This window comes from Rhopilema esculentum, chromosome 4, assembly GCF_057945365.1.
Source record: "Rhopilema esculentum isolate cy_ngs chromosome 4, ASM5794536v1, whole genome shotgun sequence".
Taxonomy (NCBI): Eukaryota; Metazoa; Cnidaria; class Scyphozoa; order Rhizostomeae; family Rhizostomatidae; genus Rhopilema; species Rhopilema esculentum.
Window position 1 is genome coordinate 1,451,622 of NC_142818.1, and position 115,979 is coordinate 1,567,600.

The window sequence follows — 115,979 nt, forward strand, 5'->3', positions numbered from 1 at the left end:
GAATTTGTTCTCGTTAACTAGGTGAGCTAAGACGTTATGAAAATGAGGTGAACTTGATCGAAGTCTTAAACCATGGATATAAAAAGTATTAAGTGGGGCCATTTTGGTCGGGGGTCCTTAGAAATCGGACCCCCGACCAAAATGCGTTACGCCACTGTCGATACTATTCTTTCAATTGTTGAAAGTAAATCCAATAATAATTTGAGCCATTGAAATGGTCAATATAACAACGGAAAGAAAATCTATAAAATATGAATGTTTCAGGAAGATTTATTCTTGCAAAACTTGGTAAGAGTCTAGCAAAAATTATCACAGGAAGATCGTTAATTTTGTTTCATACAAAACACTGCTTAGCTATTTTTTCAGTAATTTTACAGGTTTGGGGGGAAGGTGAACAGCTTTTTGCAACTCTTCTTCTCAAATTTGCAACTCAACTACTTTATCACCCCGCATATAAGCCGATCTTGTATACAAGCCTATGGGCTTTTATCCGGCTATAGGTCTGTAATATGTTCAGCGGTCTAAGGATTTATTTCCAGAATCCAACGAAAGAACAACGACAAATTTCTCGATCAGACCACCTTTCACTGAACCAATCAGAGAACCTTTCACAAGCGCTCTCATAAAACGAACTGAACTTAATACATAATTATGCAACATAATGGTATGGCTCAAGGGACAAATAAATGATACGCGAAAGGTCTATTTAAAATCTGCGAGATTAATAGGATTAAAAGATATAATGCCGAGAAAATACAAATGTGTTACTGAGTTAATTAAAAAACGTGAACGTAGAAAACAAGCAAAATGAGATTCGAAATATACTTCCTATGTAACTTTGTTGGTAGCAACCATTAAACTAAAATGCTGAGCAACACAAGTAAGGCGTGGCGGTGCGGTCGCTGCGAAGCATGACGTGTGTTGCAAGGCAAAGCACAAAGCAGTATTACAGGTCCAATAAGCCTTTAAGCGAGAGACGACTCATTTCGGGATGAGATGTTCAGAATAAAGGATACTTCATAAGAGTTCAGAAGCATTTTTTCCTTTAAAGTTTCTTTAACTATACCTTTTGTTTTTTTAAGATATGTATCTGGTCCCCCAAGAAACGTAATCACGTGGGACCTCTTAACCATTTCCCCTCTCGTTGTCTCTCATTTTTCCCGCGGAGTTCAATGTCCAACAGCAATATGCGGGGATTTATAGGAATATGAGCCTATATTCGGGTGCAGTTTTTCGAACTGCAAAGTTTAAAATCGTAAAAAAATTCAAATAGAGACCCATGGGTACAAATGCGGTTTTGCTCTGTGGCATTGTTCTGATTGAAAATACACTCTCTTTTTTTATAAGAACCAACAAATTTCAGTTAAGGCTGACTGTTTTTAATTTTTTTCGAAAATCTGAGGCTGGGTTGTTCTTAGTTTGTTCTTAATCTAATAGGGTGTAAGCAGTGCGAGTGCCAGCTTTTTCGCTCTAGTGAGGTGTTCAGGCCTCATTTGCCAACAAAGTGAGTGAGACAACCTTCATTTGCCGAAAAGTTTGAATATTCGACGAAAAAGCACCCACTCATCGCTACAAATCCTCGATTTTGAGAAAAAACGTTGTTCAAAATTGCATTTTGCAGAAGCTCAGCCTCAGCTTGTTCTTAATTCGTTCTTAACTTTTGACCAATTTTGAGGCTCGTGTTCCTATAAAATTGTTCTTAAAAAAAATGTATTGAAATGTATCATGGTCGTGCTTGACGGGAATGTCAGGGGCGTGTTGTATCCCAGAATGCCAATCTGCATGATTTCTGACGTCACTGATGTCGTAGAGCGAAAACTGGAAGGCCGGGCCAGGAAAGTTCTTTACCTGCTAGAAGCCACGCAACAACAGTTAAAGGAAAGCTGTTAGGAATCACTTTGGAAAGATCAAGGTTAGTTTTCACGCTGAAATGTACACTTTTTCGTTGAATTTTCTACGCTTACATGATCAGTGTTAGTCCTGCTACGTGGCTGGTGTTATTAATGTTTTGCCAGAGGATGAAAATGTTTTGCCAGAGGATGTTTCGTTGTCCTGTATGAAACGTTTTCGTTGTAACTGTTTGTTCTAGCAGACACGCTAGACAACATTTCAGAGGACTTTCAAAGAGGTTATAGAATGGTTGAAAGTTTAAAATGTTATTTTGATGTTAATTGTTATTTGTTGATGTTCTCTTCCAAACTGGGGGGGGGGGGGCGTGGAGTATCCCAAGGGTTGATAGCCAGCTTTCAACTGACTATAGTAACGGTTGAGGTCTGTTTCCGGTGCCCCCAAAATACTGGTTTACAAATCATTCTGAGCAGAATTTTTGTTGTTGTACAAATTCCCATTCAGAACCAAACATTCTCATTGGTTTTATTGATTTTTTTCTCGGCTAAAACAGACATCAAACCCTTGAGACGTACTTTAAGCATAACCACTTTGTTTATAAAGATTTTCAGTGCCCTCCAAACCTCCAGGGCTTTTGTTCAACATTTATTTATTGTTGCGTCTTTCTTTTTTCAAAGAACCACTATTATCATCAGTCATATTTGGTTTTGAACTTTTTTCAAAGCATTTTAATTTAATTTATTTAGTTACTCCTTCCTTTGTCTTCTGCTCAGTTACTCCTTCCACAGTGGAAAAATGTGACTGAACTGTCACATCCTCTAACTTTATAAACTCTCTTACCAGCTGCCCTTAAGCAAACACCAGTTGTTCATTATTGATATGGTTCCATTGCAATTTATACAAGTGAGAAAGGATACATGTGAATTTTGTCCCACATAAAGATTTATGAGACAGATTTGGCCGAAAGAGAACTATTGATGCATGTTCATTTAATCCTTTATCAAGATTATCAATTCTTTATAGAAATTGAGTCATTTATAAGTCATTATTTTGTTCTTTAATCTTCTGTCAAGGTTATTCCAACCATTCACACACAGTAGCTGATCTCTTAAGCAGCTCGACAGTGCCACAAAGTGTTGTCAGAAGTTTTAAAATCTAACCTTTGTCAAGTATAAACAAAAGTCTAAAAGTCTTCAATCACCCTATCAATCAATTTCTTATTTTTCAATCAAACAATATAACTTGTTGCACATTATTTTACTTTGTAACCAGGCCTGGTTTCAGGAATTTTTTTTTGGGGGGGGGGGGGAGTGCAAGTGTTTATCTACAGTGTACATTTTGGTAGCATTACACTTCGTTAATGCGATCAGAATATTTTAGCATTGTTAATATTTAAATTTCAGCTATTACAAAGCAACTTCAGCTGTAAAACTATTAGTTTAATGAAAGTTCTTAAATAAGCTTTTGTGGTCACATAGTTTAATCAACTTTTAGAAACACTGAATAGAACTCTTCTGTTCTTCAACTGGACCCACTTTTTGATAACAGACAAGTTCTGTGAAATGTATTTCTCGCACGAAATTAGGGTAAAGAGATGTAGCAACAAGTGGTGCATTGTGCTTTGCAGTTTCAGAGACGGGCCACAAAACTGAGCCTGGGGGTCTAAGAGACTAGTTTAGTGACATATTTTTTTTTTTGAATTCTAGCCTTCTAGGATGGCTAGAAATGCATCTCCCAGACTAAAATTGTTTATGTTTTTGTCAAATATCTTGGGATTAACCTTCTTCTGTGATGTTCCTGAAAATTCTATTCTGGATCAACGGAAAAACTGAACTGCAGAACTTTTTAATATCTTTTAATGTTTTTAAAAATTACATGAAGTACAATTTTCTACAAAAAAGTTTATCTACCCATCAAAATCCCAATTTTACCGACTAAAATCCTAATTTTACCAACTAGAACACAAATGCCTATTCTTGAGGGTGTTACACCCCCCCCCCCCCCCCCCACACCCCCCATGGAACCGGCCCTGTTTGTAACCATCATTTGATCAGGAAAGTAGACATTGATGACAGTGTAAAGATTTCTATGCGGCCAACTCCACTTATAGTCACTCTGCTTAAAGTTTCCCTACAGTCAACAGTCACATAAATGTTTGACCAAAATATGCAAAGCTATTCACTTTAGCTTCTTTTACAGTCACACTCTGCTTACTATCACAGTTTTTCAGATAAAATTTGGTGTGACTGTACTCAGAGTCTAGTGTACAATGTTTAATTTGACCTCTATTCATTGACAGAAATAGTTTTATTTAAGACACACTTAAATCTATTTCTTTTCTCAAGTATAGCCAATGGATGAAGGAATCATGTTCTTAATCTTAAAAAGGCATATTATATTCTATAAATGTGATATTGTTTTATCAGTTGTCCGGTAGATGTTTTTACAACTATAAAGGGAGGTCTCAATGTACAAGGAGTTAACCTGTGGCTCTGGCATTACATCTACATCTACATCAATACTGAGCAGGACCAAGTATCGGTATAATGCTCAGAGTGTATGAAGTAATGAAATGAAAGTTTAATGGATAAAACGTGCTAGAAATGCCACTGATCATTGATAAGATTGGACATTTACATGTCAAATGAGAAGCTGTAATTTTGTTTGTCGTCAAGACCAAATCAAAAAGGGACTGAAAATTAAAGGGGACATTGAGAGGGTATTATGGTAATGGAATGGTCAGTGGCCTTAGGGCATAGCATCATAAGTTCAATATCTTATAGATATATCTTTTGTTTCATAGTATGGACTCACAAGAAGGGAATGGCCATATTCAGATGTCAAGCCCAAAGAAGGACAAATGGGTGGTTCCAATTTCAGTTTCAGCAGAGCATACAATGAACCCAATCAGGAGGATAGTTGATCAAATGAAAATTGAGCCAAATCCTGAGTATGAATTCATCTCCGTATCTATTGGTCAGTTTAATTTCATTTTTGTATTTAAAATGTAAAGTCAACTCTGCTTAGACTTACTCTGCTTAAAGTCACACTCCCAGTTACAGTCACATGAAGTTTAGACCCAAATTTGCAAAACTCTACAATATCATTCCATTTACAATCAAACTCTGCTTACTGTCACAAATTTCCAAGCAACTTTTTGTGTGCCTATAACCAGAGTCTACTGTACATCTAAACCAGAAAACCAAAATAAAGGCACATGACTTTGAACGGAATAGGGCCTCTACGACCTCTGGTAAAAAGTTACAAGAAAGAAACCGAGACATTTTCAAGCCTGTCACATAGTTTACAGGGGCATTGTTTTTCCCTTCTCCCCCGCCCTCAGGCCTCCTAAACCTCTCGGCGGCACTGGATGGCAGACAGAAAGAAGTCATGTGCATAGTTAACATTAAAGGGAAAAATTAAACCACACCTCGTCACAAAATAAACCGTACACCACAACTTTTCTCTATTGATCAATTTTCCTTGTCTGGCGTACAATATTTACAGATTTACTAATTGCTCATATTTTCGGTGAACATAAACAAATGACCCGGTGGATCTTTAATAAAGTTTAATTAGTGCCCTTTTTGTGTCTTGGACCCCTGCCCTCTGAAATTTCTGGTTGCGCGCCTGGATACCCTTACTATAATTGTAGCTCAATGGTGGAGACAATATGTTTGCAAAAGTTAACCTCATGTAAAAAATAAACCAAGATATGAAATGAAATGCATTGTTGGTGAAAACCTCTTCTGGTAGCATTGGTTTTGTAGCTTGCCAATATTCTTGATAATTTTCACTTTATCTTAATCGCTTTATCAACCTTGAAATCTCTCCCAATAGGTGACCCAACTGTTTTTGGTAATTTAAATCCTCCTCAAGAAGCTGTTGATGCAATTGTGGAGGCAACCATTTCAGGAAAATATAATGGCTACTTGCCAGCAGTTGGTGAGTGTAACCAACAAATTTTGCAGTCACTATTTGTATAATGTTGAATTTATGTAGATTAGTCATAAACATTGAATGTGCTAGATCATCTGATTAGCAATTAGCTCAATTTTGTAGTTTTTTTAGTTTACAGTTTACTTTGTGATTCAAAAGCCATTTCTGCTGGTTTTTTTTCAACTTTTTGGCAAACATGTAGACAGTTTTTGATGAACTTTCATGCACCGTGCACCGGGTTGTGACAAAACGTGGCCTACGCCATTGGTGTACCTTTTGGTGTAGCAACAGATCAATTTGGCGTAGCAACAGATCAATTTGGCGTAGCAATCGCTTGCTATGATTCGGTCTAAAATGCAAAAAGTTCTAGAGCACTAGGGAGGAGCAAGAGGCAATCGTCACTCGTGGTTTTCAATTTGGTGGCGATCAGTCCACATTATTGTTAGTTATGTTCCAGAAATCTCTCTTTTTGCTGTAATCTACCATTGCTTGACCTATCTTTATAGTGGTTTCAGATCTCTTATGTTAATAAAGGTTGTGTCTGCTTAGGTGTGGCTGAAATAAGCTAAAAACTTAAATAAGCGAAGCATTTTTACAAAGTTTCTGTTGTCAATATTGACTTGCAGAATGTTCCTTTCCAGGCAGAGCGCAAGCGGGGGGTTACGGGGGTTTTAGCCTCCTCGATGTGTGATATGATCAGGCCTGTCCCGGAGACGCGGCTGTAGCCCGCGCCCGCGCAAACCCTACGCAAAACAAATTCGCGAGGGCTTTTTTCCGCCCGCACAGTTGTTTATAACAACATTCTCATTCAATCCACTTCATCTCACTCCCCAGTGTCTTACCGCTATATACCAGGGTATCTATAAATAACGTCGGGTCAAAAGATAGACGGTTTTAATATCGTTATAAAAAGGAAATTTCAGTTTCTCTTGGCAAAAAATGTTAACAAACTATAGTATTACCTTCTAAAACTTCCAGAGGAAATGCTTGTGCATGCAAGGAACAACAGATAGCATAAAATAGCAAGAATGATAATTATTACATAAGAAAAGAGTACTGGGCAATCGGAAAACTTAAAAAACTTTATTCCTCGAAGCAAAAACAGAAAAATTCTTTTCGCAGAAGAATGAGTATTGGATTTTTCAGAAAAACAGAAAACAGAAGAATGGGTTTTGGATATTCCAGTACCGTTAAGAAACTGAAATACTCAACATTGACCTTCATTTCTTATAGAAAAGAAGTATATTTCAGGTATATTTTCTTGAATTTTTAAGGCAAATCAACTTTATTTTACTCTTTGAATAATATTTATTGCTATTGTTAAAAGACGAGTTTTGTTAGATCCTACTCAATAACTCTGTCTTCCTACACAAAAAATTTCCATCTTGCAAAAAAACCAGATATCCCTTTTGTCATTGTAAGGAGTAGTTATGCACATAAAACTGTCTTCTAAGGATAAAGAATGTTTACAAGTAGACAAGGTAATATAATTTTTTACTTGTATATACCCAAATAGAAGTAGATAAACAACAAATTCTGCAAGGGCTAAATAGCCCACGCAAAATGACCAGCAGGGGTCTATTTTAGCCCGTGTGCTCTTCTTCCCCGCAGAGGCCTGCAATGCTCCGCGGTCCCTTCTCAAAGTGAGCTTGAAAGAAGCCAAAATGTTTTTAAAAAAAGTTATTCAAACAAGGCCCACGCCACGAATTTGAAAGAGGAGGCAAGGCTAGCAGAAGTAGGGGGCCAAGGCTTTTTCCCCTTTTACTGCAGCTTTAAAACTATTTGATTTGCAAAAAAAGTTGGGGGTATGGCAACCACGGCCTGCCGGTGGCGTGGGCCCTGTCATATGATGTCGTTCAGAACATTCTTACTATCCCCCGCCCTCATTTGGGCCCTCCACCCTCTTGAATAAACCCTCATCCAAAAATGTCTCAAATTAATAAACCCCTAAGGGGGTAATGCGATGACTTACAGTATAGTAATTAAGTAAACAAAAAGTAAATATATCTTCTGTACCAACACAGAAAATTTCTTGGTAAGAGAAACTATCAGTCAGTTCGGTCACAGAATATTATTCTTATTCTGTGGTTCGGTATTTCTGAATGGTATTTATGTAGGTATCTAGTATTGCCATTAAAATTATTTTGAGGCAAACTTGCAAAAATACTGAGACATTAACTAGAAGAAATAATGAGAGCCCATTTTGGATAAATTGGTGTTCACGTATATTTAAGTGAATGGTCTGAGCTAAATGACCAATGCTAAATGTTGATTGATGGATAATTCTGCATTTCCTTTCAAAGACGTTCTTTCCAAAACCCGAATGACATCCTTTTTAATTTTGATTGGTCCTTATCAGTTTTCCCTTTTGCACATACAATTGTAACAGTCTTATCTATCATTGCAAACTATTTATGTAAATTAGAGATTTGTAATTGTAGTGTAATTGAATTTGAATGAAAGTTTTCATTATTATTATTATCATTTTATTACAACTATTGTATTCATTTTTCTTATTACCTTTGGTCCGCTTAAAGAAAAGGTTTGAAGGATCTGACCCAGTCTCCAAAATGGTTTCACACCCCTGTATTTGTTGATGCTCAATCGAGCACCTAGAAGATTTAAGGTGCTCGGTTTGTCAAGTGCCTGCTTTTTGGTCATCGCAAGGCCTGGCTTTGTATACCATCAACAAAAGCCTAAATCTTTTATCTCCACTGAAAGGAATGTGAGCATTTCGTGGCCTTTAGTTTATTGGACTTTATCTGTTAATGTCCTTTGCATAATTTTGACAGGACTTTCAGCTGCAAGGGAAGCTGTTGCAAGATTTGAGTCTACCCCAGAAGCTCCACTAACAGAGAAGGTAAGTGATCATGTTTCGATGAATAACTGGTCTCACAGGCTCGCAAATCTACAAAGGACCATAATGTTCTCAGCTTTCTTGTCTTGGCTTTATTATGATAATAGTTATGGTGACCAGATTTGTGTCCATCCTTATCTAAATTAGCTAAATCTCTAAATGGCTTTGAAAAAAGCAAACATTTAGTAAACTGAAGCTTTTCGTCTGACACTCTTCAGAGTTTAAAACGTCAGAACATAGATCGAAAACTCTACGCTAGGAAATATATATACCCAGTTGTGGATCGAAATAGGCCAATCAGAAAACACGAGCACATGACTGTATAGGTTGACCAATCAGTGCCGCTTGCCTATTGAGAATGTTACCAATGGAGTCCTAAGGTGAAAACGAACTCCTTTTGTCTACACAGTAGCGGTTTTTTCGTGCTTGTGTAGATAGATTCCAAAACTACTAGGTGGAACGACGATCGGGCTTTACCAATAATCCGAAACATGTCGCCATGTCGCCATGTCGACACATCTCTGTGATATTAATTAATCTGATGCCTTTTTGTTACTGAAGAGCAGGGATATATTCATATTGCCAAGCAATTAACAACATCCAAGCTTCCAAAGAAAGTTTGATGATGAGAAAATTCATGCTCCGTTGCTCTGCTTTTTTATCTTGATCTCAATTGACATGAAGGAAAAGTTTAGCAGGGCAAGTAAGCAGTGAAACTAAGTTCTTTTTGCTGGGCAACTAGTTCAAATTGTTTAAATATTTCAAAATATGATAGACATGCCCACCAAACCCCCTTGTTTTTGCACCACTCACCCTGGCCTATGGCTAAGCACCAATGAAACAGAGTCTTAAAGAGCTGGACACTTTTTTCTAGCACTTATTTAGTTCTCAAATACCTTTGGGCTCTAATGGTGAAATCAGATAGGGCTATTCATCAGTTGCGATAACAAATGAAATTCAAGGAATATGGGGTGTATGTTTAAAGAAAATGTCATACAAAGTCGTTACAACGGAATGCCCCCAGAATGTTTATTTTCTATTTTGTGTTTAAATTAATTTCAAGCATTCTTTGGTAGGATGTTATAATAGTGTCTGGATGTTCTGCTGCTATTGAAATGGCAATGCGGGTTTTGGCAGATCCAGGTGATAACATTCTCATTCCAAATCCTGGGTTTTCACTCTACCGAACCATTGCTGGAGCAGAAGGGTTTGAAACACGCTTCTACAGGCTACTTGTAAGTTAATCACAAAATTTCTTAGGAATTAGTGAGTAAAAATGACATGGTTTGTTACCCAAATAATGTTTGAATCTAAGGGGCTCATGTTTGATAATTACAATGAATGTAATTCTTAGGAACCAATTCTTCTGCATTGTGTGATTTTTGTAGTTATTCAGAAATTATAATTTTCTTAACAAGAAATTATTCTTTGCAACCTTCCTAGTTTCTAATTAAACGAAGGCACAATTCGTTGCTTATTGCAGGATCAATTTAAGTAAGGAAAGGAATGCATAACACGGGTTGGATTAGATTTCAACTTATACGAGTTTTTTTATTACAACAAGTGTCAATCGTTTACTCAAAGCAGTTTAAAAACTACCCATTTTTCTTAATCCAACAGCCAGACAGGGGTTGGGAGGCAGATCTAGAACACTTGGAATCTCAAATCGATAAAAGGACACGCTTTATTCTCGTGAATAATCCTTCAAACCCATGTGGTTCTGTTTACAGCAAAGAGCATTTGTTGCAGCTTATAGGAAGTAAGTTTTCTGTTTGTTCTCAGGCCAATTTCAAAAGGGATTTATTCGCATCAATTATCATTAGTCAATTTGAAGACGAAGTAAGTTATAATGAAAACCATTTCGATATTTTTTTGTTTTTACTAGCTTTCTATCGATAATGAGCTGTCTTAAAAAATCGATAATTGTTAGTTTTTACTTTGACTTGATCTCAGAACTTTGTGCTTTATGTCAAGTCTGAGTGTGAGACAACGGCATGACTGCATAACAGGAATGGATGAGCCAAATTCTGTAACCATTATCTTGAATGATTTTACTGAAATTCTTCACACAAATACATTTTGAATACAACTGTGAAATTCTACAAAGCATCAACATTTTTTGGCATGCCTTTTACCAATCTGTACCTCATTTATTTTCAGTTGCTGAGCGACATCGTCTTCCTATCATTTCTGATGAGATATATGCCTACTCGGTATGTACGACATTTTTGTTGTTTTGCCTTTGTAAGAGATTCTTGCAAAACCTTATAATTGCTCGAAGTAGAGCCGCTTAGATTGTGTTGGTTCATCATGATTTAAAGTTAAAACCTTCTGTGCCAAAATATATGATTTTACCTGTGATAACTGACGTGCATTGCCTATGATAATTATGTGTAACACTATGCTTATTGCTTTTGGCAGGTTTTCAAAAACGAAACGTTTTATCCAATTGCAACTCTGACAACAACTGTCCCAGTCTTGGCACTTGGTGCAATTTCGAAAAGGTTTGCTTTGCAAATACATATTTATTTATATCGATTTGGTTTTTAATGTATTTCCGACAACATTTCCGAAGCAGTATACCTTATAGGGGCTGCTCAAAGGTTACGTCACGCCTAGAAGAAAAGGTTACTCTACACTTTTCGGTGATTCTCCGTGACCGTGAATGAGATGAGGGGGTTATACTTTATTCATATCCATAGCATCACAGAAACAACAAAAGGGGTGAAATTGTCATGCGGACTTATTTGTTTCTTCTCCTATCCCTTTTATTATTGTAAAATTTCGAAATGGGGAATTTGGAAATGGGGGTGTTTGAGCTTAGGGTGAAGTAACGCAAGGGGGTTTTCTGAACAAACGTGACCGCGCGTGGTTATGGGGGATGGGTGATTCAAAAAAGTAATTTTAGCGTGATGTGATTATTGAACAGCCCCTTATTTATTTTTGAAGAACTTTTAAAAATATTTTGATACTAGGCGGAATAAAGTATTTTCCGTTTTTATTGTAGGTTTCTTGTTCCTGGTTGGCGAGTGGGCTGGATTTTGGTTCATGATCGTAATGATGCTTTCAAAGATGTGCGCATTTACTCTGATTTATCTATGTTCTTCGCATTACTTGGTTTAGGGTTCTCTGCCGCCAGGGGAGACGTATTTTATCCTAAACAAGTTTCTATTTGTGGTGATCTTACCTTCAGTTTAATTGCACTGCGATCTATCTAAATTGACCATAGGATCTATTGACCATGGAGAATTTGACGCTGTTCAGTCTTAGAATATAAATATGTCGCTTTCTCTAGAGTTTCGATTCTAATAGTAAAGTGAAGTTTAGCATCAGATTCAAAAGCGTAGAATCTGAAACAGCGTACAGCAGGATATGGAATGGCTTATGTGTATGATATTTCCAACATTTTTAAGCTATGAGTGTTTTCCATCTGTCATTGTCTCTGAAATGCTTTTTGGCGGAACTGCAAAAATTGGATTTTTGTAAGTGAATTTTTCCCAAAATTTAATTTCTTAGCCATAACTTTTTTCTTGCACAGGTGCGCTCTGGCCTAGCTGATTCGGCTACCAAAATATTAGGTCCTTGCGCTATTATTCAAGGTGCTCTCCCATCGATTCTGGCAAATACACCCAAGTCCTTTTTTGACGAGACTATGCGTTATATCGAGGTTGGTTCTTTTCTTTTTTGACCTTAGTTTTTATGAATAGCTTTTGTATTAAATACTTTGAAAATTTTGAAATCTGCCAACAAGAAAATGGAGGAGAAGGACTGTGACCTATAATTAAGTTATTGAGGGTTTTTCGCTCGTTAACCCTCGAGCAAAGCCCTAAATATAGCACACTGCTTGATATCTGATTTGCGTTATGGATTTTTGAGAATTGTTTAAGTTCTCATTTTTAGAACGCATTTATTTTTTTTATATCTCTTATTATGTTATAAAATGGACGATCAGTTACCTAGATTTTTTCATGATTTTGTTATCCTAACCAGAGTAAGTATATATCTATTTTTAATAAAAATGTAAATACGTTTTTTAACTTGTTTACTTTTGTACTTTTGAAGGGGAGTGTCGCACGAATTCTTTTTTATTTGGTCTCTTTGCCTACAAATCGAAGCATAACCAGATGAATGAGATGAACAAATGAGATGAAATATTTCCGTCCAACTCCTCCTTTTCGTTATGACAAGTTATCCTTTTTGAATCGACAAAATCTTTTATAGAAAAATGCTGAAATCTGCTACTTGAATCTGTCTATGGTGCCCGGCCTCAAGCCTGTAAAACCACGAGGGGCAATGTACATGATGGCAAGTAACACTCTTATGCTTAACACTCCTCTAACATTGTCAGTGTTTATTACTAAAGAAGTGGTGACAATGTTGTGGCACAGATTTATAACATGTAGTCCATTTTTACCCCCATCTTTCAATGCCACATGGCTTGTCTCTATTTTCAGCTTTCATTCTTCTTAATAGTGGAAATTTTCGTTCTTAAAGACGTTTCTTAATTTTCTCCCATTATGCAGAGCACGGGAAGTGTGGGTCGAATCTGAAAGGCTCGACCAATGGGTTGGCTCGCTAAACCATGTGAATGCGGAAGATAATTTTACGCACCCTCACAAAATTTGATCCTTTATTTAAATGATAGACTGGCTTTGCATCCTTTCTCTCCATGCATAATTGGAGGGCTCTTTGAAAACCAGCATTGCTGAAGGGCTACCATCCCCCTTAAGTGAAATGAACTATACTAGCATGAAATACACAATCTTGAAACGATAAAACATCCTACATCACAAATTTTCATTCTAAACCGCAGGTTGGAATCGATGAATCCCTGATGAAACATGTTAAAGATGACCTTGATTTTACACAACGATTGGTGTCTGCTAAATCGGTCTTCTGCCTTCCCGGATCGGTATGCATTCTATCTTGCGTTTTTTGTACCTTGTAAACATGTAGTATATTTGAAAATATACCTCCACTGGAAACTTCTTGTTATATTCTATGCACTCTCTGAGCTTCAGTTTTACTTTAAGGATCCTATCATATCAGAAGTTTCATCTCCAAATCACTTTAAGGTGGAAAATATAATTAATGGAAAATATATCTCTTTAAGATGATTTTTTTATTCATTGTCTCTTTTTAACTGGCACTTTTGCGTTAAAAACCATGTATTTGTTTTCAGTGCTTTGGTTATGCAAACTTTTTCCGGATTGTACTCACACCACCCGAAGAGATGCTGAGAAAGGCCTGCGAACGCATTGGACAATTCTGTCGCGAAATTCTTGGACCTGATGCTCAGAACGGTACTGGAAATTCCCACTGACTTTGACTCCGTTCTGAGAAAATGCACTTAGTGATTATGGATGTACGCGCGTCATTCATAGCTTGTCGCGAATTCTCGAGAATGCTTCTTGGTACCAGGTTTTCACATTTAGCGTTAAGGATGATCTGATTTCAGATTTAAAGAAACTATATGACATCATGACCAGGTCTTGCCTAGGAAGGGGACGTCTGGAAAATAATACCTTTTTTGATGACTGCCGCACAATTGTCGGCAAATTCAAATTTTTACACCCCTTGTACAAAAGGCTCAATGTGTCCCAATGAGCCGAATGGCTTGAAAATATTTTTCTGATTTACAGGTTGCCCTAAGCATATTGAAATACTTCTTGGACTACCTCAAGCAATTAGCGTTTTAATTGCAATGACAGTGTAGAGGTCATGAAAAATATCAAATTCGTGAAAAATTATTGCTATGAATGATGCGCTTTTAAATCCAGTATTTGTATTTAGACGCCAAAAGTACATCTCAATATGTTATTGCAAGCAATGCACAAAATTTTTATTATTTTAGAATTTCAGATAATTTATAGTTCCAAAGAAAAAGTAAGTATTAGTTAAGAAGAAAAACTTCTCCCAGTGCTTAAGTAACCTTTAAATACATAAGAATCCTTGCCGAATTAATTGAATTTTTATTCGATTACCATTGCCTCTTTATTACGAGAATTTTAAATTTCCCCTTCCATTTCCGTCCTCCCATATTGCTGTTCTATTTTTACTGCAAACCAATTTTTTGCTAAACATCCCGTTTCTTAACACTGAATTGCCTTTATGCACAATGTTTATCATCCACTATAATAAACTAGGAGTTGCTTGAAAAATCTATACAGTCAGTGTTTTTCCAACAGACAAGTAATTCGTATGTAGGTGTGTTTTTCTAGCACTTTCCACGTGCAACCCAAACTCAAGGTTTACCTGGAGAATATTATCCCATTGAATCTTTCTTTTCAGTTAGGTACCAGTGAGCGCCTCCTTCTAAACACTACTGCCTCCAATTTTAGCAGCAAAGTAATATTTTTGTCGATTAGATGTATTTTTAAGGGTATTATTTGGCTCCTCTCGCTTGGTTTCGCTAAAGTTTTTGTGACCCCTATGGAATTGAAGATGCGCATAGATACATTATGTTTAAAAGACTGACTTAGATTCACTGTGGCGTGTTCAGCTTATTGGTTGGAGAATGTGTATGAGAGAATGTTATACGTGTGTTCTGTATTTATTTAGAACTTAGCCTGTTAGTGCAACCTGGCCTTTTCAGGTTATTTAATAGAATGGAGTCCTGTTGATAATTTTGCTGTTTTTGCTTTTATTTCTGGCTTGTGGTAACTGCGGTGGCTTGATATTCCAATGGTAATTGATAAATGATATTAAACTGCCAATTCTCTATTTGGGCGCAGTTCCTTTATAACAAGCGTAGAATTTCCAGAAAAGGCACCATGTACAGTATTGTACCAAGGAAACATTTCTCTAGTTTTATTAGTACTTCTGCTTTTTTCTCTTTTCTGCGTATTTCCCCTTTTTTTATTAATTGTATTTCTTAGCTCCATGGAGAAACATCAATAACTAAAATTTCTGTCGGAAAGAAAACGAACAAACTACCAATAACGAGTTGATTCAGGAAAATGGGTATTTTCAAAATTTTTCTACCACTTGAACATGCGAAGAAGCATTTGGAGTGTAGGGATGTGTTTTACAGGGGTAGAGATTGAATTAAAGTTGCCATTTTCATAATCTTTTTTTTACTAAACAAGAAAAGTTAGGTTATTTCAGCGAATTTTATCCTTCAAACTCAGTTAAAAATGCATCTACGTGCAGTTTTGGTCCAATGCATCTATGAAGTCCTGTTGCAGTTTGTGGTCATTTAAGATTGGAATTTGCTTAAAATGGGCTCAAAATGTCTTTGGAATAGCAGAACAGTAAGTCTTGACAATTTATCTTCACGTTATCGCAAGAAGACAATGTCATGTACACTCTACATGCTTGGATGTGAATAAAGATCGTCTTAAGTGGCTAAATTTTTGAATGGAACAGACCGGGAGCTCTGTAATCCTTTTAATGAAAATTTTGCAAAAAGGGGGGAAATTTTGCAAAAAGGGCGTTTCCCCGCATTTGCGAGTGTTTGAAGGGCGTGGTCCAAAATATTTTCTGGGGGCTGCGCCTCAGACCACCCCCCCCCCACTGCTTCGGCCCTGGGTACGCCTCTGAATATATTGGTATTTGTTGTAGTTGCCATGACTGAAGACCACAAAAGGTCACCTGAGATCTGTTATATTTCTATTTTCAACATCACAATTTTTGAGATGCAAAGAAGATGTTACTTTCAATCATTTTTGCTGATATTGTGCTCAAGAGGGGTAGGCAGGCCCCATTTGTCAACAAAATTGGCGAGTGAATATTTGCCGTAAGTTTGAGAATTTGCGGACGAAGCAACCCTAGACGGCAGAAATTAAAATTTTCTGTAAATGGGAATTTTCAAAAAGGTTCCACACAGCCATTTTTTACGAGGATGACAAAAACTTTGTTTCATGAGCGGGTCGCCAGCTACTACTCCAAAATGTCTATCTATTTGATTTTGGGATAGGGGAAAATATGCTTAATGGGTGTTAATGTTTAAAACTACCCAGGGGCGGATCTAGAATATATTCTGACTGTCGCACACAGGGGTGTGGTCAGAAATATCATTCGTGACCACACCCCTTGGTTTTTGAGGATATTCGCCCCCTTCTCATTTGATCAATCGACACGCACATTAAATTGGCTTTTATTTAGAACGTGGCCAAACTGTTGTTCATTCTTTATCTGAGTTTTCAATTGATACTACAGAATCATTTGTGTTGTTTCTTAGCCAAGCGTAAAGCAAGAAAGCGTATTGACGGTTTTCCTTTCATAATCAGGCAAAAATTCGAGTCGTCTTTTTCGATTTGTTTATGGTATACGATGACAAACCAGGCCACGCGAAAAACTGAAAAACATCATTGCAATGAATTTTCAGAACTAACCAAATAGAACAAATTTACACAAATATTCATAAAACCTGCATTAATAACTAATATTATTTAATAGCTAAACCAAATCAGCGTGTAAACATGTATTTTACTCCGAAGAAACCCCTTCGAATTCAGGGGAACACCCAAGCAAGTAAACATTACCCGGAAATATCTGAAAGCTGATAAAGAACTGAAAATCCACATTGAAAAGATTCACTTTGAAAGTTTTGTCTAAGTGAAAATTTTTCTCTGCCAACGTCCTGAACATTATTTCTTCGCCAGAGCCAAATCGCAGGTACCGCCCACTTATTATCACCCCAGTCCAGTGCATTTATTGACATTAGTAGGCCCTCGATCCATGGAGGAGGTAATGAACATCGAAACTTGAAAACATCTCGTGTCGAATGTTACTCTGAAAATCTAGCGACCTTTGTCTTCCAAATTACCAGGTTTAACGTATTCGTTTTACATGTAGCCAGCCGACTCCATAACACAAAATTCCTTTTCTCCAGTGAAAAACTTGCCCATGCCAGGCATAAATAAGCTCAAAACTGCACAATACACGCAATGAGGACGGATTAATCTTAGCCCAGTGGTGCGACCTTACTAAAAAACATACTGTGCACCGAAGTTCGCACTATCTAGCAATTTGATTGGCTAAATATTTTAAAACAAAAGCTGTGCGAATCGGTGCGAACGTGCTACTAATCATACTGTGCACCGAAATACCCTAATCTAACTACATTGGTACCCTGTTGTTTTTTAGTCAAGATGCTTTGAGATTTGAATCAGATTGAATCAAGATCGAGATAGAATTAGAGATTGTTTTTAAGATTTTGCTTCTGTTTATGGCCAGGTTTAAATCATGCATGATTCAGACCTTGGATCTTCCTACTCCTGCACGGTGTTCAATTGTCAAATATAACTCAAGCATAATTCCCGAGTAAATAGAATCAAAACACAAATGAGAAATTTGCCAATAAGCGAAAAAGTTGTTGTTCAGCAAAAACCTCTCTCGAGACGGATTCTTAGTATAATTTTAAAAGGTTGACTGTCGCATGTGCGAACGGTGCGAACGTCTAGATCCGCCCCTGAAACTACCATTCTCGAAAGTATTTACTAATCTGCTTTCCATTAGGCTATTTGGCTGGTTCATCACTCGTTCTTAAGTTTCGTTCTTTTTTCAAAGCGATTTCACGTCAACTTGAAGCTACCTCACGGAATAAAGCATTATTTAATTGCATTTAATCTCAATTGCATCTAAGCTTATTGAGTGTTAATAAATTCAGTAGAACACAGCGCTTCAGATAACTCTTCTGACAACACAATGTAACTGTTAGGGATCATATCCTTGAACAAAATTTTGGAACCCTCCCTAAAATGCCATTTGAATTTGTTTCCTGCCTAGTTTTGTGGTCCCATACCCCCTGATATCGCTAATTGGGCTGGAGAGGTGCATCCTGGGATATGCTATGACTTCATTGGTTTGCTTTGTGTACGAAAAAATTTGAGCGCCTTTGTTACTTCGACTTTGGTAAAGGAGAGAAGATATTATATTGCGTACAAGTTGTTCTACTTTCTGGGTGAAAATAGGAAAGAGCAAAACACACTTTTGATATCAAAATATATGTTTTTAGGACAAAGCATCTTTATTGTTTGGAGCCATCTAATTACAAAGATCGTCTTGGTGTTTGTCATTGGGAGTGTTGCTGGCTTGGTTCTGCTTCCTTTTTCCACATTCTTTATGTTTCGCTCAGGATATTCGCCAAGAAAAGGAGCATACTTTATGAAGAGCTTACAAAGAAACATTTTATTCCGAACGCTTCACCAACGAATGGCATTTATAAGTTTTTCAAGTCGCGTGAACTCTCCACAGGTGCAATTTTGAGCTAAAGTGGCCTAGCAAGGGATTTGTTGTTATTTACGTCGAGTTGTTTTTGCGTTGATATCGTATATTTGCTGTACCATAGCCAAACGGGAATCACACGAGTTTCAAACATGAAGCTGTTGGAAAACACCACTTTTGACTCTCTCAGTACAGAACTGTCTGTTGAGTCAGAAAATATCAGAATTTGTGGCAGGTAACATCAACTACCAATATTTAGATAGTTTTGGTATGCTACTTATTAGATGATAACGTTTTGTCTCTATCTATATGATTCCAAACTACAAATATATTTTCCATAGAAATTGTAAAATATCTTGCGAAAAAGGAAGCACAAGAGCAATTTTTCAAGCAAACAAAATGGTTTTGCTAAGCAACATCAGGCAAAAAGCATGAACCTAAGTTTTCCTCAGATAGATTGTTGTTTTGAAAAAATTACTTGTCAATGTGTCTTGTCAATACAATCAATTTCCAGCACTTCATCAGGATAAGAACCTAGTAGGGCTGCATCAGAGTAAAATGTTAAAAAATGGGTGTTATCTAAAGCTGAAGGAATATGGGCACTGTGGTTAGCTTGGTGCAATTACAATTCACTTGAAAATAGTTTTCAATGTTAATGGCTGTTAATCATTGTCAATGTCTTATCCTTGTTCATTAGCAGCAATATAAGCTACTAATGAAATGAAATAGTTTACAATGAAATGCCCATGATAAAAAGTTCAATTCAGCTGAAAAAAGGCTTTGTAGCAACTGGTGGAGTTGCTTACAATGATGTTAAAAGTTCTAAATCTTAGTTTGTCTGTAGAATATTGCTGAATTAAGTTTTTAAGACTTAGAATGTACCTTTACCCTAATTTAACCTTGCCTTTACCTAAACCGGTTATGTTTTTTGGAACTTCTATGGAGAAGCATAGATTCCCTGTATAGTCAACATTCCAGGGGTGGTGCCAGCCCTAATATAGTGGGGTGGACAATGAGGAGGTGGAGCTGATAACGGGGTCTGGGTGAGAAACTGGCGAAGCACTGTACGAGAAATCATGCTCGTTACTGATTAACAAGTTAAGCATGTTTCGAAACCACCAAAAGAAGAGTTAAATTTCATAGGCAAAGGTTTACACATATAAAAGCTAATAACATAAAAAGGTCTTTTATTCCTATTATATAAAACTTAAAGCAGCAGTATTTACCATGCCGTTTGAACAATAGTTACTACACTGTATTAAAACATATGTTTATTTGCAATCTGGTCGATATGTTTTCCTGGAAAACACTTTCAAAGGGACTTTCCAATCTCAAGGGACTTTCCCTAAGAAGGTATCTTGGCATACTTCCAGAAAATTATCAATCCTTTCAATTGTCAATCTAGAACCCATTTCAAATCCAACTGTTCTGGTACGATACCTTTAGCTAGTCCTACACAGACTTGCTAGCGTTACCTTTTTCATATATGACTTCAAGTTTTGTGAAGTGGACTCACATAAGTCTTTGTCATAAGTAAATATAGCTGTGCAAAATAGCCAAAAAGATCATGAAAAATAGTTTTTGATAAATTCTCTTTATTTCTTGCCAAGAAGTCTATCTGTGATGCTTAGATTCATACTGTTTTAGTATTTTTGTAAAGAAGTTGTGTTTATTCTGTTTGCTTTAATTCTGCATTTGATTTTCAGCCTTGAATGTTACTCATGCAAAATGACTGGCCAAGACAAAAGACTGTATAAGAACCTGAATGCCCATGGTCAAAGTCCGAATGACCTAGAAGCTCTCTCTCCACCTGAGTCATTGCTAAGCATCTCACCAACTGCCTATCACAAGGTAAGGTCAATGAGTATGGAAGAGGATGAAAATGTTGTCATCTCATCAACATGCAACCGAAAAACCTTGTTCTATCTTATTGCTACTCTGAATGCAAGCTTTCAGGATTATGACTTCAGCAATGCAAAGTCAGAAGAATTTAGCAGGGAGCCGAGTCTACAGTGGGTCATAGAATCGATCAATAGCAACTTGTCAACTGCTATTGGTGAACCATATGCTAAAATGAGCAGTAGATTGTGGTCAAGTATTGATGAGCAGATATCTTTGCAAGATTGTAGCATTTACAGGTATATGATAATCTTAGTAAACTTTTTCTGTATTGATTACATTTTAAAGTTGATTCCAAAGCTTTATCAAACTTTGGCAGAATATTAATGTATATCTATCTGTCCAGAAATAACATGATTGTCATAACAACTCATGTAGTCATTGATTGACATTTTGAGCGTCTGTTGTGTTAACTTCTGTATGCTTGATGCTGTGCACCTGTTTTTATCTATACTATCATATTTGTATTAACTCACTTGTGTTTTTCAGATATTTCTATTATGTTCTGATGAGTGTTAATTTCTGTGCATACTCTATGTAATATTTAAACCTATAAGTTTACAATTTGTCATTTTTCACTTTAGCTATAACCCAGATCTTGAATCAGATCCATTTGGTGAAGAGGGAAGTTTGTGGTCCTTCAACTACTTCTTTTTCAACCAGAAAATGAAAAGGATTGTTTTCTTCAATTGCAGGGCATCCAGGTAAATATTTTCTTTGATAATATTCAATAAAGTTGAGATTTTATAAATTCTTCTATAACTTTTATTTCTGAAAGATGTTAAACAGAAGTTGTGTTTTTCATTTTGTATCTATATTTAATTATTTTTTTTATATACATAATATATATACATATATTATGTATATAAAATTTGATATATATACATAATATAGCTTTTTATATTTGAAAATGGATATATCAACTTTTTACAAGACTCACTGTTTCTGTTGCTATTCAACAGCTCATTTTTAAACTACTGATTTGATGCAAGTGACTGACTGACAAAACGACACTATGCTTCACTGAATAAGCTGGTTGCGTGGTTGAGGAAACTGCTGATGTGCCTAGTCATTGTATGATTCTGGATCAGGCATTTGATGTGTGAGGCTTTGCTGTGTGTCTCTAGAAGAATATGCCTACACCAAGCACAACTCTGGACAAAACAGAGAACTTGCAAGTTGACAAAGACTGATTAGTGAATTACAGACATTACTTCCAATGACTGAAACACCATCCCTAAACACTACAGACATCAAATATATCAATGATATTTTTCACTATCCAATAACAGCTATTCCTAACATATTTCACCTTTAAAAACATTTTTCAATGTTTTGCTTGTAGTTACTAGCAAAATTTTTATTAATTTTTTATGTTAATTGAGTTTTAAAAACTTTTTATCAAATTTCAAATTATCAGTACATTTCCATACATTTCATTCTGATTTGATGAGTTATTTGATGCCAGTAACCAAATTTTAAGCATCATTGACTGACTAAGACGTTCATCTCCCATTGTCACAATTATGCTATAGCCTATTTGCCACAAGCAAAGATGATTCAGGGTTGGACAGAGATGGGATTATGGATTTAGAACTAGATATGGAAATGCCAGATGAAGAATATTATGAGCCTATAGCAACCCCTGACAGGTATGCTACTATATTTGAAAGATTTTTAATAATGGATAATTTTCCCTGTTTACTTGTGTAATTTGGCAAACCTTAACAGAAAATGTGGTCCCAGCCACAATTTACAAGTAGTTTAAAGCACTTTTTATTTATAAATTTTCTGAAATTGTAACTGTTATCTGCTCGACATTAGCTTCTAAGTCCATCTAAGACTCAATACACTGACCATGTTGAGTTAACAAATTGCATTATGAGAATCCGCTTTGTCCCTATAGCAATGTGCTAAAATTTTTTTATATTCCTCTGTTATCCTTTACTGCTTTTATTCTTCTGCTCAGGTTTTCGTTTGACAGTAAAAGTAAGGAACGAAGCAATATGAAGATAATCCAATTATATTAATTTATAGAATTTTCAAATAATTTCATATCTATGTTTCTTCCTTCTTACATATTTTATTTGATACCCTTGTGTTTTTTAAAGTTGCTAGCAGCATTTCTAATACTTTTTGTTATATTTTTCTTGCAGATTGACACCATTAATACTTGGTTAATGGATTACAATATGATAAGCCAAGGACATTAACATAAGAAAAATAGTGTATTCCTTAAATAGTGTATACACTGTATTCCTTAATGTTTTGTTAACGGAAGTTTATTTGTTAAACGTTATGTTTGAGAGTGAAGCTGTGAGTAATTTTCATGTATGTACCCAGTGATGAATATCTTAACACATGTATATCCCATTGTAAGTGTTTAAGACCACCAAAAGAGTTGTAAATTCTAACCCCCTTTTGTGGAAGTCAAAAGTTTTGTTTTGGTTTTTGAGCTTTTCAGACACCTGTGGTTATCAAAAGGGATATACATTGGGCACTGTATTCCTTAATGTTTTGTTAACGGAAGTTTATTTGTTAAACGTTATGTTTGAGAGTGAAGCTGTGAGTAATTTTCATGTATGTACCCAGTGATGAATATCTTAACACATGTATATCCCATTGTAAGTGTTTAAGACCACCAAAAGAGTTGTAAATTCTAACCCCCTTTTGTGGAAGTCAAAAGTTTTGTTTTGGTTTTTGAGCTTTTCAGACACCTGTGGTTATCAAAAGGGATATACACTGGGCACCATCATGTGAATTATCTTTACTTAACTGCTTCTTTGGGTCATATAATTTTCATTGTTGACTAACGGGGTGATATTTACTGATTGCTAACACTGAATGTTTGCATTTTCGTTAAGTACACTGACTGGTTAGATTTTGGTTTGGATGCTGGCATAGAGAAGTTTAGGCTTGTTTTAGGCCGCTATGGTTAGGCTGTTTGTCGTTTTCACTAAACATAATCTCTTCATTTTTCAATTAATCAATCAATCTGTGAAAGTGCTGTCCTCCTCAACACATGTTAGGAACACAACGAGAATTCTAGTCCAGTAGACTATTGAACACTTTTAAGTTGAGTTCTAATTTTAAATTCCTGTACATGAAATTTATCAAGATTAACTATGCAAACAGTTAACTAAGCTTCATAATAATAACACAATATCGCATAAAATCCTAAAATGGACATGATATACAAATCCTAGATAAAAAAATAGATAAATGTAGACGAATAATTATTTAGAGGACGAACTCTTTATGGTTTTTCATGGATGTGTATCGAGCAATACCAATTTGCTCCTGATACATTATCAGAACTGCGAAAATCTGCCGTCGCCATTTTGCCTATTCTGCTTGAATAAAATTCCTGGTTTCATGTCTTTCACTGCAAAAAAACCTTTTAACTTCAACCCATACCTTTGATTATAATTCCTAATAGAAATCTTACCCGTAACATATCCACAATAGGTAAGGCGTCTACTTCATTTTAGACTTTTTTTTGCTTGTGTGCCATTTGCTTAAAGAACCATAAAATGTACATTTCGAGATGTTTATGAGTTTAAACGTGTAGTTAATTGTTTAAATGTGCATATGTAAGCCTTGCATTTTAATCGCTGTATATTAGAATAAGTTATTGCTGCTTGTATAGTCTACTTGCTTGTGTATTATACGTAACAACACAAATTATCTCCATCTCTTTGATCTCTTTATAAAAGTTCGGCAACAATTTGCTGTTTCAGGAATCAATGGCTACCTCTGAGGCATCTAAACTAAATCTATAACAAAATGTAATATGCGTTGACATTTAATAATACGAGAGTAAATGCAAGAACACGTGTTCAAAAGGAATTCTTCAATAATAAAATAGAAGTTTCAGATTTCATTCTATCAACAAGTTCGTTGTTAGCGTTGTCTTAAAAAGCATTTTGCCCGTTGCAATTGTTATTCTTAGGCGTAACGCCTAGGCCTGTTCGTCGCAAACCAGTCCGGTTTTTCAAATTTATAACATGCTTATTGTCGCTTAGTCCTTTTTGCTAATGATAAAGGTTTAATAAAATATAGAGTATGACTTTATTTCTTTCCAAAATTGTTTTACATACTTTCATAACAGCCACAATTATCTGAAAGGGTCAATGCTTCTCTAATTCAAACAAGATTTTAAACAATTTAACAGATTCTAAGATTCTTTTTTAAACCCAAAATCTCTTTAATTTAAGGAAATCTGGGAAGTCGAACGAACAATTATTCCTTGGAGGCACATTGCCATCGAGCCGATGCGAGAAGCCTCACTTTGACGTATTAAAAAATAGACTATATTTGGGGGGGCAGCCCATTGTTTTCCTTCTCATTCAGTGCACTGTTATAAAGAAAAACATACTACCGTTTGACAATTATTGGGAAACATACTACAGTATTTTTTTACATTTTAGTTTCTTTTGTATCAGGAAAGCCTCGTTTCAATTTTGTCGCTGAGATGCTCTTGCGCCTCCGTATTTTAAAAATTGGCAAATCAACAAACGAACCGAACAAGCGAAAATCTAGACGAAGATAACGTTTGATTGAATTATCCGATTAATTCTTGATTGGTTTCCAAGTTTTTGCCAGAAACAAGTACTGGAACGTAGCTCTCCAATAGCAGGTAAATGGGTTTTCCAAGTTTGGTTTCTAATTGCTTCATCTTCCAATGAAATGTCGCCCAAGAGGCAAGACAGGCACGAAGTAAAATTGTCCCCAATGTGCGTCTGGACCGAAAGTATGTGCCGATGAGGCCAGGATGTAAATTTGTTAAGGTTAATTCGTAATCAAAATATAATCATGTTTTCGGTCACTGGCTTTTTGGGCCAAGGATTTTAAGAGATCCTGTGTGTTGTATGACAAATTATACTTAGGTAACTCGGTACCTTTAATCTGTTTTTAATTATGGTTTATAAACACATTAAAGGTACTGAGTTACCTAAGTATAAAATATAATCAAATCAATCAGACAGAGCTAATCATTTCAATGGAATTTGCATGCATACACTCTTTTTTTATAAGAACCAGATAATTTTTGCAGAGACTTGATGTTCTTAACTTTTTGATAATTTTAAATGTTCTGAAAATTGTTCTTATTTTAAGAGTGATTTTTTTGCAAATATTTGAAAAGTTTATACTGTATATAGTTTCTAAGACGTTTTGCTGGGTAAGGTTTAAAAATAAAGAAATGACTGCTAGTGATTATGGACAAATGTGTGTTCTTATAAAAAAATGCATACAGGGGTGCCAAAAGCATGGGGGCAGCTGCCCCCTTGCCCTTACTCTACGGGGGCAGTGGGGGAAGCACTGTGCCATTGTGAAAATGGCACTGTGTTTATGGGAATAGAATGAATATCTAAAATCTCAAGTTCCTGGATGAAATAAAACATAAGTGCGGTTAGGAACAAAATGAGAGCAATTAAAACATTGGGTGCATTTGTTATGAACAGAGGCATCTGGGGTCCTAAGGGAAATAGCATCAGAAAACGCCAAAAAGCAAAAAAGATGCCTAAAGGTATGAGAGGTTTTAACGAAGCCATAAAAGAAACTCAACACGCAAAGCTATACTAAAAAGTCATCTTGCACAAAGAAACAAAAATGAGGGAGGGAGGGCTGCGAAAATACAATAAAACAGCCTAGTTGTATTGTGGCTTCACCAAGCAAGATGAGACCCTATGCTATGCCAAAACCTTAAATACCCCTAGATTAACCAAGGGAATAAAAAGGCCCCGAAACACACATCTAACCCTGGTTTAACAAATTAACTTCTCAAGAGGCCAAAAAACTCCATTTAATTTAGTTGAGCATTTAATTAGTTACTACCAAAAGTACGAATTTGTCGTGGTAATTCAATAAAATGCCATAGGCAACCTCAGTTGGCAAAAACCATCAAATTGAGGGGTCTAATTCGTATAATATATGGTAGCCGTGGGGGCTTATTTGAGGGGGGGGGCTTGAGGTGGGGGCTTATTTGAAGTTTTAGAGTGGGGCTTATTCGAAGGGAGGGCTTTTTCGAGGGGGGCCAATTCGAGGATTTACGGTAAGTAATAACAATAATCTCAAGGGATTTTGTATATGAAATTTTTAAAGGAATGATTTTATTGACAGTATTTCATAGTGCCATGATGAATCTGTCATGTTCTAAGCACCAACTTCAGACATTTCAACCTATATTTTTCAAAACCTGGAAATTTCAGATTTTTTCTTAAAAAAACAGGAAGATTTGGCGAAAACCAAGGAGATCCCCCACTCGGCCCCCTCTCAATTTGTTGATTTTGCCATCTTGGGTTGCCTTTGGCGTTTTATTCAATTACCACAAAAACTTCATACTTTTGGTAATAATTAATTAAATGTTCATGTAGAAATTCCTACTAAAATATACCAGGTCTTTTAATAATGTTTTCTTAATGTCTATTTACAATTTTATAACACCCCCTCGTAAAAGGCCCCATCCAACAAGTTGTATAACTGTGGGCTAGTGGTAATGGGACTTTGCTAATAAGAGATGCCCAATTCCTTGCATGAAATTGCCTCAAAAATTGTTATCTTAATTAATCAGCATTGCACACTGCGATGCACAATGTGTGTTGTTTGAAATCCAAAATTTTTAATTATTTTTTCATTGCAGTACATATAACAGGAAGTTTAAGGATTTTCTATGGTATGAGATATTGTGTCTGATAATGTTAAAAGTTGGTCGAAAAATTTTGCAATATCACCAATCAAAGCTACCAGTTCTGCTGGAAATGCTCCAGTTCTTTACAACTGTTGTTGGAGTCCAAGATGTGAGGTCTGACATTCTCAATTCATGGCTTAGTACAAAATTACAGGTAACACTGAGCAAATTTCTTTGTTGTGTCCATTGAAATCCCATTTCTTTAAATGTGCTTTGGAATAGAATTGCTCACTTGTTGCTTTTGATATCCTACCATTCTCAAATTGATTATTATCTAACTTAAAAGAAAGCAGGTATTTTGCATCTTGTTATCTTGTCAGTTCAGTTCAGTTCAGTTTTCATTTTTTAAATTCCACTACATACAATTTATCAATAACAAGACAAGCATACATCTAAAATACAAGAAATTAATACAATATACCAATACAAAACATAGACACAAGATAGATTGTATGGAAGGAATTACTTACAGGAGGAGCTCTCTCAGTAGTTAGACTAATCGAGGAGAGAACACCCCCTATTATAAAAGTATCTCATATAAAATTGATTTCTTTAATTGACATTATGATGTTGACAAAACTACTTGATGGGCAGATGGTGACATTTTTGATATCCACTTTTCCAAAATTTAGTAATTAGTTTCAAATAGGAAAGCTTTGATTTTTTGACGAAAACTATTAACAGATGGAGATTGTTTTATTTCCACAGGAGTGTCATTCCAGTATTTAGCTCCACAATAACGCACTGACCTAAGACCATATTGCAGGGTATTTTTTTGGGTTAGGAAAATATTATTTTTGATGACTTGCCGAGTACCATATTGATGAACAGACTCAACTAACTTAAAGAAAGAGTGAAAACAAGAAGGAGAGATTTTATTTACACATTCATATACAAAACTAAGCAATTTCACGTGAAAGAGATCTTGTAGTTTTAGAATCTTCAAGTCTGAAAAGATGGGTGTAGAAGGCGCAGTAAAGTGTTCAAATGAAATTGCCCTTAAGGCCCTTTTCTGTAACAACAACACTGGATTGATATATGTCTCATAAGTAAGACCCCAAACTAAAATACCATATTGGAGGAAAGGTGAAAACAAAGAGTTGTAAAGACAGACCAAAACATGAATGGGTAAGAAGTGTCTCACTTTGAAAAACATACCACACATTCTGGCCAATTTTTTAGACAGTTCAGACAAGTGATACTTCCATGAAAGGTTTTCATCTAAGAGAACACCAAGAAATTTGACGTAACAACTCTGCTTGATAGGAAGCTTTCCAATTTTGATATTTACAGATTCAGGAGAAGTATGCTGAGGAGACTTAAACATTATGAAATTGGTTTTGTCAATATTCAGTGACAGCTTGTTAACATCAAGCCATTTCTTCACTTTTTTTAGTTCCTTGTTAACTACACTTTGAAGCTGTTTAAGGCTTTCAGCTTCATAATATATGTTAGTATCATCAGCAAATAAGTAAAAGGATAGTTTAGAAGATGCAAGAGGTAAATCATTAATGTAAAGTAAGAAAAGGAGAGGACCAAGGACAGAACCCTGTGGAACCCCACAGGTAACACTGAGATGACTGGAGTTAGATCCATTCACTGACACATATTGCTTCCTACCTGAAAGATAGGATTTAAACCAATCTAAAGCAGTTCCCCTAATTCCATAATGCTCTAGCTTCATCAAAAGAATATTGTGATTTACTGTATCAAATGCCTTCTGCAAATCGATAAATATTCCACAACCAAATTTTCTATTGTCTAATGAATTTTTGATGGCTTCTGTTAAACTAACAAGGACATGGTTAATGGAATGACTAGCACGAAAACCAAATTGTAATGTATATAAGATTTCATGCTTTTCTAGGAATTTATATAGACGTTCATACATAACCTTTTCCGTGATTTTACTGAAAACAGAGAGGAGAGAAATAGGTCTATAATTTGATGCTGTTAGTGGGCAACCTTTCTTAAAAAGTGGAATTACTTTGGCCAATTTCATCTTGTCAGGGAAAATCCCGCCTTGAAATGAATTATTTATAATTTGAGAAAGTGGAGAAGAGATTAATGGGGAAAGACATTTTAAAATTTTCAAAGGAATGCTGTTAGGTCCAAGAGACTTCCCAGATTTTAGGAGAGAGATAAGGTCTGATATATCAGAAGGAATTGAAGGTGCAATGAAAAATGAATTATTAACTCTGTCTCCCATGAAATTCACAGGTGATTTGATCGGTCTTGGTATATTTCTAGTTATATCATGTGAAACATTAACAAAGAATTTATTGAAAATGTTTGCAATAACAGCTGGATCTGATGTAATGTTCCCATTTGAGTCCTTAAGCTTACTTATCACATTTACATTGCTTGACTTTCTGATATTGATAACTGATTTAATTCCTGACCACAACTGTTTCATATTGTTACTGTTCTTTTGAAAGTAGTTATAATAGTAGCTAGCTTTACTTTGATTCAAGGAAACGGACACCCGATTTCTAAACTTTTTATAAAGATCAACAAGAGCTTGACTATTGTTCTTTTTCAACTTTCTAAGAAACCGATCACTGATTCGCATCATTTTTTTAATTTTACCAGTTATCCATGGTTTGTTCCTAAACTTAATATCTTTCTTGGTAAGTTTTTTCAATGGGGCATGGGTTATGACTAATTCATCAAGGCTGGAAAGGAGTCTGTTGAATTTTGCATTCACATCTAAAGCACTGTCATTCAAGTAAGTAAGGTCAAGGTTTGAAAAATCGTTTAGGAGATGTTCTTCATTGAGGTTAGAGAAATCATGTTGGAAATAAGACAGATTCTTATAGGAGATGCCTGCATGCTTGACAATTAAAAATTGAGGAAAATGATCTGTTATTTGAGTCATAATGTTACCACTTAAGGTTTCTTTGTCAGAGATGTTAGAAAAAATATTGTCAATAAGAGTGGAAGAATATCCAGACACCCTAGATGGATGAATGATATGTGGCAGAAATTGCTTTGAAATGAGGAAATTGACGTAATTTGTGACAGGTGTACTAGAGTTATAATTAAGAAGGTTGATATTGAAATCACCAAGAATAAAAACTTGTTTATTAAATACAGCTGGAATGGATAGAATTTCTTGAAGATACTCACAGAAAGTATCAATAGCTGAGCTTGGATGACGATATGTGCAGCAAAACAAATCATTTTTCCCATCATTATTTTCAACTTCCACCCAGACTGACTCAAAATCTGTACTATCCTTTCCTAAGTCAGGTCTAGGGATTGGGGTAAGTCCTGACTTCACATAAAGTGCAACACCACCATTTTGACTATGTGACTGGCAAGGAAAGTAACTATAGCCAGGAATTTCCACATTAGCTTGAATAGGATTATCAACTGAATTCCAGGTTTCAGACACACCAATGACATCGAAGTTTATTTTCAAAGTTGCAAGAGTTGAAACAAGCTCATCCAAATGAAGTGAGAGACTTCTGATGTTCAAATGAAACAGGGAAAGGTCATTTTCTAAATGCTCAAGTGTAGATAGGTCTTGGAGAGTATGGTAATTTGAGTTGACATTAGAAGGCAAGTGCTCATCAATATCGTAATCATCTAAATTAGGCAAGTTTATAGGTCGAGATGTTGTTTCAAAGGATGGTGCCGAATCAACCCAGGATGGAAAATCGAAATCGTACAAGTTTGATAGGTCTTTATTTTCCAATTGACCAAAAGGAAACATGGCCATCGTGCAATTTAAGCAATACCAAGGCACATCATCATTTTCATTTTGTAACTCTTTATATTCAGTAGTAGAAATATTGTTACACTTAATATGGACCCAAAATTGACAGTTGTCACAGAACACTTGTTTGCAATTAACAGATATATTTTTATGGCAAATGCCACAAGGACATGTTGGAGGATTCATTTCAGTTTACTAGATTAAAATTAACTGAAAAATAACAAACTTTACAGCTTCATACAGCTGAAGATCAAACACATCTTTGTATCTCAAAGATACAAAATATTTAGAGTTTAGATCAAAACTTTTCTCAACATTTTACATTTTACATCAAATTTATCAACATCAATGAAGTGTAATATATTTTACGAAAGATTGGGTAGATAGAACCTCAATGGCAATTAAATGGTATTTTTTCCAGGTAAAATATTTTTAGCATTGCAACAGGGGTTTTATATTCTTGTATAATTGTATTTCATGTTGTAGATTGTTTTGAAGAAGCTGGATGTGACAACAAAACCAGTGAACAGGGAATTGTTGAATAAACTGTTTCATTGCGAAGAATGTTTTCTTCAAAACCTAGTAAGTTGGGCTAAACAAATCCCTTATTTTAGCCCTTTTCATTTATCCTTTATCTTTTATCTTGAATAGATATCAATGATATCAGTTAATTGACTTTTTCTATTATTTATAGTATCACTGTGTACAAATCTGTAAAATATTACTTGTGATCTGTCTGGCTCTCAAATGAAAAAGCTTGTATATACTTATTTTGTGTCTCTGTAGCACCACATATAGGGAAAAGAAATTAGTCTTTTTTTAAAAAACTTTGTGTGATCTAAATAACCTAATATGCAATTTACCTTTTGTTCTTTAAGTCCCTTAGGGCTGGCATTGCCATCGATTCTTGCATACTGATGTTGCTAATGATGCAGTTACTTATAGTTTAATCTAATTTTACCCCTTTAATTTTTTGTCTATAGACAGAGCAAGAAGTGACTGAAATCAAACGGAACATTGCTGCACTTAAGAATATGTTAATGTACCAGTCTAATAAGATTGTTGAGATTTCTACTGAGAAGAGAGCAAAAATGGCGTGCATTGAAGAATTTAATCGAATGATGGAGAAAGTACAACAGACTTTAGGAAATAATATCTTGATAAGGGTAAGTAGCCATTCCTTTGGTTGATAGGTTGTATTTTTGTGAAGGTGGAAATGATATTCAGACATTCTGTAGCGCTAGATTGCTTGAATGAAGGGTTATTTTTCTTCTTGAAACGGGCTTTTACACATTTTGTTAATTCATTCTCGTCCTTGCAATTGCCCTCAAAATGTTGTTTGGGATGGCCTATGAAGTGGCACAAACTTACAAAACTTTGTTCTCATAAAGTTGGATCACAATGTATATGGCCTTGTGTTAACATAGCGTTGTTGCAAACGGGTAAATTTGAAAATTTACTTTTTAAAACGAATCAAAATGCAAATGGAACAAACTAAACATCAATAAGCACTATCGAAACACTACGGATCATTTTAGAGATTGTTGAGCTGCGTCGTTTTAACGAAACAAAGCAGATGAGCATCCTTCTGCAGCGTTTTCATTGAATATGGATTACTATGGCCCGAGAGCGTTCTTGAAAATCCAACTGAAATAGAATAATGACTGAATGACTAAGGAGCAGTGTGGACTTTGCCTTATATGTTCTTTAGGGCCGTTAGGGATTTCTTTATTTCATCTATATAGTTGGAACAGCGACCGCCCTGGTAAACTTAACCACCCAAGGAGTCCGCCACCCTTGAGAAAACTTGATATTGTTTACCCAACTCAATAAGACGGGTACTTTTTCACTGCACTAATAACATCATTTCAATGAATCTGAATCTGTTAAGAAAGATAGATATTTTTGTCATTTCATATACGAAAATATTCCTTGTTTTTGCCTTAACACAAAATGGACTATAAATATGAATTTTCTAGAGTACCTTGGGTATTAGTGCCCTTAAATATGATATACAACTGAATCCTATTAAGTCGGACCTTCAAGGAAGGTAAGGAAATGGTCCAAATTGGCAAGGTACGACTAGCCGAGGTACGACTTTTGACTTGAATGAAGTAGGGAAATCCGATCGGAGTTAAAAATCAATCAGAGTTCGTGAAAATCCGAGTTATCCGGTGTACGACAAAACGGGACTCATCTGTACAATAGAAGAAAGTACAGATAGGGACTTTTGTCATATGAGCATTTTACGGCTCTGACAACTTTCATTGCTATTACCATCTAGACAGGAGTCAGAAAGTGAGGATCTTGCATTTCTTTAACTCATACTGCTCTGGAATAACTGAACCATTAGGACAATGATGTTGTTTATATGACTTCTTTGACAGTATTTCTTTGCAACTTGAATCTTTAAAGGGAGCATTCTTGAACGGCAGAAATAGTTACTTCAAAGAGAGTGATCGCATTGTTTATCAAAATGTTTATCGAATTTGCTTCAATATTCCAGTTGTTTTTTCGTTCTGTTCCTAGCTGGGTGATTTGTTTGAAGAACATCTTTGCGCCAGGGGTGACAAGTGCTTGGAGGCCTATCGTGAAATCTTGCGACAAACACAGTTTTTCGGCAATAACAATCAAATTGACTGGAAAGCTGATACTGAAAAAGTCGGAGATGAATTCAATTTGTTTATACCCTTTTCACCAAAAAATGTAGATGATTGTGATGCAGAAAAGAGCTTTGAAAAATTTTCATGTAATTCCGAAGAGGGTTTTCCACAGACGGTGCCCAAAGATGTCTTGCAGCAAACTCCTGTGAAGGATCCGTTGCTTTCTAGAGTGCAATCTGCGACTCTGATTCGAAATGATGAATTTGAATTAGTTTTGGATAGAACCAGCGGTAGCATTCGAGAAAATGATATTTTAACATATTTGTCTGAAGACAGTTCAGAGCTCTCAGATTGTGAAAGGGAGACTTGTGAGTACAGAGAATTAGAATCATTAAGCAAAACCACAGTTACCAATAGAGAACAATCTGGTTCGAGGCTGTTTAGTAATGGTTATTCCTCCTGTAACTTACATAACAATGATTCACAGTCTAAATGCTTTGAGGTGATTTTAGACAAAAATAACAATGTTGATTTGAATTTGACTGCAAAAGCGCATATCAGTGAAATGCGTAATGAATCTCATCACCAGTTTTCTCCTACAGCAAGTAAAGGAGGTAGATCGGAACCTTGTGGAGAACAGAGAAGTATATGTGTCACAGACGGGTGTTCAGCCTCATGCGTCGATAAGTACGGAAAGGTTGCTTTGTCAATGTTCAGTGCAATCGACAAAGTAAAACAGGAAAGAGATAAGGAGAAGAAAATTGTGATAACAATACCTTCAGATGAGAGCACAATTTCTGCAGATGAGATATGTTTGGATAGCAGCTGTTCTGAAGATTTTTATGAACCGTTCGGATGGGGAAATGGGAGAGAGACTGCTCGCCAACGAAATTATAAATGCAGCAAGGATACGATGCTCCTCAGTGAGATGTCTGCAAAGTTGGAAGCCCTTGATAGTATTTTAAATGACGTCATAGATAAAGAAACAGTGACAAAGCATAGCGATAACATTGCTAACGGAAATGGTATCTGCAGGGACGTTGAGGCATATCTAATTTCAAAATTCAACTGCATCAATGAAAGGGCAAGTCCTAAGACATCAAATGATGATGTACTCTTACCGCGTAAAAAAAGAAGATTGGGATTGGATTATGTGACCGACCGTAATGTTGACTCGCGCATGTATCGATAGATCGCTGTTTCAAGATGATTTCCGCTTGTTACGTGGATTAACATGACGATAGATCACTGTTTGTTGGGGACAAGATGAGTTTCGCTTGTTACGAGGTTACGTCGTATACCGTAGCGTTGTATCGACAGATCACTGTTTATGGGTGACAAAATGGTTTTCTCCTGTTACCGTATATGCGCAACAGGACGTTATTTTGATGCGTACGTTGAGTACGTATGGATAGAGGATCAGATTGGGTATTGCTTCAATAATAGGTTTATAAAATGAATTTGTTCCAACATGATTCTTGTTTTTTGATTGTTGAAAAACCATTTGGGTAGAGCTCTAATCTTGCAAGTTGCAATGGGAAATTGGATTTTATGATTGCGCTGTTGTTAGATGGTTCAAACTTTCAAGTTTGAAGTGGGCGTCAAACACAATGAACTTTATTATCATTTTCGCGATCGTTGCCAGTCTAAATTAAAGGCTAGTTAAAGAATAGAGATAGATTCGAGGTTTATGAATCAGCAGAGCGTATAATAGATAAATCATAAACGAGATGTTAGTTTATACTGCAGATTTTGATTTCACTGTGGCAAGGGTGTTATGTACCTTACTTTTTCCGAATAACCCTGCTAGAAAATGACAAAAAGCGATTCAGGTTGTAAATCTTTTTCCGAAACTGAAGTTTAAGGTTAGCAAGTTAACCGCCAAAGGAAATTTATTGTAAAAAAGTTACGACTGTACTTCTATTTTAAGCAATTTGTTCTATTGCCGTTATAATGTTTCAATATTTCTCACAATTTGCACGGAAAAATCAATAAGGGCAATAGATATTTGCAGTAGTGATCTCTAACAAAGTTTTTCGACAGCAATCGGAAAATTAGCGGATTTCTATGTAAATTAAAGTATATTGTTTTACTCGTCACTCTTCTGTGACAATATCAATATCATATGCCCTGACACTGGTCTTCAGTGTAAAATGTGAGAAGGATAGAGATTTGTTTTTAGTTTCATACAGGCGAAGTAAAACAAGTCATGTTCACACGAAGGCTTTCTAGGCTCCTTGTTCCCGCGTAGCTACAAATCCAATTTTCATGCCCATAGTAAGTGTTTTACGACCCTTTCGGGCTGTGTTTGTGAATGTTGTACGACAATCCTAGCTCAAGCCCATCGTTTAATTCCAATGACCTTTTCCGTGGCAAATCCTTTTCCAGCTCCAGCTGAACCATGATTGTCCCGTTCAGAATGTGTAAATATCCAGTGCAATGTATCAGACAAAATGGGTACTATCTACGATTCTTTCCATTCTTTACATTAAGCCCTCCAGGTAGAGGCGCCTAGATATTCCCTTAAGGCTTAAGCCTTATTTTCAAGGTAGCCAGGTTTCGCGCTGTTGTTCAAAGCTGTTTTGTTATCTACGTTGTAAATATGATCTTCTTGCACAGCCAGTTTCAAGCTGAATAAATCGTATTTTAGTACAAAGTTCTTTTGTAACCCCTGCCGTTTCAATAACTGTTCTTGTATTTACAGCTACGATCTTAAATATCAAATATCAAGGAGGTTTGTCTAACCAACATTGCATGGTGTATGTACGACTCATTCTGCACCAAAGCCATTTCATTCAAAGACGCGTTATGCTGCGAATCCAAACCTAACGAGCTCATTCTAAGTGAGAGCTCATACAGATATGTCAAAACTGTATATCTCCGTGAAGTACTGAAGTTTGCCTTTTTCAAAGCCTGATAATTCTTTGCTCAAATTTTCATTATCATAAGAAGTGATTCCCCAGTTAGTTTTATGAACTCTATCGAAATAGGCAACCTTCTGGCGATAGCCTCTAAAGAGTTTCAGACGAAAAACTCCAGTATGTCCTAAATGTTTTTTCAAAGCTATTATTAAGAAATATCTTCAAAGTTATTGCCCTTGATCAAAATTGAAGGGCATATGATCAAAATCAAAATCCGATCGCCTAAATACTCTACCTGGTTCAAATGCTGGATTTTCTAAGCAGATACATTTTTTCAACAATTTTTGAACCGTAAAAGGAAGGAAACGCAATAATGAATCAATATTTATATTCCAATGATATTCAAGTGTGTCAATCTGCCAATCCGTTTATAAAAACATACCGGAAACCTGTTTCAGCAAGTCATATAGCAAGCAAAATAAAAGGGTCTTTGCAAAATCCACTAATATTCTTAACAAACCTTTAAGCTAAACTGTTTTCGTGCATTGTTTCACGCTAAACAATTTAAGGATTTTCTTCAGCTGCTTTTAAAAGTTTGAGATTATGTCTCACTACGAGATTGTGGTAGAGATGAAGATTTGAAGTCCTTAAGGCTTGAAATTTTAGAAAAATGTTCATCATAAGTGCCTTCATTAACACCGTTTTTCTTTTGTCATTTTAAACGGCAAACCAACACTGCAATCTGAAATTTTCTGTACAAAATACAAATGAATACAGGCTGCAGTACACCATCTAAAAACGATGTTTTATTGTCATTTTCATATTAAAGGAATACCATTATGCGATTCTTGCTAGTGTTTACAGAAACCAGGGCAAAACAAATGAAAACAGATACGTTTTCAAAAAATACCCAATGAACAGACAAAGTTTAGTCAACTCCAATTCACAGAGTTCAATAACCAGTTTCTTTGAGTAAAATGCGTCTTATAACAATTCAAGTTTGGTATGTTATATTTGATTGTTAATCTTTTGACAACTTGACAACAAACTAAGAAGTACATTTACAACAAAGTATCAATTTGCAAAATTTAGTGAAGAAATTCTACCCAAGTCTACCGTTTTCTTTAATAAAAAATAACATTAAATATTTGTCATGCTCTGCGCATTAGCAAGCTTTGTTCTCTCAACAGTATCTCAGTACGGCCCGGGCACAACTGACGTCACTCTAGGTCCCAGGCCTCCCTGCAATTCAGGCAAATAACAAAACCTTTATTCGGGGGTTTTGTGGCGTGTTCAGCACATGTTGTATAACCAAACGTGCTTTGTAGAGTGGATCTCATTAGTGACCAGTAATCACTATTCTAGAGTTCCAAAAGTTATTGTATTTGCTGTGGAGGTGCAGCCGCAGCCGGTTTCAAGCAATTACCATCCGGATACTTTTCTTTAAAGCGCTTAACAACATCCGGGTCTACTAAGTTCACTCCACGTAGTTGGTTACCGAGTGTAATCCTGTGAAAAAACAAATGTCAATGAATTATGTTGGTTAAAATAGTTGCACGACTTGCAACCAATCAATATACTCACGTGAAGAATAACATAGATGACAAATTTATGACTACCTCGGTTGAAACTTAAAAAAATTACCATTAATTGATTGGAGAACAGGATTTGGGAGAAAATAATAACAGAACAGGTGACCGAGTTACACGAACCCGCGACCATCAACTCTCGCTCGCAATTACTCTCAGTAAACTTAGAATTATTTTGTATTGTAAAGAAGGCCATAGCTTTAAACACTCCTTCGCAGTAAAAAAAAGATACAACTCACCAGTTTGGTTGCACGTTGTGCTGACGTCCGAAAAGTTCTAAAAATAAAATGTTTGTAAGAAATGAGCAAATCATAAAAAATTCAGGAAAACAGCGAATATCTGTTGAATTTTAACAAAATCTTCATCAAACATTCTACATACAGTCAATTCTCAAATGTCAGGTAGAATTTTCAAAATCATACCTATTTTCCTTGTCCCAGGAGATAAACGCTCGATGAGACCGTAGATTTCGTCCGGTTTATGACTGGTATCCCTTACCTAAAAGGAAGATGAAAGCTAATTAAATGATTCTCACAAAAAAGATGCAGATCATTGCAAAATAATGGAAGCCTACAGCCATTCACTTAGCTATAAACCAATCCGAATCAGTTTTTCACATGATAAGACTGCGAAAACAAGACAACTTTATCGTGTTATCAAACAGCGACGTGTTTTGAATTCAGCAAAGATTTTGATAAAAGAACTTAAATTTGTTCAGTTTGGCCTAGGCAGTAGTTGATGAGTTTTTTTTATTTATATACAGTTTAGGCTCTTATAAAATCGATGCATTATAAAGGTACTTTAGAATTGTCTGTTATGCCATTACTTTTGGAACTTGAAGCCTTGTTTACTTACTTTTATTAATGATTGCATTGATTGTGCTACATTAAAGATATCTTGACTGAAAATAGGAGTTAAAAATATTCTCCATAATTTAAATGAGAACCCTTTTTGAAGATTTGGGGAAAACGAGTTATCATAAAAGTGTTCTAAAATGAGCAATTATAAATGTAGGTTCTAACACACCAGCTTTTACCGTTTGATTGACATATTCTTTAGCCAAACAGTGAATTCTAGTTGTTTAAATATTAATGCTCGGTTACATCAAGGAATGAGTCTCAATTCAAGAACAGAAAAATATTCAAACCTCGGAAACAAGAACATCGCAATCAAGCCCAACATTTATATTCTTTGGATCACCCTTTCTGCCGACCTGCAAAATATAGTAACAAAAACATTACATACAGTACAAACAAAAATTGCTCTGTAAACGCGATCAGACAGACTAGTTCAAAATGAGACACAACCACCAAATAAAGTCATTCATTATCGCCCATTAATTAAGATACAAACTAACATTATCAGAAATTATTATTCACTAAAAATTTTATTATTCACAAAAGGAGGTTTTGAGTCATTGATATCCACATAATATTAAGGTGCGATTGCGCTGCAGCAATCCAGTTAGAAATGTGAGTTTAATTTGTCGATTCGTTCCGGGTATCTTAAATATTTTGTTGAATAAGGACAACTGATTCTCTTGCTGTGGCCAATGAGTGAATATAACATACAAGACAATGTTCTTTTCCATGATTAATCCAATGTCCAGTCCTTCCTGTTCGAATGAGCCTTTGCAGTTGATTAGTCTTCACCCAAATAATTTCATCCACTCGCTCATATCTAGTTAGAAATCGAAGAAAAGCCGAAATTTAGATATGGTGGGAGTAAAATTGCAAGGACTGCGGAAAATCATAGCCCGTACCTTTTGGACAAAAAATTCAGATTGTCAGGGTATAGCTTAATCTAAAAGAAGATATCCCAATTAACATTAGTAAATACGAATAAATAGCTTTCCATTTACAGAAATGTTTTCCAAATAAACAAGCCATTTAATTTCAAGCAAAACGGCTAGGGATTGAAGATTATACTTTTTGGATGTATTTTTGTGTACAGAACAGGAGGGTTCTAAGTTGCAGCTTCGAGTTTTACGCTTATTGCGATCATCGGGCAACTGCAGATATAAACATTGGAGGAGCCTCAGCGAAGTCCGATAGAAGTTCTACGAGCTTCTTCGTAGCATCGAGGTCACCGAATTCCGACCAGGCGAAGAAGAAACTTACCCCCAAACAAGGAGACATTCTCTGCCAAGTTCCATGGCCCTGTCAATAAAGAAAGGCCACATATCAAAAACTTATGAATTGCAGAGAAAGTTACGAAACGCAAACACAAACGACCTCTGGCACAAAGGAACAACAAGACAACAAAGGCATGTCATAGATAGGCCTGCTACACAAGAAATCCACCTCAGTGTAAAACATTTCAGACTTAAATAAAACCTATTTACTGAACTTTCATTGAAAGAGGCTTTAAAAAAGCAAACATTTTTAAATCAAACTGAGTTTTATCCACTGATGAGTGTCAGACGAAAAGCTTACGTATGGTTTAAAACGCTTGTTATTTTTTCAAGACCACTTTTAATTTTGCAATCCCAAAATATTGTTGCTTTAAAGAAAGGATGCTGTAAAGAAAGCCCTATTCTAGGTCTAAAGAAAGCCTTATTCTAAACCTTAATGATACTTCAAGGAAGTTTTGTTAAAATTTCATAAAAAACCTCCGTTATACTGCAGACACCCACAAATGATAAAAATTTCCTACCTTCCAGTGACCCAGAGGAAGATGAAGCCTTCATCTTGCAGATTGCCAACCCTCAGGTTTCTCATCTCATTATCCTGCATGGTGCCATACGGCAACTATTTCCCAAAGAGAACAAAATTTCGGTATATAAATTTTTCTCCCCATTTGTTAACAATACAGCGATTTAACATACTCTATAAATTATTTTATAACTCAAAAAATGCATACCAAAAACTTGAAAAAGCATCAATAAAAATATTTTGCTAGAAATGTGGCATTTTAGACGTTAAGCAACGAAGTTTGATATTGAAGGACAAACAAAATGAAAATCCCTGCTTGTACTCTGGGCCTTGGTGGTTTTTTGTTTGGTAAAGAAAATGATACGGGTGACACAATGAGCAAGAAAGTGAAAAATTTTTTGGCGGTACAGAACTTGAAAATGGCTTTGAAAAACGCAAACATTTTACAACATATTGGCTAAAGGCTTTTTCGTCTGACACTCCTCAGAGCATAAAACGTCAGAATAGGGGTCCGAAAGAACACGATGAAAAATATATACCTAGTTGTGGTAATGGTAATTTTTCTTTTAGCACGCGGCACTGATTGGTCAACTATACCGTTATTGCGCTTGCGTTTTTCTGATTGGCCTATTTCGATCCACAGCTGGGTATATATTTTTCATCGTGTTCTTTCGGACCCTTATTCAGACGTTCTATGCTCTGAGGAGTGTCAGACGAAAAAGCTTTTAGTGAATAAGAGAGTGTGCCAACAATTGGAGGGAAATTGGCCAATGTGCTAGTAATGAGATTTAAAAACACTCATTGACAGAACCACAGCGTCGATTAACAATATTGATACACTTTGTTAGCATCTAATTATTTTTGCATTCGAAGAACTTAAAAAGTTATAAAAAAAGCACTACAGTAGTTGATAAACAATGGCCTACCTCCATATGAATGTCCCAAGGCGGATCGGCCATTACAACACTGAACTTTCCAAGAACTTCGAGATCTAAGTAGCGCATATCACATTGCACCCACTACAACAGACAAAAAATGCTCAGGATTTATGAAGCTAGCATAGACTTCATTTTGTAAAGTCCGATTATACAAACAGCTGCAACCACAAGTAGTAGCGGAAAGAGAAGTTTACAATGACTCTATGGTCAGTAGGTGTATATCTCCTTTTATCTAGGGACTCTCCAACCAAACTTCAACTCTAACTGTGATTTAATCTTTCATTTCGGGGCTCTCCAAACAGTCTCTTACTGTGCTTTGTAGACCACTGACATATTGTCTATATGAAGAAAAAGAGAACAACCAAGAGGCACTTATTAGTCTTTCTTATCTCTTTGCTGCTTTGGCCTGAAGGTGGTGTGTCAGCCTAGAATTTGGCTATGCATAAAACTGATTGCAGAATCAAACTATGTTACATTCTAAAGTAGTTTAAAAACAACATTTTTGTCAATAACAAAAAGAATAAAGGAACCAGCTATAAAAATGTTGGCTTCAGAAGATAAACAATAGACTACTTGGTGAATAGCACTTGCAATAACAAGGTCGAAAAATCCTCAATCGGATTTTCTTAGTTTGAGCCATACACACAATTAGGAAATCTTCTGATCGGTGATCAGAACAGCCTTTATTAATCTATTATCCTCTCCTCATCCCTACCTTTAGGGTTTTTGCATCACTTCTTCAATGATATTTTCTTCAGATACGAAGGCTCGCATTTCTACTCATTTTCTATTTCTATTATATGGCGTAAAATTACAAAGGAATTTCATGCTAAAGGTCTTACCCAAATACTACCAAACTTTAACTAACAAAAAATATTTGCTATTTTGAAACATTCTCGAGGTAAGCTAGCGAATCTAGGTAGGAGAGAATTACAACCAAACATCTAGAAGACGATTGAAAAGGGAGCATGGAAATACATACCAACTCTGCGAACATAACTTTAATAACGAATAAAAATTATAGAAGAGGGAATACCAACTGAAACCATTCTGAGGTCTGAATAAATTTCAATGTGACAGTTCGAATTAAATTTTATATCGGCCCTTTGCTGTCGAATTTCATAAAATCCTGTTAAGTTCATAAATTGACATTGATCAAAGATGAGCCTGAATTCAGAATAAGAGTCAGCTTAAGGCTAAATAAATTTACCTGAGGTGGATACAAAATGTGCTTCTGTCTTTCAATTGCAATCTGAAAGATCAAAATAATCAAGAAAATTACGACCTATAACATAACATGACAAGGTAGTTCATCTACCCAAATATCTCGTTAAAAGCAACTTAACGTGAATCTTGTGTAAAAATTGCAGCTGTGATGATGAATGAAGACCTTTCTGCAATGTTCAACACATTGCATTGTGTGTAGATGAAAGCTGTGATGAATATTATATTGTCATTGAACCAGTTTTCTTCAAATTGTTGTATTTGGATGGCTTAACTGTAGTCTGTAGATGTGTTGAAATGTGAACAGAAAAAACCTTAATGCCTAAATCAGATATCTAAACGTTGAAATCGATAGCCATTCAAATGAAAATAATCAAAATTCAGATGAAACCATTACAAGATGGATGAAAATAAATAGCACAGGTTGGAAGAAGGAAATTTCCGACCCGTTGGTGCTCGATAAATTATGAATTCTGTCACCGGCTTAAAAACTTAAATCTGGTAGGCAACTGATTGTCCTGATGAAACTCGTCATGCGATTGGTCGTCTGTAGACCGAACGGTTCATTTCAACCAATCAGATTCATTTTCAATTTCCAAGTAGAAGACATGTGTTAGAACGTTGAATGCCCATGGCTTTAGGGCAGAACTTACGACGCCTGCTATGCCGGCTGAAGATTAATAATAAATGAACTAGAGGAAATGAGACGGCCAATATAATCATCTCCTAGACTGCAAGGGTCTACATCGGATATAGCCAAGACTTACCGTCTAAAAATGTTGAGGTAGATTAATACAGCTATTTTAAGGCTGCGTTCAAAAGGGAACAATTGAGTACCATTCAAACGGCGTTTCAAAGTTTGGAACAAAATTACTTTTTATTATTAAGTTTTAGTTTTTGTGCTCAAAATTGAACAAAGAGCTTACCAATGCGCATGTCTGTATTTCCTGAGCTATCATCGCGAAAAATGTTCACATGGAATTGGAATGAAATGCATGTGTGTCGTTCCAATGCCGTTCAAACTTTGGACTGGGTACGATTTTAAGCATTCCCATATGAAAGCAAAGTCATGGTAAATTTTACTTTTTGGAATGAAGGACATAGAACGTAGTCCCCTTGTGAACGGGACCTGAGAAATAACCCAAAAAGATTGTATTTGATAGAAATGTGCAAGAAATTACCTGGCGATGATTGATGCTTTGGTTCGAATGCTGTGTGTTCTTTTGTTTGCCAGCGTCAGGACATGCGGAGTAATCTACCTCGTAATGAACATACTAAAAAATAAAGAGATATACTTAAAGATCTCCAGGAAAACTCAGATCTAAAACGAACTTTGATAACTTCATGATCCTGTAAGGCTCTGCTACGGTGAGTTGGCAGATATGAGCAGTAAGATACGATTTTGTTAAGCATCCCGTGAAAGACAGAGAGTATTAAGGTTTGTGGTTGAAAACCTACATGACTGCAAGACCTTTCAAGATCACTGTTCAGTAAGATAATTTTCAATGTTTGATGTACATTATGGCTTAACGTTAGAAATATTGCTGAGCAACGATGGTTATTCAGATAGTCAACAATTAAACGTGTAAATTTGGTCGTTAACAGATCAAAATGAATATTCAAAGATAAGATAATTGCACTGAAACTGATTTACCTTAAAATCTGTAAAGTCAATATGAAAATACGTGGCAGGCACTTTACTGCATTGGCAGGGGATACAATACCATTAAACAGGTCTGTTCATCACACCGGTTGTACAAAATTTCGATACTTCAATGGGCTCTCTGACATATATCAAAAGGAAATCAATGCAAAATAACTGGGCTATTCTAGCAGCTAGTGAGGATCACGTAGGTCAGCAACATGTACTGTATCGTATATTAGGAACAAAATCTAAAACGTAGCCAAAAAGATTGTCATACCTTACAGGTATCCATATGGAAACAAGTGTTTAGAAAAGAGCAATCTCCAAGAGACTCTAAAAGAAAACGATACAGCATCAGGTTGTATACAGGACGTTGTAAGTGAAGGTAGAAAAGCTGAGTTGAAGTCTGCTTTTAACTGTTAATTGCTATTAAGGCCCTGCTCACATTCTACTGGATTCATTTCATATCAGAGTACATTTTATGCCAGATAGGTGTTCTGTTCGGACGACCATACTCTATATCATTGTTGCGAAGCAAATCACTTCGCTTTAAATGTGGCACGGAAGCGTATCGTGTTACTTATAGGCTGTGTGACCAGCCGTATTTCTATCAGATAGGGTCAACAAATCAGATATGTAATGTATTCAGTACAGAGTGAGAACGGCCTAAGTTTTATGGCAAAATTCTAAACATCTGATAGCTTGATAAGACAATCGCTGATAAAACTGAGAGGGAACTTTCAGTCATCAAAACACAAAGAGTAAAAATGTATTCATGCAAAGTATGCACGCCCTTGTGGGAACAAAACGTTTTTAAGAAAAAACATTTTCAAAATGCTTGAAAATTTTACTGAAATCAAAGCATATAACATATAAACTGATAAAAAGAAACAAAACGGTAAAATTCTATTAGAGTTCGTTTGATTATTAAAAAAATTATTACTTTAAATCTTTGATTTATGATAGAAATATACAAAAAACAAATGAGGAAGAAAACCTGGCAGACTTGTTTTCTTTTGAAAATGTAAATCATTTAAACTGCTGGTTTTTCGACCATTAGATGGCTAAACTTTTTAGAAGTTGCGGCTAAATGCTTTCTTATGAGAAATAGACTAACAAATAAACCTTTTGCATAAAAAATCAGAATTGAGGGTTGACTTACGAAAATATCATTTAATTGTTCAAAATATACTGAATGGCTACTTCGAGTTCATCTCAATGCAGTGGAGAAGAAATTCAAAAGATGATGGACCAGCTACTTCACTGAAGTGACAAATACGCTGTATTGCAAAGTGGGCATGGAAATAGAAGTAAAAACGGTTCTGAATTGATAATAATTGCTAAAATATGTACCATCAGTGTGCTTTTGTAATATCTTCTTGAAGTGTAGCTGCATAAAACATATCGTTGCGTTAAAAAGGCACTGTGGGAACAGTCGTGAATTTTTTGCAAAGAAACAAGCATTAAACCATAGTCTTTAAAAGGAGTATAAAAAATCAGATAGGCCGGGATTGCGACTGTAAATTATGCAAAATCTTCATTCAACATGTAGCATATTTGTAGTTTTAAACTTATTTGTTGAATAATTTTATTAACTTTTCTATATGCAAACGTATCATAATGTGGAATAATTAGGATATTTATTATATAATTTAAAATAGCTATTGTTATGTAGCTATTATAGCAATTTTAGTCTGTAAATAGTTGGAATTAGCTACCTCACAGCCATGTAAACGCCGACTTTAAATGAAATTATTATCAAAATTCTTAATATCAGATTGCAATGTATGCATCAAATATGTTAAAAACCTTTGTGCATCTTTCTTTTTCGGTATTATTTCTTCTGCACTCATCTCTTGTTCCGTAGGGACAAAACTCTTTGACAGATGTACCACCCTGGGATTTAAACTTTTCCATCAAAGATAATTCCTGTGGGAGAAAAACACGATGTAAGAGGTCATATGAGACTGCAGAGTCGACTCTAGTTTGTGCGTCTTTAAATAACGGAAATTGATTATGGGAAACATTAAGCGAAATGGGGCACTCATTTACAATTACAGAGGTGTTCAAACGACCGAACATTTAACCTAAGCTTTTTGAACTAGAACAACGTCACCAAGCATCTGGGATGGAGTTATGTGAAATGTTGGGACGTTTAATTGGAGCTGTAATCTTTAATAGAAACTGACCCGTTTTTGGATGACTGAAGACCAAGAACAGAAAGAGGACAAATGAGAATTCATGTTTTGCACTCGTTGTCATAACTGAAGTTGATTGAAAAACGTATAGCGTTTTGGAGCTTTGATAAATCTCAGATTAAGAAAAAATGCTACAAAATCAGCCTGCATGAAATGAAACTTGAATCGCAAACTTGGATAACAAGAAGAAATACTTTTGCAGTTGGTTCATTTAGCAGCTCAATGATCTCTTCGCCAACTTTGTTGTTCTGTCACAAAAAAAACATAGGATTAGGCCTCGTGTAAATCAAAAGCGATAGAAAACTTGAAATTGAAAATCGATTCGATTGATTATCATGCCAATGCGAAGTAAAACCATTGTTGGAAATAAGCCACTCTGCAATCGTGAAAGAAATCTTTTGAGACATACATTAGGATTTTAATAATAGGAAGAATCCCACATTTTACAGTTGGTAAATTCTCAAATTTATGCAGGTTTGTCTTATAAAGATTGTTATATTAATGAAATGAAAATTTTGACCATTGTTTTTTAAAGTATAACATGAAAGCTGCCTGGAACACCAAAATCGTACATCAACAAGTTTCTTTAACAAAAAAGTATAAATAAATTATACAATATCTTTCTATCTGTTTATGCTGTAAAACACGAACGGTTTGATAATAAAGTTGGAAAAAACACTGCAAACTTCTGCCAAAGCGGAGCCAGTGGCAGGAGATAGCATGATAAACTTCGGTCAAGAAGAAATATGGCATAGCAAATCAAGGTTTGGGTTTCTTTCACAAAAGAAATCAGTTTTAATAACAAGTAAGTATTATCTTAAAGTCTCAACAGGCAAACCACATTAGAACGTCATTATCCAATTATAATTACATCAGGACGTCAGAGATGTCTGAATGATACTATTAAAATCGCCAGAATGTGCAGATTTTGGGGATACTTACAGTTTAGATAAGATTATATAAGATACACATTCGACAATAGTTTCCTTGGTTGTTTTGAGTCCACAGTTAAGCAGAAAGGGAATTCCTTCATGGCATTCCTGCACGCGGTCACCAGTGAGGCTATATATCACAATTGAAATTCTGAGGTATCATACATTGATGGCAATTAATAGATACATCATTCTGGCAATCGCAATACCAATTGGGGTACGATGTACATTCTGCGGTGTTTGACCTTGGCATTCCTCGTGATGACATTGACGATAGAATATTAGCGGTTGCCGACCAAAGAAAAGAATTCTGAGCGTAAACCATTCACCCTTCTGCAGCTCTGTTCTAAATTCAAGAGAAGAAATTTCCGAATTGCTAGCAAATGACTGATGACCTAAAGGCTACCAGCCATATCGAGAAATCCAATTAAATAAAAATGACCTTAGCAAAGAGAACAAAAATACCTCTTTCTCTTTCATGGTCGGCATCGCAAGTAGACTCTGTAACAAGATAAATGGTATTAGCTTTTGAACGGATCAAGCAATGGTATTAAAGGAAAAGTGCTTTAACAAACAATAATTTGGCAAAGGTTGTGTTTTACAACGAGGGATAAGCTTAGAACAATAAATAGTTGATCAAAAAGCAATCGATGATGAAAAAAGAATAATAGAATACTTAACATGGCAGACTACGCAAGCAAAATTTGCCATTAATTATATTCATACAAATCTTATTCTGTGCAACGGGGGGAGCTGTAAAAATCTGGTTGATCTCGTCAGCTTAAAATTCTCCTTTTAGTGCAAACATGTTTCGGCATGTTGCGATAAATTCTACGGTCAACGTACCCAATTCACAAATACTCGCTATTTCAAACTATGGCGCAGAATTTCCTCAGCTCTTTGTTTATTTTGACGCCGACGAAATGATAGTTTTTCAATGTTTACATATCTCAAGCAAAACAATACACTGAAATTACTAGAAGCTGTAATTTCCTTAAGGGCTTAAAAACTTTTTAATGAAACCTAGTTAAAAAGGCTCTTTCTATATCTTAAAACAGTTAGCAAAATGTCTTATGCATCCAAATTTATCATCTTGTTTAATGGTTACTTGCCATAAATTCTAAGGAATTTCGAAATTACTAGGGAACAATTGTTCACGATTTTCTGCTGCAAAGAAAAGATCCTTGTTTCTGAATATTTTTTCATCGTTGATTTGAAATCCGAAATCGCCTAAGCCCTGCAAGCTGAAGCCTTAAGGAAAATTGAGATTCTCGTTTTCTTAAAATGCCAGATTGGAGTTTGTTTGAGCGATATCTTCAGAACAACAGATTACTATTGTTTGGCTAAAATATTCTTCATAGTAGTCAAACCAAATAGATATCCCATACATTTTTATAAAATATTCTTGAAAAAAATATCATTTCTTAGTTGCATTTTTAGTTTCAGTGAATAAGTCGGTATCCCTCAAAATCAATTAGTCGGGATCATCTTCATTAAAAAGCACCTTTTTTAGAAAGGAGCTTTGATGCCCCATATTCCCTATATGATAATGGCCTCTTCGAGTAGACACAAACACGTAAATGATTCGAAAAATCCTGTAATGTTTGTGGGTGTTATACCCTTGTTGGTCAAAGACCCAACATAGCATTGTCTTTCAAGCCTCCTTATAAGGCCTAAGTTTGAATAATGGAAAAGGAAAGAAGCTACTTTTTTGCGTTCCTATTGTATGACAAAAACCAAAAAGTAGTTGACAGATCGCTACTTTTTCGTGGCTTATACAAAGGGTGTTGGCAGAAAAGATAAGATTACTTTTCTGTTTCTCAGTTTTTTTTGTTTATACCAAATAGCGTGGGGTGCATCACTTTTTCTAAAATACGTACGAGACTATTTAATAACGATGAGATTTTTAAGGAGTTTTCAGAGATTTCTCTCGAAAATAAAAGGATTTTTGCCAAGACCATACGAGATTTTCGTGGGGTGATAGGCTCTTGGCTAAATAGTTTTGTTCAAGTTTGACGTCTAGCCTATTTTGTGGGTAAATAATGGAATCAGCTTTAGCTAGATAACACAGTGATGGTTCTGCTTTCACAAACTGAAATGTTTGATTTAAAAAAGATTGCAGTTTTAGGTTAAAAACAGACAAATAGTGTGGAGAAAAACCAGCATAGACAAAGTATTCAAAAACTAGTTGAGGATCAATGCAACAAAAATTGTTCTGCAGTGTCCCTTCAGAATCACTTTACATTTTGGAAAATGTCATGCAAAAGTTTCTCTTTGGTCACAACGATCAAACACATTCGGTTGCACTATCTTAGATGCAAGTAAGACCCTTTAGGTGTTTAAAATTTGGAACACGGCTAGCACCTTGAAAGCTAAAGGTTCAATGGCAGCTAACAAACAAGTGTAGGTAATTTAACGAGCAATTCAAACGAACTATTCACAAAATAACAGACCACTGTGCATATTAAAGTATGGAAATGAGTTTATGAGATCACAGGTAAATTTGACTGAGTTAAACACTTTGTCAATTAAGCAGGAAATTGCGGATAGAAAGAAGCTGAACAGGATTCGAGAGTGCAAACGGATTTGAGGACATGAAAACTGTTTTCCTTTTTGAGCTACTAAAGTTCACTGGAAATACATTTAATTCATTTCTTTAGCTCGATGGCAATTACACTCGACTCTTTTGCTCACTTAATTCTATGCATTTGACACACAAAGAAAGCGGTGCCAACCTCGATTGCATTTTTGTTGCTCGTCGATTTATCTGGCCTCCTTTCAGACGTCGCTCGTTTAGATGCCATAGCTGTAGGCGATTTGGTACTACTTTCATCCCTGTAAAAAACCAGCTTGTTAGAAATATCAAAAGATTTTAAGCTTTAAGCTTAGAGATAAAGCATTAATCTACAAAAAATGATACAATGCTTCCATTTACTCATTATATTTGGCAATCCAATTCTGCATAAGAAAGAGCTTCTGGAATCAAAACGTGAATATGAGGCATTTCCATGGCACCTATTTAATAATTTGACAGCTGTGATAAATCAAATCTGAGTTCAATCAATCTTAGGATTACGGAAACTCCCTTGAATCCTGTTTATTCCTCATTAGAGGAGTCCTAATGAAGAATCAAATGGCTTTTGAATGGAAACATCCGTGAACATTAAACGTAGTTATCAATCTTTCATAAGATCTTCATTGAAAAGATTATAAATATCTTAATCTGCGGATTGAGCCCTAAAGGTATCCTGCTGATATCACCAAAATCTCCTTTGCCAATTGTAAGAGCCAATGACCTGGCACTTGCAAGGATCATCTCCCAGATACCAGCTTGCAAGCTTAATCTGACTAATCTTGATCAGAGGATATTTTCCATCAAAAGCAAGCAGCGAGGCAGTATACTGATCTGTTAATCCGGGATTCATTCAATGTTGGGTTTGAGATTTTTATTGTGGATGCCAATGACCAAAGTATAGGAGGAAAAGTCGAATTAAAAGGGATTTCAAAAATGCTTGGAAAGTCGACAGACTGTGGGATTACTTGCCTCTCTTTTCTCGTTTTCTTTGCATCTGGGAAGTTCTCCTTTGTTTTTCCATCTACAAGAATTCGAGAAACGATAAAATCATATTGATGTCAAAATTATTGCATTGGGGTATGCTGTTTACAGCTAGCAGTTCCCCCACAGAATGGTCAAGAACTTGATAACTGAGATTTTTCCAAAAACCAAAACACTTATATACAACGTGAAGATTCTACCTATATAGTCACTAAGTGATATTGGATCTTTTTAAAGAATAAATTTTCGTGTTCTTATGGTCGCAGTCTTTTGTAATCGCTAACGGCAAATCTTGAGGAAGCAGTGGCGGCACCAAGATGGTATTGAGGGCAATTAAATGCACGAAGAAGGGTAGATCTTATTTTTGTGGGATTTGCGTAAGGAAAATAAACCTGGTAAAGAGCATTGAAATTATACAAAAAGGGCCCTCGCTATGGTGCCACGAGCTATACCCATTACCCTCCCATTCCGCAGTAGCAGGAATCGCCACCATTTGGAAGCTTTGAAAAAAGCCACATACCTTCCCCCTTCTTTTCTTCAAATACTGCTTCCAACTGCAATACAAAACATGATGCTCAAAATGCAAATCAAGTTTTGATTATTTCATATAATGAGAACTTTGAAAATCTTGCAATATGTTGTTTGAAAATTCTTCGCAGGGCACGCCTTTCAGATAAGTTTGTAATGAAAGATATCTGCGAAAAGTCTACCAAAGCTGTTTTGTTCTATAATTCTAGAGCAAAAATTATCTGTAAAACAAGCATTGGCCTAATTTCTAATTCATTATTGATCGCAGATTAAATCTTAGCGTACAGTTTACCAGCACTGACCATCAACTGGGCGACATAGAAATCTTTAAACAATATATACAATGGATTCGATCAGAACTCAAAGTTGAGAAAAACAATTTAGAGAATCAATTTCAAAAGGGCTAAAGGATAAGTCAGGCACAATGTAAAAACAGGCAAACAATATTCCGTTACGTTACCAGAGTTTTGAAAACAAATAGGGGAAGGAAATTGATCCATTGCATCGTTAGGATTTGAATTTGCTCAATAATAACAAGCATTGTAGATAACTAAAATAATATTTGTGGGCGAGAAGGAATATCAAAAACAGCAAATGACCGGCAAAATAAGGATTGAACAAAAACAGAGTCAATTCAAAAAAAGAAAACGGCAATTCTACAACAATGACAACCATTATATTTTTGTTGATTTATTTAAAAACATAAAACCAAGTCTCGAGATTTTCACTGTCTGTTTATATTGACACTGTTATTTAGTAAAACGATAGCAAAACCAGAAGAACAAACACTTTATTTCAAATTCTGTTTAGAGCTTAAAGACAATAATGACACGATAGAACAGAATAAGTTGCTGGAAACTTGAAAACACTGGGGCCTTTATACGAAGGTCAAGAGAATAGTAGCGGATGAGGAGCTATGATGAAGGATAATCTCACAGAATATCTGGGGGTGGTTTCATTTGGCGTCCTTTAAAAAAACAAACGCACAAACTGATGGAGTTACAAACATGACAGCTAGTGGAACAACTAGCGATAAAAAAAATTAAAATGTGCTTCTCTAAAATGACACAATTGTCTCCTTTGGCCTTGTTCAAAATATCCTTTAAAAACTAGTTACTAAAAAACTTTGCAAAATGTGTTATTGCCCCGCTTATATTTCCAGCCGCAAAGGTTATATTCAATTTATTTTCAGATTGGTTTTAACGGGATATTTGCTCTAGTGTTGAAACGATTTTTGCTCCTAAATAAACTTTTCAATCATTATTATTGTATTCATAATATTTTCAGACTAGTTTTCATCGGGATATTTGCTCTAGTATTGAAACGATACTTGCTCCTAAATAAACTTTTCAACCACTATAATTCATAATATTTTCTGCTCTAGCATTGATAAAATACATGTTGAAATGAAGTTCGCAGTAGTTGCTAATGAATTCATAGATGAAAAATCATAAATATTTTGTTAAATGCTGATAGAAATCATCATTGGTACAAATTCATTTGTTTAGTTTGGATAGAAGCTTTTAACTGTGGCATGTTTAGACTAAATGAGGTCTTTTGCGTTAATAACTGAAGACGCTTTGTCAGTATTTACAGAATGTGCTGAGTGAAAACATACCTTTGAATATTCGCAATCTATGACCAGAAAAGCAGATACGGTTTTCTTGACACTGTTAAAGGAAAAGCATACCAGTTGTGTAAAAAATATGACATACAGGTTATGAGTATATATAGAAACATCAAATGTTTAAAATTAGAAGGAGTTCCTTCTGAGAAATAGGGAAAATCCAAATGACATTTATATTAAAACTAAAAAATGTTAAAACTCAAATGAATTTTAACGATTATGGTCTATAAGAATCTAAAATTAAAGAAAACAAATAAGAGTTTTCTAAAGAAATCAAATTCAGCAGCCTTGTGAAATTATATATTAAATAGGAACTAGAAAGGAACTAAAAACGCAAAATTGTGATTACTTAAACATCATGTCTGCTGCCATTCGCTAATATTTTTGCCTGATATCTAAAATAATTTGAGAGAGAGTGTAGTGTTCTTTGTTTTTTCCTTTGGTAATTCATAAGTAAATTGTCTTATTTTTCGTGATGCCACGGAGTAGTCGTAGTATTTTGCACCCAGTGGCATCATCCTTGTAATGTTGTTAAGTATTTTGTAGGCAATGTAACTTAAGTAAATTTGTATTGTAAATTTTTATTGGAATGTAAAAAAAACTTAAAAGCTATAGTCGTATAAAAACAGTATGAAACTTGAAAATTTCAATAGAACCCCTAAATAAATGACTTGCTTAAGTGGTAAAACCTGCTGATAGCTAAGCATGTCAAAGTCACCCTTCATGTGACAGAACCTATTTGAGAGATAATATGGTTACCTATGCTAACAAGAACAACATATATATATTAAGGATTCCCTGCTCTTATTTAAAAATTCATATATAAAGCTACGTAAATTGGCTTTATAATAGCTCAAGGGGCATTACCTGTGAGTTATATTAAGAAAACTGCTTGTAAGAGAAGAAAAAAGAAGAGAAAGAAAATGAAGAGGAAGAAGAAGATAAGGATATAAAGAAAAATAACACAAAGAGGGAAAAGAAGAAGAAGAAGAAGAAGAAGAAGAAGAAGAAGAAGAAGAAGAAGAAGGAGAGAGAGAGGATAAAGGAGAAGAAAAAATTATCACATGGCACCAAAAGCCGTTGAACATCAGGCAACCTACTGAATCTCAACTCAATTGTTACAGCTTGCTTTCAAAACTTATAAAGTATACCAGATATTATTTCTGAGTTGCTGGTATGAATGTATGTATAAAAATCTGAAAAATTATCTTAAAAGAAATTTTTTATTTCTTTGATGAAATGACTAGAAGGATAATGAATTCGTCTGAAGGCATAGCAAGAGTGTTTTAGAAAGTCTGTATTTTATTAGGAGTAAATGTACCTGACACTGCATAGTTACCACTAAACATTACCTTATTATTCAATTTCACCAATCTATAAAGAACATGTTGCATTTATTGCATTCTTTGTCCTATATTTTCATTTCCCTATAATACTCTCCTTCAAAAAAGTGCTTAATAAGATAATAAGAAAGTGTTGTTGAACCAAAAACATTTGGTCAAAAGATGAAGCTCATGATTTCAAATAATATGCTCAATATTTCATTGTTATTCATTGTCAAGAACAATTACCTTATCAGTGCCTGTGCCTCAAGCTTTTCCAAGATTGTCTTTATCTCTACATCTGATGATGAGTGTTTCTGATTCTACAAAGTAGACAATACTCACTTATGCAAATGTCAGAGTTATAAACACAAATTAATCAAAAGACAACTGAAAATTAACCAAATACTTCTCATTTTCTGCTTTATTCCTTCATCAAATATGCACTCTATTGTTCAACTGTTTTCTATCACTTTCTACTATTTATCACATTTTTGGAAAGATCTTAGATAAATAAATGGTGTTCCACTAATAGGGTCCTATCTATGATACATACATGATAGCCCATTGAGTGTGTAGTAAATTATCCATTTAACTTGGCTACTCATTTTAAGACCCTTTTTATGTACCCTCTGTTTGGAATAATTAGCCAGGTGATATAAATACCCTCTAATTTCAAGCCTTCTGGGTCATTCCATGTTAAATCACATAGATCCAGGGACAAGGGTGCCTATTTGATTTGGATGAAATTTTGTATATTGCAGAGAAATAATAGAAATATTAGAGAGGATTTTAATGCAAGTCTGCTACATAACTTGAGGGTAGACTGAAATATCAGGACACGTCAAAATTGTTCATATATTGAAACCTTATGCTTCTTTAAAATACAGAAAATTCCAGATCATGTTTTCTTGATGATGTATTAACAAATCCTTATTTATGATGATGTCATGTCCTTTACTCAGGTAGTAAAAATGCTAGTGATGCCTTGGGAGGTTAATGGATGATTTACCATTAAAATAAATGAATACTATACTAACATATACTTCTTCTCAAATAAGAGTTAAGAATAAACCAATTTCAAAAAACTTACAGCTTTTTCAAACTGCTTACACTAGTGGGAAAAGACTTGTTCTTATTTGATATTTGATTCACAAAAGCTATCTGGAAAAAGCTACTATGCAATGATATTCTTAATTTGCAACAAACCTTATTCAATGCATCCTTTATGTCATCAATGCTTACTGGTAAATTCAGCAAAGTGTTGCATAGCAGATCGACTACATTCCTTTCTAGACTGGCATCAATCTCAGTAACCTTTACTTTTTCTTCACTTGGAACCCTTTGCTTAACATCTTTTTCAGTGCCTGTCTTTGAAGGATCTGAAATGAAGAAAATCATTTTAGGCATGAAATTGATTAGCCAATTTCAAAAGCCTTTGACAAACATCCATTACAATGTACACTGAACCAGCTTTGAGAGCATATTTCTCATACTAGGGGGCAATGGCAGCCACTACAAGGTAAATAAGTTTGAGTAGATTGATATTAGAACAGGATTTGGAATGATACTTAGAGAAAATGTAAGCATACAGATCAGTAGTTGTTTTCTTTTAACGTAGTCACATACTTTCTGAGCATGTTAACCAAATCCTGCTGTCCTATCAAGAAACAACTTTTGCATATTAGAAAAGATAGAAGACCGACTTGAAAATTAGCCAGTATATAGTGTTTTTGTTGTGTTGTGTGGAGTATTTTTGCCATTTGGATTACTTTGAAAGTATGTGAATTTGAAATAATGTCTGAATTCTAAACAGCTTTAAAATTCTAAGCATGACTTGGTGGTATACAGAATTTTAAAAATCACAAATTTTTCTAGGAAGGTGTTACAAAGATATGTATTTTTCATACATCTAAAAAAGTCAAAAAATTTGGGTTAAAATTTGGTGCTAAAACAAAGATATTTTACTACAAAGTTTAATTGCCATACTCTGCAGTTTGGTGCTGATTTGAAAATTGGAATAGCATTTTGTATCATTATTAAGCAATATAGAAACGATCTATAGGACATCTGCGCTAATCTAATCGAAACACTGATTAGCTGTAAAAGAGACATAATCTGAAAGTATATGCAGAAGTTATGTTAACCTTCGTCGCTCTTTAATGAAGAGGTTGCTTCTGATCCCAAAACACTGGCAACTTCCCCTTCCAATAAACCTTGGCGCTCTTTCCTTCTTTTAAGCAAACGCTCTTTCAAACTTTCTTGTTTCCTCTTGTGAGCTTGCAGCTGATTCCATGTATCAGATGACATGGCTGCAAGATTGTGCCTTTTCTTAACGAATCTTAGTAATGTAAATGGGTTTGATATAGGAAAGTTGTGAGCGGCTGTTTAATTACATGCTTAGGCCATGTCTCTTTGTACTTCATGTAAAAATCATTAATTTTCGCAAAACAGTCAGCGCACACGGGAGATAAGACCTGTGTTTCAAACACACGCGCAGGCGAGATATTTCTTCGTATTTATTCACACGAGACTCAAAGTGTCAAAACTTTCTACAAAAGCTGCTTTTGTGTGGTAACTGTTCACCTCTAATATATGGAATACATACATACGACCGTCTAAACAAGAAGCAAATTTATTTATTTGTTTAAGTTTCGTATGCCTTTAAGTTCTGCACATTCAAGCAAGTTTCTTTTAAAGAACCTTGTTCTTCAAACATTGATTTTTTAGTGAGACAGCAAAATTGCAAAAGCGTGAAAAACTCCGTTTAAAAATATATTGTTGTGAATGATTGTTATAAAGTCTTATCTCTTAACAACCTGTCAAAGGTACGGGGCTTATGGACTCAGTGTCGATCAGATACGATTCATTTCCTTGCATGGTGAGATAGTTGTATATATATATATCTATATATCTATGAATACAATCACGAGATGACGTTTCGCTCTCTTTATTCATGGTTTTCGTTGTTTCTTCACATCCATGGAAACAAACACATGGATTAGTTTGAACACGATTATGTCATGGAGCAATGTCTAACATGGGCTGACGCATAAAGCATGTGTACAGAACGATTAAGATCGAAAGGGGGGTTGTTAGTTCCAATATTTATTTATATCATTTCAACATATATGAAAGGGCTGGTTCAAATTAGACAAAATAATGCATACATATTTACGGGATCAATTCTCTGTTCAGCATAAATTTCATCCAATATGAGAAATATAAACGAAATAACGCTCTATTAGCCATGGGGATAATCACGTGTTACGAAAGCCCGTTTTTGGTAGTTAAACGCTAATTCTTTATAAGAACTAATCTCGGGATAAGAATAAAGTTTGCTAACTTTTTGTTGATTTCAGTGCTGCGAGTTTCTAAAAGATTGAAGAGATGCTTTTTAGAAATACAACGAACAAGAGAGAACAAGTCACGAGGAGCTCTTCTTTCAATTTATCTAGGACAAAAAAGCAGGAAATGGGTGTCTTACTTTAAAAAAATCGTTTCTTCCCCATCTTTGAAAGAAGGATTTTCGAACAGCTTCTCAAGGTTAGGATAATCGGTGTTAGGGTTTTTCAATTTCTGATCACCTTAGGGCTCTTTTTCCTATTAAACAAAATGAGTGTAGTTAAAAGTTTAATAACATTTGCTGTACCTCCTTACAAAAATGACCGGTTTTGACAATATTTTAAAAATGAAAGATTCACAAATATTTTTATAAGGAAACATTGAAGCATTATCTGAAGGATAAGATGTTGGTTGAAAATTTGCTCACTGCATCAAGAATCTCATTGTGTTCCTGGAAAATCCACGTGCAACGAGAAAGGTCTTAGAATGTGTATCTTTGAGCTTTTATACCAGTCGCTTTTCATTCTGCACAAATAGAAACTTTTTATGTGCTCACAAGTCAGAATCAGAACGATAATCCATTTGCTTTGATTTGATAATTAAAAATTTCTAACCACGCACTTGATCATAATTGGAACCCATGAGCGTTAAACAAACTAAAACATTTATTTCAGTTAAGCTCCCCATTAGTTCTATAAGTTTCTATATTTCTCATCAACTGTTGAAGCTAGGAGAGTTGATTAATACACCAATCTTTAAACCCATTGACGAAAACATAACGAGATGGTAATGCGTAGTAAACCGGGGTCGTAGGCTGGAAAGATATATCTGTAATATCTTGGAGCGTATAGAGAGTGGCTTATCCCACTTTAAGCATGCAAAAGAACCCTTTATATTACCAAACTAAGCGAATTTTATTTGGGATCAATTGGATAAAGCTGTGCAACAGAATTAATAATAATAATCATCATCAGCTTTTATGCAAAACAGAATTCAGTGGATCCTCTGTTAAACTGCCCTATCATTAGACCATCCAGAGGTTTGGAGGAGAGCCTTGACTTCCACATTTCCCTATATTCCTTGATTCCCTATATTTAGGTGATAAGCAACGACATAGACAAAAAAGTAAGTACCCATTTTTCCAAAGAAGTTAACATCCACTATTTGGCAATCTTCTTTGGAATGCAATAACATTATTGAACGTAGGTAGTGAAGCATCGAAGCGACCATTTATCGTATATATCTGACTCGATTTCAAAATTTCACAGCAACATTTATACGACCTACTATCTCTTAGCAATTCCTTGATGAATTGTAGAGATAAGAATAAAACTCAGCCTATCATTTTTAAGCAAGATCTTACAAAATTACTTGGAGATTTGACAGCCTTTTCTTGCATTATTATTTTATTTCGGTAATTGATAAATGCAAATGCAGGATATGTAGATAGAAAGCTAGAACTTTGAAGGCATCCCTCTTCCGTCCAAATACGCAAGACTGCTCAGACTGTATGTATCTTGGACGACGTCCTGAACTCTTCGGCATCCTAAACTTGCAAGCTATTAAATAAACATGTGGCCTTTGGTTCAATCAGTGGCTTTCATATTATAAGAAAAGGTTATCCACTTCAAACATTAATTTCATTTGAGTACAAGAGAAAATGAACTGGCAGGTGGTTTTGCAAGGCAGAAAATCAGTTGTGCATTGTTCGTACTGGAGGTATTTATGCTAAAGACAGGGGGCAGTAAAGCTGAATCTACTTGTGCAATGAAAGGAATCTTGCAGGATGTCGATAGTCACATGGACTGACTTGCAAGCAAGGATATGACTACAATGTCTGGTGACTAACTTTTGAGTGATTGATTGGTGCAAGAAAACCTAGGCAGTATGATATGACGCTCTTCGCTGAGATCTTTGATCGTGTTGGTGCTTCCTCTTATAATTGTCTTGTCCCTCCAGGACGTTAGTGACATTTTAATACTCTGATCTTTGTTTTCACTTTTAGCTGGCTGTTCTTAAATACAGCACTCACCTTGTTGAAAACCTCCTTGGCCATCCTTATATTTTCTTTATTTCAGTTACACACCTTCCATATGCTGTTATCAAGCTACCTAGATAAGTAAAATTGCCGGCATTAGTTGTTGCACCAACCTTTATTATTACCTATATCTTAGATGCACCAACCTTTATTATTACCTTACATTATGCTTTTTATGATAATTTGGAGACTTTTCTTTTCGCTTTCTAACACAATCTACTGATGCATGAGCCTAATTTCCAAAAAGTTTCTCTCTTCCTTTAGTTAGTTAAGAATATCTTCCACCCATTCTTGACAGTAGGACTTTGCAAGAAAAAAAGCTCAAATTAGCTTCTTATTTTAATGGAAAAACCTAAGGCCACTTTGCTGCCTTACTCAGACAAAACAGCTGCACCTAGTTTAATAATTACCCACACCCTGAAATGCATTTTGAAAAAAGCTTTCATGTAAACCCTTTTACTCCCAGATAAAAAGAGTACTTTTTTATGATTTAAAGCAAGATGTAATCTTATGGAAGTTTTAACCCAAAAAACTTTTTTCGACCTAGAACTTACTTCCTTGATTCTCTATATCTGCCAAATTTTTTAGCACATTCCAATCAAAAATTGATAACTTTCTTTTCTTTAATGCATTTAAATTCTGCAAAGCTATTTCTTTTTCTTCTCTTTTAAAGTCTCATCATCCAGATAAAGTTGTTTGAGAGTTCGTCTGTGGCAGTTTTGCTTGCTTTCCACTCTTCTCTTTCTCTTCTTTTACCTCTTCTTTGTCATCAGCATCTTTCTGGAGTGGAATAAATCATCATTTTATCGTTGTATATCTCGGATCTTAAGGAACTTTTTCTAGGGAAATGTCATACTTCAAATCGATTCTTATTCATTGTCAGCCATTTTTACCTGCCTCAAAGTTACGTGCTCAAAGCTGCTTTTCTATGTCTGTTGGAAATGGATGTGTCATGCACGATGTATTTCATATCCAAAACTTCCCTAACTACCAATGATACTTAGTTAAAATGGAATTCATCTGTGGTTAGGAATGTCAAGTTAAAAGGTCATGCAAAAACATACTGGTACTTTTTTGGGGGGAAGGGGGATGGGAGCGGCTGTTTCCACAGACTTTTTCCACACAAACTCTAAAATCGGATACAGTTTTAAACCGAATTCTTTTGTATGTCTTGGGAATCTAATCAACTACTTTTAAAGACCCAAGCAAAAGCAAACTAAATGCAGACATGTCAAACCAGCAGTGTGCTTCGGTCTCATGGAGCTCAACGACATCCACTATACGGACGGGACAGGATATAGTCAACATTAGAAACTCGATTTTGTCTTCTTTAGAATGGTGGTCGAGTCTCAGTCAACTGATACTAGCAAATTCATTCCACGTTTTCGAAAAATGACTTTTGGAATGCTTGATTAATTTCCTATGAGAGCTTCCAGTTCACTTTTACCAATACAGCGTTTTTTAGCCAAAAACAAGTTTCAATTCACCGCAGATTTTTGCAGACTATGCCAGGTCCTTTTTTCTGGGAAAGTAGGAAATTCACATTTCCCTCTCTGCAAGCATCCTGGCTGGCACTGGGAAACACTGAGATGAACCTTAACCACTTGAATTCACAGCACTTCTGAGAGCATATACTGAAACCACCGTCGCCTGATGAAATTTTGTGTTTAGCAAGACCATCAAGAAACAGCTTGTATTCAACATACAGTAAGAGAATCTAAAGCTAAGACTGTCTTTTTCCAATGAAGATCAGTATCTCAAGGGTAATAAGGCTTACGGACACAACCTCTAATCGACATTAGGTGAGGAATCCTGATGGGCCACTTTAAAGGAAAGACAAAAGACCATATGCACGAATCCATCAAATGTTTAAAAGACAACACGTTATCAATCAAAAGTCTAGGATAGCACCTACCAACTGTCTCAACTTCGACAAAGTTCCAACTTCGGAGGGGAAAGTTAGCAACGGAAATAAGGGTCTCGCGAGGGTCAACGAAAAAGAAGGAGAAATTCCTATGAACCCATGCCATATGAGATGCTTGAAGACAACTTTTCTATACATGAATACATCTGTAGAATTTAGCTTTATCTGTAACAGCACAGATGAATAGTGACAAAACGAACCAGAGACATCGCAAACTTTTTAGTAAACATCGCAAGACAGATTCAGTAACTGTTCTAATATCAATGTCTTCCTTGGGTCTAGATTCAAAGGCAAGATACATTGATGAATGTAATGAATGGAAACATATTTTGCTGACTTAAAACTTGAACTTAAAACGTGTAACTTGAAAATCAAATATTTTCAACAAGTTTAATGTTTGGTCATTGGTCATGGATAATAAGGGACTTAGAGAGAGAACTGATTTCTTGTAACCCAGAAGGTAGAGGGTATTATCCTGGAAAATCTTTAAGGAATAGGAAACACCCCCATCCTTGCTGCTTAAATCCATGCCTAGTTGTAATTAATAGAAAAATCCTAATGGAACTTGATTCGTTTACTGATTGCATGAAAGCTCTGTGGAGAAGATAGATTTTGGAAGAGTTATTAATCTGAAATTACGCATTTCATTTTTTCTTATCTTGAGACTACGCTCATTTTTTTGATAATAAACGAAGGTCTATGTTGAGTATTCCAGTTTCTGTTCCTTAATAGTTTCTTAATTATGATGTCGTGAATGATGTTGTGAACGTTCGTGACCTTTTTTTCACGTCAAGAGATTCGCTTCCGTTCTGAAACTGTATTTAGACGTGGGAAGTATATTTTTATTCCTTGTGTCTTAATTCCTAGGCCATCAGGGCAATCATGTTCTTGGATTTTACAAAATTTCGTTGTTTTAAGTTTTATCACGATTTAATAGTTTCCTAATTTTTTTTGCTTCGAGTACTGAAGTTTCTTAATTCTTTCTGACTGTCCAGTCCTCGTTTCTTATAGCCAGTTTCTTTTAAAAAATGAGTGTATGTGCATTGAACTTTTATCTCCTTTTAGTCTATCCAAGGGGGCCTATTAAAGCAAGTGTTTATTGCCCCCTCCCATCACAAGATCATTTCAGTGTTAAAGCTAATGCAAGTGCAAAATACTCAAAACTATTATGTTCAAATTAATCTACCTACATTAATTGATTGATCTACTTGAAATACCGTTTCGTTTTCTCTCCCCCTCCTCTTTAACCTCCCCACCCATCGAAATAGCTGCAGGTGCCTCTAAACCAATCCCCTTGGCTTACGAAATAAAAGAATGGTTTTGCTTCATTTCACGAGGGATGCGAGCAGAGGTGAGCAACCCCCTGGAAAAGTTAATTGTGATTTCCTGTCTTGAGGTCTTGAACACTGCGAGTGGAGTTGACAAGTGGAAGACTTTGGGAGTTAGCTCATTTTCATTTGCAAGGAATGCATTAGGGTTTATACATCGCCTTGCCTTTTTGTTGTTGAATTCAGAGGAAATAAATATTAGATATCATATTTGAGTTGAATAATATTGGAGTTATTTTGCTTGCGAAATGGGCGACTCAAGTGATGGAGAGTCTGGTTGTTTATTCAATGCGATTATTGGAGATATGAAGGTTTGTGTTGTGGCCTATATCTTTGCCAGTAATAATAAACTTTGAAAAACCGAATCATTTTATTATATACAGTGTACAGTACTACTGTAATTTCTGGGCTGAATTTCTCGCCCCATTTCGTAGACGATGATGCCACTATGGGAAGATTTCTTGGTCAAAGCTTCAAAGTTCTACAATGCCGTAAAGTGAGTCAATTGTAAATGAATTTATTGTTCACACCTGATGCCTTCCATTACATAAAACGATCATTCCTAATCGTTTTTCATGACATATTTTAGTTTCTAGTTCAAAATTACCGGGATCTTTTCTTTAACAGGACTATTGTTATTGCTTTTAGAAACGGGATATAATTCTGGGCAATTTTCCAAAACCATAAATCCTCGCCCACATTTTCACGCGAAACAAACAATGAATTTAGTAGATTTGGTTAAAGCCTAGTATTAAACTTCCCAACACTGTAGTTCATAATATCTGCACAATATGAAGCTCGTTTTCTTCTATCGCTGATGATTTAATCGGCTGGATATCGCGATCATCGTACGTTAATTCAAATTCCAAGCTTCTTCAAAGAATTTATGAGTAACGAACATAAAGATAATGGTTGTCGCCATATACTTCTATAAATCCTAAACCTTGTGCTTGACAATTAAAACACCTGGGCCTATCTTTCAATTTTTTGTAGAAGATTGCTAGGTCTCAATCCATAACTCTGTCGCTACCAACAGCAGTTGTTTACTGTTAGCTTCACCACAATCTGAGGACTTTATTGTTTGTTATAATTTTATAATGAACAATATTTTCTATAAGCGTTTGCTAGTTGGAATCCAAAAGGATATTAGTTTCAAAATAGCGATTTGCCATGAAAGTTGATCATCTAAATAGATTCATAATCTGTACCGGTCTATTGTCCTTTATGAGCATAGCGTGTAGCATTCCGAATGAGATTTCACATTACATTCTGTCGATAAGTTCTGTAAAATCGAAGTTGTTAAAACATTCAAAACATGTCTGTGTTTCGTCGAAATTAATTCGTATTACAATCCGCACTACAGTCGCTATAAGAGGGTTTTTAAACCCCTTATGTTGAACCAACATAAAAGTGACTGTAGACTGTAAACAGACATTAATCAATTACTTTAAGAGGCTTCTTATGACTAATCTCTTTTCAAAAGTTCCACATGCAATTGAATATCAATAATAATTGACATTCGCTCCCTTAAGCCTACTTTAACGGATATGTCAGTGCCTTCAGAAGTGGGGTGCATCCCCCCCCCAATATTTTGCAAAATGTGTTCTTTTTCCTTTGTAACTTATAAACAGATGGGAAACACTTTAAATATATAAAAAGAAGCTTTGGTGTGGTGCAAATGAATAGTTGTGTCACAAATTCTACTATTAATTATTTTTTAAATTATATCATTTTGGCATTTTGTCATTTCAAACATTCAGTGCTGGTGTGACTAATCTGCCAGATTATAACCAACCAATTCTTGAGAATTTTTTTCAAAATTTCTAAACTTATATTTCTAAACTCTAAAAAAATATTATATAATTTCTATTTTTGCTTCCATCTATCTGATATTTAACATAACCTGGTTTGCTCTTTAAGGTCTTCTGCATATGCTGCAGATACATTCCTAGATTCTTTTCAAAAGTTGGCAGATGCAACTACAGCTTCAAAAGGTAAACCAATTTCATGTTTTTTAAACCTACACTTGATAATTAATTCTCAAATCCTGAAGTATTTCTTTGTGGTGCTACCACAAAATTAAGGTACTTGAAAGCAATGGAGACAAACATGAAGTCACAAAATGAACTTTTTTCTTAAGGGTTGTAGATTGCACTTGATTTTATATATTGTTTAAAGACACAGCAGATATATTGAATATCTTGTGTTAGGTGTCTGGGCAAGCGATAAAAACAGCCAACATGTATTGGTTGTGAAATTTGGCATGTGATTGCTTGTTCATCTTTTGTGTTGTTCTCTTTGTCAAACAATAGAAAATTATTTGAGGGGCAATAGGAAGCCACTTGATATTTTCATGTTTGATAAACACAGAAAAAATGGGGAAGCATTGTTTGGCAGCTCATAATTTCATGTCAGCATAGATTGTTAGGCTTGTTTTCAGGCTAACATGAGCAGTGCTTCCAGGACATTTCAACAATTGAGCTGTTTTCAAACAACTTCACTTGATAATGGTTGTCTGTCTTTAAACTTTTGATGCAACCCTCGTCTGACCTTGTTTTGAAGTATACAGAGTATACAAAAGTGACCAACATAAGCATATTTTATTTTTGTTAAAATTTTTATTTCTGTTGCGTATATGGCTCACACAAAAGATTTTCTGAAGAAATGCACATCTAAATCTATAAGCCTTTTTGTTTTCTGATTGTTGCCTATATGTATACTGTATTTCCTCCAATCAATTCCAAACCTTAAATAGATTCTGCAGCAGTCAAATTTTAAGTTTATGTGCACTATTGAATAGAGACTTATGATTTTTGACTAGTTATTTTTTACGAAGTATGTTTGTTAATTTCTGGTTATAAGGTAAAAACATATTTGTTCTCCTTCCAAAGAAATCCTAAAGATACAAATATCATGCTTATTGGAACTCTCTCATAGTCTAAACATTTGATCATTTAAATGATTTGCTCAATGTTCTATCATGCAAAACTCATTTATCTCTTAGATATTTTCTTGTATACTTGATTTTTATAATTAATTCCGTTTTGTCTTTGATACCTCCATCACTTTAACACCCTCCCCAACTTTTGGGGGAAAATGCTTGTTGAGCGAATGAAATATGGAAATATGTACAGTTCATAAGCATATTTGCTTTTTTAACATGGGATTATAAAAATTCTCAAATCTCTCTATTAATCTATATGTTCAGAATAGATTTAGATAAAGAACTGAATAGATGACAGAAGCCTAATTAATGCTTTGCCCAAAAAACTGAAATCTAAGATTTCATTTGCTGTGAATGTGAGAGCAAAAGTGAGATGGTCACAATTTATGCAAGTTCATTGATGTCACTGAAACATCATCCTCCTTGAAGCATGTTTATTTTTTTCAAAAAATGAATGAAGATGTAATTAATGTGACATATCATGTTATGCAAAACTTTTTGAAAGCCAAATATTTATCAAAACTTTGCCTGCATTTTCAGTAAAGAAAATCCTTTCTATTGAACTGAACAGGTTATAATTTTGAGATCCTTACTTTTCTATATGTTTTCTTGAATTCTCCAGATAGCATTTTTAATACTTGCATAATCAGTAATTCTATTCATTCTATCCCTTAATATCCATTCATTATATCTCTTTACTTATTCTTTCACCTTTTGCTCTTTTTATTCATTTTTGCTCTTTCATGCATGGTCAGAAAAGGTACACCTCCCTGAGCTGTGAATAGGCAGGAATTTACCTCATTTTGAAAGATAGGAGATCACATTCTCCTTGTGGTCCCCAATTCCCATATCTGTGTATCCTTGTGTTATGTTGCACCTACAAGGTTGCCCTAATAAGTTACAAGGAACACTTTAAACGCATCAATTGCCCAAATAAGTAAAACTGAATTGCTTTGATTAATAACATTGCAGCTTCTTACATATGAAATGAAGTATAAGCCCAAATAATGTGTCTGGTTTTGATGAGTATTATTGCTGGAAATGTCATTGCTACATTCTAAATAATTGATGAAATGTTTGATTTGAATAATGGACATCTAGTGTGTCAATTTTGATAACAAAAAAGATTTATCTTCTTGCTGAATTTCACATACTCAAGAATGTTATACTTAAGTATACAAGCCAGCAGGTGTTACAGTTTTCTATGAATTATGCAAAGGCTTAAATCAGATACCCTCATACCAAATGTATGGGCTGATAAAGATTAGTCCCTGCTGCATTTGGTATGGTCCAGCTGTAACAAGTCTCTCCCCAAAACAAGTGTGACTCACTTCTTATGATGTCTGATGTTTCATAACTATGTTCGTTTCTTTGTTTGCTTTTTGTTTATTGACTGAAAATTCTCATAATCATATTTTAAACTGCAAAATTTTTGTCATATGATTATGCAATGACTAAATCAGGCCATGCTTGATTTCCTTCATAATTAAGCATAAATTTTGGAAATGATAATCATATGTGCTAGACATTTACATTACCAAATAAGCCTTCGGCACATTTACATTAGCAAGAAGGTTGGGACCCAGGTCCCACTAGGGCTTTGAATTGTAGCTTCAGGTTTTCGATCACAGTTAGTAGGGACCTTATTTGTGCCCCATTGATGTATCTGCCTGAAGCCATCATTCTATGGATGTGACAGATTTTGATGACAATTTATCGACCCAGTCATTAACATGGATTTATTGAGCCAGTAAATGTGTTGCCTTCTGCAATATATAATAAGCCAATTGTCGATTCTTGGAGCAACAAGGTTTCTAATTCTTTTTAACGGATCGTCTTGCATTCGTCTTTCACAGCTCAAGCAGGGTATTTTCAACTTTTCTTACAATCTTACAGTATCCATATTCGCTACTTTGCCGCGTACACTACTGAATTCCGAAATATAAATGGTTCTTTGTTCTTTGTGGGTCTATTTATGGTGAAAACAGTTACTTTGATTGTTTAGGGTTCTATTCTAGTCCAAGAACAAACGCTTGCAGCTTTGAAGTTCAGACACTGGCGAAAACGCATAAATCATGGCGCCAATGAGAATCTATGTATCCAAATCGGAGTTGCTTTGGCATTGTTTTGTGTTTTGTTTTCTCTATGTGTATTACTATAGAAAAGTTTCAATCCCGTCGCTGGAAACATCAGGGATGAGAAGAAACTATGCACTTGCATATTCTTGGGGTCTGGTGCGAGATCTACAGCGTCGTCTAGTGTCTGCTCCACCCAGAATGCATTGCACTAGTCTTCCTCGTTTCGAAGCTGTTGTTGTGGCTGAGAAATAAAGATTACCTAGAATTTCCTTTAAAAAAAGAATTAGTTTTATTCATTGAGAACTTTTTGCTATTAAATCTCTCCAGCTATTATGAAAATCTATAGCCATCTGTTGATATGATCATGATTGAAATTTGTGGTCAACTTGCAGGGTAGCACCTTTTTGGTTGCTGTCATTCAAGAACAACTGTAGAAGATGCACTGATGTTTTTCAAGTTTTGTTTTTTAAAGAAAGGCTTCATAGAGTTTACTTTGGTGCAGTCTGGGGTTTTCTTCATTTAAAACTGATAACATCCACTTTCCCGCCGTTTCCTTCCGTGAATAGTTATTCTGAAAAGTACTCCCAACTCTTCAAACAACATACAAACAGAGTTTTTTATTATTGTTAGAAGTTACGTCATGCCTTACTCAAATATTCTCAAGGGCTGCATGCAGGTTGAACTGATGCCCGTTTGTTCAGCTTCTATTCTAAGGATGCGATCGCAGCGGGACATAGGCGGCCGCTGCGCAGCTCAATAGATCAATTTGTAGTTACACGACAAAGAGGCACAGTCTTTGCCAAAAGGCTTTGGCATGCGTTTTTAGTTCGTTTGTTGTTTTAGTCTGTCTTCTTTGTGACGTACTCCTGATTTTATATCACCAACGTGTGAATATCAAACATAAGGCGTGGAAATAATTCGGAAACGAATGCGGTGTAAAGCAATAGAGCAAATAGTACACCTGCCAATTGTATTGTAATAATCATTTCCTCGTTAAAGGCTATTATCAAGGCGTTTAAAGCAAAAGTAACGGCTGTTCAATTGAAGCTAATCAATGTCTGTTACACGTATCCCGATGTAGTAATCAGAGGTGTGTCTTTGTCACGGGGGTTGCTACTTCATGTGTGGGCCATATTCTGGCCTAACACAGATTTTTATTGTATTGGTGTTGTTGGTGTTACAAACGTTTTATTCTTAACTTCTGTTCTCGTCTATATTATCTTACTCGACAGGCCTTGGTCTTAAACCTTACTGTATGTCTATGCAAGCAATTCAGCTATCCGTTTTAGGCCGTCAACTTTGTTGGGTTACCCCCACCTGGCCTAACAGAGCAGTCATGAAAACTCCTTTAGTTTTTTCCGATTTTGATATTGTTTTTGGCAATTAAATACCCTCCTAGGATGTTCTTTGTTTGTTCAAAAAGAGACGTCTTTACTTCTACCACAGAATAGAGATTACACTATTAAGTGCTTCTACTCGCCCCATGCCCCTCTGAGATATTATCTGGAAACTTGTGTTGTTTTATTGCCAACAAATGTTATCATAACAGCTCATTTTATTTACCTTTCAATGGTCGAAAATGAAAACAGCGCTGTTGTTTGACCGTCTTTTCAGGGCATTTGGTAAGGCATTTCAATGTTGTCAGAGAAAGCTTCTTTATTTTACAGACGTAACTTACGCTGTAAATGGCCGATGAAAATCATTGGATCTGAGCCAAGCTTTTTGGTATTTGAATCATTTCATCCCTTGCCTTAAAGGTTTTCGTTTCCAGGCTAATTCTGTCAACATAAAAGTGTATCTGAATGGAAATGAATGGCAATAAATAGAATAGAATGGAAGATTAAGTTGGAAAAGAATTGTTTCTATAATCCTTCCTTCCTCGTGCTTGTGGTTGCCCTCGTTGAGCACTACGTCATCAAATAGTTAGAAACACTCCCCCACAGCATCTTATCAGCCTTGTGTGACGTCACTTTTTCTTCGATGTGGTAATTTTCGGACAAATCCTTTCACTTTACTGGTGTAAATCTCATTTATCTCAGTGGATATTAAATTTACGTAAACACCAAGTAGGCCCATTTTTATGTTGATAGTTTAGGTCGTGTTAAAATTATGATTTAGAAATGTTGATAGTTTAGTTCGTGTTAAAATTATGATTTAGAAAAACAAATAGGTGAAAGTATGAAAATGAAACACAGCATAAAATAGTGGCCCTGCCTAAAAAATATACTGTATCTTTTCCCTGTTGTATGGTACTAAGTCACTTTAGTCAAATTGTTCTGTCGTGCTTTGGACCACCGTGGTGGACTCGGGCTGACTCACGGCAGCAGTCTTGAAAAATGCAGCACAGTCTGTCTTTATTAATTGATTGTAAAAGCCCTTAAACTTTTTGGAAGGACTTATTTATGGCTCCCCATACTAAAGCCCATCTCATACACGCATTTAAAAGTACTCAGCGTTAAATCCTAGCAGCCTAATGTGGGATGTGAACTTTGACCAAAAGGCCATTGCATGGTTTCAAATGTCAGAGTTGTTGTTGCTAAATATCTTTGTATTTACATTTCATGGGAGAACGAAGGTTCGCAAGTTTCCCAGACTGGAGTTTTCTTGTAAAAACCACCGTAAAAGCTACAATGTCATGCAGAAACTGTGCCTGTATTCCTTTCCCATGAACGTTCTCGTTGTGGTCCTGTCGAGATCTAAACACAGTAAACACAGGAACAGCTGCCGAAATCTTCTGTTCCAGTCATCTCCATGGTACTTTATCCAAACACTTACTCATAAACTCTGTTTTACTGTGCTTGTAAAAACAGTCTTATTATTTTCAGACGCCTTACACTGTCTGATTTGATTATCACTAGAGAAGTTAATCTACTTCCTACATATTTAATAAACTCTCCATGCTTCAAAATATCCTCTTTACTTTACTAATCGAGAACTAAAGTACTTATTATTTTGTTAGGTATCGTAAGGCCATGTTTCCAGACCGAGGCTGTTTTTCTAAATGAGGTTGCCTAGTATGACTTTCTAAATATGGTTGCCCAGTCCGCAAGTTGCAAATTTAAATTTTGCTTGCCTGCTCAATTTAGTCATCATTCAGAACGGGTGGTTCACTCAACAACCCGCAAGTGAATGCCTATCGCAAAATGCAGTCAATTTGTTTTGTTGGTACCGTGCATTTCCTAAATTTTGTTTAACTATTAGTCTGACTTTATTTTGTTTAAAAATGCAATGCTTCCACCTTCTGTCTGTGTTATTGCGTCATTTCAGCGTCGCATATACCAATCCAGACGCCTTACCATCCTCACCACTTACGCCTCACCAGACCAAGCCAGTTTACAATCATTCAGTAGCTTTTAAAACAGTATGGCCTTGCACCTTCCTTCCCTTGTTTCACTTCTGTAGCAACTTGCTAACGTATTGTTTCACTAAAGCTTCATTTTTCAAGATATGAGAGCGGCCAGTCGCCCTTAGAATACACTATGTATAGTTTGATAAGGCCTACTACCGTGAGAATCCCATGCAGATTATAAATATTTTAAAAAGTCACAGGACAATGAAAATAATCCTAATGATACATCAACAATTGTTCGCTTGCAGTTTGTTTCTGCAAACAAATATTGAGAATACTTTTCTAATAATCATAAGGACCCTTACCTTAAATTTATTCAATATTTATCGGATCGTTGAAACCCATCCACCCCCTGGTTTCTCTGAAGCCATTGTCACCTCTTTACGTACTTGTGGCACGGGTTATCTTGCCTTCCAACTCACTTCAAAAACAATAAATAAATGCAAACTAAAATTCTATTTCCTTGTAATTGTTTGTCTACCACCGTTTGACGTGCACACGAGGAAAGTATTTTTAATTTTGTGGCCATTCACAATCAGTTTGTTATATGCCTTAGTTATTAAATGATAACATCGAAAATGAATTACTTTTCAAGAAACCGCTATCTTTTAACAAAGACCTTATCAAAACTTGGCTCAAATTGCCCTCGAACGTCATCATGTTGAAATTCTTTCCGATTTTTCTAGATTGATCGTGGCTAAGTCTGTTTCAGGTCATGAAGCCCAACCAATAGAAACGTTTGCTTTTCATGAAAGATTAGCCATGCTCTGTAGCTATGGCAAATCAATAACTTCGTAATGATTCTTTACTTTCTATCAACGTATTTAAAGCAAATCTTAATTCTTTAAATTGTCTTCAATTGAGGGCTTAGTAAATAGGTTTTCTCGCGACAAGGACTCCACTGTTGACTAGGCCTAACGTAGGCATCTTCCCAACACCCTTACTGATTTTCCAGACAGTCTACTTTAACAACTCGTGTCACCTCTTCACATTCAAATTGTAATACAAAACATGAATCGTTTTAATATTTCGTTTTGAAAGCTATGCAAGGTTGAACTGGGAGTTGACTTTGTTAAGTGGTCACATCGCTCGATCTTTTTACTTTTAGAATATTTGGTTTAATTGTATATGTACCGATAGATACCACTCCTGTTTAACATTTGTGCATTCGCTAGAAGCAGGGAAAAAGAGCCGCTAAAAGCTACCATCTAAGTTGGTCCTTGCAAATTGTAGAACCTGAAAAGTAGGAATTTCTGAAAGCAGAAAAACATTCCGTTTGCCTTGCTTCATTTTGTGAAGTGTTAAGAATATTCCTTTTTTGTTACAGGCTCAACACGCGATATTGGTGTATCATTTACCAAGCTAGTTATGCGCCACAAAAGCATAGAGCACAAACTGAAGGCTTATATTGGGTAAGTTGATACTTTTCCATACAGCCAATGTATTATGAAATCCAAAGGCAACCCCCGGTTATGCTTGATGAAGCTAACTATGGCCTCGTTTCATTGCGTAACTTCATAAGTCTTGTGAACTAATTTGAAAAGTATCATTTTGCAGGCTCAATGTTTATTGAATCAAATTTGTAGGCCTGAGGCTTTCCAAGGCACAATTTTTCTAGAGCTAATTAACGTTGCTTCCTTTTTGGTAGCCACATTTGATTTGAAACTACTAGGAAAATGCTGTTTATGTAGTACAAGGTAAAACAGAACGCCCATTTTACAGGTCATCATTCTAACGATGAAGCCAGTGATATGTGTGTTCCGCTTTATCAGAAATTTCCAGACAGGTTCTAGTCATCTCAGAAACACGACGTTAGTATACAATGTGCAACTGGCGAAAGTAACCCCCTGCATACATAGGCTTTGTCTAAAATGTTGTTTTCTACGAGTCTCCAACCTTATTGTCTTTTTTATCGCAACCTTGCGATTCAAGCAAATGCTCGGTGCAATTAAGGGTAACACTGATAAGGCGCATGGTTGTCACAACTTCTTGATTATTAAGATCCACCGACGAAAGATAGGTTTTGTTTGGTTTTGTTTGATGTTAGCATAGCTTTTTCATGCATCTTGTCATGATTTTGCCGGCCGTCTAAACTCCAGTACGGATATCTTTCGGGCTAATGTGTTCTTACTCATGAATAAGTCATTCTAGCAGACATCAACAATATTATCGCGGCTTAGGTCTCTTCCAAAGAAAGCTCCTTCTTTGGTGTTCGACACAAGCAAGCACCTGCCGATCTTTTGTTTGGGATTTGGAAGATCAAAGAAGCACGTTATATTAATTATTGGTCGTGTGGCTTTTGTATCTATCGGACTCTAGGGATCTATGGGAGGAATTACATAGTTTAAGCTAATGTTTTAAATCTTTCAAAGGGATCAGAGCACTTTATACTGTCGTATGATCTGTCTAGCTGATTGGGCTGTAGTCAGTTTTACCATGCTTATAGTCTTCCATTTAATCTTCAGAATTTGTCAAGAAATTTGTACTGTATCTGAATGTAGTAGTTCCTTTAAATCTTATCTTGTTGTATCTTGCAAGTTGACTGTTTTCATTACTTACTTCAAATTGGTACCTCCCTCTTTCCATAGCAGGTATAGAGTTAAGAGATAATATATTTATGTTCATGAGCGTATGATAAAGTGAAAAGGATGTAGCAGTCAGTGAATTATCTAGTTCTGCCACTTAAGCAAAGCTGGACAAAGATGGAATACTCGTTCATTTAGAAGTACCGTAGTCAGAAATTTTTATATATAGACCCTTTCAAGCGACGATAAACCTAGTAGACTTCCTTTGAAATTTGCCTACCAAAGCTCCGCGCGATGATGCTTCTTAACTAATAGAAAAAGCTTAATCCCAAAATGTGCTTTATTGGTGGACTGTGTAAAAGATTTAAGAATATACTGCAGATCGTTGACTGTATCATTGACACCCTAAATGAAGATCTTAATAGATGTGTAAGGTGAATAATGTTTGAACCAGCATGCCATTTGTCATTTCAAAAACCAAATACACCAAATCCAGCAGAATTCGGAGCAAATGTGTGTTAATTTTTCTAGATTGTAATCTCGGTAGCCAATCGCGTTCACTTTGTAGAAAGGCTGACACGTCGTTATGTTGCTGCAGTATATTAGGAATGATGTCGAGGTTGAAGTGAAACGAGGCATTTACAGATCGACAGCGCTGTTGCCAAACTGCTGTTTGTTGGAATCGAAAATTTTATTAAAGCGTCCAAGAGACTGATTACAATAGTTCTTATTATCCCATACCAACAGCTGATTTCAAGCTCAACCACTTTAACCGCACAGTACTTGGACGAGCTTTGCACCTGGCCTCGCATCTTTATTAATATTGTATAAACATAGTCGTAGCTTTTCTGTTCACTACCTACATCTTATTGGCTGGTGTTCAGATTCTGTTGTTTTTACCTATTTCTATTATTTTTCTATACTTTGGATTTACGACCTCGTGGTATCACAATTTTAGCAACTTCTTGGGATGCAAACATTTTACAGACCATACCATCTGATTTTTCAACAGAACAAAACATTGTATAACGCTACTTTTTTAGATACAAGTAGCATTCTGATAAATATGACATGATATATAGCATTAGCTTCTAACATATAATGATGTTGAAAGCAAGAAAGAAAGTGAATGAATACCGATAAATTTCTCTGTAACATCTGTAACTAGTTCCTAGTTTCTTATATGTTTAAGCTATCCAGCTGCAATAATGAACATGTTTTTGCAGCAATTAGATGAATAGTGATAAATCTCTATGAAAGAATGCAGTGGTAAACATTTAAAATGTGTGTAGAGAATCAAATTCATAACCGTAGCTAGTTTGTTGCTAAAATTAGTGCATGGAAGAACAGCTTTTTTTCTAAGCCAATAGTCTTTGTTTTTGCCAAAAATGCATATGTAGAAATGGTACTTGTAAACTTTGGAACACTTTATTCTTTTCTAGCTTCCTAGATTCTAGATTCCTCTTTCACAGCTGCAGCCAATACACTTGACTCACTTCATTCTATGGTTAACTTCTCTCTCCTTTCCTTTGTTAGGGCTTCGCAACAAGCCCTCAGACCTTTTCCAAGCATAACCCACTAAAAAAGAGAAAAAAACGGGGTGTATTTAAATACCTTTTCCACTTTCTCTCCATTGTATGCTATACAGGAATTCAAATGACGAAGAATTTTTTATCTTTAGAATCTTGACTGATAGTTTTATTGGACCAATGCAAGAGAAGCTGGAAGAGTGGAAAAAGACATCAAATCAGCTGGAAAAGGATCACACGAAAGGTATTCAAACACGTTACATTTACTGCCTCATTTCCAGCTCTTTTTTTAGAAGCCACAAAATACTTGCAGTTGGCACTTTCTACCAACAGCTGGGTCCAAAACCGACCCCGTTTTAGTTTGTCAGTGAGACTGGATATCTAGAATCGTCAGAGATTATTGATATTTTATTGAGCCTATGGAGCTTCTATCATTCTGTATAAAAGCGTTTATCTGAAACTTCAATTTTCCGGGACCGGATTTGTTCAAAAGTTGTTGCGTCCGAATTGTTAAAAAATTGCTAGAGATAAAAAATACAAACCAATATGTAAGCTTTTCACAGCCAATTAAGATTCTGCATAAACTTTTGTCTCACAAAATCATCCATTATCTGTGTCACCTCTTCCTAGTATTTATTAATAATTGATGAACGTAACAAATACATCACACCTTAAAACCTGGTAAAGTATGTGAGAATGGTGCATAGATTTGTAGAGATGCTCCGCGAATAGCCTTTACATGTCGACGCTGTTGGCTTGAGGCTCACCGCCTGCCTAGATCTCCAGCTATTTTTGTCTCTTTGTTAACATGCGTTTTGCCACTGTGATTGACTGTTTGTTTATCCGTGCTATTTCCGCCATTTTGCAGACTTCAAGAGAGCCAAGAGTGATGCAAAGAAGAGTGTGGGAGAAGTAATGAAACTAAGGAAGAAAGTTATCAAAAAAGGTGATTATGGCTATGTTTTTTTATCAAACCAAGTTAGTACTTGCAACGCACCTTAATTATGTAAAACAATCATTAACCACCTTTAACTCGCTTAAATCGTTATAAAAGACTTTTATGTACTTAAGGTTGTCTACACTATTATCCTCTTTGCCACCAATGATCACTTATCCCAGTTTAATTGTGACAACAATTTTGTCATAATCTTATAAGTCTGGTCCTTTGTTTTGAATAGGTGTCACTAATTGGGTTTCATGCATGACGAAGTTTAAAACCCTACTAGTTCTTGCTCAAAATTAACCAAATCTTTATTTAATGGCATTTCTAAAACTGTGCAGCTCCTATCAAATATCTCGGGAGGTGTTCCCAACATCATTTGATATTGCTAGCATCCTAAATCTGTAGCCTTTGTTTGACAGATGTTCGATGAGATTACGAATCTGTTTTTGGATTAAGCTTTCTCTCTTAATTCTCTATGCTTAGATTAAAAATTTCAATATTCCAAGCATTTATTCGTTAATAGGATTTCAAGGTCAAAAGTCTACGTTTTAAATCTGTGCAGCCGTTTAATTAGGATACTTTGATCGGAGTGTAAGATGTTTTTCCTTTTGCTGATGCTTAATTTAAGAAACTCTGTTTTCAGGCTTAAAGCAGTCATTGAACCTATTTGATGGGATTAGAAATATCCAACTTTCTAAATTGAAGTCCTGCAGGGCTGATGTCTTTTTAAGTTCATTCATTATTTTGACTCGGGTATTCGATGACCAAACCAGGAGGTCAAGCGTTTGACATTTGCAATCTGTAAATAGTCCAATCATAAACAGCTAATTAGGTGTGTAACTGGAAAGGGTCTCAGGATAATAACTTGTAAACATCTAAATAATTTTTTGTGACCCGCGTATACAAGATATTTTATGTTTGCCTTGTGGACATGTCGATGAAAAAATTTTCCGGTATAACTAAAGTAGCTCTTTTTCAAATATGCCAGTCATAGCTCTCTGTACATTCTTCAACGTCAATACTTGTGAATATAAACAAATAATTAAAAGCTATTTAAAGTTTTTATTGTTTTAGGAGTATAAATCTATCATAGATTTCGTGACGTAATTACTCCATGCAAACAGTTTTTATGAAAACACTACAAAGCCAAATTGTTTGTCATTTCGGATTGTTTACTGTCGTGGATCTTGAATTTTTATTATTGTAAAGCAAAATGTCTGAAACGCACAACATTTCTATATTGTTCCTTGTCTTCAAATTACTGTATTGCAATTTTAGAGATATCAGACAATTATGGTATTTTGCCACTGCAATATCTAAATTATATATATAAAAAGTTGAAACCAAAAAATTGGACTGAGTCTCTTGTTGATATCTCTTTGATTTCTTGTAGTTTTTGTTTACATTCGGGAATCAAGAAATGTTTTTAATGTGATGCATAAGTTTTTTATTTTTGAATAACTACATGACATTTCTTCTCTTTGATATCATGCAAACTAGCAATGCTTTTAAACTCTATTAGTGTGACATACTGTTTAGATGATCTCTCCTCAGGTCGCACAGAATACCATGGTCAGTACACAGATGCGTGGAAGGTAAGAGATTACGTCTATAAGATATGATCATTTCAAAAGCATTTTCAACTGCCAGTCTTGGTAAGAAATGCAATGCTTGAAAAAGATTCTCCCATTAAGATGCTATGGCGCTAATGTTTAGGAAAATATTCACTTCTGGAGAAAAATGACCCCAAAAGGCGCTTCTAGAAACTAAGTGCATCCTAGACACACTATAGGGTAATTGTCTTCTGCCTTAAATACAAATGTTCTCCTGCTAGTCCCGTCATACGATTTCACTAGGCCATGTTTACAGGTTGCTGGTTCTTTTGCCATACGATTCGGCGTTGACGTCATAGATGCAATTCTCTTTCTTTCTGTGTAGGCCATTTTTCACGATTAGGCGGTAACCGTAAATCTCTATTGCCTTCGGCAGACCAACATCAACGGCCACGATGTCAGGAAAATGCTCTATAGGAGAATACCACAGTAGATCTTCTGCGTCTGTTTTATGTGTTCTTCGGTAAAGCACTTGTGTAGGAAACATGTCCAGTCAAATTTTCACAACTACCTTTTTACGTACGAAAACTAATAAGAATCGAGCAGAAGACATACTGAGTGGTTTCATCGATGTGTTGTTTATAAGCCCTCCTGTGTAAGACCCGATTTTGAGTTCATTGCAAAATGTTCAAAAAAATAAAGCCAACATTTTCAGTAAGCACATTTGCATTTTGCATCCGAAAATTCATCCAAAAGCACTATCAACACTTGTATTCAACGCTTGATTTTCCAAGACTACTTCTACGGCCCCGTAATCCTTAGCTTTTATTTAGCTGTCCATTAAACATGTCAATTAAATTAACATACCAAATATGGAAATTAGTGCTCAGTATTACAGCACCATCATATGCTAGTCGTGTAAATGAAGTTTGTTTCTGATCAAGCGAAGCTAAAGTTTGGCAAGCCTCGATCACCTTTTTACTTTTAAGAATCGAATGAATCAGACTCAGACAACAGGAGTGGCGGCATGGGGGGGGCAAGGGGGGGCTTTAGCCCCCCCTAAATTTTTGTTAGCCCCCCCGTCGGCAGGCAATCAATTTTTGCTTTCTCTATACCGTCGGCACTTGATGGATGTCACCCGGTTTACATGTTGTTTGAATGACATAAATAATCGAGGAGAAAACTGCACTGGCTGGTTTATGGTTTTCTTTATGGCTTTTCTTCGGCAGTTTTACTATCATAGTGTCATTATATCCTGTCGCTTCCGTGAAAGCTGTGACTTAATTTCATGGTGCTCCTCCGCATGACCCACAATACCATCGTGCTCCTCTCGGTTATCAATAAAGTCTTTAATGAATTTTCTTCTTAAGGGATTCTCTTTTCGTTTCAAGACATTATTATTGCCAATGAAAACATTTTGATCATGAGCACATTTTGCGTAATAAATTTTTCAAAAAGCACTTTTTGTCCTATTTCATCAACTATTTTTCAATAGCATTGTTCACCGCATAGCTTGCGACAAACAAATGGTTTAGAGAAAACCATCGATTAATTTCTTCCAACATAAATAGGAAGAAATATTCAACAATAGGCAATATTTGCGCATTAAGTTTCTTACAAGGCACAAATTGCCGAGAAAATCTCGTGGACTCCGACACAGGTTGGAAAGTGGGGACGGGGAGGGGGCAAGGGAGAATTTTGCACCCACAACAAACGATTTTGGAAAAATGCTCTATTTTTAAAATTGTTAAAATTTTTAAAATTAAAATTGTGCCTCGTGTCCATTTCTCCTAAAGTTTCTCAGTAGAAGCATCAACTGCAATTCACTATGAGCTCCAGATTTTTCTTAACATTCATAAGGCATGCTAAGATGGAGAGAGGGATCTAAATTTAAAAGTAACTGACAACCTGGTATTTTTCAAGACCACGGCGAAATTGTTGATTTTATCTGCTGTAAAAAGTTTTGCAAAAAGACAATAATTTTCAATAGGATTAGGAGGATTGCTTTAGTGAAATCTGCCTAAAAGAGTGCATTTTCCAGGGAACTAGAAGCATCAACATTCGAAAATTTCCTGCCCCTTCGGCGGCAACCATGGTGCCGCCTCAGGTAGTAACTATATATTTTGCCCGTCCCGATATAGAGATTTGACAAGACTATTAGAAAAGTCGGTCATTATCATACAGAGTTAGATTGACAAAATGTATTGCAGAGGTTTGTGACACCAGCTAAAAAGTTTCAGGCAATAATTTTTTAATCAGGTAAATTTGCATTACACAGCCCCCCCCCCCAACGAGGCTTGCCTCGCGACGGCCCTGCCTGCTAAATGGGGCAAGTCGAATATTTTTTCTGTCGGCAATTTGACACATCCAGCGTCGGCAGTTACGGAGAATATAAACTTCGGCACCTCGAAGGTTTGTCTCTAGCGCCACCCCTGTCAGACAATGGAGAGGCGTTGTGAAACTTGACACTCGTTGCTGCCTCCGTTGCTCCTAACGGGCTGTCGTTCTCGGCTCTTTCTTTCAAGCTGTTCAATAAAAGGCCTGGAATTAGGATTCAAGTAACCGTTTAGTTGATACTTTAAGCCCGGTTCAACCACAGATCAAATCTCATTTCGTGCACAACATGCGATCGACCGCAGTCTCATCATATGTTATCTTTTAATTATAACCTCGCCTCAAGGCAAAGAGCGCCATCCCCTACGGCATGGCGCTGTATTATTTTTTCGGACGGGGGTTTGGCATTACCAGTCCTTTCGGTTTTACATTTCAGGAAATTTGCAGACAAAATCTTTTGTCTTCGGTATTACCTCCCCCAATTTAATCATATTTTATAACAATGACAACAATTTACAAACAGCCAGTCACCAATGTTCTTGGACTTGAGTCAAGGCTGCACTGAGAATGCACTTTCCAGATATTGCTACCGAGCACTGCATTTGAAATTATAAATTCGAAAAATCAGTTGGATTTCGGAATTGAAAATTGCTCACAATGTAACATCTGGTGATTTACCATATGCCTGATGCTCTGCATAGGCAATGCAGACCCACTCTCTTAAAAGCAATCATGCAAGAATACAGTTTGGTTTCTACGGCGTTGGTCTTGCCTTTGCGAGTTTAAACAGCAATCATGTCTGTGGGTAGTAATTGCGTGGTTGGTTTATCACGAAATCCGGGTCTCAGGTCGAGGTTTGCCTCCTGCTATTAGTGTTGGTCTATATTAGGTCTTTCGTCTCAAGTGAGAATGCGTTAGATTCAAAGTGCAGAAAATGAGATTTGTTCGTGGTTGTGGTTTTTTTAAGTCATAATGATAGAAGCGTCTGACGACGATTAGCTAGCTATTTCTGTTTTAAATGTGAAGGCTTGCACCTTTTTGCACCGAGGAATTGTAGGGGCTTTGTGCATATCATGCTTTTTTATTTCTTTATGTTCGCAACCCTCACAGCCTTAATATGACTGGGATAATATGATTTTCGTAAATCGGCAAAAGATTGTAAAAACTTCAAGTCATTTCTCTATTATTACTGTTTTACATCGCTTTGATTTATCAAACTTTTGAAGTTTCTATAATAGTGAACAATGGCTACTCTGGTGTTGGTATCTTAGCAGCTCGTGACATGTGTCTGTAGGTAACAGTCAGCGTCTGCTGAAGGCAATTCCTTCAACCATTCAGGTTTTTTATCGATATAAATCAAAGTTTCCGTTGTCGAAACTCAGGCGATCAGTTACAACTTTGTGTAAATTAATCCCAACAGAAACACACAAAGCAGCTCTTTATTGCTATATCAATTATACGCCCTGAGAATTGCCACTATCTTCAAATTAGCACGTAAGATAACTCACTTATAGATCTTTCTGTGGCCCTGATGTTCCAGTCGTTGTATGAGTTCTCATTTTTTGTAGTTGGCAAACATCCAGATTGCTGCACTTGAAGATCAAGAACGGCAGTACTTAAGAAAGCTGATGGTTGAAGAGAGGTCACGTGCAATATTCTTTTTTAATTGTTATCGACCGGTTGTGGAGCTAGAATTAACGCTGATTGGAGAGATTGAAAATCTGCAGACGATTTTGGAAGATACCACTAAGCAATGCACCAGTCCATCAAAGTTACCCTTGGCAGCTGAAGATGCCATAAACAACTACAAAGCACCTGAGAGGATTTCATTGCCTAAAACTGAAGTTTCGGTAATTATTAATTTACAGTTCAGTTTCAAAATTGCTCAAATTTTACACCAAGCATACAAAAATATAACTGAAGAGATCTTGGCTGCTTCATTTTTGTTTGTGAAACCCAAAAGTTCTGAATCTTGTTCACGTGATATTTTTCCTTGCCATTTGTAACATCGACAATACTGTCTGTATGAAAGTTGCACTTCTTTTCTTTTGGTCTCGTTCATCGTTCATTCACTATTTTTTGTTTTTATACTAAATACATGTTTTGATTTGGCTAGAACGTTACATTCCGCGATAGTCAAAGGTTGCAATGATGGTTTTACCAGAGTTCTTTAATGAGAATTAGATATGGGGTATTAGTTTTAAGGTGATAGCAGTCTACTCAAAGCTCTACGGATTTTTCTCAGATCCCGTTAATGCTTCATTCAAAAGGGATTTGCCATCGTCTGGGGAGAATATTTTTTCTAACAGTAGTGGCGCTTTCTTTTTTGCAGAGTCCTCCTCCAAGCCCGACCCTCGAAAGCGCCAGACAGCGTGCGTTCACCAGTATCCCAAAAGGAAACCAAAACATCCAACGAAGCAATACCGTTTCTGGTTCTTCCTCGTCCGGTTACAGCACGCTTAGAAAAAAAGGCTCCGGAGGGCCGGCTCCTAAACCTGTTGGGATTCCACACCCTGTTAAGTCACCATCGAAGAGTGCAGATGGTACCTTTGAGGGTGACTCGCATGAATCACTGCATTCGTCCTCTGGAACCGTTTCAAACTATTCGTCCATGTCGTCTCTTAGCACAGCTTCAGGTGATCATATTGCGCCAGACCAAAATCCGGCGACGCAAAACCCGGCAGCTTACGGGGATGAAATGAGGGAGCAGGTTGCGTATTACACACAGCATGACGCAAAGGCCGTCCTTTCTGGTGCGTGAACTTTTCTGTTGTAAAGCAATGCTATTGTTAAATGCGGTACTTCTACCGTTGGAAGTTGAATTGATTCAAAATGTTTCTATCTCTGCTTGATTTGCTGAGACTATGTACACCAGCTTGCAACATTTGTTGACACGGGCTGTGCATTTATGGACTACTTTAGGCAACTCTGCATCTTAGGGGAAGTGCGACCTTCTAACAACGAAACAGCTAGGGGGGGGGGGGTGTGAAAATATTTTTTAATATATAGATTTTGTGAATTTTGCAAGGTGGAGTTGGAAGTATCGATGATTCTGTTCTCTTTGCGTGATGATCAGAAAGGGTTCTTAATGAGATGAACAGAAAGGGGGATCTTAATGGGATGAACAGGGAGGGGGTTCTTCATAGCATGTAAATGCAGCTTTGTTTTAAGGAAGAGTTGGTTATGCACTTCACATTTAAACATCATCCCTTGAAGATAGGTCTTGTTGAGATGCTATAAAATGATTAACGACGAAGGAATGAAGCATAGTTAGTATCTACATTTCGAGCTATCCAAACGGAGTTTTTAAGGAATTTTCTAAGCAAATAGAATAAGCTTCAAGGTCCCTGGCAACATCGAATTTCATATTCTTTGATTGTCATAAACTGGTAAGTATCTAAGGAATTGTGTAATAGTTATAAGACAAACTCGTTGCATATTTGTTCTGTTTTACGTCAACCACTGATCGATTCAACTCTTTTTCCAGGAGCCGGCGGCATGGCCAATGTTAGCACGTCAAATCCCGCCACGCGGACGTCCTGGTCCAGCCTCGAAACGTCAGATTCCTCTGGAGTTGGATCATACATCTCGCTGAACTCCCAAGGCCGTCCACAACATGGATACGACAAAAACAATGGATACAACAGTGATGGACAGTATGAGGAAACAGATGGACACCCGGTTTATGATTTTGATGACGATATTAATGTCCAAATGGCAAACCTTAATCATGGATCTGTCCAGATGTCTCAGAATTTCCAGCAGCAATGCCAAAATTTCCGGCGGAACACAGATTTTTCATCCAGTATGCGCGGGACACGCTCCTCTGGCGCCCCGTACAGAAGGTCAAATAGTATCACGGAAGGGGAATCGCCTATGGTTGATTATAAGATGACGCTGCCCAGTCGCCGATCAAACACCGTTTATGCTAAAAATGCGCCAACAGGTGCCAAACCAACCGTCTTCCAGTTGTATGGAGCAGGACAAACGCCATCTCAGCTGAGGTCCCGTCTCAGCCCCACAGGCTCTCCAGTAAAGGCCGTAGCCCCTCCAAACAGAAAGATTTCATCGCCTCCAAATTTGATGAGTGGTGGCATGATATCACGACAACAAAGTGCCCCCTATGTAAAACCGTCCATGAGCCCAGAAAGCAGTTTCGATATTGCGCCGAGTACAGCCGGCTTGCAAGGCATGGTTGGCAAGTCTGCACCAGCTTATCCCGTTTCAACTACAGCGGGTAGTGAGTATGCATCGAGACATATGGCAATGTCTGGTAATGAAGGTGTCCATTATGCCTATAGCAGTCAAAGCAATGATTATGCCGTACCAAGCATTACGAATTCCCAGCCTCAAGCAAGGAATCAAGAGGATTTCCCTCCACCTCCTCCTCCGTTGCAGCTTCAAGAAACCAGTCAATACCAATTACACATGCAGCAGCAACAACAAAATCAGCATTACCATGCTCCACAGCAGCATCATCGCTCAGCAAGTGGGGGCCAAGCTGCCATGCATCAGCAAAATTATCCTGCCTCACAGCTTGCACAAATGCATCAGCAGCTACAACAACAGCAGCAACAACGACAACAGCAGTATCAACAGTACCAAGGTCATCAGCCTCTTCCACAACATCAACAACTTCATAAGAATCAAACGCAATATAGTGGTGCACAACAACAACAGCAAGCCCATTATTCCTATCAGCAGCAACCCTCTCAATATCAATCGTTTGAGCAGGGACCCTTGTCGTATTCCCGACGTGATAGTCATTCAGCGGATGACGATATGCCAGTTGCTTCTCCAGGATCATTTCTGGATGAACTTCAGCAAAAAAGAACTATAGTACGGAGCAGGACAATGTCAGCTGGTTCAAGCAGGCCGTAATTACATTGCATCTAGTACGTCCCAATTGGCTCTATTGCCGCTGACGGAACTCTAGTAAGAGGCAGGAAATAAACAATCACTTTTCTGCAGAAGGCAATTGCCTGGGTCAGAAGGTATTATGATGCTCTTGTTACAAGTTGATAGCCTCGCAGTCATTACGAGGCATTCAGACTTGCTGCTTTCAAAGGATAGACTTTCCTGCGATCTTTAGACTTGCGTAATAAGTGACGTAAATTTTTATAACGCAAGCTTAATTAGCCAACGACAATGTGTAGACGATGGTTTTGCCATCTAGGTACGAGCTTCCAGCACACTGAAACCAGACTGAGAAACCGAATTTAGGGTGTCAGGATAGGTTGCTGACCACGCTGCACCCATTTGCTCAGTTGCTAGTCACTCTAATTTGTTCGCCCTTAGCACACATTTGGTCGAGTGTCTATCAAAGCAGTAACATGACATTTCCTCCAATATGTCATTTACGCCTCCCTTGGTAGTAGCGGGAGTTGTAAAGATTTTAGAATTTAGAGACAAATTTCATTGCTAATAAATATACATATATAAATGTAACTAAATAAATTGCAAGTATTTAAATTCCCTTGTTTTCGAACTTCTGTGTTATAGAAACTTTTTTGCTTATTTTTGTTATTCTCTAGGTAAGCGAATTCCTGCATCCTTATAAATAGTTTTATAAATTGTTTTTGTGAATTATCGTTGCTGGATGTATGTTGAAAGAAAATGGGCCGCTTGAATCATTCTGTCGAAATTTTATTCCCCAAAAGTTAGAATCGATGTCAAAACATTTAAAAACCATGCTGTACTTCTAAAAACTTTTTGTAGCTATGAAAATTTAAGATCTGTAGCACTTAAATCTTTGCAGGAAGGGGGTGTTACGCTGGCTGTTCCATCTCCTGTTCCTGTTGTTATAACTTGTTATTACCCAGCCAAAGCTTTGCAAGGCTCACATTCCAAGTGACCCTAAATTAACCCTGAAAAAGCAATTAACTTGTTACTATTAGAAAGGTATCACACAAAATAACGGTGGTTAGATTCAAAAGAACTTCTGTCTTATTTTGCTGGAAAACAACATTTGATCATTTTTTCGACTGATTTAGAGGGTCATTCACCGTAACAGAGAATTATGCACTTTAGAAACGTCAAATAACATAACCATTTGTACAGAGACACTTTCAAATATTTCGATATCTCCAAAGAACTTCAGTAAACAAAATGCAAATTGACCTTAAATTCTTCATAAAGAGCTCTTGTAAAGTGTCGATTGGCTGTTTTTTAACTTTTTGAAGAATCACATTGATTAGTATATCAAAAAGGTAGAACCTGAAGAGCATAATTGAAATGGTTGGCTGATTATAAATGAATAGACAGAAATTTAAGCAATCTTACTTCAAAGGCTTCAAGGTGGTAGCTTAAAGAAAAAATGGCATTGAAATGCCAATACCACGAAAACGATTCATTCCCATCGCGTTTTGGTTCTTATTATAACCGTCACCCTTCAATATATCAGCACGTGTATTCTGATTGGCTGTAAAATACGTTTATTGTCGAAATTAAAGTTTAAGTGTAGATGTTAATTTTGGTTTTATTTTTAATTCGTCTTCGTTGCCTCTGTATTTGCTTAATTATGGAAAGAAAAATATTGAAAACATTTCAAAGTAGCTCAGATGTTGGGTTTATTTATTCAGTTACTTCTCTCGGTCAATTTTTGTGAGGCAGAGTGCTGGTCTCATTTCTTGTTTGATGGAACGCTTCCAAATTGAACCTTTTTCTAAGCGATCACGTTTTGATAGGGCTAGCTAGCAGCTCCATTTGGAACGGTTGCGACGGGTTCCGTGTGAACGGAAGAGCAAACCGTGCTCATTTTAGTACGGTTTCAAATGGAAACCGTCTTGTGAAAACGCGGTCTTAGTGTCATTAAATGCAGAATGGAAGAGAATGGAGCCAAGATATGGTCCCTGTGGTACCGCGGCATCGATATCTTACCCTGATGTACTAACTTTACAAAGAAACATTCAGTATCTTGGATTGAGCAAAGCCGTATGCGCAAACAGTTAAAGTATCGATTTTTTTGCTTTAACGAAAACTGATGACTCCCTCCATTAACACCTCTCATTAGCAAACGTCACGCTCACAAACACTTTAAGAGATGTGTTAATTCCAGAAAATATGGTAGTCGCTTATACAAGCATTCGTACAATGTGCCACATTAACTTAGCCTTTTAGAAATCGCTGCCTCTAAGAAGAGTCCACAGCATAGAACAATATTCAGGCTGCTAGCATTTCATAACGGAAAGAAGAATGACAAAAAATTATCTTACATATTTCTAAATTTCAATTCTTTGTCGGTTACAAAGCGTGAACAACGGGATAATTACTGCACGAAATAAAGGATGAAATAAAGCAAAAGTAGAAAGCTATGTTTTCAGCAAACTTAAAACTACGACAAAAGCATCTTCATTCAGTGACGGAGAGCCGCTTAGTAAGGGAGAGAGTTATTGTACTTAAAAATAGGGAGGGTGTTTTAGTTTCAACTTATCATTAATTCAATAATTGACAAATCACAGGGAAAGGATGTTGATTGGCTAACATGAAGGTCTCACACTAGCCATTGCATGTTTTTTAAGATGATTGGGAATACGCGAGGGTGTTACAGCGAAAATTCCGTCTCTACCCACGTTTCAATTGGGAAATAAAGGCTGTTATAAAAATTGAACTGAATATAATTGACCCCTCAATGACTGAATCAAGTACTCACAACAGATTACAGGGTTTCAACGAATAATAAGCAGTATTTACTGTTTTGAAAGGAAATTGAGAGAGCGAGAGATAGGCCAACCACGCCGGAGATCTAAGTGACTAAGAAAGAGCCTGTTCATATAGAGAAAATTTCCCCAGCACTTCACGGGTGAAGCTGGAATCCTGTTAGGCCGAAATCTGGCCCCAAACAACTATACTTCACACAAAAAAACAAAAGTGTTCACTCGAGAAAACAATTTTTTCGGCTAGCCAAGATCTCACCTGAGCTCAACCGAGTTCCACAATTATCATTCAAAATGGCTTAATAGTTATCCCGGGAAGGCAGGAAAAAATCTGCATTTGAAATCTCAATGATGACTTCCCAGACCTGACAAGGTTCCGGCTTCACCAGGCAAATGCCAGGGAAACTCTCTCCATATGAAAAAGAGAAACCTTCCGTAGTATTGTCGTTTAAACCAATCTTAGCACACACAGGATAAAACTGTATTATTTAGTTATTTGAAAGAGTTAAAAATATAGAATATAATTCCATTCGAAGCATTATATCAAATGAATAAAAGTTGCCGAATTTAATTTTCATAGACAATTTATAATATATATATTTTTTAATGTGTCAGACATATTGTTAGTATGATTTAATGCATTTTTTAGAGCTTAATCCAAATAATTCCTGGCATTATTAAAGGGTGGCACCCGCAAGTATTCAAACTACATTGATGTAGAAGCATTGTCTGTCTGTACCTCCGCAGAGCAAAGCGCAAGTAGTTCATCGAAGCTCGGGTCAGGTGCTGTCTGTGTACAAATATCAATTAAATCCGGCATCAGCGCAGAATCAAGAGTCTCGTCATCGGTACCGAAGTTGAAGTTCTTAAAGAAATTGTCTGAGGACAGGATAGTTTGTGTATGGTTATCAGACATGCTATTCTGGACAGATTTGATTGCAAACGAGTCATTCTCCTCCAGATCTATCCTCGTTTGAGTGAAGGCATCGACTATGAGCTGGCTAATGTCATCTGTTTGTGTTTGGTTATTATTCACCCAGCACGCTGCTGTGTTTTCAAGATTTTCTTGCTCGTTTTCACCAGAAACGCTTTGACTAGAAGCGACAGCGAGTTGGGCAGATTTTTGAATCGTTTGTGTGAAAGCATCGGAAAAAAAATTGCTGAAGTCTTCAGTTTGTGTCTCGATATCAAAGAGCATGTCAGGAGAAAGGTTGTCGAGGTTGAATTCATTTTCATTGGTTTGGGTGTCACTTGTAAAAAGGCCTTGTCGCCCGTTGGCTTGCGAAACAGTAACATTCGGAGATTGGGCCATTTCCTCGTTCAATTCCTCCCTATATGGAATAGCCCTTGAGGAGCTTTGTTCCGCACCACCAGGGTTGTCTTCCACAACATTACTGTTGACTCTACTCCTCATAAAACCATTTTCATACGTCTTTTGTTTTGCGATTATTAGGCAGTTTGCAACATTGACATAGTCTGATCGTTCAGGAGTTACACGTGATGAAGTTTCGTAATGACCTGGGCTTTTGTTTCCAGTCTTAGGTGGCAGTTTCAGCAGAGGCTCGCCATGATCAGGAGACTCTCTTCTTTTCGGCGATTTCATTTTTGGTAGCATGTTCTTAACGAAATTTGATGCCTTTTGCAAGCAGTCTTGCATCGATGAAACCGATGACTCATCGTTATTACTCGTGCCCATCGCATCTGATCCACTGCTAGTCTTCCCTTGAACAGTTCGCTTCCTCTTCTTGTACTTCCTTCTTGGAACACTGCAATGCCAATCAGACACGACAGGGTCTAACGGGCTTTTTCTTTTAATTGGAATATATTGCTTCATAGCTTCGTCCACACGCTTATTTCTTTCCGTGATATCATTCTTCGAAACTGCAAGGCTTGGTTTGATGGGAACAACAGTTGGAGCATAATCTTCTTTAGCATTTCTGCGATTTGTTGTTTCATCGAATCCGGCAGACAAAGGTACAGAACCCTGTGACATAATCTCGGTTTGCAGCCTTTGACCAAAGTTGTCATTGCCATTATGCACTGAACCATCTCTGCTAAAAGCAAAGTCCCCAGTATTGTTTGATCTATAACTGTCTGTACTTCTGAATGCAACATCAAGGCGGTTGGGTGCTGCACTGAAAGTGGTCACATTAACAGCTGGAAAACTTTTGCTTTGTACAATTTTGAAGGGCATTTGAACACTCTGACTTGGTAGACTAGCACCACTATTTGCAGAAGAATTACCAACATCTTGACATGACACAATAAGGAATGCATTTGGTTTGATGACATCATTGTTGGAAAAATGCTGTGGGACTACGATTAGTTGTTTGGTATTCAAGATTTGGTCATCAGGGCTTTGGAGATTCTTTGCATTAAAGGAAGGCTGTTCTAAACATCCAACTTTGGAATGGTATGCAGATCTAGAAAAAAACAACTCCATCGATTGAATATTTCATTATAAAGTGCTGACATTTTTTAGATAAAACCATTTCAAAGCAGGTTAAAAAGTCTGGCAACTCAAAAGAGCTGATGCGGATCTTTCTTCTCAAAAATCAATCTAAAATAGCTAAAATACCCATTGTGAAACCTTGTATCTTTTGTAGCTAAAATTGTGAATTTTTTGTAAACCTTATGAAGAGAAGAAATTTTAGAGCTAAATTTGCAAAAGACAAAACTCATTTTTCACCATTCATATACAGAGTATCTTGTGATAACTAACAAATAAGATAGGGCAAAGACTCTTGTTAGGTACAAAGTTGCAGGCCCAGTATACTCTGGTTGTATCTGGTTGTATTTGAATCTGGTTGTATGTTTATTTTTTTATGAGACCTAAAAGAATTTTAATAGATTTAAAATGGCTTTAAAAAAAGCAAACATTTGAGTAAACTCAAGCTTTTTGTCTAACACTCTTCGGTGTGTAAAATGTCAGAACATAGATCAACAAAGTACTGTACATTGCAAATGACATTGGTTGTGTATAAAACATGCATACCCACTCACTGGCACCTTATTAAAATTAGATGTTATCGCAAATTCACTCAATCTGAGTTTGAAGCAAGAAATATCATCTGACATGAAATATTTAATTTTTCACAAGCTCTCCCAACATGCGATAACAATGAACCCATCTTTGAACATAAAAATATCATATAATTGATTCACCTTTGTTTAAAATTGAAAACAAAGCATAACCAATTGCTTCAAAAACAGAAGGTATCAATATTTTTTGTAACACTATTTATTTATTTAAGATAATAGAAAAGCATACAAGTATAGACCCCCTCTAATAATCACTCTGGGCTTGAGAAGGTATTTTGGATAATTACCATTTGCAATAAAAGGATTTTCTATTCACCTTTCAATGACTTTATCCTTTCTTGCATTCAACCTATTCTTTTTCAATATTTCTTGTTTGATATCTTCGGGCAGCTCATGTTGGCTCCTCATTGTATGCTCTAAAAGTGCTTCACGTTTTTTGAATGGACAGCCACATGTGCAATAGAAAATTGTTTTGCAGTTCTTAGAATGCAGCTGTAGTCTTCTTGGGTTTCCAAATCTAGCACCACATTTCTGACAGATATGCTTTTTCTCAGCATGCATAGATAAGTAATGCTGCAAAATATAAAATATTTGTCTTTTAGATCACAGCTACACAATGTTTTTGTGTTTGATTCTAAGGATTAAGAGGGATGACTCAAGTGGAACCTGTAAAGAATGGAATAACTAAAAGCCAATTTGCAACCTTTCATACAAAACTGTGTTGAAAAATTCAATCACATGTCAAGGCTTATTTCTATAAAGATTCAAAAAACTAAAAGGAAATCCTTGTTCTGAGAAATATGGAAAAATAAACTATTCTATATCTCTTGGTTTTAACTTTAACAGTAAATTTTCACTGTAGCAGTAAAGCATATTGAACAAGCAATCTTCTTTAAACTCAGTAATACCAAAAAAATTTCAAACTTTGGAAAATAAAACTTCAAAGTAGAGTAAGAGATGTATTTTTGAAAGGCTGATAAGATTTGATTCTTTACAATGTAGAACCAACTTATGTAACTTGTTTTTGCCGAAATTAGATACTTGAATTAATAATTTATTCTAGATAAGCGGTGGTTTGATGAATAACAAGCAGACAATTAATTTGCGGACCTCTTGATAAATGACACAGGAAATTCATTATTTTATGACAGCTGGTGAGGTACTCAATCCATTACCTTGCAGTTTTTCAAATCAAAACTTGGACTGACAAAAGGTAGCCAGGGGTAAATAATATATACTCATAAAATACTTCTTATCACTCTGCTTGTATATTTTTGTTCTAAATTAATTGCTTATTCAAAATCAAACATACATGCAGGCCTAACTATGAATAAAACAGTAAAAAATGATAGGTAAATTAAAAAAAATTAGTAAATGTTAATTTGCACATATCGGAATTTCTGAATGGAGGAACTTAGCATTCAATAGAGCACCCTTATACAAGATCATATTTTATTAAACACACTGAGCATGAACATTGAGCATTTCCTACCATTTCTAGCAAATAACTTGTAAATGGCTTTGAAAAAAGCAAACATTTAGTAAACTAAAGCTTTTCGTCTGACACTCTTCAGAGTATAAAACGTCAGAATATAGATTGAAAACTCTATGCTAGGAAATATATATACCCAGTTGTGGATCAAAATAATATATTTTTTCAGATTCTTTTTAAATGTAAATTCAGATGGAGGAATTCTTTTTTCTTCTGGAATATCATTTTTTATTTTGCCATAGCATATATACTTCAAACCCTATTGAAGACAAATTTTGTGGGCCAAGAATCAGATTGTCTGGTAGAGTGTTGATTACAGCTCAAGTTCCATTTGTGAAATTCTGAATAAATACAAATTCCATCTAACAACAACTATAGAGCAACAATACAACAAAATAATACAATAGTTTCTAAAAGAGCTAAACTAAGTATTTTACAGTTGTGGCATAGCTAGTTCAATTTAAAAATTGTAGAAACATTCTAATGACGTTTAAACTTGGTATTTTGACGAAAATATATGAGATTTGAGATTACAACAAAAACTGAAATCTGAAGGAGATTTTTAAAATAGAATTGGAAATGCTGTTCCAGGATTTGGTGTGTGCACATTTAACTCATCTTGAACCAAATTTTTAAGTATTCTCTCAAGTATACGAGTTGACAAACACACGTTCAGAGAAAAAAATTGTGAAAGCAAGTAGGATTCAATTTCTTGGTCAATTTGTTCACTAATCTTAGTATTTTTAATCCAAAAATTTCCAAAGGTCTAAAAAGTCTAAGGTTTTAAAAATGAGAAGAGAGTATGATGTTGAATGTTCAAGAAAGAATAAAGCGTTTTCTGCTATTTAAATAACTGCTTCTATTATTTTTTGCTGCAATATAAATATCTGTTCAATATGTATATGAAGTAATAGGAAAGAAATGAAATAGAAAAGTTATCTAAAATTATGCAACCTATGATCCCTGCACTTAGATATATATTGCAACACAATAGCTAATGTTTTTTCCAATATTCATAAAAAGTAAAAGTATATTTGTACAGAATTGAAAATACTTTAATTGTGGGTTATCACCACTGACAGTATCAAAATCTTGGTAGGTTGGGAGTTGGTTAGACATGTTTATATTTGACTTACCATGATAAAAGCAATGGAGGTCACTCCCACTTCCGAACACTCTCTTGTACATGGAACAAGGCTATAATTACTACTATTTACATAAACAAAGAAAATTTACCTCACGCAGAGTACTCAGCGCTTTGAAATATCTTCCTGATCCATACGTTCGGCTACATGTAAATACGGGACATGCATACAGTGATTTCGTAGTTTGATTTGCGACGATAAATGCTTTGTTGAAAGTCTGAAGGACATTTTCAGCTCCAATGCCATGGGTTTGGGCCAAGTGCATTCTCATGGCACTCGGATTCTTTATGGATTTTCCACATTCGATGACAGGGCATAGTTTACCCTCACAAATTTTATGGTTGATGAGCTCGTCTTCCGTAGGGCAGACGACATTGTCGTATTGCTCTTCTGTTGTCATGGATTTTGCAATAACTTGAAGCTCCTTGACCCGTACAAATACAGGCAACCTTGCCTTAAAGACGGTTCGCGAATCGCGAAGGCGAACAACAGATCTGCTTAGCCTAACCTCGTTTTCACGAAGCACCTCTCACAGATGAAGATCTTTGGTCAGGAGTAGACAAACCCCCACCCCCTCCCCCCCACCACTATTTCTGGTCGGAATTTTTGAAGACAAAACCCTTTCCAGCCTAGGCCTATGCCTCTCGGTTGTTGAAGTGCTTCTGACGCCCCTGGGTTCCTGGCTAATTGACTAGGCCAGAGTTTATTTTGACGTACAGTGATGACCAATTTATGCAGTGATAATTTGTAATTGTGCAGTTATCAACTCAAATTTTGTGTAGTGATAAAGCTACAATGGAGAGATTTGTTTTTGAAAATTTAAGATTGCAGCAACTACCTGTAGACACAAAAAGCTTATAAAGAGCGTTACAATTTTGAAAACGAGAACATAATAGTAACAAAGACTTTACTCTTGAAATCTCTCTAGAATTTGCTCAGCACCTATAACTTGTAAGCTATCTGGTTTGCTTTGTCCTTCATTTTCTCCTTTATTCTCAAAAATATGCTTTCTTCTCCTCTAAACTTTAATCAAAACCATCAACTTTGTTTAAAATTTTGCCAGTCACGCAGCCAGTAATAATACTTTCCGCTAAACCAAGAAATTCAGTCATCAACAAATCGAAATTCTTTGAAGCATTTTCAACAACTTTTTTTGGTACATATGACATGAAAGACATCAATGAGATCAGAGAAGTGGCAACAGGTGAAAGAGAAAGAACCAGTTAAAGTGAATATCAAAAGTGAAAGCAGCAAAGAAGACGAAGAACTCATGAAGGAGATACTATATCCTCTGTCATTGAAGCAAAGGAATAAAAAGGAGAGAACAACTTCAGGTTATATTTAACAATATGCACTAAGCATCTTAATTTTTGATGTATTCGTTTGAGACTGATTAATACTCGGAATTGAAATTAATTCAAATGTGACAGGCCGTAAATATTGAAGAAAAAGCCCTTAAAATATGATTTAATAATACATCAACATGAAATAATAAATTAGTTAATTGCAGTTTTTACACTTAATACTTTTATGAAGTGTTCACATTAGTCCTTGCAATTTGATGTAATACTTAATAAATTTGCTGTAGCACTGTCAACACAGTCCTGCAGGTGGCTTGCGTAGAGGCTTTAAGCATAATTTCCTGAAACAAAAACAAGACATATTTACAATTCAATATAGTATAACCCATTAAATTTACATTGACTAATTCATGTGCATAATGTTTGGGTTTTCCATCCAAATTGAAATATCAGTTAGGCCATATTGACTGATAATACCAATGCTATAAGGCGACATATAAACAAATTAGGGTGTTCCGAATGAAACAAAATATTCACAAGATAAAATACTGCATCTAAATATATGGTATCTCCTTTAGCTAGACGCAAACGCTTGATGCAATATGAAATCTTTCATTAATGGATGATGGCTTTAAAATCAAGATGAGATAATGCCGGTTGGCTAATGAAGGTGTTATTTCTCTTCGAACGTTCAAAAATTTGTGATAAAAACTTTTGTATTCTGCATCTCTGTGCAGCTGCACAAATTAAAAGTACATTAGAAACCTAGAGACGGTTTGCCATCATAATTGCAAGGTGGCTAGCAAACCAAAAGGGCCGTTCAAGGCGTGAAAGATAAACTTTTTGAGCCACAAAGCATAGCCCAAAAAACGTCCAGTCGAAATCAGTTATTGATAGATACTGAATTCTATTTCAATCAAGGATTCTATATAGTTAAACATTGCACAATAACAGCAAAACAATAGTTCTATTTGTAACTCCAAGAAACTCGAACAATAGTTCAAAATAATAATCATAACACTTCTAGCAATATTATCAAGCAAACCTAATATATGAAATATTCTAAAAATGGGGCCAAGAAAAAAATCAATCTGCTAGTGCTGGTCTGATGTAGACAATTACCAGCCTATCTCAGTTTTATCAGTTGTGTCTAGAATTTTAGAAAAGATTGTACATGACCAACTAATGGAGTTTCTAAAGAAACAAAGCAGGCTTTGCTTGAACAAGTTTGCGTTTCAAAAACCGCACTGTACAATGACATGTCTATTGAATGTTATAGACCCCTGGTTCAAGAACTCTGGTGAGGGGACGATAAACTTGAGGGGAAGATAAGAAAGTTGAACAACATCCTTCCGCAAAGGAAACTTGATCAAGTTTACAAAGCTCTCTTTGAAAGCCATCTTCGCTATGGCAACATTGTTTGGAATGCTCTCTCCAACACCAAACTATCCCAACTGCAACGTTTACAGACAACGGCAAAGAAGCTAATAGCGAATGCCAAGCATAAGGACGGATGGACTGGCAAGTGGCTCACTGTAAAGTCCTTGATCTCCTTTGACCAAGAAGCCATGACATATAGAATCTTGCATGACCTCTGTCCCGAAAATCTTCGCCATAAATTCACTGAAAGATCCATGATTTCAGAGTATAGAACCAGAAACCGTGGAGACCTGCAAATTCCCAAAGTTAGGTTAGAGTGTGCAAAGCGAGGCTTCTATTTATCTGGTGTCAAAAACTGGAATGATATCCCTAACAACATTCGAGAAAAAGAATCCATCGCTCGTTTTAAAACAGGTTTTAGAGAGTATCTTTCGAACCTTCCACAGGACCCAAACACGACCCCTTGGTAGAGCAGCAATTCGCATTATTTTATTTTATCTATTTTTATTTTTTATTTTTATCTATTCTTTTTGTCTGTTATTATTGTTAAACAAAATTGTAAACAGTTCTTTTTTGCTGAAAGGCATCTCGTGTAAAATAAATACTGAAAGAAAAATATTGATTTGTCTTGCATGTGTCACCTTCTCATTTGTCTAGGTTAATATCTTGGCATCAACTTGAAATCGAGTAACCTACAAACTTATTAACACTCAAACATCATCGAGTGAACTTGAAATGATACTGTTCTTTAGCTTGTAAAAAACGTTATAACTCTAAACACGTTGTTCATTTAACAATTGACAAACAGAAAGGCCTTAATTTAGCTTTTCACCATGCACCTTTCAGTGGGTTTTCGGAAAAAAAGAACTTGAAGGGAAGCTGGGGAAGACCTTTGTTCATTGCTTGCTACTTTAAGGAAAGAAACTTTCGTGGAAAGAAATCTTCGCGGAAAAAATCTCACGAGAAGAAACTTTCGATGCAAGAACCTTTTGTGCTTTTTTGCGTTTTTGGCCTAAAATCACGAATGTTTCATATGGGAAAATTCCTGAAATACTAAACTGTGAAATTTTATTTATTATGTGAAATATCCAAGAAAATCTTGCTGATGATCCTCTTGTTGATCGTGTTTTGCATCTTTTGTAAAACTTGATTAAAAGAATTTGACGTTTTTCCCGATTCGAGAAGCTTTCTTCCTATGAAACTTTACTTTACATGCCTTAGGGCCCGGTTGGTGATCACCACTTTGCCACTCAGGCCAGACCACACCTAACTAAACCATAAAAGTATTCCATTATAAAGAAAAAATTGAGTGCAAAACAGAGTACAGATCAAACAATGAAAAGGCTATAAGGTCAGTTTGAAGAGAAAACCTCAAAAGAAAATGTACTGTTTTACCACAGTAGCTACAGAAAAAAAATTGCAGAAAGACATAACAAAGTTAATTAATTTACTAGCTCACCTGTGTCTATTGCAGGAAAGCACAGAAATACATTTTCCAGGCATAACCTACTAGGTTAATGTTCATTCTTTCTTTTTTGCATCTGTAACAACTTTTGAGGCCTCTTGAAATGATATACTGGACATTAACTTGACCATTATGTATATGTTTACACAGAAGAACCATACTGAGGCTAGCCAAACAAGGAAAAAAGTATCAAGTCCCTGGAACTCCAACAAGTAAGCTAGAAACAACCAAATGCCCTAAAACATAAAAAGCTAAATATTAGTGTATGATTTTTTAAATAATAACTGGCACAGTACAATAGAAAATGTCTGAATTGTTAATAGTAAAACCTTTTTGCCTGATAAGTGTAAACAAATTGGTCACACTGAAAATTTTTGTTGAAGCATTCAATGTGGAAGACTTCAGGAATTGAAGGAAAAATCGTTACTTCATACTGAACAATGATGAAAAAAAAAATGTTTCTGGTTCCCTTCAGAGCTTGTTAGATCAGGATTCTAAAGTATTTATAAACATTGCTGTGGGCAGTGTGAATGCAAAAAACAGACATTTCCCTCCTGTAAACAGATAAAAGTGAAAATGAAGCGGTTAATGGGGTCCTGTTTACACAATGTTTTTGCTTCATATCAATTGGTTTCATACTTGATCTGCCTTCTTTTTACACGAAAATTATCCAATCTGATAAGTTTCATATGTTTTTGCATTTGAAAATGAAAATGCTCTGATGTGGGATGAAACCAATCTGATACATTTTTTGCTTGTGTAAACGATTTAATACAATGCCAAATGAAAATGCTGCTGTGCAGAGATGATAAAACAAAGACAAACTCCCCTCAATATAGCGCTCTGGTCTCAAATCGAAGATGAAATAACAAGAATAACATGTAAACCAGCAAAATTTCGTGTTGGAGTGGGAAACTAAATACGATATGCAATGAAAACGTCATCGTTTAACCAGGGCCTAAGAATGTTTCCTGTAAACCCATAACCTTGATAAGATGTGTGATAAACTGCACTTCTTGGGGAAACGAGTCAGGTGCCAAGGTGTGAGTATGGCATGGCACGCATTTTCGAGGATGGCCTGATATTGGATTTTTCTGAATTTTTAGTGTCAACCAACAATTTGTTATCCTATTTCTTTGATATAAGGTAAAAATATAATGCAAAACATTACAAAGTGTAAAAAAAGGTTACGTGTACCTGGGCAGACATCCAAAGAAATAACATCACAGGCATGTCGTAATTCATATTGATCTTCATATATCCTGCTGCTATTGGCAGAAGACTGAGGTACCAGATGAAATACTGGAAAATAAAAAAAACACCCAGATTACACATACGTAAGCTGGCAACCAGGCCTATTAACTGAGAAATTTACACATAGGCAACAAACTTCCATCAGAGATAAGTTTTTGGGGGTGATTGCCCATCCAACAATATTTGTTTAAGAAAGTCTTCTAAGTGGGGACATTAGTTTATCATCTGCCTATGCTTGTCAAACATTTACATAAGAAACCTGACCTTTTGTTCAGGAATACTGCAATTTATATACCTAACTTTTCTATAAAGGCTATTCCTTTCCTTTTCAGAATAGACATGTTTTTGCAAGGACAATCAAAAGCACATATGCAACTAATTCAGTTGGCCAGGGCAAAAGGAATTGCCTATGTGAAACTAAATGGTCTGCTAGAAAGATAGTGAAGACTGTTATAGGAGCAAGATTAAAGAACAGCTTAGTCAGTTACTTAAATGCATCTACAAATAAATATTCATGTATATGTATCAAATTAATAAGTGTGAAATAAACAGCAAGCTGCTAATGGAAACTTATTTTCATACAAGAGAGGTGAGACATTGTTACACCAAAAGAGGTAATGTAAGCAAATAAAATTAAGTCTGTAAATACTGACATTTATGCCAGTAGTTTTTAAAAGGGCTTTCAAGTATTAAGGCAAATGGTTAAACTTTTGTCAAAGAAGTGCACCAATCGAAGGATATTGATACAAAGCAAGCACTAACACCACATGCAATTAAACATTAGTCCATATGAGATTCTATTCATAGCTAAATTCTAGCGTTTAACATCTTACAGAAATATGTATAATATATCATATACAATAAAGCAAAAAGACAAGTAGGGCCTCTGGAATCTCTAATACTACATACCTGTGATGTGCAGACCTTATTGAAAGTAACAAATGCAAATGTTTGGAAAAAACAGGCAACTGATGGTTTCGAATGGTATTTTATTCCAACAGCTATAACTGAAATTGCTTGAGGTAGAAAGGCAAGGACTCCAATAGTCTGGGACCATGATGTTTTTGAAGTCAAGTAGAGAACATAAAAGTATGGAGAGAAATTGTGCTTAATATCAGTTCTTTTCAAATGATATAGATATGTGTGCTCAATGAATTCCATATTGTACCTAAAAGAAAATAAATAATTCATTTTATATGTTTAAGGGAGTTGTATTTTCCAATTTTATAAATATAATCAAAACAATTTGTAAAATCAAACAATCTGATTTGGATTTAACTGGCATACAAGTCACAGATTTAGAAAACAGAATATTTTGTAGAATAGAAGTCAATTTTGAAACCATTTTTCATTTACTGGGAAAGCTCTATTTCTATAAATATTTTTCAATCTTAACAGGAATGCATTACAGCCGGACACAAATATTTGTCAACTGTAAAGACAAAACAATAGCTTGCTTAGGCATAAATTCAAATTTGTTTTTCAAATGAAAACAAGCAAGTTACAGCTTGCATCATGCTAGGTCCTACTAAAATCACCATCAATTCCACCAAATTTTAAATTCCTTTATTAAGGAACTTTTTTATAACCTGGTTGGTAAATGTGCCTTACCAAATCATTAACATTACCACCCCTTCCCCTCCTCTGTTTTGATAAATGATCAACTTGTGGACCAGACTGGAAACTTTGTTTCTTGCACAGGCAAGTTCACATGCCTGACTGCGCACCTAAAATCACATGCATTTAGAAATTTGTAGTGGTAATAGAGCTGTCAAGGGATGATGTCCCAAAAATCTATTTTTAGAATCTTTGAAATTTGTTCCCATAACCTGAAAGAGCATCATGAAGTACCTCTAAATCTGCAAAATCAGTCAAAGGTATTATGAATTGGCTGTGATATGACCAGATGAGCACAAGCTCTGGCCCCACCAAACCTTTGTAATTTGGTCCAGTGCATAACAATAACTCACCTGATTTTTGCCAAATTTAACTGATTTTGCATATGTGGGAGTATTTTATGGTGTTCTTTCATGTTCTGTGGTCAAAATTCGAAAATTCTAAAAGCAGTTTTTTTGTAACATCACACTTGAGAACTCTATAGTGTGAAATGTTATTAAATGGGGACTTTGCACGGCCAATATGCAAATGTGCGCAGATAGAAAATTTAAGTGCACAGGCAACATATTGTGGGTGCGTGACAAACTTTCCAGTCTGGCTTGTGGAGGTAGTTCCATTAAAAACTTACCATGCATAGAAAACAGAAGTTACAAAGCACAGCATAAAACCAGCAGATAAAATGAAGGGTAACAAAGTCTTTAAAACCAATTTGAAACAATTTTGGAATTCAGCAAAGCTCCATGACTTGGGATAATTGAAGCCAGAAGCCCCAAGAATGTGTAAAACGAGCGGGACAATATAGATAATTGGGTAGATTTTGAAATGGATGGCCAGGCCAAAAAATATTCCAGCTATAATTGTCTTCCTTTTGATAGCAAACAGCACCGTTGTAAGTACCAAAATTGCCTGAAAAGACTCAGCGTTTCCTCTTGTTGATATTGTCAATGAAAAAGGATTGAACAGCCAAAAAAATGCGGCGAAGTACAATCCATTAGCTCCCGTTTGTTTCCCTTCACCTGAGCAGTCCAGCAGATGTTCTTCTTTCTTTATAAGTAAGATTAACCATGCAACAATAAGGTCACAAATTGAAAAGAAAATTTTTCCATAGGAGGGATGGAGAAATGAATTTGGAGTCATGAGGATGGCAAGGAGCGGCGAATAACGATAGGTCGCTCGGCTGTAAGGTGAGCTTCCATTTACCATGTGCTGTGCAGCATCACTGAAGACAATGTAATCAATATCTGTATACTTAACTCTGAATTTTGAATCGTGCCAAATACCATAAAGAATGAAACAAAACCTTAAAAACGCTGCAAATGCAAATACTTGTCCCAGCGCCATTTTGGAACATAACTTGAGAACCCTCGCTTTGGGAGCGAGGCTGATAGCGGCTATGGGCCCAATGGCCCGATGGGGCCTTACACCCCTAATAATTTACAGAATAGGGGAATAAATAATATCTTTGCAGTTAGCAGTTGGATTCAAATACCGAGACACTGTCTACAAGAACAACTGCTCATTTTGATAAGAAGACGTCTCCCTCGTTGATCTTTGCTAAGGGCCTGAATCTTGTTTTTGTATTTCTTGCTCTCTGTTTGCTCCCATTTGTAACTCAAGCTCAGAATAAGATCTATTAATTTGATGCACAATATAGATAGCAAATGTAATTTTGAATTTTACTGAAAACGAAAAGCGAAAAAATACAGTCTCGCAAGTACCCAGGAGTTTTCCAGATCCCACCCCTTTCGCTGCGTTCTTTCGACAAACATATCTAAATTCTAACTTTGTGATCCATTGTTAGCAAGATAAATGAATATTGAGAAACAAACTCGTCTATATCATGTATTCTATTCCTGCCTACAAAATAATCTTTGTAGCTAAAAATGGCTAACAATTACACTGGAAGAAGTTTGGCGACGTTATAGAATTGCCGGCAATCAAATCCTAGGAACGCCATTTTTGTCAGCAATCTGGGAAACAGCAACCCATCCCCTGACTATTTCATTTCGCTTCGTCCGCGGGTAAATCACATCACCATATTAGAATTGTAGCCTAGCATACAGCTTATATATTTGATCATAACAAATCTATGAGTACATATTTAGAAACGAAAAAATCCAATATTTGCTTCGTCTTGATAATTGCTGTTCTACTTTTGTAAAGAGAACATTCTCCTTTGCATGCACACAAGATCCTAGATTAATGCACATCTTCTATTTATAAGCCCAGTCTTAGGCAATAGACAAGTCGTTGTCTAGAGCCACAGTTGTTTCGTTATTAATTTGTTATTGAGGTATCAAGTACAAAGCGTTCTACTTTAGAAGACACGCTATATACAAGAAAAGTCCTGATCGGAGAACAGATCCTTGAGGAGCACCAGCCCTTCTCAATGAATAACAGTTCAAGGGTTACTGTCTGTAGACGTGCTGATATTATCAGCTGCTTAAATAACAGCAATCTTATCAATAGTGCTTCGAATTTTCAGAGCAAGACACAAAGAAAATAAGTTAAATAATTCAACCTGTTGTTGTTCGGCTTAAAAGCTACACTTCTTAGTGCATCATTAGAAAACCGATTTGCTTCTTTTTAAAAAATATATGTGATAAAATTCCGATTGAACTAAGAAATAGTCTGAAAATATACGAAGGAAAGAAATTATGAATTCAAATTGCAACATTTTCTACAATCAATGTCCAGAGGACGAAAGAGAAAACGAATTACGGAACATTAAGATTAAAATTAGCGATGAGCTATCTTTTCCACTGCCAGGGTATTCGAATTTCACCGTCCCCAGAAATTCCATAATAGTTACTTATAATGAGCTTCAAACTATCAAGTCCTAGATCGCCTTCTCGCTTCAGTCTCTCACAGGATTTTATCATTTGCTCTGATGATATGACGCGGTCTTTTCGCATTGACGAAAGGTTCAAAACTTCTTTGCACGATTGAACTGTATTAAGCTCGGCCTGCAACGACCTAAAAGACAAAAGGAGATACTTCTAAGTATGGCAATCTTATAAAATTTTATAGTTTAGAAAATAATTGGGTATGAAAGGCCACGAAAACGTTCCAAGGCAGGAAATTAAATTAATCTTGAGTATTCTATAAGGAGAGGGAACACCAAAACGTAACTGAGGGCATTCAGACCGTGATTTAAATAAAACAAAATGTGGTTTCTCCAATTTCTCGATGCATCGAAGTTATTTCAAACAAAAATGGAATAAAACTGCACAGAAAACAAAAAAAGGTTGAGAAAGGTATTGCTCAGCAATGAAGTGTGGTAAATAGGACAGACTGTCAATCGGAGGAAGATAACTGAATGAAATGTTTATTTAATCTGTCAGCGTTACTAAAGTTCAAACAAGCCAGAACAAATTTTCACTTTCCCATTCCTCTTTTCCAAGGCGGTGTTGATGCATCCAGTACCGTTCAGAGCAAAACTAAAAAACCCTTAAGATACCACAATCAACTATGTTTATTGGAAGGAATGGCAAGATTAAGGAGCTAGCTTCCAGAAATATTGCATGATCTGCGCAAAAGGGATATGATAATACCTGGCATGTGTTTTTCGTGCTTCTAGTATCTGACGATGGTTTAATCTCAAAAACGACGATATAGCATCAGAAGTGGTTAGGCAAGGAACAACAATGACGCCATCTGGGTCTATGCTTAGGTCCTCCGTTGCACTGAAAAAAAATACCAAATATTGAAACAGAAAATGGCATACTTATAAAACAAACGTGCCAGTTTTTCTCGAGAATCATAAAACTTCCTTAGTTTGGTACTACTGTTATAATAATAATAATGATAATATACTCATTCATACAGGGTTGCCTTTTCAGCAACAAAGGTGATCTTATCAATAAGGGCCCTGTTATAAACATATACAATCTTGAAAAATCTAAACTTAATTACTGGAATTACTGAATTAACTACAGCAAAGGGTCGAGACTGGATTATTCCATATACCGTTAGAATTTTTTCTGCTACGACTTTGTACTTTTGACAACCAACAAGATTCCTGTATTAGAATTAAAACTTTTTGAAAAAATTAAGGGTTGGAAACTATTGCATCAAAGCTAAATTTGTTTACAGCAACACAAATAAAAAATAAAAGGAGGGAAAACGGCAAAGAAATAAATGACAGATTGAGTGTGTTGATCTGGGAAAATAAGAGAACGCGAATTTAATCTGCACTTTGTACACAAGAAGATTCTAACCAAGGAAAGTTTATTCTCTAATTCATTTCCTAGAACTAACTTTTGTAAGAATACAACCAACCTCGTAACTCTTGCTCGGTATCTGTTCATTAGTGGCGTTACCATAGTATCAAAATCTCGACTTTCACGAAGGCTACACAGCAACTTCGAGGCTTGTTTGTAATAAAGTTTGATAGGCACTGGATCGTGGGTCCGGCTGCGTGATATCTGGAGGCCTTGCAACTGCTCTGAAATCTGCATCTCAGTGAGGTCAAGCACAGGAACGAGACCATCAAAATCGTTTATGGAACTGAGGCCCTTAAAATGTGAGAAAAACGGTACTTATTTCCTTACAAAACATCATCTTAATTTGTTATCGCGTCATTCAGCTCCAGTTCATTAAAGATCAGCTGAAAATCTCCGGGACGAGATGGATTCGAAACCCCTAACAAACAACAAATACACACAATCTAATGTTGCTTACTATGTAAGCAAAAGTATTATAAACCAAATGTTCCCTCTTGGCGTTTTTCTTTATAAAAATATTTCTTCAATTACTATCGGTATAAACATAATAACAAGTCAAATGAAATACATGAGGTTTTTGTTGTGTTAATAAACCTATAACTTTGCTAAACTTTGCCAATTTTATCAGCTAAAAAGCTAGCAAAGGTGACTTGGGGATAAGAGATAATGCTTTCAAACTTGGAGTGTACATATTGCTAACACAATTAAGTTTTTGCAGCCTAAACTTTTCTAAGGAAATTTATCACCGTGTATCATTTTTGGGATAATTATTGAGTGTAAAGTTGAAAAACTTTCACCAAGCAATGACTGCAGTTTCTGGTCTATAATTTTTTTGAAAACAAACAGTTCTTTACTTATTTCAACTGGTTCTTAAAAACAACCATTGAAGGGCAAATAAACAAAATTATAATTTGCCAGTTCCCTTAGGGCAGCAGTTAATAAGAATATTTGCAGAAAGTTCTCGTAACAATCAAGAGAGCAACACAGTCACTATCACAAGTTAACAGAATTTGTTTAATACCAATCTTAGTGTTTGATGTAGAGAGTAGTTGTTGGCCTTTAAGAACACAGGGCGCAAGGATGGCTCAGTGGCCAGGGCCGTGGACTACAGATCCAAGGGTCTATGGATTCAGGAGTAGTTATCACGAGGTGTGGTCACATTGAGAGGAAGAGCCAGGGCACTGCTCGATAGTCATAACATCTTAGTGTCATAAGTCCTACCTTCGGAAGCTAGGTAGTAAAAAATCCAAATAAATAAGAGCTACCTACCTGCAACCACGCGCTTGGTACATCAGTTATATCAATAATAAATCGTCCAAGGTGATCCAAACCATTAAAAACGCCTAGTTTAAGAGTTCTTCCAAACAAACCCTTCGAATTGATGGTCCTTCTTTTAAAAAGATACTCCATCTGTTTCAAAGCCCCATTCAACGTTGTTTGGCTGTATCCCATTTCTCCATCTACGAAACCTTTTAATTTATGTCGTCGTATCATTCGTTTGCTGATGCGACGGTTTTCATCTACAATGGGACTCATTTCATTCAGCCGTATTCTGGCTGTACCAGTATTTTTGACGAGCCAAGAGCGAAGAGTCTCTACAGGCTTTACTGGATCCGAAAACACCATCTCTTCGTCCATCCAATCCATCAACGTACTACTCCATCTTATTTTATTAGGTTTTTGCTTTGTTCGCCGTTCCTCCTGTTTCTTGACAAGACTTTCCAAATCTTTATGGATTGGTAAATGACATTTAGAGAGGATATCATGAACTAAAGTTGGAAAATGTCTAGATCTTAAGCGTATATGAACTTGAGTAAACTGACCTGCAAAAGAAGAAAAGAAGGAATTTTTCATTGCAGGCTTACTCAAGATAAACAAAACGAATGTGGTTTAATATAAAAAAGGAACAGAATTGCATAAAACATCCAGTATTTTGGGTCTCTTGTTATTGATAATATATAATGATGCTGATAAAAATATAAATCTCCAAGGCTCAAAAACGTGTAAAATGTTGGAAGAGTTTAGGGTGTGCAGCAGCCCCCATACAATATTTTTGTGTTATTGGGTAAATTGTGCATTGATTGCGAGAATGCGAGGATGGCTCAGTTGTTAGAGACACAGACTACAGACCCAAGGGTCTGTGGTTCGAGTCTCTGGCATGACCAAACTTCAATCCAGAGTGAGGAGAGTCGTCAGCTCTCTGTAATTCCAGGCGTAGGAATCACGAGGTGTGGTCACATCGAGAGGAAGGACCAGGATACTGCTCGATAAGCATAGCTTCTCAGTGTCCTAAAAACTACCTTCTGATGCTAGGTAGCAACAAGCACAAATACAAATACAAAAAATATGATTCAGAAAAATATTTTTTTGGTAGTCGGTAATGATCAAAAGACACTCTATGGAATTCTACTTCATTTACCTCCTTTTTGTATGGTTATCTCCTAATCTTATGGTTAAAGAAATCTATTGTAAAAATGGGTGTTGTCATCATTTTTGGGGGCACCCAAAAAAAGTGTGACACCAAATCCAATAACATCTCCCTCCAATCCTTGCCTCTAAAATCCGGCCATGCTTCTAAATGAGCTGAACTGTTACCTCACACTGAAAATTGAAACCAATATTAAAGCTATTAACTTACCATGAATGCTATCTTGACTGCTTTCTGCTAACTTCTTTTCTCTCAAGAAAAATTTCACTGTAACTGGCTTCACATCTTGCTTTAAATTGACCTCCCTCAGAAAATGATTTAGAACTTTCAAAGAATTCTGATTGACTTCCTATAAACAAAACAGCCTATTCACCAACACTTCTGTGGATGTTTATAAGAAATATAAATCCCTTATATCTGGTGAATTATTATTTAAAATAAAGATTTATGGATTGTCTAATTATTTCCATTGTAATTGGACATCATATTTGTCCAATTATAATGGAAAATCCAATGGAAAATCAAAAAATCCCCAAAGAACATTATTTTAATTCCATTATCATCTTTGTCAAAACTTTACAGAAAAAATGACAAAGCTTAACCTCAGCAAAACAAGCAAAATCTTGAAAAATTCTTTCCCCCAGGCAAGTGACAGTCAAGGAACTTACATGATTTATGCATATATATAACAACTCCTTAGATTTTAACTATCTCCCTTTGAAAAGACAATGATAGCATCAAGTCTTGATTTCTCATTTTTTTGTTCCTTCTGAAACCTTTTTGCAAAACTTATTGTGCATACATACACCTATTAAATAATGTAGCCTAACAAACTTCATTAGAGAGGAACTGATACAAATTTTTGCAACCAAAGATTTTAATGATACTTTATGAGCCAAAGGTTGGGGGTTGATAGCATATGAAAATATCTTTTGATTCTCTCATTAGCTGTGGGAAAAGAGTTTTGTGACTTTGAAAATTGGGACGAACATTTTTGGCATCCTACTCTTTTCTGGTCTTCTGCATCGAAACAAAGGGTTTGATGTCATTCAGCAGTTCTCAGTCAGTGCTTGTTACACTGGCTGATTTGATCAGTGGCTGTTGTTTCATTGCTTTCGCTTGCAAAGAGATATGGAGTGCATGATGGCAGTTGTAGTGGAGATGGAAGTGAAAGAAAAGTCTTTGGTGTTTATCACTGGAATAAACTAGCAAACCTTGTTCCAGTGTTACAAAACACTCACAACCACAGTTTTTCTTGCCCCATGGTTTTCACCAAAATCACATTTCCAAATCATGTAAAAATTGATTTGCACAAAGCACACAACCTCTACATAAACTGACATCCACTTTTTGTTGAATTTTTTGCCTTAGTGCCTCTTTTAGTATGAAATGCTCTTTTCTATGCAAAAAATCATGAACAGCTGTGCCTATAAGACATTTAGAACTAGTGGCAAACCTGCATAGATAGTAATATTTATAATCTTTTCCATTGCAATGTATACCAAATTATAATATTTTGTGAATATGTTCACACAAACATGGGAAAGATTTAATCAAGTCATTATATCACATTTTCAAAAAATAGATAATCAACCATTGGAATGAATCACAGTCAGCTGTGTTACCAAGCGAACAAAATTACCTTTTCAGCAGGATGCTGCTCAAAAAAATCAGGATGAACTGCAAAGTAAAACTGCTTAAGGGCAGCACCATAGTCATCTATTTGTGATGTAAAGTTTCTAACGGCCACAATAGTGCTTGCAACTAATAGCTTCCTGAAGGAAAAAGCACATTGTCTATTAAAATCACATTTAGCATTTCGACTTGATTGACTTGATAACAAGAGGCTATAGAAATCATAATATGTGGATGCAATATCTAAATTTTTACAACCTGTTCATTTAAAGGGTTCTGTTTGCTTTGATTTTTCCAGGTCAAATTTTTGTCTGTTAAAACTGCCAGATATCTGATGCCTGATGGAATCCTTCTCTACAATCAATTTATTCATAATTTTTTACCGAAATAGATGCTGTATGGGATAATTTTTCTGCTGTGAAGGTCGTTAAGAAAATTTTTTGAAGAGAATTGAGTTTATTAGCTTCTCATTTTCCTGGTCAAATGGCCTACTAAATACACATATCCTGGCTTGAAGACTTTCTGTTCTGATTATTCCTCTGACGTAGTTCAAAGAGCTCAACATTACACAATTGCTTGTAGATAATGTTTTAAACCCGTCGAATTATATTAACTGATTTTGAACCAATATGGCTCCTTCAATAAATTCTGAAAAGATCATTTTGCAAACCTTCTTTGCAGTTTTATAAAAAATCTTTGAAGCATCTTATAGAGAGATTGTTCATCGGCTAAATCTTTCACACAAGTTTGATTTTTCCTTCATATTTGTTACATCCATCAACCGTTAACTGTTTTGCTCTGTTTTGAAACCATACTGACATAGCCTCGTTTCAAATTTCGACCGCCGTCAGCAATAGCCATTTCAATCCTATGTCATCGATCAATGTAAGTAAATTGTACCAGGAAAAAAAATTTTAAATGAAAAACGCATAGCTCGTTTCAATCCAAATTTTTTCCTCGTACAATTTACTTACATTGATCGTTATTATAGCATTATATTGTCCGCAATCTAGTATATCAATCCTATGTAGCCTGAGGAAGAATCATAGAGTACCGAAGTGATGAAGTCATAAAATTTTATTTTTAGAATTTCTGAATTTTGATCCTAGAACCCAAAAGAGCATCATGAAGTACCTCTAAATATGCAAAATCAGTTAAAGGCATTACGAATTGGCTGAGGTATGGCCACATTAGCACAGGCTCTTGTCCCATCAAACCTCTGTAATAAGGTCTTGGTTCACCGTTCATAACTTTATGATGAAACAGGCCAGAATAACAGAAATCCGTTAGTTACTTGAAATCTTTCATTGGCCATATCTCGCCCAATTTGAAACATACCTAGCTAATTTTGCACATTGAGAGGTATTTTATGTCGTTCTTTCAGATTATGCGGCCAAATTTAAGAAATCATAAAATAGATTTTTATGACGTCACATTTCGGTACACTATAGAGAGGATTGCATTCAATCATATTTACGCAATCCTAGTCAAAGAAGGATTGCTTCACAAGCTACAATCAGGGATCAGAAAACCCCATTCAACTACGTCTGCCTTCTTTCACATGATAGATACAATTTACACTAACATGGATAATGGCCTATTAACTGGTGCTCTTTATCTAGACCTAAGAAAGGCTTTTGATACCGTGAACAATCCGATCCTGTTATCCAAATTCAAATTCTTAAATCTGGACGTTCACTTGCTACACTGGCTGTCCTCATATTTACAGTATAGAACGCAGTTAGTAGATTTCAATGGAAAGCTATCGCGTTCTGCAATAACTTCTACTGGTGTTCCTCAGTAGAGGCCTTGGCCAATAGGTTGGAGAGGGGGGGAGGTGAAAAGGGTTTGTGCCCTGCAAAACTGAGTGGTGCCCCGCAGACCTTGTAGTAAAGGCTTGTCTATAGGTTACTAGTGACAGCTTTACCAGTTAACATTTAGCAAAATACTATACTGCTGATATAACTGTGGGAAAATAGGGAGGGGGGATGTCATGCTAAAACTCTAATGATGGAAGTTGGGGAAGGAAAGAAACGGCAACCTTTCGTTTCAGATTGCACATAGTTGTGAATGACAGAGGAAAATGTTGTTTTGATTGGGAGAATTTTTTTTCCTGAACAGAAATGTGCAGTTTCTTGTCTCGAGAAGGCCATGTTTACGCATCCAAAATAAAAACATTGGAATGATACAGAAAGTGATTTACTGAATTAATGCAAATAAAAGAAAAATAATAGAAATATACGTGAATAAGTTTGCAATTAGATCAAACAAAATTGGTATCTTAACAGCAACCTTGCCCTCATAAACATATGCATCAATCATTGCATCCATTGGCTATGACTTTTGGTAAGAAATGATTTCGCTTTGCTAATAATGGAGCTCTTCCTGACATACCTGTTCCGTTCTCTAAAATGCAATGTTAGGAAGGGAGGTTCATAACAAATATGATATTTCACACCCCACCCCAATTTTTGTTTCTTTATTGGTTAAATTTAGATTATTTGTACTTTTAATTGGTGAACTAAACTGAAAACAAGTTTTTAAGCTTAGTTTGTTATTCACATTAAAGATTATTATACATTTTACATAGCAATGATATAAAGAAGCGAAAAAGGCCATTCTCTGATCCGGGCAAATTCTATCTTCACATTTGGCAAAAATGGATCATAGAATTAGAATCTTCATGTTGAATTTAGTCTGTGCTGAAAATTTCAAGTTGTTTGGGCCGCCAGACAGCGAATTAACCCATTTTCAAGATTTAGCTTTTCCTATACATTTCAATGGAATTTGTTGCTGTAGTGAAATTTTTTCATGTATACATAGGTACATCTGGGTGACCAGACGGCCAGATATCCAAAGAAGAGAAAGGAAGAGGAGGTGATTGCACTCAATATCCGGCGAAAAATGTCTGAGGGATAATATATTTTAGGGCAAACGCAAAATATCTGAAAGTGGGGGGTCAAGGCTTCTTTCCCCTTTTACTGTAGCTTTAAAACTACTTGCTTTGCAAAAAAAAGGGGATTGTAGGCCCTGAATTTGAGAACCACATTTAAATTCGTTTGTTCTCCTTCATGACACCCTCATCTAAAATTTATTTCATTCTTTTACTGCGGATTAAAACACATGAGAATATGATGGAAATTTTGCAGATGGGTGCAGATATCGGGGAAAAAGTAATAGAAATAATCTTCTGCTAAAAAAGTTTCTCTAATGAAAAACACTTTTCAGCACAAAACATTCTCTGTGAAATCATTGAAATACAGGGATCATTTTACGATTATGATTCTTGGTGTTTTCACATGATCATAAGAATCATAAAATCTTAAAATTGCGTTTCATACGAACCTTGCAACTCTAGCGAAAACCAGGCTTTAGCTTTCCTTAAACTGTCACTCAATTACTGATTTTAACAAGTCAGTCAGAGAAAATACAATACCAATATTGGAACTTTTTTAACAATTATCATCAGCAATAATCGGTAAATGCAATGAACAGTAAAACAAGCAAAATCAAAAGAAATGAACTGGACGATTTTAGCAATGGTGTCAGCAAACTTGGCAATTGTTTCACTACAACTAACGGTGTCAATTGAGTCATGCTCAACATTTATATTAATTAAAAAGTTTAACCATTTTTGGCAGATTATTGATCGCAGCCAATTTCTATGTACTTTAAAAGGCGATCTTTGAAAAGGCAACTCACATTTGGTAGTGGGAATTGGCAAGGTTGAAATTATGTTGCAAAAGATTGCGGATTTGGATAGGCAGACTTGGAATCAAATGACAGCAACATTTAAATTTTATCAAAAAAGTTTCCAATCTACCTCGTTCTTAGCAATATCATGCTAACTAGTTCCATAGAACTTTTATAGCTTTTCATGAACAGCCAATTTTCTTCAGCCGAACAGATATGAAACTTCAGAACAATTTCCGAATGATCAATGCTAGAGGATTGCGCCAACCAGTCATTAAAACCAGTCATTAAAACTTTGCACCAGGATTACTCACTGCAAAACCCGCTTGCAAATAATTTCTAACTAGTAGGTTCAGGTTATCACAAAGTAATTCATAAACCCAAGAAACACAAAATTAACAACTGCTTGTCTATTTTTACAGTACTCTCTAGATCCAGTTTTTCTACTTCATAAACTTTGTAGAAAGCTGTCACTGGTATGAGCCATGTAAGGTATTCCAGCCTGTCAGAAACTCAAAAATTAGAACTAAAACAAAGCCAAGTAGAACTAAAACGACGCACCTACACAAAAAACCTGTCTAACTTTTCATAAACATACAAGGGTCCATGGGTCAATGTCAAGGATTAGATTCCTGTTAGGATGCATATTATTTCAGGTTGCAAATTAAGTACAACTTTAAGCTTGAACAAAAGTATTGAATAGGGCCATAAAATTCCAAGTCCTTTCTATGTAATCAAAGAAAGTGAATTAGATTGCTCAATAACAGACATATAAAACTAGACATATAAGGCTATAAACAACTAATTCAAATATGTACAATAATACAAAACTCTGTCTCTTTTGTTAATTAGCTCCAGAAGATGGTCCCCCTGCTCCTGCCTCTCAACATATTTCCCAATTTCAGGAGGTGGGGCACTTGGATCGTTAGGGCAGTACTTGTACCTATGGTATGGGAAATGCCCATCTGAAGCTTTTGCCTGCTTGAAAAATCTGCAGGAGTATGTCTTCTGGTCTTTGATTCTACTTCATCCTTCCAGGAGTCTTTGGTGATGCCAAACAGAGGTTCAAGGGTCATCTGCAGAGCTCAGGATGAAGACTATTAAGCTGGAGATGTGCCACAGTTCAGACAAAGGAATGGCTCACTGGGGCACAACTGCTGCTGCTGCTGGAGTAACTATGGCCTACTGGTGCTTGTGAGCTAGGCTTACCTGCTCTTCTACAAACTTCAACCTTTCCTGGGCTGTGGGTCAAAATGTAACTGGTTCAGCAAAAGTCAAATGTCTATTCACAAGGTCATGGCACAGGCAGTGGAGTTATGGTTATAATCAGGCTACAGAACAAAACTCTCCCTTTGCAGAAGCATTGTGACCTCTTTGAGCCAAGTCTTATTTTTGAACCAGTGACTATGCTAGGCCTAAGATAGATTGAACAGGAGGATCATTCTGTGATACTGAGCAGGTCATGGCTGCTCAACAAGCAGCTTATAGGTTGATGGACCATTCTCATGGCAGCAGTTTGTGTCTGTGTACGGCACATCGGTTGGGGCAACCCATACTGATCCATTGAATCCTCTGCCTTTGGACAGAGAATGGTGGATGATTCTGAGCAAGTTTTGACTGATTAAGAATCTCTCCTAGTCCATTGCCAAGACTGACAGCAAAAAGTTGCAGAGTATGAATCACTGCTAGCTTTTTACAAATTTTCTTTGTGGCAATTATATTGGGGACAGATCCAAAGGTTTTTCTAAGAGTGTAATGACCAATCCAGTTTCAATCTGATATGGACTTGGTCAAATCGAATCTTTTCGGGAGCAAAGAGCATAGGTGATTTCCTACTTGGCATTAGGCTGGTGACATTGCTTGTTCCTTTCTGAAAAGAAATCAAAATCAACTTAAGCCAAAACAGTGTTAGCTAACACTGCAAAAAAGAACAACTTTTTGTGTTATGTTATTAACATACTTGAAAGAATATTATAATTCATAAGCATACCAGCCTGTAAAGCTAAACCAAAATAAATGAATAAAACTTAATATGATAGAAGAAGAGTTGTCTCAAACAGCTATTGATGGGCCACTGGAACTAAGAATCTGGGAAGCTGCAAAAAAAACTAGAAAAACTTAAATTGAACTTATAGAAACCTGTCACAACATACTGCCCCCTATTTTTTGAATGAAGGAACAATGATAAACTGAGCCCCTATTTTGAGAACCCTGTCCTCAGGCCAATCCTTTGCCAACCTTTGCAATTCACATTGCTGGTTTTTGCTCAGGAATATCTTATTTAAACAAATACCTTATTTAACCAAATAAAAGTTTCTAATTTAAACAAAGCAAAACTTATCACATATAGCACCAGAAAACAGAACTTTGAATTTATATAATTACATAAACTATTTATTTGATTCATTCTAGAAATCTCAAAAGAACTTATCTCTTAGTTTTTAGTCATGAAATTTAAAAAATGCTTTAATTTTGAAAGCCAGAGGAATTTAAAAATCCTTTAATAAATACTGTTTCCAGTAAATTTTACATTTTTTACATCTTTTCATTTCCAATAAATAAAATTACTAAACAATCATTTTACTATCAATCAGGAAATGCCGTTTGAACAAAAGGGAACGCCCCCAATTAACACCTTGCAAGTGAATAAAAACCCTAATGCTGCTGTTTTGGTTTCTCTGGTTACATATCAATTACAAAATAAAAACATTGATAAATACCAATCTTGACAAAAAGTTAAGGGGCCTTTTAGTGCATTGTTTAGCAAGATTACAATGATTAAATTCACTTAGGTTATTTGAAAACAGACTGTGGTCTCCAAATGTAGCCCTACACTACACGACGATGCATACGATGAACTAAGAGAAATACAACGAAGAAAAGAATAGTAGCGATGACTGTAGTGTATAATTATTCGTGAGATGTCCAGAATGCTTTTGAATGAGGGACCTACA

General features: G+C 35.9%; 9 protein-coding genes across 12 annotated transcripts; 4 read left to right on the forward strand and 5 right to left on the reverse strand.

Annotated features, from left to right (window-relative positions):
- Nucleotides 1-1,753: 1,753 nt before the first annotated feature.
- On the forward strand, nt 1,754-15,270 carry LOC135690594 (tyrosine aminotransferase). 2 transcript variants are annotated; one of them, XM_089113640.1, is made up of 13 exons: nt 1,754-1,912; nt 4,652-4,824; nt 5,689-5,793; nt 8,580-8,647; nt 9,721-9,879; nt 10,265-10,403; nt 10,805-10,857; nt 11,066-11,148; nt 11,652-11,718; nt 12,183-12,311; nt 12,866-12,949; nt 13,458-13,556; nt 13,827-15,270. In XM_089113640.1, exons 2-13 carry the CDS (start codon nt 4,653-4,655, stop codon nt 13,965-13,967), a joined length of 1,299 nt encoding a protein of 432 aa, XP_088969766.1. In that variant the 5' UTR covers nt 1,754-1,912; nt 4,652; the 3' UTR covers nt 13,968-15,270. The 2 variants fall into 2 exon arrangements, with proteins under 2 accessions (XP_088969766.1, XP_088969767.1); XM_089113641.1 differs by having other exon boundaries at nt 1,802-1,932.
- Nucleotides 15,271-18,452: 3,182 nt separating this feature from the next.
- LOC135690595 (repressor of RNA polymerase III transcription MAF1 homolog) lies at nt 18,453-24,397 on the forward strand. Of its 2 annotated transcripts, XM_065208192.2 has the most exons (5): nt 18,454-19,049; nt 20,521-20,952; nt 21,298-21,417; nt 22,249-22,365; nt 22,870-24,397. In XM_065208192.2, the coding sequence occupies exons 1-5, from the start codon at nt 18,967-18,969 to the stop codon at nt 22,892-22,894; spliced, it is 777 nt and encodes a 258-aa protein (XP_065064264.1). In that variant the 5' UTR covers nt 18,454-18,966; the 3' UTR covers nt 22,895-24,397. The 2 variants fall into 2 exon arrangements, with proteins under 2 accessions (XP_065064265.2, XP_065064264.1); XM_065208193.2 differs by lacking the exons at nt 22,249-22,365; nt 22,870-24,397 and adding an exon at nt 21,676-22,237 and having other exon boundaries at nt 18,453-19,049.
- A 139-nt stretch (nt 24,398-24,536) lies between these two features.
- Nucleotides 24,537-37,449, forward strand: LOC135690593 (uncharacterized). Its single transcript, XM_065208189.2, has 5 exons — nt 24,537-25,352; nt 27,357-27,558; nt 31,612-31,707; nt 32,109-32,291; nt 33,655-37,449. Exons 2-5 carry the CDS (start codon nt 27,412-27,414, stop codon nt 34,918-34,920), a joined length of 1,692 nt encoding a protein of 563 aa, XP_065064261.2. The 5' UTR covers nt 24,537-25,352; nt 27,357-27,411; the 3' UTR covers nt 34,921-37,449.
- LOC148960297 (uncharacterized) lies at nt 27,998-31,753 on the reverse strand. The gene has a single exon (XM_089113634.1). The coding sequence runs from the start codon at nt 31,309-31,311 to the stop codon at nt 28,033-28,035; it is 3,279 nt and encodes a 1,092-aa protein (XP_088969760.1). The 5' UTR covers nt 31,312-31,753; the 3' UTR covers nt 27,998-28,032.
- Nucleotides 37,450-37,588: 139 nt separating the features above from the next.
- LOC135690592 (N(6)-adenosine-methyltransferase catalytic subunit METTL3) lies at nt 37,589-57,455 on the reverse strand. Its single transcript, XM_065208188.2, has 22 exons — nt 56,950-57,455; nt 56,012-56,184; nt 55,052-55,125; nt 53,472-53,523; nt 51,846-51,879; nt 51,314-51,365; nt 50,505-50,604; nt 48,235-48,270; nt 47,032-47,085; nt 46,449-46,568; nt 45,993-46,029; nt 44,917-44,972; nt 44,176-44,268; nt 42,981-43,022; nt 41,759-41,851; nt 40,834-40,928; nt 40,299-40,337; nt 39,750-39,858; nt 39,326-39,391; nt 38,601-38,676; nt 38,418-38,454; nt 37,589-38,098 (listed from the first exon to the last, which is right to left on the reverse strand). Exons 1-22 carry the CDS (start codon nt 57,110-57,112, stop codon nt 37,966-37,968), a joined length of 1,734 nt encoding a protein of 577 aa, XP_065064260.2. The 5' UTR covers nt 57,113-57,455; the 3' UTR covers nt 37,589-37,965.
- Nucleotides 57,456-63,488: 6,033 nt separating this feature from the next.
- LOC135690526 (uncharacterized) lies at nt 63,489-87,251 on the forward strand. Of its 2 annotated transcripts, none has more exons than XM_065208111.2 (10): nt 63,489-63,748; nt 63,872-63,933; nt 65,358-65,431; nt 73,136-73,220; nt 76,015-76,106; nt 76,731-76,808; nt 78,345-78,400; nt 82,261-82,542; nt 83,025-83,445; nt 84,180-87,251. In XM_065208111.2, exons 1-10 carry the CDS (start codon nt 63,686-63,688, stop codon nt 85,571-85,573), a joined length of 2,607 nt encoding a protein of 868 aa, XP_065064183.2. In that variant the 5' UTR covers nt 63,489-63,685; the 3' UTR covers nt 85,574-87,251. The 2 variants fall into 2 exon arrangements, with proteins under 2 accessions (XP_065064183.2, XP_065064184.2); XM_065208112.2 differs by having other exon boundaries at nt 63,490-63,748; nt 78,360-78,400.
- A 616-nt stretch (nt 87,252-87,867) lies between these two features.
- LOC135690527 (uncharacterized) lies at nt 87,868-94,569 on the reverse strand. The gene is made up of 3 exons (XM_065208113.2): nt 94,118-94,569; nt 91,706-91,962; nt 87,868-90,770 (listed from the first exon to the last, which is right to left on the reverse strand). The coding sequence occupies exons 1-3, from the start codon at nt 94,424-94,426 to the stop codon at nt 89,054-89,056; spliced, it is 2,283 nt and encodes a 760-aa protein (XP_065064185.2). The 5' UTR covers nt 94,427-94,569; the 3' UTR covers nt 87,868-89,053.
- A 47-nt stretch (nt 94,570-94,616) lies between these two features.
- LOC135690529 (GPI alpha-1,4-mannosyltransferase I, catalytic subunit) lies at nt 94,617-102,420 on the reverse strand. The gene is made up of 5 exons (XM_065208116.2): nt 101,672-102,420; nt 100,336-100,594; nt 99,370-99,474; nt 98,167-98,408; nt 94,617-95,668 (listed from the first exon to the last, which is right to left on the reverse strand). The coding sequence occupies exons 1-4, from the start codon at nt 102,382-102,384 to the stop codon at nt 98,229-98,231; spliced, it is 1,257 nt and encodes a 418-aa protein (XP_065064188.2). The 5' UTR covers nt 102,385-102,420; the 3' UTR covers nt 94,617-95,668; nt 98,167-98,228.
- Nucleotides 102,421-103,694: 1,274 nt separating this feature from the next.
- LOC135690528 (T-cell activation inhibitor, mitochondrial) lies at nt 103,695-110,161 on the reverse strand. The gene is made up of 7 exons (XM_065208115.2): nt 110,003-110,161; nt 109,340-109,472; nt 107,908-108,046; nt 106,539-107,092; nt 105,325-105,560; nt 104,598-104,729; nt 103,695-104,019 (listed from the first exon to the last, which is right to left on the reverse strand). The coding sequence occupies exons 1-7, from the start codon at nt 110,035-110,037 to the stop codon at nt 103,794-103,796; spliced, it is 1,455 nt and encodes a 484-aa protein (XP_065064187.2). The 5' UTR covers nt 110,038-110,161; the 3' UTR covers nt 103,695-103,793.
- Between the last annotated feature and the right edge of the window lie 5,818 nt (nt 110,162-115,979).

Excerpts from the sequence above, each read along its gene's own strand:
- LOC135690594 (XM_089113640.1), top strand. The coding sequence starts at position 4,653 with ATGGACTCACAAGAAGGGAATGGCCATATTCAGATGTCAAGCCCAAAG. Across the intron at positions 10,404-10,804 it reads TTTGTTGCAGCTTATAGGAA|TTGCTGAGCGACATCGTCTT; the intron begins GTAAGTTTTCTG and ends ATTTATTTTCAG. Across the intron at positions 10,858-11,065 it reads ATGAGATATATGCCTACTCG|GTTTTCAAAAACGAAACGTT; the intron begins GTATGTACGACA and ends TGCTTTTGGCAG.
- LOC135690595 (XM_065208192.2), top strand. The coding sequence starts at position 18,967 with ATGAAGCTGTTGGAAAACACCACTTTTGACTCTCTCAGTACAGAACTG. Across the intron at positions 20,953-21,297 it reads CAAGATTGTAGCATTTACAG|CTATAACCCAGATCTTGAAT; the intron begins GTATATGATAAT and ends TTTTCACTTTAG. Across the intron at positions 22,366-22,869 it reads CCTATAGCAACCCCTGACAG|ATTGACACCATTAATACTTG; the intron begins GTATGCTACTAT and ends TTTTTCTTGCAG.
- LOC135690593 (XM_065208189.2), top strand. The coding sequence starts at position 27,412 with ATGTTAAAAGTTGGTCGAAAAATTTTGCAATATCACCAATCAAAGCTA. Across the intron at positions 27,559-31,611 it reads GGCTTAGTACAAAATTACAG|ATTGTTTTGAAGAAGCTGGA; the intron begins GTAACACTGAGC and ends TTCATGTTGTAG. Across the intron at positions 31,708-32,108 it reads AATGTTTTCTTCAAAACCTA|ACAGAGCAAGAAGTGACTGA; the intron begins GTAAGTTGGGCT and ends TTTTGTCTATAG.
- LOC148960297 (XM_089113634.1), bottom strand. The coding sequence starts at position 31,311 with ATGAATCCTCCAACATGTCCTTGTGGCATTTGCCATAAAAATATATCT.
- LOC135690592 (XM_065208188.2), bottom strand. The coding sequence starts at position 57,112 with ATGTCATCTGATACATGGAATCAGCTGCAAGCTCACAAGAGGAAACAA. Across the intron at positions 56,185-56,949 it reads TTCATTAAAGAGCGACGAAG|ATCCTTCAAAGACAGGCACT; the intron begins GTTAACATAACT and ends TCTTCATTTCAG. Across the intron at positions 40,338-40,833 it reads TTCCTCTGGGTCACTGGAAG|GGCCATGGAACTTGGCAGAG; the intron begins GTAGGAAATTTT and ends CTTTATTGACAG.
- LOC135690526 (XM_065208111.2), top strand. The coding sequence starts at position 63,686 with ATGGGCGACTCAAGTGATGGAGAGTCTGGTTGTTTATTCAATGCGATT. Across the intron at positions 63,749-63,871 it reads CGATTATTGGAGATATGAAG|ACGATGATGCCACTATGGGA; the intron begins GTTTGTGTTGTG and ends CCCATTTCGTAG. Across the intron at positions 83,446-84,179 it reads CGCAAAGGCCGTCCTTTCTG|GAGCCGGCGGCATGGCCAAT; the intron begins GTGCGTGAACTT and ends CTCTTTTTCCAG.
- LOC135690527 (XM_065208113.2), bottom strand. The coding sequence starts at position 94,426 with ATGACAACAGAAGAGCAATACGACAATGTCGTCTGCCCTACGGAAGAC. Across the intron at positions 91,963-94,117 it reads CGCTGAGTACTCTGCGTGAG|CATTACTTATCTATGCATGC; the intron begins GTAAATTTTCTT and ends TATATTTTGCAG. Across the intron at positions 90,771-91,705 it reads AAGGATAAAGTCATTGAAAG|ATCTGCATACCATTCCAAAG; the intron begins GTGAATAGAAAA and ends GTTTTTTTCTAG.
- LOC135690529 (XM_065208116.2), bottom strand. The coding sequence starts at position 102,384 with ATGGCGCTGGGACAAGTATTTGCATTTGCAGCGTTTTTAAGGTTTTGT. Across the intron at positions 100,595-101,671 it reads ACTTCTGTTTTCTATGCATG|GTACAATATGGAATTCATTG; the intron begins GTAAGTTTTTAA and ends ATTTTCTTTTAG. Across the intron at positions 98,409-99,369 it reads TTCTTTGGATGTCTGCCCAG|GGCATTTGGTTGTTTCTAGC; the intron begins GTACACGTAACC and ends TTTATGTTTTAG.
- LOC135690528 (XM_065208115.2), bottom strand. The coding sequence starts at position 110,037 with ATGCTTCAAAGATTTTTTATAAAACTGCAAAGAAG. Across the intron at positions 107,093-107,907 it reads CAGTCAAGATAGCATTCATG|GTCAGTTTACTCAAGTTCAT; the intron begins GTAAGTTAATAG and ends CTTCTTTTGCAG. Across the intron at positions 104,730-105,324 it reads TACCGAGCAAGAGTTACGAG|TGCAACGGAGGACCTAAGCA; the intron begins GTTGGTTGTATT and ends ATTTTTTTTCAG.